The sequence below is a fragment of the Haliotis cracherodii genome, unplaced genomic scaffold (assembly GCF_022045235.1).
Source record: "Haliotis cracherodii isolate W230 unplaced genomic scaffold, xgHalCrac1.p SCAF_8, whole genome shotgun sequence".
NCBI lineage: Eukaryota > Metazoa > Mollusca > Gastropoda > Lepetellida > Haliotidae > Haliotis > Haliotis cracherodii.
The window spans coordinates 49,090,497-49,234,675 of record NW_027266341.1 but is presented as its reverse complement, the minus strand read 5'-3'; the positions used below and the strand labels follow the sequence as shown (position 1 = coordinate 49,234,675).

The window sequence follows — 144,179 nt, the reverse complement described above, 5'->3', positions numbered from 1 at the left end:
ACTACTACTCCTACTACTACGACGATGACTACTACTGCTTCTACGACTACTACATGTACTACTACTGCTACTACTACGTGTACTACTACTGCTACTGCGAGAAGTATATGCTTATTACATGTCAAGTATGCACCTGTAAACACGGCGGTTACACTTAACACTTATCCCTTTTTTCGTCTACAATACAAACTATACAAAGAACGCCAGTAAACTATTCCCAGAAAACACTTACAACTCCTCTAATAAAGTCTCTGTGCAGTTATCTGTGTTACGTGTTTCAAGTGAGCAATTGTCAGAGAGTTTAGCATCAGCCATAGTTTGTTTACCGGAGGAAGTGCGTTTACAATGTATCCACCGTCCCCGCTGATGGATCAAAGGAAGCGGAAGTCAAGAGGGCTGAGGGCATCAGAAAGACCAGATACTTCCGACATGTATCTATAACTTTTCCACAAGAATGAGAAATAGACTGAACTAAATGAGAAGGACAGTAACTGTATATATGCATAAGCCAATAGAGCTATAAATATAGACATATTTAGACGATGGATAGGTAGGAAGGTAGGTAGATAGATGGTAGGTAGATAGATGGTACTTAGATAGATGGGTAGGTAGATAGATTGGTAGGTGTATAGATAGGTAGGTAGAAATATGGTAGGTAGATAGATGGTACTTAGATGGGTAGGTAGATAGATGGGTAGGTAGATATATTTGTAGGTGTATAGATTGGTAGGTAGATAGATGGGTAGGTAGATAGATGGTACTTAGATAGATGGGTAGGTAGATAGATGGGTAGGTAGATAGATTTGTAGGTGTATAGATTGGTAGGTAGATAGATGGTAGGTAGATAGATGGGTAGGTAGATATATGGTAGGTAAATAGATGGGTACTTAGATAGATGGGTACTTAGATAGATGGGTAGGTAGATAGATGGGTAGGTAGATAGATGGTAGGTGTATAGATAGGTAGGTAGAAATATGGTAGGTAGATAGATGGTACTTAGATGGGTAGGTAGATAGATGGGTAGGTAGATAGATGGGTAGGTAGATATATTTGTAGGTGTATAGATTGGTAGGTAGATAGATGGTAGGTAGATAGATGGGTAGGTAGATATATGGTAGGTAGATAGATGGGTACTTAGATAGATGGGTAGGTAGATAGATGGGTAGGTAGATAGATGGGTAGGTAGATCGATAGATAGATGATATATGGATAGATATAAGCATCCATAGATAGGTAGATAGATTTGTAGGTGTATAGATTGGTAGGTAGATAGATAGATGGTAGGTAGATAGATGGGTAGGTAGATAGATGGTACGTAAAAAGATGGGTAGGTAGATAGATGGGTACTTAGATAGATGGGTAGGTAGATAGATGGGTAGGTAGATAGATGGTAGGTAGATAGATGGGTAGGTAGATAGATTGGTAGGTAGATAGATGGGTAGGTAGATCGATAGATAGATGATATATGGATAGATATAAGCATCCATAGATAGGTAGATAGATGGGTAGGTAGATCGATAGATAGATGATATATGGATAGATATAAGCATATAGGCAAAAACAGATTGACAGAGAGATAGATGGCTAAATAGATCGGACAACAGCACCAAACTTTAGAGAAATGCGACAACGTTGACGCAGTTGTCTGGATTTGTTGTGCTTAACGCTCCAACATACAGGCGACGCTGGGTCAACCGCCGCTCACAAGGTAAACACTGTATGTACGTGATGCCTCGCACATGTTCATGTTATCCAGGCCTGTTGATAGCTGGAAAACAGAAGTATGGCTGTATGATATCTTTTAATTGAGACTGTGTTTCAAGATTAGGAGTTTGAGTCACAACCCTAAAGGGTACAGTCATAGTCTCTTAATTACCATTATGCAAATGAGCATGTTATAAAGTTAGCTCCGTGCAATAGGGGCGGTGGGGTAGCCTGGTGGTTAAAACGTCCGCTTGAAAGCGCCGAAGACTCGGGTTCGAATCTCCACATGGGTACAATGTGTGAAGCCCATTTCTGGTGTCCCCCGCCGTGATATTGCTGGAATATTGCTAAAAGCCACGTAAAACCATACTCACTAACCTGCAGTTTTCATACAGTAAATAAATCTTGTGTGTTTTCTTTGAAACACCGAGAAGAGGATGCATAAATTAACTGAACCCATCTGGGGAATGGAACCTGGATTGCCAGCGCAATAGCAAACACTTTCACAGCCATACCCTCTCATTACTAGGCACAATGCATCGCACTACGCTGTGTAACAAAAAATGTATATTTTCGTATTGTTGTATAACCTGACCTAAGAGAGAATATGTATCCGGCAAGGCTGATTATGTGTCATAGTAGCCCGATGGCATGGGATTGTGCGTCACAGTAGCCCGATGGCATGGGATTGTGTGTCACAGTAGCCCCATGGCATGGGATTGTGAGTCACAGTAGCCCGTTGGCATGGGATTGTGTGTCACAGTAGCCCGATGGCATGGGATTGTGCGTCACAGTAGCCCGATGGCATGGGATTGTGTGTCACAGTAGCCCGATGGCATGGGATTGTGTGTCAAAGTAGCCCGATGGCATGGGATTGTGTGTCACAGTAGCCCGATGGCATGGGATTGTGTGTCAAAGTAGCCCGATGGCATGGGATCGTGTGTCACAGTAGCCCGATGGCATGGGATTGTGTGTCAAAGTAGCCCGATGGCATGGGATCGTGTGTCACAGTAGCCCGATGGCATGGGATTGTGTGTCACAGTGGCCCGATGGATATGGCAAGGAGAGTTCCTCATGTTTTGAGTCACTGGTTTGCTATTCCAGACTTGAGGTTTACACGCTGTCGTGAATTAGCTGGAACATTGCTGAATGAGGTGTACAAGAGTATATATATTCAATCACCTAAGGGAGAATCGGCTGGCCACAATGTGACCGGCATGGCCAGTGTGGCACAGTTGACCACTTGTTCGCCTGTTCCAGGCTCGATTTCATACAGCCGCCGTGATTTATCTGAAATAGGACTAACTGCAAAGTGCAATACAGTAGAACACGGATATAACAAACTACAGGGGACCAGAGAAATCAGTTCGTTATATCCGTTGTTCGTTATACACGTTTTCGCTCGGAAACGTCCGCCATCTTGGATAAGACAAAAAACAATACACGTAATTGCAGCATCATTGATTTGTATTAGCAGTGATCATTCAATTAATAACAATTTAATAACATTCATTTAATAACATTAAATTCATAACATTTTCCGAAGATTGTTATCAAATACATGTAGAAAATGTAAACATATTTATCATTTCACGATTTACATACGAGATGTGTAGTCGGTGATTCAATAACCCGTGTGATTCCGGGTTAGAACTGATCCCCATAAACCTATCCTGGTCGTGCGAGGCGCCTTAGTGGATCGGGTGGTCAGGTTCCGTGACTTCATTGATTGCTTGTCACTGTATCTCAATCACTTGGATAGTTGCTTACGATATCAATCACCGGAATGTCTGGTTCCATCCTCGATAACTTCCAGGCCGCCGGACCGCCTCCGTGGTCTAGTGGTAGAGCTTCCGCCTGGAGAGCGGAAGGTCCGGGGTTCGATGCCCGGCCGCGTCATACCAAAAGACGTTAAAAGATGGTACTTACCCTGTCTGTCTGTCGGCAAAAAGGGGCTAAAACAAGGCCTGGTCGGCTCGGAGTCAGAATACTGGGCATTCATGTTAAACTGTGGTATGTTATCTTATAATAATTAAATTTTCGTTGTGTTCATGGAAATTCCTGCATTCTGATTAGCTGAATTGGTCACGTGTTATTGCATTCATTTCCCAATGAATGTAAAAAATTAAGCCACGCCCACCGCTGCGCACTACTTTTATTACTGCGGAATGTCGGGGAATCCCAATATTACAGTCGAGGGAATTCCCTTTCTGCTCACGTGTATCGTCATGCACAGGACATTTAGCGACTTTCATGCATATTCATTGTCCAATCTACCCTTTGAAACCGAAGGCCGAGAATGAATGAAACAGCAAACGTGCAGGCTCGCTCACCAGTTTTTTTTCCCGCTCGCCTCGGTTCAACTTTCATGTCTTCGCGTTTCATTTCTAACTAGCATTTCTCCAACTGTTTTACCGTAATCAGAGACGTAATGTTTGAATCACGCAGTAAATGACCATGTTATTTGAAACAGCCGTCTTCTCTCGGACATATTTCTTCCGGTTCGTTACAGTCTGACTGTTGCAAGTCTTTTCGCCTCTTGCCTTAATTGACAGGTCAAATGAACATTGTTTTAATCCCACTCTCCGTTGATTGGCTACTGACTGTGTAGGCGTGTCAAGTTATGTGCATAAATTAAACGATCACCTGATTCATGTCACGCCACTTTATGTATTCCTACACCTGTAATGTTCATCAATGCCGTCATTTTTGTCTGTTTTGATATATGCAACTGTTTGGGGTTAAACTATTGTAGATAAAACATGTTTTACGTTGTCGAATTTAATTATAAGCATTGACTGTGTATTTTTTTCGGTTCATTGAGGTATGAATCGAAAAACCGATGTGCAAACTTTTGTAAGAATCCGCTACGCTACGCGGATTCATACAGTTTGCACATCGGTTTTTCGATTCATACCTCAATGAACCGAAAAAAATACAGTCAATCCTTAAATAAAATAAAATTGGCATCAATCCGGACGAGCACAAGCAGCCCCCCCCGTGACAAAGACTGTTTTCTTATCAGCAGGAACTTGATACAACACACTTGGAAACAAAACAGCGATGTCAGATAAAAGTCAAATGAACACGTGGAGAAAAAGGTGACAAAAAGTAGCATGTCAAAGAAGTTTACATAGTTTCAGATGACATTAATACTGTTGAAATCTGCAATCACACGATTCCAGGACTTATAATCTCAAATGTCTGAACATTTGTTTTTGGGAAGTCAGGACATGACAATACCATGAGGTTTTCTGGCTTTGATTTTAGAGACACTTTCAACGTATCCCCACTTATCTCGCGACTGGCGTTGATCGAAGTATTTAATATCTAGTTTATATACCGGCTTCATAACAGGTTATCAATAGATTATTAACACCTTCTAGATTAAGGGTATAATAAAAATAGGCTATTTGATAAATATTTATATGAGAGCAATGTCCAGTCGTCGGCAGTATTACAGCTATATCAATGCAGATTGCCTTGGTCAACAATATTACATTTAGGTCATGACAATCTGCCTTAGTCAGTTATATAAAGGCAGCCTGCAGTAGTCAACACTATCACAGTTATATAAAGGCAGCCTGCAGTAGTCTACAATATCACAGTTATATAAAGGCAGCCTGCAGTAGTCAACAATATCACAGTTATATAAAGGCAGCATGCAGTAGTCAACAATATCACAGTTATATAAAGGCAGCCTGCAGTAGTCAACAATGTCACACTTATATAAAGGCAGCCTGCAGTAGTCTACAATATCACAGTTATATAAAGGCAGCCTGCAGTAGTCAACAACGTCACACTTATATGAAGGCAGCCTGCAGTAGTCAACAATAACACAGTTATATAAAGGCAGCCTGCAGTAGTCAACAATATCACAGTTATATGAAGGCAGCCTGCAGTGGTCTACAATATCACAGTTATATGAAGGCAGCCTGCAGTAGTCAACAATGTCACAGTTATATATAGGCAGCCTGCAGTAGTCAACAATATCTCAGTTATATAAAGGCACCCTGCAGTGGTCTACAATATCACAGTTATATAAAGGCAGCCTGCAGTAGTCTACAATATCACAGTTATAAAAAGGCAGCTTGCATTAGTCAGCAATGTCACAGTTATATAAAGACAGCCTGTAGTAGTCAACAATGTCACAGTTATATAGAGGCAGCCTGCAGTAGTCTACAATATCACAGTTACATAAAGGCAGCCTGCAGTAGTCAACAATAACACAGTTATATAAAGGCAGCCTGCAGTAGTCACAATGTACAGTTATAAAAAGGCAGCTTGCATTAGTCAGCAATATCACAGTTATATAAAGGCAGCCTGCAGTAGTCAACACTATCACAGTTATATGAAGGCAGCCTGCAGTAGTCAACAATATCACAGTTATATAAAGGCAGCCTGCAGTGGTCAACAATATCACAGTTATATAAAGGCAGCCTGCAGTAGTCAACAATGTCACACTTATATAAAGACAGCTTGCATTAGTCAGCAATATCACAGTTATATAAAGGCAGCCTGCAGTAGTGTACAATGTCACAGTTATATAAAGGCAGCCTGCAGTAGTCAACAATATCACAGTTAAATAAAGGCAGCCTGCAGTAGTCAACAATGTCACACTTATATAAAGACAGCTTGCATTAGTCAGCAATATCACAGTTATATAAAGGCAGCCTGCAGTAGTCTACAATGTCACAGTTATATAAAGGCAGCCTGCAGTAGTCTACAATGTCACAGTTATATAAAGGCAGCCTGCAGTAGTCAACAATATCACAGTTATATAAAGGCAGCCTGCAGTAGTCAACAATGTCACACTTATATAAAGACAGCCTGCAGTAGTCAGCAATATCACACTTATATAAAGGCAGCCTGCAGTAGTCTACAATGTCACAGTTATATAAAGGCAGCCTGCAGTAGTCAACAATATCACAGTTATATAAAGGCAGCCTGCAGTAGTCAACAATGTCACAGTTATATAAAGGCAGCCTGCAGTAGTCAACAATGTCACAGTTATATAAAGGCAGCCTGCAGTAGTCTACAATATCACAGTTATATGAAGGCAGCCTGCAGTAGTCAACAATGTCACAGGTATATAAAGGCAGCCTGCAGTAGTCAACAATGTCACAGTTATATAAAGACAGCCTGCAGTAGTCAACAATGTCACACTTATATATAGGCAGCCTGCAGTAGTCAACAATTTCACACTTATATAAAGGCAGCATGCAGTAGTCAACAATGTACAGTTATATATAGGCAGCCTGCAGTGGTCTACAATATCACAGTTATATAAAGGCAGCCTGCAGTAGTCAACAATGTCACAGTTATAAAAAGGCAGCCAGCAGTAGTCTACAATATCACACTTATATAAAGGCAGCATGCAGTAGTCAACAATGTACAGTTATATATAGGCAGCCTGCAGTGGTCTACAATATCACAGTTATATAAAGGCAGCCTGCAGTAGTCAACAATGTCACAGTTATATATAGGCAGCCTGCAGTAGTCAACAATGTCACAGTTATATAAAGGCAGCATGCAGTAGTCAACAATATCACACTTATATAAAGGCAGCATGCAGTAGTCTACAATGTACAGTTATATATAGACAGCCTGCAGTAGTCTACAATATCACAGTTATATAAAGGCAGCATGCAGTAGTCAACACTATCACACTTATATAAAGACAGCCTGCAGTAGTCAACAATGTACAGTTATATATAGGCAGCCTGCAGTGGTCTACAATATCACAGTTATATAAAGGCAGCATGCAGTAGTCTACAATATCACACTTATATAAAGGCAGCATGCAGTAGTCTACAATGTACAGTTATATATAGGCAGCCTGCAGTAGTCTACAATATCACAGTTATATAAAGGCAGCCTGCAGTAGTCAACACTATCACACTTATATAAAGGCAGCATGCAGTAGTCAACAATGTACAGTTATATATAGGCAGCCTGCAGTGGTCTACAATATCACAGTTATATAAAGGCAGCCTGCAGTAGTCAACAATGTCACAGTTATATATAGGCAGCCTGCAGTAGTCAACAATGTCACAGTTATATAAAGGCAGCATGCAGTAGTCTACAATGTCACACTTATATAAAGGCAGCATGCAGTAGTCAACAATGTACAGTTATATATAGGCAGCCTGCAGTGGTCAACAATGTCACAGGTATATAAAGGCAGCCTGCAGTAGTCAACAATGTCACAGTTATATAAAGACAGCCTGCAGTAGTCAACAATGTCACACTTATATAAAGACAGCCTGCAGTAGTCAACAATGTCACAGGTATATAAAGGCAGCATGCAGTAGTCTACAATGTACAGTTATATATAGGCAGCCTGCAGTAGTCAACACTATCACACTTATATAAAGGCAGCCTGCAGTAGTCAACAATATCACAGTTATATAAAGGCAGCCTGCAGTAGTCAACACTATCACAGTTATATAGAGGCAGCCTGCAGTAGTCTACAATTTCACACTTATATAAAGGCAGCCTGCAGTAGTCAACAATGTCACAGTTATATAAAGGCAGTCTGCAGTAGTCAACAATGTACAGTTATATATAGGCAGCCTGCAGTAGTCAACAATATCACACTTATATAAAGGCAGCCTGCAGTAGTCAACAATGTACAGTTATATATAGGCAGCCTGCAGTAGTCAACAATGTCACAGTTATATAAAGGCAGCCTGCAGTGGTCTACAATATCACAGTTATATAAAGGCAGCCTGCAGTAGTCAACAATGTCACAGTTATAAAAAGGCAGCCAGCAGTAGTCTACAATATCACACTTATATAAAGGCAGCATGCAGTAGTCAACAATGTACAGTTATATATAGGCAGCCTGCAGTAGTCTACAATATCACAGTTATATAAAGGCAGCCTGCAGTTGTCAACGATGTCACAGTTATATATAGGCAGCCTGCAGTAGTCAACACTATCACACTTATATAAAGACAGCCTGCAGTAGTCAACAATGTCACAGGTATATAAAGGCAGCCTGCAGTAGTCAACACTATCACAGTTATATATAGGCAGCCTGCAGTAGTCAACACTATCACACTTATATAAAGGCAGCCTGCAGTAGTCAACAATATCACAGTTATATAAAGGCAGCCTGCAGTAGTCAACACTATCACAGTTATATAGAGGCAGCCTGCAGTAGTCTACAATTTCACACTTATATAAAGGCAGCATGCAGTAGTCAACAATGTCACAGTTATATATAGGCAGTCTGCAGTAGTCAACAATGTACAGTTATATATAGGCAGCCTGCAGTAGTCAACAATGTCACAGTTATATAAAGGCAGCCTGCAGTAGTCAACAATGTCACAGTTATATAAAGACAGCCTGCAGTAGTCAACAATGTCACAGTTATAAAAAGGCAGCCAGCAGTAGTCTACAATATCACACTTATATAAAGGCAGCCTGCAGTAGTCAACAATGTACAGTTTTATATAGGCAGCCTGCAGTAGTCAACAATGTCACAGGTATATAAAGGCAGCCTGCAGTAGTCAACACTATCACAGTTATATATAGGCAGCCTGCAGTAGTCAACACTATCACACTTATATAAAGGCAGCCTGCAGTAGTCAACAATGTCACAGTTATATAAAGGTATGCCTGCAGTAGTCTTCGCCATCACAGGTATATAAAGGCAGCATGCAGTAGTCAACAATGTACAGTTACATAAAGGCAGCCTGCAGTAGTGTACACTATCACAGTTATATAAAGGCAGCCTGTCGGAGCAGTTTTATTGAAATGAACAAATGTGCTTCCTTTGGCAGAGTCCCAGAGTTACTCCTCTGATCAAAATAAACAGGCTTAGATTTACATGCGGCTGGTCCACCATTAAAAAGCCGACAGGAGACGTGTATATTAGCTTTCATTAGGTCTATGCATGTTGGCGTTAAATTTCTAAGATTTTGATCCTATCAACTACCATCACATCCTGGTATATGTCTACACGAACACGTGTGATGGGCCTCGTGTAGGCTGACACACTATATTCACGGAGCAAGTTGACTTTAGCAATACCCTGCTTCAAACGCATTATAGACTTCAGGAATGTTCACTACTTGGGTACCAAGCGAGCACATATCGACTGGTTTGGCAAAGATATTGGAATATTCAGATGTCGGTTTAGACAGGTCCTGCTGTAATGAGTATGGTTTATACCGCTTTTAGCAATATCCCAGCAATATCACCCGTGGGGAATCGAACCCGTGCCTTCGGAGTGACGGGCGAACGCTTTACCCACTAGGCTACCCTTCCGGCCGGGTCATGATGTTGTAGACATGAAAACTGGTACAACGTAAACATATTTTAGGCCTTTTATCAATGAAAAACATATACATACATGTTTTTTTATCGTTCTGCACTGCGGCGTTCCTCAAACTTTACAGAGTACAATGCCTTCTGTAAAACTTGTGAAATCAATGCGATGTCAGTATAATTTTAAATCAATGTTATGCCACTATGAATGAAAGTCTGCAGCTACTGAAGATTGAGATTATGCTAATTATCAGTGAAAATCTATGTAGCGCCAGTTATGACTCCGGGAGTTTAAGAAGGCGAATCCAGCTATTGTCATCCTGAGCATCGGTCTAAGTAATTTGGATACGATGACATGCATCAACCAAACCACAGAGTCTGTCCACCGGATCCCGTTTGGCGCCTCTTACGACAAGCATGGTTTGCTGAAGACCACGTATAACCCGGCCATTCACAGGTCGCATACGTTTGTCTGTTTCAGTGGGATAGGGGTGTGTGGTGTGGGTGTGGGTGTGGGTGTGGGTGTGTGTGTGTGTGGGGGGGGGGGTGTGGGGGGGGGGGGGGGGGGGTGTGTGTGGGGGTGGGGTGGGGGGGTGGGGGGGTGGGGGGTGGGTGGTCTGGATATTTAGAAAGATGTTATACAAAACAATGGAAAAGTATAATTTTACCTCGGGTTTTACCAAAACGTGACAGAAACATATTTCGTCACAAAGCAAAAATGTGTGCTAATATGTATTAATATGCACAGATATTCATAAATGTTTCTATTGCGCTTGAAAACCTAGAGCTAGACAGGCCGTTGTGACACAGACACATATATCCACGCAGGGATCCAGGATGTGTCCTTTAACGTGGATCTATAAGTGTCGTCAACACCAGACGCATGCATGGAGAACAATCAGTGACAACAATAGAAAAGTTAAAAGTCTTTTGGAAACTCCTATTAAGTTGCTACTAAATTGCACGTTATTAATTGCTAATAATGTCCGCATAAAAGATTATTACTTGTATATTATTGGATACCACTATCTGCCTGTGCCAGCTAAAGTGGACAGATAAAAGTTTGTTCTTGTGAGTTATTGTGGTTTTCTAATTCAAATTTCCACCCAAATGTCAGTTTATGATTAGAGGTCCCGAATTAAACAGATGTTGCCACGCATATAATTTCTTTGTGTTATAAAAGAGCATTTTTCTAATTTAATATCATATTCAAATGTGGTTTATGAGTTCAGGTCCATGATGGGACAAAGGAAATTGAATTATGGTGAGATGAGGTGAGGTGAGGTGAGGTGAGGTGAAATTGGGTCCAAGTCGAGTCCAGGATTATTGGACGTCCAAGCGACATGCATGCACGTGTGTGTGTGTGTGTGTGTGTGTGTGTGTGTGTGTGTGTGTGTGTGTGTGTGTGTGTGTGTGTGTGTGTGTGTGTGTGTGTGTGTGTGTGTGTGTGTGTGTGTGTGAGAGAGAGAGAGAGAGAGAGAGAGAGAGAGAGAGAGAGAGAGAGAGAGAGAGAGAGAGAGAGAGAGAGAGAGAGAGAGAGAGAGAGAGAGAGAGAGAGAGAGAGAGAGAGAGAGAGAGAGAGAGAGAGAGAGAGAATGTGTGTGTGTGTGCGCGTGGCTGCTTGTACTAGTTCGGATTGACGCCGATTTATGGTGCAAGCAAACTTAGATACCATGCCGCAGTTTAACACGAACACACCACTCAGACACAGTATACTGACTCCGAGCTGACAAGTCCTTGTTTTAGCCCCTTAATGCCGTGCTCCAGACAGGGTAACAACAAGTACCGTCTTTTAACGTCTTTTGGTCTGACGCGGCCGGGCATCGAACCCTCGACCTGCCGCTCTCCGGGCGGACGCTCTGCCACTAGACCACGGAGGCGGTCAAATTAAATTATTAATTTGTATACCGGACTTTCCGTTTTCTCAAATGCTCTTAGGTCATGGTAGATATCTTAGATCTCTCAGCTCCCTGGGGAGTCAACATTCGCATTACCATCTCTTCCTACCAGGTACCCATTCACTGCTGGGTAAACAGAGACATGTTTCTACCTCAAGGAGAAACCACAGATGTGCTTCAGTGTGGGGCAGGAATCAAGCTTCCAAACGCGGTCACCCATCCATCTACTCTCCGCGGCCAACGTTGCTTGACTTCATCTGATTTGTGACCAGTATTCTGTACATAGGACCATAAGCTGCTTTTCTAATACATTGTAATTTGTATTCAGTTTTTGTGAATGTTTTTCACAGAAAGTTTTTAAAATAAACTCAATTAGTGATTTCTAGTGTCATATCCTGCCATAATAACATTTTCCAAGATGAAGAAAAAATCTTCAAGTACAGGTATTGCATCAATAGTATGATGTTTCCCGCATCTTTCGATGCCTTATTGAGAAGCAGGGTTTGAATGAACAAAATACAGTTGACTGTTTGCACTGACAAACGCCGTTGGTATTTAAGTGTTGAGCTTGTATTAGAAAATAGTTTAAAAAAGTTTGCCTCCCGGTCCGAATGGAAACTTAACCGTCCTCTGGGAACCTAAACATTAAGTCATCTCTACTTCCTTGTCCAACACCATCACTCCATCATCAGAGTGCATGGTCAGCATCAGCAACCTAACAGTAGATTCCACCGTTTGAAATACAAATTCAATCTCTGATAACAGCATCACTCCGCTCATGAAACCAACTTAGGCGGTGGGGGTATCCTAGTGGTTAAAGCGTTAGCTCGTCAAACGAAGGTCCAGGTTCGATTCCTCCAAAGTGCGAAGCCCATGACAGATATCCCCTGCCGTGATGTTGTTGGAATATTGCTAACGCACCTACTCACTATAAAATCAGCAGCCACGAAATGAAATTTATCATCCAAAAACTGGCTCCCACAGGAGACATCGCTTGGGTGAGATCAGGCGATATCTACACTGTAGATATCGCTGCAATGAAATTGCATCACAATGCTTTGGAGACCATTGTGATGTCATTGGTCACCATGACATCACAATCAAATGACATCACTAATTGCTCTGCAACTGAAGCTGTTAGTAGTACTTTTTACACTTAAGACACTGCTTATTACTGTCTACAAACTGAAAAAGTTGGAAGAATGATGTTGGATGATAAATAAAATCTCACCCTCGTGTCTTTTGATATCAAATATCTCAACACTCGTTGAGAAAAGTGGAAAAAATCCTCGGCAAGCCTCGGAATTTTCCCACTTTTATCAACTTGTGTTGATATATTTGATATCAAAAGACACGAGGGTGAGATTCTCTATGTACATAAACATGTGAAATATAATTATTATTTTCAATTCATCCAATATTTCATGACCTGCCCGATTCTTAAGCCCGATGCACCGAGTACGTGCAGGCATATTTAATGACCATTATATGCATGGCTGCCGACGACATATTGACAATACATGATTAAAGCACCTGGTTAGGAACCTTTCAGACGCAGCTTTCTGTCCATTGGGAAGTTTCCCAAGTGGAACCAGTAAAATCCTTCACAAATATCTCTCATCAATAATTCACTACGTGTTGTCGATGCTTTTACAGCGTGTTGGTAGTGCCACTCCAACGAGTAACGCTTATGAACAATAAGAATAGGCCTGTCTGACTTGTTATGTGGAATGTGATTACGAGTGGGAGCTGGCCACTCCACTGCACTTATACCGTGGATTTTAATATTCCCCTTGATCAAGTTTGGTCATGGAGGGACCGTGTTTAGACACCACCGCACACTGTTAATTTCATATTATAAGTTAAATATTGTGCAAATCGAGTTGTGAAAGCTGTTTAATATTTTCCATGATCCATGTTTTTAAAAAAATATTATGCAATCATTTGTTCGTTCGTGAATTGTTGTGTGTGTGTGTGTGTGTGTGTGTGTGTGTGTGTGTGTGTGTGTGTGTGTGTGTGTGTGTGTGTGTGTGTGTGTGTGTGTGTGTGTGTGTGTGTGTGTGTGTGTGTGTGTGTGCGCCATTGTTTTCGTTCGTTATTTCATTTTTGACTGAAACCGCTTGTCGTACGAGTAAGGGGCGACTAACAGGATCGGGTAGTCAGGCTCGCTGACTTTGTTGATACATGTCATCGTATCCCAATTGTGTGGATCGATGCTCATGATGTCAACCAATGGATCGTCTGGTCCAACAACAAACAAACAAACAAACATTATACTATAAACTTAAAAAAGGTTAAGCACCTCTTCATATATATTTTCATATAGATTAGCCAGTTTTAAGAATCGAGTCTCATTATCTAATGATATATTCTTGTACTGTTTCATGGCATTAGTTATTTGACTACCCTTACCTTATCATGCCGAAAACCTGGTTCCATTCCCCTCATGGGTACAATGTGCAAAGCCCACCTCTGTAGTCGCTCGCAGTGATATTGCTAGAATACTTCTAAAAGTGGCTTTACATCAAACTCAGTCACTCTTTGCATCATAGTAAGTGACTCCGACCATCTGATAGAACACGGAAACCTCTAGTGCCAACTGTTCTTGGTATCGATGGTACCATAACCATTTATCAAAATGAAATCAATATCACAATGTAGATATCTAAAGGCGTACAGGTGAGATCGTGATATGTTAAAACATAGAGGGGATGATACCTTGCAATGTCCCAGGTGTACATGATTCTTCCAATCTACATTATAGACAACAATGATTATTCTTGTCCTGAAACTATAAAACCATATATTGTGCGTAATCACAGTATTGAAAAACAAATTAAATACAGCTATACTTCTATCATAGATTTATCCTTATATCATCCACACCCTAAACAGTCAAATCAAAAGTGCCAATCCTTCTTGCTGTATTCCTATGCAAGATGGAAGAACATAAGAATATTTCATCACGAATAATTGTATATTACAGTCATTCAAAGGAAACATAGGCTCTCCTGATATATCACTTACATGTGATACACAATCACCAAGCCTTGTATGCACGACTTAGTCTGATCGTGCCGACCGGGAAGTCGACAACCCGACCTGCAGACAAGTCCTACACATTCACGACGTTGAAATGCCACAGCCCAGAGGTACATGGTAGCTATTACTCTGTTACAGCACATGTTTCCGCCATTCAGCGTGTGCTGCAACAGAAACGACCTGGCGACGTGGGTGAAAACTCGATTTCATCATCTCCGTCCGTCTTGGAAGCGGAGCTTCAGAACATATGACAGCCTTAATTTGTCCATCTTCGATTACCCAGTGCAATATACTTCCACTCCAATTATGATAAATACCACAGAACCTTTGGCTTCCAAAACTTCCTTAAGATCCCTGTTCTCGTTGCGAGACTCTTAAATCAATCAAATACCTCCAATGAGCGACAGAAAGTAATAGCGGGACAGCGATTGCAACGCCACTTCCGAAACGAACCTACCCGTATAGTGGCGAATGGGTCCAGGGTATTAATCGTAATAGAAAGGGATATAAAACCCTGGATGATCGAAGATGTCATTTTGCCCACGTATGCTTGATTCTATTTATGTCATGTGCTTTGTTTATATCATTTCTTCAATAATACTAATGTACAAAACTAGCGGGCAAAAGAAAGTTTACACCCATGTTTGATGGTGGTGTTACGTGTGGTATGAACGGCAGGGGTTCCCGCTAATACCACAAATAATAATTACAAGAATCACACAACAATCTCTGAAGTTTAAAGCTAGATTTAATAATTAAAACAAAGATAAGTATATAACAATTCTCAGTTACTGGGCAAGACACTCATACACATCTATTTAGGCAAAGCAATATGGCAAATGTGCAATATAGATAATAGTCACCTCAGATTTCGTGACATCACATTCCCAATGAATTCCATCTCACATTGTTCCAAACTTATATATCACAGTTCACAGGATAACTGGGTAACAACAGTTTCCTCCTTCGAAACGTCGACATGACCTTCTAACTTTGTCTCCGGACATAACGCCGGACTGAACTGCCCTCGTTCAGTTAAACCATATTTCTCCCTCTCCAATTCTTTTTCCTTCCCCCTTTCTGTTCGATTACTTTCCCTCATATAGTAAACAAATTTCAAAGTAAGCTATCTACTTGAGCACACAGAAGTAAAACAAACAAGAAATTGTTATTCGATGGAGATGTATTTCATACCGGTGTCATAGTTTTTGTCCTTAGGTTTGCTGAGTTTCGGCGACTGTTTTCAGCCTAGTAACGTTAATGCTAATGTTTGTAATCATCTCGTCAAATATGAGATCATCGAACCATGTCGAATTATCCGTAGTTTGGGTATTTAAAGTCCGAGTTTTCGTATGCAGATCAAGGCTTGTCCAATATGGTCAAGATGATGAATGAAGGGACATACCTTAGATCAGCCAATCAGATAACGGGTTACAGCAATGACGCATTATGCATTAGTCTGATGTTTTGAGTGAGTGAGTTTTGGTTTTAACGCCGCTTTTAACAAAATGCCAGTGATATTCGGGCGTTTCAGCTTAATGTGGGTGGAAAGCCCGAAGTGATGCAGGTCTTAGACGTTTACCACTTCGGTGAAACCCACGAGCACGGATAAGGTGCTGACAAGCCTAGAAACATGATCGAGGAGAACCGGGATTCGAACCCACAAACAGAGGTTTCTGGCGTGCCCAAGGGACGCAACTCTGCACAGCGAATAGCGGCGCCTTAGACGACTGGGCCATCCGTGCCCCCTGATGTTTTGAAAACATATACGGGGCGGTCGGGTAGCCTAGTGGTTAAGGCGTAAGCTCGTCACGCCGAAGACCCGGGTTCGATTCCCGACATGGGTACAATGTGTGAAGCCCATTTCTGGTGTCCCCCGCCGTGATATTGCTGGAATATTGCTAAAAGCGGCGTAAAACCATACTCACTCACTCACTGAAAACATATACACTATGTAATATGTAACTCCTCGGGACTAAGGGAACTGTGTCGGGTTGTCAAATGTTCGAGACAAGCAGAGAGATGAAACAAGAACATGGTACCGTCGGGTATTCTACCGGAATCATGATATCACATCGTCTTAATGGTATATTGAATTTATGAAGTTCGAGTTAACGAGGTTTTACTGTAACAAGGACACTTAACAAATAAATGACATCTGGGTTTTATTAAAAGATGGCGAATGGCGGCCATATTGGATTTTTCACTTGTAGCAGCACGTGATAGTCATTTTATCCCTCGCTCTTCAGATGCAAAACAATGTGTTTCAGAACGACGTTTACAAACTGAACAACCTTATTGAAACCGATGACGTGTTTCCAGAAAAATAGCCCATTGTGGAAAACAAGGCGCCATAAACAGTAGACGCCCGAGACTGGACATGGACAGGTGGTAGTCATATCGGAACTCGGCTTCGCTTTGATTTCGGGACGGAACAAAGCCACATGGATCTGGTATGGTGACTAATACTTGAAACCTTGTTATACTGGGCCATGTTTGTCCGGTAACTCTTTTAGGCTGCACCCCGTTTGTCCGAAAACCTTGTTATTCTGGACACTGTTTGTCCGAAAACCTTGTTAGGCTGCACCCCGTTGGTCCGGGAATCCTTCTAGCCTGGACCTCGTCTATCCGTAACCATATTGGGCTGAACCCCGTAGGTCCGGAAACCCAGCAAGACTGGACGCCATTTGTCCGGACACCCTGTTATACTGGACCACGGAAACCCTGTTAGGCCGGACCCGTTTTTGTTGTTTTCAGGAAACCCCATATTCCGAACGATTACTGTTTGGAACGTATGTGAACATAATTCTGCAATAATGATTTCCTAATACATACGATTTCAGTGAGAAAAGCACCGCACGTATAAACAAAGGTTGAACAGAGCTAAGTTTCTTCTTCAGAGTTTTGTATTTAAACATACCTAATCTCTATCACGTACGTTCTTGGTGCCTCCCAGGTTAGACGCCAGGAGCCAGAACTTGCATAAAATGAAATATTCAAAATAATTAAAATCCCCGGAGATACTGATGATATAGAACGTGTGCGGCAGCCCTTCTTGAAAACACATCAACATGACGTGGAAGCATCTAGTGGAAAGATTCTGGCTCTTATCACTGAAGGAGGGGGCTGTTGGCTCGGATGTCAGGTAGGTTAAGGTAGGATGGGATTAGCAATGAGGCCGTGAAGGAGTAGGTGAGTGAGTGGTTGGCATGTCTGTTCTACTGTTGATTATTTTCTGTGTTACGAGCAAATGCTTTAGCACCTAAACTATCCCATACTGAATGACGATTGTTCACTGTATGTTCGTGAGGTAGGTTAAACGCTTCCAACAGTATTTCATTTATATCTCGGCGTTCAAGCTCCATGAGGGGCGAAAGAATGACGCCTTGAAAATATTTGGATAGGGTAAGTGCACAGTATTTGAATAGAATTTGAGCTATATCACATATGTTACTTACGGCACTCCGGTCAGGAGTGAGTGAGTGAGTGAGTGAGTGAGTGAGTAAGTGAGTGAGTGAGTGAGTGAGTGAGTGAGTGAGTGAGTGAGTGGGTGGGTGGGTGGGTGGGTGGGTGAGTGAGTGAGTGAGTGAGTGAGTGAGTGAGTGAGTGAGTGAGTGGGTGGGGTGGTGAGTGAGTGAGTGAGTGAGTGAGTGAGTGGGTGGGTGAGTCGGTGAGTTGGTGGGTAAGTTGTGTTTAACGCCGTTTTCAAGGGTATTCAACTTATATCAGGTCGTGTCATCTTGACGTGAGAGGAAAGCCCGAAGTGGTCGTGTCATCTTGACGTGAGAGGAAAGCCCGAAGTGGTCGTGTCATCTTGACGCGAGAGGAAAGCCCGAAGTGGTCGTGTCATCTTGACGTGAGAGGAAAGCCCGAAGTGGTCGTGTTATCTTGACGTGAGAGGAAAGCCCGAAGTGGTCGTGTCATCTTGACGTGAGAGGAAAGCCCGAAGTGATGCAGGCCTCAGACGTTTACCACTTCGGTGAAACTCACGAGCACGGGCCTGGTGCTGACAAACCTAGAAACATATTCGGGCTGAACGGGATTCGAACCCACAATCATAGGTTTCTGGCGTGCCCAAATGACGCAACTCTGCACAGCGAATGGCGGCGCCTCAGACGACTTGCCCACCCGTGCCCCTAGAAGCAACGACCAAGGGATCCGAGAAGATACCATCAGCCATGCAAATGGACAGCCTCGGTGGATAGAACGTCTGACCGGAGAGCGGAAGGTCACAGGTTCGACCAGCGCCGTCGTCGTACCAAATGACGTTATACTGTGTCTGAGTAGGCGGTCCATGTCAAACTGCAGCGGACTAGCTCTATAAAACCCGCAATACTCCGGACTATCAAACACACTCACACAAACAGACATGTGAATAAGTATATATAATAGGCTATGTAATATAAGTGCAATAATCTTGTACGCGCCGTTAAACCCGATTTACACAACACGCAAATAAATTGAATATTCTCAAAGTGGGAACAACGTCAATCTTATACGTAACGCCACTAAAGAAAGTCTGCATATAGGAAGGATTTATTTTGGGTAGTTCAAGTGTCTGATATTACATATGCCTTGTTCCACTTCTGTAAAGTCTTCAGGGTAATCAATACAGTCCAAACAAGCACAAGGCAAGACTGGCACATACCTGATCAGCATTCCTTCTAGTGGTCTGAAAACCACAACAAGGCTTTATGAAAAATAACCTTCTGAAAGGCTGTTGAAGACGTTCGTAGTATCTCGCTTGCCTTTATTGTCATATAGATAATTGAAACACATAATGTTAACTGGGGTAGACTTTAAGGCGTCACAAACTATCTGGCAGTATTTTACGTCACAATAGCCGTTACCGACACAGGACGAAAAACTCAGCTGCACTTATTCAGTGCTTTCGTTGAGTCCTAGAAATTTGACATACGAGAGGCTCTAATTTTCTTGGCCCACGTCCAAAATTTGTCTTTTCAGTTCACGCGATCCTCACTTACTTTACATCCGGGTAATCAGAACGCGCCTCGACGCACGTGGCTCCAGCTCGCGCTGTAAGCTAGGCCACTTTGCTCAACGCTAGAGCGGCGGTAGCACTTCTGTAATACCAGCAGAGGTGAACACACATCAGGTAAGATCATTATTGTGTATCTCTATAACAATGTTGAATATGATGATCGTGAAGATTTAGACTATGTCAACCTTGTACGAAGCCAGTACGAAGGTATGACATCAGATTTGTTAATAAAAACATATATGTACGTGTATTTTGGACGCCAGTAGCACCTGCCTTAAGCTGCACTTTTATCAAAAGGGTTTTCTGACAAGCGAAACAGTATATGTATAGTGTAATTAACTGTCCGACAGTTAGGCTTTCAGAAGGAAGTATTGAGACCACGATACCTTGGTTGTCTGTGAACCTGTTTCTATCAATATGTTAATATTCAAGTCTGGCATGGACGTAAATGTGTAAAGCGAGAGGAAGGGTTCTTGGATTTCCCCGAGTTACCGAATGGTTAATGTCAGAGGGAAAACGCTGTAGGGCAGGGCTAAAGTGTATTGAGTGCAGTGAAGAACGTATGCATGAACAGAGCCAGGCGCATACGAGACAAAGATCTAAAGATATATTAATTTAAAAAGGCGAAACCTCAATTCACTCACTACCCGCCCCGTGAAATCCGGTTAAGAATTGGTCTTCAGCAACCTATGTAGAGTTCTTCAAACAACAAAAATAGTTCTCGCCAAGAACGATGATGGTTTGTAAAACCTCCTAGAAGATCCGGGGTAGAATAGGTCTTCAGCAACCCGTAAAAGGCGACTATGCTTGTCGTAAGAGGCGACCAACTGGATCGGGTGGTCAGACTCATTCGTCATAACACGAGTTGGTCACGAATGGGTCAGACTCTCTGACTGGGTTCATGCATGTCATCGTATCCTAATTGCGAAGATGGATGCTCGTGATGTCAATCAGTGGATTGTCTGGTCCAGATTCGAATATTTACAGACCGCCGACACATAGCTGGATATATTGCTGAGTGCGGCGTTGAACGATAAACAAGACACTCGCTACCAACATGCAGACGCCCATACCAACATGTCCAGAAGAAAAAAGACGCCGCCAAGAATTACCCAAACTCTTATAGTCTCTCTTAAACCAGGATGGCTCTTACTGTTGGATTTGTCAAATTGGAATTCAAAACCAACAACACTAGAGTTAAAATTAATTCAGCGTATTGAAAAAATATAAATGTTTTGAATGTTTACAGTAGGATTAAATATCCAGATGCAGTGTATATCATTCTGTACAAGTCTTGTGGCTTACACAATTCGTGCCCTCGTATACTCGCGATCGTCAGGGGAGCGACCTTTTCACACCATGTAGAAGAGTACTACATGGAAACCAAATGACACCACAAACACGCCTCATATTACAGTTGACTTAACCAGCATTGAAATGCAAAACCTGTAAGGTTGATATCATGTTTCATGAACATATCCTGTGTCAATCATTTTTTCAACATCATGCTTATAAACTTCCTTATTTCACATTTCCGCCGTGATCCACTTACAGCAATATAATATGGGTATTTACTCTTCATCTTGATGGGCAAAGATCGAGGATTCAGTCTCCCATTTCAGCGACCACTTTCATTATCATAATTTGAGGATATAGTATATTCGCATGTGTATATCTGCGACAATCACCAAAAAACCAAAGTGCTCAAACAAGATTGAAGAGAAAAAATCTTTGAGGGTTTCATCTTAAGGGGTGAGGTGAAATGGGGTTTCAGGTAGCGATCAAGAGTATTGCTCTTATAGCGACGCGGGTGCGCCCGTGTCTACTTACCGGTTACTAGTATATGGTGCCAGCCCACTGAGATACCATGCCTCAGTCTAACATGGGTATCCCGCTCAGATACAGTATACTGTTTATATAGTCCTTGTTTTATTCTCTTATGCCGAGCGCCAGTTTGGACCCTTACTGAATTTGTCGCCTTTCATTGTGTAGTCTATGTTTTATGATGTTTTAATGAGACAGAAATGTGCATATGTTTTAGGAATATATATACGATTAACCGATGACTTAGAGGTTCTGAATAATTTCATGATTAAATACTGATGTTTAACTGTGACGCGGATTATAGGTTGGTGTAATTCCTGCAAGGCCCTAATGGTTCCAATATGGTTGCTTCATCACGTTTCATTGTTCAGTTCATAAACGGGCAATGTTGAGTTTGTGAAAAGAAAACCGCTGTTCTACCATGCCTCCCAGTGCGCAAAGAGCGCCACCTGACGAGACGCTGTGTATGACGATGTTTCAAAACAAGATCCATCTGGGGTTACAGCATAGCCAAATATTTTGCATTTGAGACAGTGATCGAAAACAGGGACAGAAAATCACTAACACAGCTTCATTTGAGTGATGTTTGCCCGAATCTAAAAAATAAGCACATGTACTGGCAGACTCGAACAGTGCCAGTTAACATAACAGATCTGTATTGTTTATGTTGATTATGTCAACAAAACTACCACACAAATATTCCTGTTTATTGGAGTTGAAAAAATGTGTAATAGTTTACAGTCTCACAGAAACTATTCAAATAACATCCTTCGTGCAATGTTAGAAAGAAAACTGTCAGAAGTACGTGTTGAAAGCCTATCAAAATACAAGCAGTTTATCTTACTTTACACGTGAATGTCGGATTCTGATTGGCTGAGACCCATTCTGTTATTTTCAACGTACTCCGCTAACATGTAAGGTACATTTCGCATGTTCCCCGCTCGAATTGCCGAACTGTTCGCATTATATTTGCAACAAACCAACCTCAATTTTGTATCTCGAATTAATTATGTAAGACGCATATTACCGAATAATATAGATCTAAAGGGGAATAACTCTAATTTGTTTTCTGTCGTCTGCTGATGAAGGAAGAGGATAAATGCCTAATTGTGGTACTCTGACCGACTCGGACCAAAGCATACATGCACAAGACATAGCTGCAATATAATTAGGTGTGTGGTAAGATAGATTCGTTGTCCCTCGGGTGATACAGATGTATTACCCTCGAGGCTCGGGGTACATAAACTAACAGAGGGTACATCCACCCATGACAGGGTCGCGGAATTGCCCAGACGTCTATGCCAACAATTGGCTGTGCAGAGTTGTGTCCCTTAGATGTGGCAGAATCCAGTCTTCGCCATCATAATCTATATGTTTTGAGGTTTGTCCGCACCATGTCCGTGCTCGTGGTAAACGTCTAAGATCTGAACCACTTCCGGCTTTCAAAGTGACGCGCGATTCGGGTTAGAATAGGTCTTCAGCAACCCATGCTTGCCGTAAAAGGCGACTATGCTTGTCGTAAGAGGTGACTAACGCGATCGGGTGGTCAGGCTCGCCGACTTGGTTGATACATATCATCGTATCCCAATTGCGTGGATTCGATGCTCATGATATCAATCACTGGATTGTCTGGTCCAAACTCGACTATTTACAGACCGCCTTCATTATAGGTGGAATATTGGTGAGTGCGGCGTTAAACAACAAACAAAAAGACAAAACAAAACAGCTAACTGTCATATAAGCAACGATACACGAATCTGAGAAGATACCATCAGCCATGCAAATAGACAGCAAATGGATAGAGCGTCTGACCGGTCAAGGGTTCGATCCCCGCCGTTGTCATACCAAATAACGTTACAACGCACATGAGTGAGTGAGTGAGTTGGGTTTAACGCCGCTTTCAACAGTAGTCTACTTATATCACGGCGTGTCAGCTTAATGTGGGAGGAAACCCCGAAGTGATGCAGGTCTTAGACGTTTACCATTTCGGTAAAACCCACGAGCACGGGTATGGTGCTGACAAACCTAGAAATATAATCGGGGCGAACCGGGATTCGAACCCACAATCATAGGTTTCTGGCATGCCAAAAGGGACGCAACTCTGTACAGCGAATGGCGACGCCTTAGACGACTGGGCCACCCGACTACCCCCACAACGCACACGGAATATCCTATATTTATTATATACTTTTTGTGCAGTTGTCTACGGGAAAAATTAAGTTATTTCATAACAAATGTAAAACCTTGAAAGGTATTGTATTTGCGATTAAAAATTAGTTTCGTGTTTGCATAATCTCAAAAAATATAAACAAAAGTAACCAATATTAAGGGTCACGAAAATTCTTTATCATACATGTAGTTATAATCATATACAAAATCACTTCAACAAAACATTTTCCTGAAAACTACGAGACTGCTGTTGGAAGCGAAAGAATACACGCTGGTCAAGTAACAATAGTGGCGCTTTGCGAAACGAACAGTCTCGATTGACGAGTTAAATGAGAAGTTTACAGTTTATAAAGAAACATTTTCAAGGGAATAACAGACAGCATGAAGCGATATTAACTGCATAAATGACGAGGTGTCATTATGTTGCCCTGTCAATGTGGAACTAACGTTAAAAGGCAATCAACAGTTTGTGTACGGGCCAGACACCCACGATAAAGGGAGATAATTTGAGTTGATATAACTCTTGTATGATAATAGTGTCATGTTAACAGCAGTGAAATATCATGTGTTATGTTCACTGCAATGAAAAAAATATCACTTTTCTCAACTTCGGAAAACTCAGTTTTTCACACTGAAGTATTGATACAGAACGATAACTTTAGCGTTTGGGTCATGGGGAAGCTCGACTATTGTCTGTAATAACTGATGGTAGGCCTATCCTATGGGCAAGCATTTTAAAGATGCCGCTACCGAGTTGCCTAGTTGCGCAGGATAAAGCCCTACAGGTTATATTTATGCATGCATATTTATTGAATAGGTCCTTTGCAGAACCATGCTTCTATTTCAATGTAACAAAAACACTAGCAATATAGCAAACACAACTACACTTCCGGGCAAAAGAAAGTATACACCCACGTTTGATACTGGCTAAAAATAAAATGGTTACTAGCATTCGATGGGGATGTATTTGATACGGGTATTATAGTTTTGGGGCCTGCAGTGTTTCAGCGACTGTTTTCAGCCTAGTAACATTATAACGTTTGTAATGTTTTAGTAAGATCCGGTTTTCAAGTGTATACTTTCTTTTGCCGGACAGTTAATAACAGTAAATATATATTTGAAAGCTTTAAATATAACCTGGTTGCCTTGCCAACAACCCCCTTCGGAAACCCTCCAAATGAGCATTATGGTAAAGTACGCTTCAGATTACAGATTCGAGGAATAAGTAGAGTCACAAAGGACAATTAGTATAGACGATTAGACCACTACTTACGCCGGGACTGACCCTAATCATGTAATGAAGAGAGATTAAACATGGTGCCCAGTGTCATTAGGCGCGTACACCGGTCGTCAGGTGGGCAGCGGTCAATAATTACTCTCCGGACAATACGACCAGGCCCATTTATGATGTGGGTCCATTAAAGTTGTAGGAACCACAGTCACTTCTTCAGTTAGATAAAGAGTCGTGAAATTTGCCATTTCATGATACAAGATCTTTAACGGTCGGGTAGCCTAGTGGTTAAAGCGTTCGCTCGTCACGCCGAAGACCCGGGTTCAATTCCCCACATGGGTACAATGTGTAAAGCCCGTTTCTGGTGTCCGGTGTTTCTGGTGCCTGAATATTATTAAAAGCGGCGTAAAACAATGCTCACTCTCTCACTCCCAAATGGATGCGTCTCTCAAAATCTGTTCAGCTGTCTTAGAGGCGTCCCTCTAGGCCACCAGAATGACGTCAGGATCGGTTGACCACGGCCAACTTATGAAAAAGGACATATAGTAAATTCTGCTTCAACGTATCTAACGATCACCGATAAATATTAATTAACTTTCTTGTGAGGAGATATTTTTTTTACACACAACGTGGTCATTTCATGGTTTAAACATTCTTGGGATGGAATTTCAAATTTTCCGAATTAAGGGGCATATTACAGTTTCAGTTCCTATGAACTGGTGTAACGTGAGTCGCCCAGGGCTGATTACAACCAAGTGATGAGAGGCATATTTTCCTGATGTGTTGTTAAAAGCAGGAGATTTACATTAACAATAACAGTAATGGATGACAAGTATCATACAGATAATTGGGTGAAACCAACAGATGTACCGTTAGAATAACAAATAACACTCAGGATAATGTAAATCTGCTTCTTATCACAACATATTTTGTATATATATGGACTTTATTATTTTATTATATGTTACATGTACACCGAGTGAACATTTACCTCATTTACCTCATATATATGATGTATATATATTTATCATCCAAAACTGGCTCCCACAGGAAATATCGCTTGGAGTAGATCAAGCGATATCTACACTGTAGATAACGCTGCAATGAAAATACATCACAATGCTTTGCAGACCATTGTGACGTCACTGGTTACCATGACATCACAATCAAAAGACGTCACTAATGGCTCTGCTACTGAAGCTGTTTGCAGTACATTTTACACTGAAGACACTGCTAATTAATGTCTACAAATTGAAAAAGTTGAAAGAATGATGTTGGATGATACATAAAATCTCACCCTCGTGTCTTTTGATATCAAATTTATCAACACTCGTTGATAAAAGAGGCAAAAATCCTCGGCAAGCCTCGGAATTTTTCCACTTTTATCAACTCGTGTTGATATATTTGATATCAAAAGACACTCGGGTGAGATTCTCTCTCTATATATATACAAAAATGAGGTAAATGTTCCCTCGGTGTACATGTAATATATAATAAGATAATAAAGTCCACGTTAGTCCATCATCTTCTTTATATAAGTATATACTGATTATTTGTAACGGTCACACCAGCTTCAACTGAAAACATGAATTATTTATTGTATTTATATATTTATTTATTACTTGTATATATTTGTCAACCGTATAAGTGACTTCCTTTATCATTCCATGTAATGAGAAGAATATATATTTATTATGATGTGGATGGTGACGACAAACTTGTGAGTCAGTGTTCTTCACACAACAAACAGTTCTCACCAAGAACGATGATGATTTGTTACACCTCATGAAGATCCGGGGTAGAATAGGTCTTCAGCAACCCGTAAAAGGCGACTATGCTTGTCGTAAGAGGCGACCAACTGGATCGGGTTGTCAGGCTCTTCGACGTTGTTGATGCATGTTATCGTATCCCAATTGCGTGGATCGATGCTCATGATGCCTGGAATGTCTGTTCCAGACACTATTATTTACAGACTGTCATCATATATCTGGCATATTGCTGAGTGCGGCGTTAAACAACAAACAAACAAACAAACAAACAAACAAACGTAACACCTTCATGATGCAAAGCATATGCTTAAGGAAACCATGTCAAATATATAATACATTGTGATTAGTTTCATCACTGTGGCCAACACCTCCCTGCTTATTCACATCTGTGCATGTAAACTGTATCTCTCACCAAAAATGTCATTGAGTTTGACTCCAGCATCCGCCGTAGAACTGTGGTTGTTCTTTGGGATATTTTTCCATTTACAACACATCCGCCGTGGAAGTGTGGTCGTTCTTGGGGATATTTCTTCCATTGACAACGCATCCGCCGTAGAAGCGCGGTTGTTCTTGGGGATATTTCTTCCATTTACAACACATCTGCCTTGGAAGCGCGGTTGTTCCTGGAGATATTTCTTCCATTGACAACACATCCGCCGTAGAAGCGCGGTTGTTCTTGGGGATATTTCTTCCATTTACTAAATGGACCCAAGTCCATTTCCAACGCACAGTTAACGCGGCACACTGTATACCGTATGTGGTATACTGCATATTGCACTTGATAAACTGTATACTGCATGCGATACTGGTCTGTCTCACAGTCTCGAATCTACAAGTAATAATTAACGTGGTATCTGATCGGTATCGGTATATTCCAGTAGATCATGTATGTGTCTTGTTATTTCACCATGTATCTTCCAGCCATAAATATTTTTTGCTCCTCGTTAATCAGAGGGTTTAAGACATATTTTATCCTTTGTGATATTGCTATTGATGCAATTTTATAGAATACTGTTGTAAGCTTTGTTGTCGCCAGCTTTTCAATTGTTTGTTTGGTTTTTCTCCTTTTGGATTACGCGTTATTAGGACTTCCAAACTCATTAAAATCAGATCTTAGTTCTCTCTACCGCCAAACAAAGATCGGAGGACACGGGTCACGTGGGAACTTTGACCGACCAATGGAATGACTGACAAGAAGTCGACATTAGCCAATCAGAGGGCAGCTTTCTCGTGCTTTACGGCACTAATTTCAAATTGGCGACTACGCTTCGAAAAATATTTTGACAAGTTCTCGATCAAAAATTTGCAACTAAAGAACATTCTGGAATGGCTAATAGATAGTCTAGATTGTATGGATTCGATCGAACTATCTTTCAGAATACCCCGTGTTAAAGTTTTCGAGGTTGCATGATTAGAAATCACATTCCGACTGTCACTTTCATGATCTGGTAAGCGACGCTCTGATTGGTCAGATGTAAGGTCGTTATGATGTGACCCCTAATGGGATGTCCTCAGATCTTTGTTTAGCGGTAGCGAGAACTAAGATCTGATTTTAATAAGATTGTTAGTCCTTCAGAAGTCATTTCAAATAGGCACAGGTGCCAACAGAGATTTGTGATGATAGCAAGTTTTGATATAGGCTAGTGGACACGCTTGCCTCTGGAAGATGGCAACAAAAACGTTTTTATATCTATAGATCTTTTTACGTCTTTGCTGCAAACATTTGAGACTACAGCAATTGGTTGTTCGGGAAATAGTGCCATTTGAATATTGACAGTATTAAACTGAATTTGGAAGATTTATCAAGCATTGCTCATCCGACATCGTTCAACGGTGACTTTATGCGCAAATGACAAGAATGGAACGGTGGATTTATTTGAAAAATACTTACTCTTCTAAATTTTGAAAACTGTAAGAGGCATTGATAGTAAACCAACCAGTAGAAACTGTGAGAATGTATCGTATAAAACATGTAGCGATAGGACACTGTAAGCCAATGGCAAACTATAGAATTACGACAGGTCGTAACACTGCGAACGCTTTGTGGATCGGATCCGATCGTAACTCTACTGTCTAAACTCCATGGCAAAATTAGTAGACCTCCTTCGTGGGTTGTGCGTTTTGAGACCATTAGGCTGAACTGCGGTGAAACGCTGAAACAGCTTGGCGGCTTGGTTCTATACGTTTGTCTGACGTTTGTGGTGGTTCTTCGACTAATAACGCACGTACATGTTTGTTTGTTTGTTGATTAACGCTGCACTCAGCAATGTTCCAGCTATATGACGGCGGTCTGTAAATAATCGAGTCTATATCAGACAATACCAGTGATTCATATCATGAGCATCGATCCACGTAATTGGGATACGATGACATGCATCAACCAAGTCACCGAGCCTGACCACTCGACCTGTTCGTCGCGTCTTACGACAAGCATAGTCGCCTTTTACGACAACCATGGGTTGCTGAAGACCAATTCTACTCCGGATCTTCACGGGTCTATATCTTGAAACTAAATTGTAACATGCTTAAAGAGCAAAGAGAATTTTTAAAGGTAAATGCGTTTAATTTAAGTTATGATCAGTGTACAACAAGCACCCAGTTTTCGATAAAATACGAAATGAAAACAAAATAATAACAGACTTGACGTTGAATAACACCTAAACTGACTTGACGATTCGTAGAAATAAATATGAATTGACTAGAATTTTCAACAACATGCCCTTAGTCCAAGTTAACAGTCACTGGCATTTGGCTAGCGGGCAGTCAGCGAGGGAGTGAGTTAAAGGTTAACGTCACATCAGCAATGTTTCAGCCATATCGTGAAGTACACTACCACAAACAACGTATGCTGTTGACTAGAGCGGGTCAGCTAGGGTTCAGATTCAGCACTTGTACTGGAGGCTTTGGCAAGGTGGAACAATATGTGTGTTTTATAATCTAATACTTTATGTTTATTTATGCTTAATCGAAACAAGTCAATACCCACTGACAGAACCGACGCCGATGGTCAACGTGTCCAAGTGAAATAAAACCTCGTGTTTAGCTAGACGGGCAATGGTATTCAAACTGCAACCAGGGAAAGAGAAGCATGTAATACCGTATTCGCCACATGAACGACCAGGGCGCACTCAAAATTAGAAATAATGGGCTCTTATTAGAATATTATTAGAATTTAATTGCCCATAATTAAGGGTGCGTATTACACATACACACGAGTCATGTGTACATTGATCAATCGGAAGGGGTGCTAATTGGGATTGTTCACTAGCCAATATATTAGCAAATATCGCCGTGGGCGCTTATTACGTCGAATACGGTATTTTGTAGTGACATATCGTCTTCCTATGTTGATTGTAATACGTTGCTAGGTAACCAATAAGTATGACCGCCTGGCTTAACGTCACATTGTCTAAACTGATTACATGCGTGTTTATGACAACCCTCAACGTGCGGAGGCAAGGTTGGTAAATATTACCTGTATCAGCAGCTCTTTGTGCGGCATAATTGAGCGGTGATTGCCGCCAAGTAGTTGCTAATACCTGTAGTAATTAGATGATATTATCGAAAAAATCATGACTGCAATCTACAACGATAAGTGGTCTGTTTACTTTTCCCTTTTGTTGCAAGTCTGACTGACCAGTCTTGTTTGGTTGCCTTGGTTTTGTAGTGTGGATTAATTCATTTAATAATCCCCCTTTTCAAACCCGCCATCACAGAGTTAAGCATGCATACCGTTATCCACTTCACTAAACGACATAGGCTATAAGCACCGGTAACTGAACTGGAGCAGGTTATTATAGAATTACAGGGGTGTTTTGAAAAACGTACGTTATAATCGTTATTTGTCTTTACCCCACCCTATACTGTCGAGTGGACTCGGCCAAAGAGACGTGTATTTAAGATCCGGTTTGTTATAAGTCGGTTATTCCTGCCAATTCCAGCAGACGCATCTACAGGTAAGTCTGACTATACATGTGTATATATCTCGAACCCGGATTATGCGAAATTTGTCCAGGCCCTCAAGAGTTCGACAGACCGAGGTTCCACTGTTTATGAAAGTCTGGTGTGGAATTGATAGCAACTCGAAGTGTTTATTTCTGTATAATGGGCCCCATGGCCTACAGTACAAAAGATCCATTCTTATTTTATAGAACAAATGTGAAATTTCATCCAATTACAAAATGCATGCATGCGTGGAACAAGATGTCATGCAAAGATTTGTTTGTTCAGTTTCAGACTATAAAGAAATTAAATTTCTCTTAAGGAACAGAGCAATTCTTTTCTGTACATGTACATCACTAATTGCCATTAACAATTTAAACTTATCATCTGAAGGACATTTATGAAAATATGATGGAATAAATTGTTGGCGACTATTTCTGTATGCCGGGCATACCAATAAAAAATGATACTCATCTTCTTTAACTGCCAAATCACAGTTTTCAAATAAACTTTCTGATACATTTGAGGAATTAAAATCATTTGAGGATCGTAATTTTTGGAATATTCAAGTGGTGGGAAGAGCATCTAGATTTACACATAATTCTAATCAAATCCTTGTGTAGAATATAGGATTCGAGTATTTTGCTGCATGAGCACGTGTTCCATCTTCAATTACATTCATGTTATTATATAATAAATAAATAAAATACCATTTGTTTCGCATCGGGTTAATGCTAGAAATATGAAAAGATAAAACACATACAGTTTAACCATGCTTATATGTAGTAATATAATCATGTTGTACCTCGTAACTCAATAAAGCAAATCAACCTTTAATATTATATGTCGTATACTAAAGGAAACGGTAGCGACGTGGAAGTGAGTAGCGCTATTTTAACATTTCCAAACTTCAACAAGTATATAAAGTCTTATATCTTGAAACTTTGTTTGTGTGTTTGTTGTTTAGCGCCGCACTCAGCAATATTACAGCTATATGACAGCGGTCTGTAAATAATCGAGTCTGGACCAGACAATCCAGTGATTGGTGTCATGAGCATCGATCCACGCAATTGGAAACGATGACATGCATCAACCAAGTCACCGAGCCTGACCACTCGACCCGTTAGTCGCCTCTTACGACAAGCATGAGTTGCTGAAGACCTATTCTACCCCGGATCTTCACGGGTGTATATCTTGAAACTAAACTGTAACATGCTTAAAGAGCAAAGAGAATTTTTAGAGATAAATGAGTTTAATTTAAGTTGCCTCTCATTATTCATGATTACCTCGTGCCAATTAGCTACAGTTCTACAATGCGTCTGTGTTAAGGCAAGGAAGGTAATAATCCCCGAATCACCGGTAAAACTCAACACTAGGTTCTTTCTTTTGAAACGAGTAATTAGTGGCATGCTTGTCCCGTCCAATTATCGGCATGAATTGATCATTGATAAAACGGGGTTGCTTTCAACTGATTCGGATTGATATGGTTTGTTCTGGGATTACAGTGTCTCAGTGACGGTGGGGGTTTTGACTGAGTGATCAAATCTTTAAAGCGGAATGTCCGGAAGCCATGATGTCCGGATTTTTACCGTCTTGCCACGCAAAGGTGCAATTGTATTAATGGTCCGGTTTCTCGTACGCCTTGGGAGTATGGTTCTACGCCGAAATAGGGTTTATCGTCGCGTCCAAGATTATTGCACTTATATAGCGACGTGCATGCACTGGTGTGTAGCTGCTTGTACTAGTCCGAAGTAATGCCGATTTTATAGTGCTAGCCAACTGAGATACCATGCCGCAGTTTAACATGAATACCCCACTCAGACACAGGATACTGACTCCAAGCCGACCAGTCCTTGTTTTAGCCCCTTAATGCCGAGCGCCAGGCAGGGTAACAACAAGTACCATCTTTTAACGTCTGTTGGTATGACGCGGTCGGGGGTCGAACCACTACACCCTGAAGGGGGTTACGGTTCTGAATTAAGCTTCCATTGCAATATGTATGTCTTCACAACTACTATGTACTACATTACTTCAATACGTACCGTTCCCGTACATATTAAGGGAGGGTTCAACTCGTTTCACTTCGTGGTCATATCATATGGACTGTGATGCCCAAATGGATTCACAATACCTGTACATGCATGTTGAGATTAACCGCGGGTTCATGGGTTCGAATTCCGGTTCGCCCCGATTATGTTTCTGGGTTTGTCGGCACCATAACGTACTCGTGGGTCTCACCAAAATGGTAAACGTCTGAGACCCATCACTTCGGGCTTTCCCCTAACATCAAGGTGACATGACGTGGTGTAACTGGAATACTGTTCAAAGCGGCGTTCAACTAGACTAATATTTAGTCTATGAAATCTTATATTACACAATACCCTTCTTGACTCTAAAAATAAAAAAAAAATCCCGATGCTGTGGAATAGAGCTAGCGAGAGCTGGCTAGACTTGCTTTTGTATACGTTTCTAGATTGTGTTTTTTGCATGAATTAAATATATTCCACAGACATGTTGCAGGACTAGCGTTCAACCAACTCACTCACATAAATAAAACACCAACTGGTTAGTTATCCACCAGCGCATTCTGTTTCTAGACGACATAAAAAAACCGGTCACTGCATACTACATCGTTGGTAACAGGCGTCGCTGTCAAGCCCATATACAATTCTCTCTGCGGTTACCACAAGCATATACCTGTCGCCAATTCAACAGCTTCTCAGGTTGGTGATGAAATTTCTAAGATCCAAATCCAATTAACATTGGGCATAACGCTCCAACCACCTCGGTATTGAATTACCCACGCACTATTTAACACGCTTCAACACACATCTTAAGGGGTTGTCGCTTCTGTTGTCAGATGGTTTAATCTAATTATTCAGCCCCGGTAATGGGGCCGGTGCGTATTGAGGTTACAGAAAGCCTCACATGGTTTGCTAATCAACCTAAGATGTAATTGTAAGAACGCTTCCCATTGGTTGCTCTGTTTCAAAGAGCTCGTTGATTGGATTACCTTAATAAGCATATTTTGTGAAGGAGTCCTTTTCATTGGATGGAGCGAGATCCCGTGTGGATGTCTTATGAGACAGAAATGATTTTCCAGCCATAAGAATTACGAAACCAACCTTTAAGTGGCAAGTGTGAATTACTTGCCCGAACTAGTTTTTAAGTAGAAGTAAGGATTTAGCGATGGAGTTCGTTTTCAGGTGAAGTGAAAATGTGGAATTAATCTTAGCCTCCTTGAAGCCACAGCAGCGAAAATGACGCGACTCTTGTAGAAATTTAGCGATGTGATGGAGTTGAAGTAAACGAACGGAGAAAGTGTTACCTATGAGACTTTAAGATGAAGCTGTAACGTGTCTTTTAATGACTCGGGTTACGTATCCACCTCTACAAAATCTGGCAACAAACAAACTGGAATAAAAAAAATAGTTTCTTCATGACAGTTACCGTTATATATTTCAGTCATGCATTCCTTGGGCAATATGTAAAGGGGAAAAACATGGTTTGTTTTTAAACAAAAAACCCAAACATTTTTGCAATATTCCAGCAGTACAATGACGGGGGACACTAAAGAGGATTTTACACTGTATCCAAGATGTGAATAGATCCCGACATTTCGGAGTGATAATGGAACGTTTTAATCGCTAGGATATCGCGATATAGGATGTCTTCAGTGGCTAAGTGGTAAGAATGTTCAGTCGCTACACCTCATATTTCCCGGGTTTAACTCCTATATATCCAAACTGCGCAATGTGAAGCTCATTTTTTTTTCATTCCGTAATAATTGCTTCAGGGGACAGGTGAAACTCCACTTGTAGTAATCTCTCTGTTTCATACACGTGTCAAAGTGTTTATACGAACATTGCCCGAAACTCTCTATCCTGCAGCTGCTATAGATTGTATATGGCGTCCAATTCATGCACATTTCTAGATAAACATGTTTAGTGCCTACCTGACTGCGTCATACCAAAATACCTTAAAAGATGGTACTTGTTGTTACTCTGCCTGGCGCTCGGCAATAATGGGGATAAAACAAGGACTAGTCTTGTCAGTTTACTGTATCCGAGTGGGATATCCACGTTAACTGTGACATGGTATTTTAGTGGGCTAGTACTATAAAACCAGCATAAGTCAGAACTAGTACAAGCAAACACACTCGCACGCACGCACGCACGCACGCACGCACGCACGCACACGCACACACACACACACACACACACACACACACACACACACACACACACACACGCACACGTCGCTTTGTAAGTGCAATAATCATGAACGCAACGTTAAACCATAACAACAAATACAGGTCCCATGTAGATCTGGGTTAGAACAGGAATTGTCGTAAAAGGCGGAGCCATGAAGATTCGGGGTAGAACGGGTCTCCGGCAACCCATGATTGTCGTAAAAGGCGGCTAACGGGATCGGGTGCTCAGACTCACTGACTTAGTTGCGTAGAACGATGCTCATAATGTCAATCACTGGATTGTCTGGTTCGGACTCGTTTATTTACAGATCTCCATCAAATAGCTGGCATATTGCCGAGTATGGCGTTAAACAATATAAAACCCAAATCATTCTTTGCCCGGGAGTTTAGTAAGCTGATACGCCCTGACTTCGCTGAAATAATGTTCGAAGCAGCGTTAAACCCACCTCACTGGCGACTGATTATGATAGGGAGACTATACACAGATATACTTATATACTAATATAGTCTTCTTGGCTATTACCATAGCCCTGTATTGGGTCGTGACGTCGGCTAGTCAGTTAGAGGTATGCGATATCAGTAACGGTGCCTTTGATGTCAGTATTGTCGTTGTATACTGCATATTCCGCACAGAGACAACTCCATGAAATGACGTTAATACTCCAGATCGTGACTAAAAACATTCCGTTTCTATGGTAATATAGAAATTAATTCACCAGACAGTGTTACCTGGCAGTAACTGCGCATTACCATTACCTACCAACTGCTGTCATCCCGTAAGCTATTTTTGAGAAGCTAATGATTTCCCGACGACCTATCACATCACACGTTTCAAACGTTGTCTGATCGTGTACTGAAACTAAAAGACGTAAACCATTGCATTGGGTTTCGAAATGTCAGCATGCAGTCATTGAAACTGAACAACGTCTTGATTCCTATCTGAATGTAAACCCTTTTTCTACATTCTCGCAATATTCCTGCAGCTCCAGCCTTGGTGTCTACATTTCACAACTTTCTGAGGTACGATCGAGCATGCTCTTTCTATCAAGATTTCACAGAGTGTCATAAAACTCCTGACCAGAAGTTGTTTGATAAGACAAAAAGGTTTTATTTGGAGGACATTTCCAAATTTGACGCATAAATGACAAATATTATGTCCGAGGTAATACCCTATTTTGACTTACCATGTATACCATATGTTCCAATGTTTTTTAGGTGAACAGTTGACTTGCCTTTGCATGTATTTGTGACGGGTGCCATCCGTGGGACAGACCGCCGTGATATAGCTGGAATATTACTGATTGCGGCGTTAAACAACAAACAAACAAACAAACAAACCAGAGCAGTCCTCTTTGACTTTACTGAAGGGAATCACGTGTTTTGTAATTCCCAAAACATTTAAATTACATGAGAATGTGTGTGCGCAAAACATGTTGTTTAACTCTTCGTAGTCAGAGACAACAGTATCCTTCGTTTCCTTGTCATATTTTTGAAGTCCCCCTGGCTAGATATTGTATTCAAACTGGATCGATATTCGCTGTCAGTTGATTCCGCTGATTCTGTGCAGTGAATAGGAAAAGAATATGTACGTAATTAAACGTAAGCTGTCTGGTACTGAAAATACACGATTTCATATGATACAATAAGAATATGAGCCTTTAGAACTCCCCCCCCCCCCCTTATTTAAATTACTGTTCATATATTGGTTGATCCTATATAGATAGTTCGTCTTCCTTGTGTGGTTTACATGAACAAAAAAATGTAGCGTTACACATGTACAGCGTTTCACTGATAGTACAAATCCTAAACTGCATATAGCTTCATTTATAATATAGTTGCTCCATGAGAATAGGATTTCCATATTGCATTTATACGCGCGAGTTACAAAGAAAATATATACATTAGCAGTGTATGAAATTCTAGCTACTACAGGTCATCTTATGTGCTGAATACCATGGCGATGAAGCTGTTCCTGGGAACGTCAGATAGTGATGCTATCTGGACAGAATCATTTAGTTTGACCGATTTATTGACAATAAAGGTGTAAAGTTTACACGCGAAGTTTAGTATGAGGAATAAGTGACCAGGTGTTTGTATGCCGAGGATGTTCACGTGATACGTTCTATATTAAAGTTGAATTAATTTTCTATTGTAATACAATGATTGATAATTTGCTGAGCGCCAGGATACAAACAAGATTGGTTTAATGTTTTCAAGCCCCATCATATGTTAAATAGCTGTCAGAACCTGCCACGCCGTCTTAAAAGGTAGAAATTCCCTTGTATATTTGTATATAGTTACACACTCATAAAATATATAAATATTTTATCCAGCTTTTATCGTCTCTCATTACTCATTGAACTGTGGCTCGTTGCGTCCTGTGATTACGTTGTGTGATGAGGTAAGACTGAAATATAGCATCTGTCTGTATGTGATTTCATAAGTGTGGTGACGTCTAGTCTCTGGAATGAACATATTTTACCAGAAAAATGTTGTTAAATTATAGTTATAAAACATAGTAAAAAGGAGCCAGGACTCTGAGCTTGATACTGCAGTTACTTCGACTTGCCAAATATTATGGAACTTTTTTGGTTATTTTGTAATACAGTAAACTACGGTTATAACGAACAGGCTTATAACGAACTGATCGATATAACGAACTTACTTGTTAGCCTCGGCCATGTGTTGCATATGCTGTATATATGCTTATAACGAACTACGGTTATTACGAACTAAAATGGGTGGTCCATTTGAGTTCGTTATAACCGTACTTTACTGTATACCACATCTTCCCAAGGCAATGAAGTTAACTGACTATGACAATCCAGTTTCAATCCTTGCCAAACTAGGCTGGCATTATAGAGTTACAAATTTATTTTGGCTTGACTAACGAGTCTATGCATAGTCCAGTCAAAATCGCGTAACGATATGGACATCCGGTTCGTAGAATTCTGTCGATTGCAGGTTTTGCTATGCTCGTCTACTGCCAACTCGGCACCAACAGATATTACTTCGCGAAGTAAGACAATTTTATTACAATATAGATTTTGATTTTTCGCCATTTTGTTCCGAAGCAAATGCAAGTGATATGAGAGGTGGAATCTGATTGGTCAATAGGAGGTTTATAGAAGGGCATAACTCGTCATCGCCACTTGTTGCGCTACGATCAAGCTCAGAAATTCCAGCATGGTTCGGCAAGGATGGAAACTGGACTTTTAAGTCAGTTAACTCCCTTGCCTCGGGAAAATGAAAATTCCCTTATTTCACAATGTACACAGTCACTCACTAAACCCAATCCTTAACATATCGCATGTATCGTAATATAATACAACTTTGTCAACATTCCCCATATTTCCCATAGTGCTTCTTGTATAGTATATGTATATTCCGGAAGCTCTCAAAGTGATGTCACTTCCGGTCGGGAACCGTGTCCCTACCCTCGCCTACACAAATATGCACCTTTCATTCATCAGCGCCACAATTTTGTCTGACCCACCGCGCAACGTGTGTTGCTCATATATTTGGAAAGAAAGCACAAAAACAGCAGGAGGGATCTCGTAAATCTGTACAAACTTCTAACCGCATACACATGTATAGTCTATAGACGGGTTATTTCTTTGAAATAAGCACGGTTGTTGGACCGGTCGGAATATTTACAACAGCTAGGCGATAAGATGAAAATTGATCCCACAATGACCAGATAAATATATAAAGTTAGAGATCGGAGTCTGGGCGACAACTGACCTATCACCCAGGTGGCGTTTGAAGGTAGGATAATTCCAAAACGGCCTGTTCTTTCACTAATTATGTTGATAAATAATAATTGATGAACTCCGGGGTCATCACTAGCGGTGCCATAACAAATACGAAAGCAGTATGATGTTTCGTGGGTCTTATCTTTCAGATCAGTGGTAAGAGTCTTGCTAAATCTGACTGTGGTCAGTGCTTATATTCGTGGTACGACCTGTAAGATCTGCTGCTCGTATGACACATGATTCGTTCCCTTTCTTTCCTTGATCTAATAACGGCACCGTGCTCGTGGTCCCATCAAAGGGGTAAAGATTTGTTATTTGCGCCACTTCCCTCACTCTAAAAGTGTGGCCTTAACGCAAAACAACCAGAATCCAAACCATAATCTTCTTACAAAACGTGTTATGTGGCCGTTATACAAACTGTAATATTGATATTGGCGTGGTACTCAGTCTTCTAAGGCGCCACGATTCGCTGTGCAGAGTTGCGTCCCTTGGGCACGCCAGAAACCTATGATCGTGGGTTCGAATCTCGATTTGGAGGTTTGTCAGCACAATAGCCGTGCTCGTTGGTTTCACCAAAGTGGTAAACGACTGAGACCTGCATCACTGTGGGTTTCCTCCAATATCAAGGTGACACGCCGGGATATTACGGTAATGCTGTTCAAACTGGCGCAAATGCAACTTACCCACTGTCCATGTTCCGGTATTTTCATGTATCATTATGAAGTTTATTGTGCGCAAAACGCCAATGATACATTCTTTATGATTTATATTGTGATACGTTTGACCTACAGTACCCCAGTAAATTTAGTTTGACAGAATTTCGATTATCTAAAATGACAAAACATATGAAGTTTCAGATGGCATCTAAGATATTCGCCATTGTCGCTATAATATACACAGAAAGGTTGCTTTTACTTAAAGAAAAACTATTTGAATTCATTTAACGCCTTTTTTAAACTCCCAATTTTCCCTGTTTCCAATGCAAAACTTTCCACGCCGCCGAAATTTGATACGTTACAAACTATAACACGCTTAATGTGCCACACTGGTTGTAATGTCGTGATGTATTACATTAACAAATAACATCTATATTTTCATTGGTTGAGAAAGTGGTATTGCCCAATAGACTCAAAGGAAACAAATATTTTCAGCCAATCAGCGAGAGCGTAACTTAAAGCTTGTGAAGCAGCATCTCCTGTCACTTCCGGTGAACTCTGGTGTGATTCAATTATTAATGAAATTGGGATATTGTTGGCTTCGGTCGATATCAGTTTCTTGGATTAATAAAACATGATATTGCCCCCATGGTGGTCAATAATTGATAAATATTCCTTGACTAGTTTAGTCGGGATATGTACATATCGCGACAAGGACCGCCTCCGTGGTCTAGTGGTAGAGGTTCGTTCCCCGGCCGCGTCATACCAAAAGACTTTTAAAGATGGTATTTGTTTTTACCCTGTCTGGCGCTCGGCTAAAACAGGGGCAATCGTCCACGTGGAAAACATGGGAAAATATGTCTTTTATACTGCTAAATGTGGAGTACTGTTGTCAAATATGGGATAGCCTACCGCCTCTGTGGTCTGTGGTCTAGTGGTAGAGCGTCCGCCCGGAAAGCGGAAGGTTCGGGATTTGGTCATTTAAAGAGGGTACTGGTTGTTACCATGCCTGACGCTCTGTATTAAGTGGCTAAAACAAGGACTGGTCGGCTCGGAGTCAGTATACTGTGTCTGAGTGGGGTATCCATGTTAAACTGCGTCATGGTATCTCAGTTAGCTAGCACTATAAATCGGCATTAGTCGGGCCTAATACAAGCGGCCACATACACACGTCGCTATATAAGTGCAATAATCTTGGACGCGACGTTAAACCCCATTTCACCTCACCTTCGACATGGTAGGAACTGCCCGACGATATGTACTACTCACAACAAGTTAAAGAACACCCACAATTGAAAGGCTCTGTGTTGCTATACCCACTAGCCATGTCAGAGTAACTATATAGTCACGTGAAAACACTGGGTGTTCTCTACTTGTTCAGAGTAGCATGCCTGCAAAACGTTCAACGCAGTATTCGCAATAGTCGTTCCAAGCTTGTTGGTTTGGATTGGTGTTTGTCAATATATCTGGAGATAACCGCCCAAGGTCTCTTGGTCCGATAGGCCACCATGGCTGTCTTCAACAGATGTCCAGTTGTCATTGCCTAGTCCAGTATCAGATCAGTGTCGTTGATAAGGTTAAATCAGGGCTGATATAGATTAGTACGTTAGAACAGACACAAACTCTGACACTTCATGGTATTATCAATAATTGACCAAGTCCACGTGGAATATTTTCAGCATAAGCAGTGTATATTGACATTACTCGTGTGTTGTTTGGAAAGATGTGTCATGTTACCACTGGCCACTATTGGTTCACTTTGGTCATTGGACAAAGGAAATATGATGACATCCTTCCATGTCCATAGCTTCTTGAAAATGTTTTGTACACATGTCATGAGATTAAAGGTCAAGGTCATGAAAGGCACATACACGTCGTTATATAAGTGAAATAATCTATGACGCGACGTTAACCCCATTTCATCTCACAAAAAGGTCAAGGTCATGAAAGGTTAGTGGTTACATTATTCCATTGGCAGGATTGTGCTCCCTCTGTGATGACAGACAAGTCAAAGTCAGCGTTCAGGCTTTTTGTACAGAATAGATGTTTCCTCTACAGGCATGGAACGTGTGTGTGTGTGTGTGTGTGTGTGTGTGTGTGTGTGTGTGTGTGTGTGTGTGTGTGTGTGTGTGTGTGTGTGTGTGTGTGTGTGTGTGTGTGTGTGTGTGTGTGTGTGTGTGTGTGTGCTTGCCTGCGTGTGTGCTTGCGTACAAGTGTGTGTAACATTCACTGCCACTTACGGAAGTACAATCTTCACTTACACAATCCTTAGATCTTGATTACTGTCAAGGTCTGGAAAAAATGTTTTCGGATGTTAGTAAGTGAGAGTGGTTTTACGTCGCGTTCAGACATATTCCAGCAACAGCAACAGGTCTTTACACATATATCCGATGTGGGGGATCGAACCCGGTCATCACGGCGACGAGCGAACGCTTTAACAGTAGACTTCCACCAGCGCGCACTCTTATGATCAGGTGAGCTTCAGTACCGTGGCACTATAGGATGATATAAATTAGGTAATCAAAACACAACAAAACCAGAATTAGATTCTGACAGCAACGAAATATGATGCTGCTTGAAGATGAGCAATGGCAGAAACTGGACAGACAATACAACGATACTGAGTCATGGGGAAATTGAGAGGTTTGCTTTTTTCGCCAATCACGTCTTTTATGTTGCATCGTTCAGTTATTTAATGATCTTTTTATAGTCAGAGAAAGCTGGGATATCATCCCCAGTCTTAGGCCCTGTGTTCTGCATGACGCTCCAGGAAACAGATCAGATGGGTTCGGCCACCACCAGTTCGTCAATTATCAACGGGTCTAAAAAATATATGTTCCTGTTAAATACTGCAAAGCAAACGTACTCTTCAAACAGGTGATGGTAATTGAGAATGTACGCCGCCTTTGCTAGGTTGGAACATTCGTCATCCATTTTACGCTTTTCTTCTGAAAACGAAATGTCGTCGTTTTGCCTCGTCGCTGGTTCTCCTGTTGAAAAGCGCAGACGCGCGGGCTCAAGTATCCTGCAGATGTTCGTAATGAGGAGCCCAGTCTATTAAACGTTCATTCATCAATAGTTCCGTGAAGAGATCGAGTGGCGCCTTTAATAATGTTGTAATTTTTCTTGTGATGACTAATAAATAGGAATGTTCCGTATAAGAATGAATAATGGTAAACTCTTCAAAACCCGCGTATGGCCTCGAACATTGGAATGTGAATTTAAGCAGGGAGATAAAAATTCGATATTTAACTCAACCGAGTTTTTGGTCAATCCCTTTAAAACCAGATCTTCGTTCTCGCTACCATTAAATAGAGATCTGAGGACATCCCATTTCGCGTCACGTCAGAACGTCCTTTCATCCGGCCAATCAGAGCGTTACTTACCAGATCGGAAAATGATAATCGGAATGTGTTTCTCATATTGCAACCTCGAAAAGATTAAGACGGTGTATTCCGAACGACAGTTACGGGTTGTACGTCTGTCTCTGACTTCAATGGGATACAGATTTGAAACGGAAGATACCGTACATATCGACCATCTATTAGACATTCCAGAATTTGTTTTGTTCAGTTTTCAAATTTTGAATGAATATTTTCAAAGCGCTGCCCGGAATGGAAGTCGCCAGTTTGAAACAAGCGCCGTAAAGTTCGAGAAAGCTGCTTTTTGATTGGCTAATTCTTGTTAGGCGTCACATTAGCCGGACGGAGGCGATCGGATAGCCTAGTGTTTAAAGCGTTCGCTCGTCACGCCGAAGACCCGGGTTCGGTTCCTGTCATGGGTACAATGTGTGTAGCCCATTTTTTTTCTTTTTGATTAAACTAAACAAGAATCTTAGAAACAAGACAACAACACGAGTTTGTGTTTGCTATTTGTTGAGAAAGCCCCTCCTATATAATTCTACTGTATGAATATATAAGTATGTTAATACAGTTTAATTGTTTACTTGAAATATAATGTATTTATTGGAGCTTTTATGGTCTCTCTTAACTCAGTAAAGATCGGCTGATTACATCACTTCTAACCAGTTTAAATCTATTTTATAAAATGTACATATGGCTATTACCTCAGTCAAATACACAGTTAAGTTGAATTAAGAAAACATTACAATGTCATAATACAACACTAGCTAAAGTACTATATCCAACAACAATGATTAAAATACATAACCTAAGCTTCCAGATAAATAAAGTAATAATTAAATGAACTTACCCTATATGATTCAGTGTAGAGAACGTGTTGAGAAAATATGTGCTGACTGACCAGTAGAAGTGTGATCAGTGTCCCCACACAATTGCAGAGAACATGCAACAAAGCAAGATCACAAAGAGCACCTAATCACAGGCCAAGCCTGTGACCGACCCATTGACAATAGCCAAGAACGAAATGGCTGGACTACCCAAGCTATATTCAGAAACTAGCTTACCTGTGAATAAGTAGATTTGTGCAAGTGCTGAAGTTAACACGAGTATTTAGGAAAATAAATGTTAAATATTCAGGTTAGCTTATTAATTTAATTCATGTTTGGTTACTATGAAGATACTTTAAAATCTAACAATATTCTATTTACAAGCATACTGCTACATAGCAGTGTTAGGCAATAACCCGACAAGTTAATGTGGCGTATGTAGCATGCATGGCGTGTATTCCAATTCCAAAGTAGTCGGCATGAACTTCGCGCAAGGCTGACAGCTACAAGTGTACTCTGTCGTTAAAAACGGTAAATTTTCCGCCGTGAACAGCTGGACCCTAAAAAAGTTATTTTTAATGCTTAAACTTTCCGCCGTGAACAGGTAGAACATTAAATAGGTTATTTTTCTGTAATTATATCGTGTTGCATCTACACCTAAGATTATGTAAGCCTACAACTGGTATCTTTCAGGGCCCACTTGCACAAACCGATCTTAGCGCTAAGATGATCGTAACTCCCATACTTTAACATAGGCTTACAATAGTCGTAGCGCTAAGATCGGTTTGTGCAAGTGGGCCCATCGCTGGTTTCCAGAGTAACATGTTCAGCAAGCTTACTGATAGAGGGAAGGAGTGGGTGTAAAGTGACATCGCTGGGAAGGTACGTGGACGTTCAACTAGTGTTAGATACCAGTAATATATATTCCGGAAGTCGTGTGTTTGTAGGCACGTCGGCATGTCTAACCAGTAAGCGTGTCAGACGAATGAGAAACATAAAAATATGTTGTTGATAAGGCTTTCAGTTTTGGAGTCTATTTATCCGGCACGTAGTCCTAACTTTGTCACGTGGTCCATTGGACATGAATCAGGCGAAGTAAAACGGCGAATACAATTATTGGCATCAGAAAATATTAAGGACATCTCGATGTTTTACATTCGGAGTATCAACTTCTTACTCCCGGCCACCGACTGCAATTGACCTAACATGGCCCTGAATTCATTCGTACCAGCTTGTACCATGTTTTGTAATAAATCTTGTGATGATAATTTATTAAGCTCTTATTCGCCGTGCCACATTTAATGTTAATTTCGTTCGTGATGTTCTTATTTATTTGAATATGTGTTTATCAATAGACGGAGATCTTGTGCTGATGTAACCCAAATTTCCTTCGGGATAATCAAGTGTTATCTTATCTTGAGTTGGTTCGCGGTGAGTCCTTGGATGGGTGACGGCGTTTGACCGCTTGGCTCCTGGCACACGTGGTTTCTCCTCGGGTCAGTAAATGTACACTACAATGGTTATGATGATTAACAATCTGGAGTAGCATCTTGTAAGTAATGGAAATTAAGGTGGTGAGGTGAAATTGGGTTTAACGTCGCGTCCAAGGTTATTGCACTTATATAGCGACGTACATGCACGTGTGTGTGTGGCTGCTTTTACTAGTCCGGACGGATGCCGATTCATAGTGCGAGCCCACTGAGATACCATGCCGCAGTTTAACATGAATACCCCACTCAGACACAGTATACTGACTCCGAGCTGACAAGTCCTTGTTTTAGCCCCTTAATGCCGGGTGCCAGACAGGGTAACAACAAGTACCATCTTTTAAATTAAATGTATTTTGGTGTGACGCGGCTGGGGATCGAACCCCGGACCTTCCGCTCTCCGGGCGGACGCTCTACCACTAGACCACGGAGGCTATCAATGGCAATTAAGTGATTTTAGACATATACATGACTTTTTAGTTTTAGGTATTCGCAGAAAGGCGAATCGCGCTTCACTTTGATGTTTCTTGTTGTTTTACTTCTGATATAATTGGAATATTGTTCAAAGCGGCGTTAAACCCAAATCACTCCGTAAGAAAACGTACAACTTTATGGTCAACAACTTCTGGTTTATTGCATATAACGACGTTTCGATGTAGATTCTGACACCGTTATCAAGTTGGAGTGATGACAATCAAGTGATGAGAGGTATATATGCATGTCATGTTGTGATAAGCAGCAGATTAACATTGATAACAACGGGTGATAGATAACAAGTAGCATACAGATAACTGGATGAAGCCAAATGTAAAGTTGTGAGTGAGTTGGGTTTAACGCCACTTTTAACATTATACCAGTTATATCACGGCGTGTCAGCTTAATGTGGGAGGAAAGCCCGAAGTGATGCCGGTCTCAGACGTTTACCACTTCGGTGAAACCCACGAGCACGGGTATGGTGCTGACAAACCTAGAAACATAATCGGGGCGAATCGGGATTCGAACCCACAACCATAGGCTTCTGCCTAACTCTAAACTCTCGCGGCGCCTTTGACGACTGGGCCACCAGCCCCTCAAATGAACAGTAAGAATAACAAATAGCACACAGGTAATGATGCACACGGGTAATGAAGACAAGTGTTGAGACAAGCTGATTGGACCCTTATTAAAAGAGTATATTGCTTGATTAGATCTTCATAAACAGACGAGAGGTAATACCCTTGATCTTTGATCAAAGGTTTGTGATGGTGGATTTCTATAGCGTCTGAGAATTTTCATTTGTTGGTCCTCATGTTTGGTTGAGAGGATCCGGTAGTAATCATATTCAGTTTGACAAAGCCCAATCCTCGTATGTTTTCTTACCCGTCAACTTCTAGAAAGCCAATAGACAGTTACCAACTAACTAACTCACTCACTCTCTGAAAGTAAGAAACTAGTCACCCGTGACGGGCCAGTATTTTGACACAATGAGCAATCGTGGCTTTTTCCATCAAAGTTTACTCATGACTCATTGTTTTCTGTTTTCTGATGTAGAAATGTGATGCACTTTGTCACTCATAACCTGCTGAGGATTCCCAACTCTATATATATGCTAAAGCGCTTCGATTTTCGATACGAACCCATCAGATGTTGTTAGCAATTATCCTTCACTTCATTGAGGGAATGTAACGCGATTAAGAGGATGCTATGACGAAAAGATGCGTCAGAGAGACGGTTAAGCCTGTATGACTAATTCATTAATCTATTTGCTTAATGACACATAAAGTTTCTTATGAACGCACTTGATGATCTGCTACTGTGACAAAAATACTTTTCTCCCTGTGAATATATGTATGCATATATATTTATAATTTCTTTCATTATTTTTGAAATGGGAAATAACATAGATGCACCATTCATTTGAGATTTCTTAAGTAAAATTGGATAGAATCGATTTTCATAATCGAATATTTTCTCTTTAGATTATATACCCGTGAAGATCCGAAATAGAATAGGTCTTCAGTAACCCATGCGTGTCGTAAAAAGCGACTATGTTTGTCTTAAGAGGAAACTGACAGGATCGAGTGGTCAGGCTAACTGACTTGCTTGATGCTTGTCATCGTATCCCGATTGCGTGGATCGATGCTCATGATGTCAGTCACTGGATTACTCGATTATTTACAGACCGGCGTCATAAAGCTGGAATATTGCCGAGTGCGGCGTTAACAAACAAACAAACAAACTAACCAACAATTATAAATAGTTGTTATATCAACGATATGGTCTGGTGGGACAAACTATTGGTCCACAGTGTGACATACGTAATCAGCTCAAAATATCAGTTATCTTGAGCGTCTGGGCCATTTTTGTTATGTAAGACCAATGTTTAATAATACATTTTACAATTAGGACAGGTAAATAACACAAGTTATAACACAAGTTGTCCTAAATGTAAACGTACATATAGAGGACATACAAAGCCGTACAATTGCTGACCGAGATGGTGCCAGGTCAAGGTTGAGAATATGAGGCTGGGTGATCCCGCATTTCACCCAGTAAATGGAATGTGTGACAGCTCTTCATATGACACTCGATCCCCAGCGTCTTGAGTCACGAGACACCCTGCTGTGAGCACCTGTACCCATTACAGATGTATGTCTCGTGATGATTCATATAGGCCAACACCCTTTTGAAAACCAAATGTATTATGTTGAAAACAATAAAATTTCTAGAGAGACGATATTAATGTTTCGGACTCTCTCTTTTAACAATCCTTGAATTATGAAAAACTATCATCTGGAAACGCCTCGATCAGAAATTGACATGATATCATTACAAAGCAGGATGTAGAAGAGACACTAAACTAGTTTCTGGGTCAGATTGAGTGGCTTCTCTGTGTCGTTTCCTCAGCGTATGTTCAGGGCTTATATATAGAAAGGCAGGCATTTAGCTTAACATGGCCGAGTGAGGCATTAAAATCAGTCACCCTCTCACTTCACGTGGTAGCGGGGTAGAATAGGTTTACAGCCACCCATGCTAGCCGTAAAAGGCGACTTTGCTTGTCCTAAGAAGCGACAAACGGGATCGGGTGGTCAAGCTCGCTGACTTGGTTGATGCAGGTCATCGTATCCCAGTTGGCTAGATCGGTGTTCATGATATCAGTCACTGGAATGTCTGGTCCATACTCGATTATTTACAGACCGCCGTCATATAGGTGGAATATTGCGGCGTTAAACAACAAAAAACAAATCACACGGTAGCGTCTTCCAGCATTTGTTCGAAACCAGTATTTAATAATCATTTTAATCTGAAACCATATATTTTTACAAATAATCACAGGCCCCTTCTAGAATATCAAATGCTCAGCATCTTAGTATTAAATATATCTGTCCTGTATTGTTGAAATCTAAATCTTAGTGTAGAATATATCGATCCTGGTTTGTTGAAATCTTAGTGTTGAATTTATCGATCCCGTTTTGTTGAAATCTTAGTGTTGAATATATCTGTTCCGTATTGATGAAATCTTAGTGTGGAATATATCAATCCTGGTTTGTTGAAATCTTAGTGTGGAATATATCGATCCTGTTTTGTTGAAATCTTAGTGTTGAATATATCTGTCCCGTATTGATGAAATCTTAGTTTGGAATATATCGATCCTGTTTTGTTGACATCTTACTCTTTAATATATCGATCCTGTTTTGTTGAAATCTTAGTGTTGAATATATCGATCCTGTTTTGTTGACATCTTAGTATTGAATATATCTGTCCCGGTCTGTTGATATCTTAGTATTGAATATATCTTTCGCGTATTGTTGGTTCTCACTACACGTATTTGATATATCTGTATGTTCGGTATTGATGGAACTTTAGCAGTGTTACAGTCAATGGAAACTGTACACTCGTCGCTCTGACAAATATGAATTTGTCCAAAAGAAACTTATAGTAGCCTATGTATATACCAGAAGCTTTGGTGCGTTTAATCAAGAGATGCCCTGCTTTATTGCATGAGTTGGTCAATACTGTCGGTGCCCGAAGTGACCGTTAGCCAGGAGTCTGAACTGTGTCGACACCATGATGGGCTGTACCATTCAGAGCTCAGCATCCCGAGCCACGGGCTCCCGTTACCCGAGTCAGATGTCGAGATGTTTTTTTCAGTTTCAAGTAAGAAAATGAAGACATTAGCTCGTTTCTCTTGTGTATTACGTAGCAAAGTAATGTCAAACCCAATTTATTTCAGAGACCGAATGTCCAGGTGTACGAGAGGTACAATGTGCACATAAAGTTAGATGGTTTGAGAAGTACTTTTTTAGTAAACAAAATACTATTTGTCAATAGTACAGCTAAAGATTTTTTTTTATGTTTCAGAGTAGAAAAAAAACTGAATCCCAAGCATCTCTGGTCACGTGATTGCAAGTCAGCTTGGAACTTCGACCAGATTTTTGACGACCAAATTCAAGCACAACTCCATCTGAACTCCATCTGAACTCCATCTGAACTTCCGATTTCACCGCAGTACATAGCTCACTCGTAAGGGAACATTCAGTACCATGAGTTCTCGGTTTGTGGTATATGTGAAAACGGGGGACCAGCGGGGGGCAGGGACGGACGCCAACGTCACTATTGCGCTCCATGACAGCGACGGTGCTAAGTCGGAAGCTGCCGATCTTGACAACTTCTTGAGAAACGATTTCGAGAGAGGGCAAACTGATAAATTCTCTCTTTCAAAAAGCAAAACTAACGCGATTGGGCCGGTGATCGCCAAAGTTGAGTTCTGGCGCGATAGTTCGGGGATTGGTTCTGATTGGTACCTCGAGCTAATCACTGTGGAGAACATGACAACCGGAAAAACATTCGAGTTTCCGGTTCTGCGCTGGATCGAGAGTGACTTTCATTACGTCATCACGCACCTGGACACGTCACTTCCGCAATTTGACGAACAGAAAGCAATGAGAATAAAAGAGCTAAGCAAGAAAAGAAAGGTCTACGAATACAGTCAAAAAGCGAAAGGCATGCCATCGCAGGTAGGCTTTTTATATATATATAATAATCATTGTTAATAATCTCTTCAATAATTTTTATTCAGTATGAAACACTCATGTTGTACAAGCCCATTTCTGATGTCCCCGCCGTGATATTGCTGGAATATTGCAAAAAGCGGCGTAAAACCCTACTCACTCACTCATGTTGTATTCTCCATCTCCCGAACTCTTGTCACGCTGTGGGATTCCGGTTGATAATACCCCATCAGTAACTTATAAGGGGGCACGGGTGGCCCAGTCGTCTAAGGCGCCGCGATTCGCTGTGCAGAGTTGCGTCCCTTGGGCATGCCAGAAACCTATGATTTTGGTTCGAATCCCGGTTCGCCCCGTTTATGTTTCTAGGTTTGTCAGCATCATACCCGTGCTTACCGAAGTGGTAAACGTCTGAGACCTGCATCACTTCGGGCTTTCCTCCCACATTAAGCTGACACGCCGTGATATAACTGGAATACTGTTAAAAGCGGCGTTAAACCCAACTCTCTCACTAAGTTATACTGGTCGGAAGAGTCGGATCATGTTGGTAGGCTCGGTGACTTGGCTACTTCGCGCCATCGTACCCCGACAGCGTGGATCATCGCTCTCAATATCAATCACTGGATTGTCTGCTCCAGATTATTTACAGGCCGCCGTAATTAGCTGGGACATGGCTGAGTACGGAGATAAGCACCAAGCAAAACAAAACACAAACTAACGTCTATTATCCATATTGTTCAACACGAAGGCGACAAAGTTGGGTTGACCTATTGCGGATATGCAATTGATGTGGTAATGCGCAAATCATTGTTGACGTTATATTTAATGACATCACAGTATATTGTGACGTCCCAGTTTACTGTTGACATACGCAAAATTTTGGGATTCTTTGAGTCTGTACACGGTTTTCCAATATAGACGAAATATATTTCTTCAATACAGCTGTTCAGCGTTACAACCTGTCGTAACTATATAGCTTATCAAAGGCTAATGAATATCGTAGTTCTACGAACGCTTTGTGGATTCTATTATGAAGAATCCTGGATTTTGATTGGTTAAAGTAAGATGAAAAACAGGTACCTCAAAATGTCTTTTGAGTATGAAAACACCTTGGGTATGAAAACATCGATAAAAGGCTAGCTTATGCATCTAAATCGATGCATATGCGAATGGCTGTCGAGAATCCATTATGATTGTGTAGTTCTATATCAGACAGCTTATCAAACATGATGATTCTAAGGAAAAACACACACAAACCATCTTGTCAGGGCCACAAAATCTTCGGACACAAAAATGAGCACTCTCAGGCACTCTCGTATCGTACAATGTCGACTTGTCGTCTTCAGCTAAAACCACGGTAATCAGCCATAATTCAGGTTGGTTCCGTTAGGAATGGTGCTGTGCAAGCAGGCTCTCAAACAGTGCAAACATGTAACTAATGTTATATTTGGGATAACACTTTCTTATCAAAGTACAGATTCTAGTACTTGGCACGGCTCCCATGGCCGAAAGCTATGAATACACAATGCCATTTAGAAAGTTGTCAAATGTAATTAATGTTATATTTGGGATAACACTTTCTTAACAATTTACACTTGTCAGGGGGGTACTCAAAGTACGTGATCTAGACTACCAGTTGTCGGACTTTCATTTTGTGGAAGCCTCGGTGGCTGTGTGGGTTAGATCGCTGACTTTGTGTGCTGGCGATTAGGTGCCTCACCCTGGCAGGTGTGGGTTCGAATCCCGGACTGGACTCAACCCCAAAAAGTACTAGAATCTGTACTGTACTAAGAAAGTGTTATTCCAAATATAACAGTAGTTACATTTGACCACTTTCTAAATGGCATTGTGTATTCATTGTGTATTCAGTGCAAACATGGAAAATGTTGCGATGAAATTAAATATATATTAATGGAGGGTTATTTCCTCAATTCTCCCTGAAACAATTAATCGTGAACTTGAATAATATATTTTGAAACCCACGAGCACGGGTATGGTGCTGACAAACCTATAAACACAATCATAGGTTTCTGGCGTGACCACGGGACGCAACTCTGCACAGCGAATTGTGGCGCCTTTAGACGACTGGGCAACCCGTCTATAATAATTGAGTCTGGACCAGACAATCCAGTGATTGATATCATGAGCATCGATCAACAGAACTGGGATCGATGACATGCATCAACCAAGTCAGCGAGTGTGACCACTTTTACGACAGCATAATCGCCTTTTATGACAAGCATAGGTTGCTGAAGACCTATTCTACCCCGGATCTAGATGTTACTTAACTGCCCTTAAGAGTTAACTGTTCTTGAGGGGCATGGGAATCGGGGTTGATATTTCTCAAGATGATGTGCATGTATATGAAGCACGGAGTTTGACAAGGATTCACAAACCCCCGCCGCCATCCGTTCACACAGACAATGATGTCAAGCATGAATGAGAGACACTCTTTCGCGGCGATGGGAAAACCGGAAGTTGCTGCTCTCACAGAAGCGGACGTTTTCCTGCGCAAACAATGACAGCACGTATACCACACAGCTGTTACTGCGTATGTAGTGGATTTCTCCAATATGACAGGACAACAGGATACCGAGTGGGTTTTCGTCATTCAGCAGATAACCCTAATGATCAACCAGTATTATTATATATCTATACAATTCCTTGGCTGAGAGCACGCCTTTCTGCGCCACTTACACGTCATTAACGTCGCCCGCTTAATTAGAAAGACGTTGTAATATCCTACTGTATTTACGCATTACGATTTACAACATTATGCAATGTTATGTAATGCTTGGAAATCAGTACCACGAACAATCAATTAGTCACTATTACGCCTATTTCCTAGCACTCATTCAATGAAATGCCTCGGGGAGAGCAATGCAAATAATGACTTGGTAATTTGATTATCCAGTGGAAACGTTTCATTTGTAACGCACACACACGCTCACATTTTCTAGTTACCGGTGTTGGCGATTCTGAAGACTCGGTTTAATATTGGGACATAATGTTTTCTGTAGCTTGACTAGCAAATAAAAATTCATGCACATGTTCATTTTCTTTTGAAATGAGAATGTAAATAGGTGAGGTGGTGAAATGGGGTTTAACGTCGCGTCCAAGATTATTGCACTTATGTAGCGACGTGCATGTACGTGTGTGTCTTTGTGTGGCTGCTTGTACTAGTCCGGAGTGATGCCGATTTATAGTGCTAGCTCACTGAGATACCATGCCGCAGTTTAAGATGAATACCCCACTCAGACACAGTAGACTGACTCCGAGCCGACTAGTCCTTGTTTTAGCCCCTTAATGCCGAGCGCCAGACAGGGTAACAACAAGTACCATCGTTTAACGTCTTTTGATATGACGCGGCCGGGGATCGAACCCCGGACCTTCCGCTCTCCGGGCGGACGCTCTACCACTAGACCACGGAGGCGGTCGAGAACGTAAATAAACTCGTATGAGGTGATATTTTGGCTTTATACATGCAAGGCAAATCATGCTCCATGTAAATGTCAAGTAAGTGGAAACACAAGGACTTAATTATAGTGGGTTTTGAGCGTTAATTTGGATGAGGACACTGAACAGTTAGCGTTACTTCCTCTTTCTGCGAAAAGTAATTTACTACACAATAGGCTATTACATAATGAAGTCATTAACGGTCGCCATCATTTTGATTAATTTGATTTATATGTAATTATGATTACTAATTTATGGGCTAAGAGCACAAGCGTGCAGTTGTCATTAATTAGTTTTACATATGACATTCTAGATGGGTTTCTATTCTTTTTAGAAAAATATTTTGTTCCAGAAAAAAAAAAAATTTTTGTCTAGGGTTTTAGCAGGGAAGTGATATCAAAGATGAACCATCAGATACCAGGACATCGTCCCGAAGCAAGGGCGTTAACTGACTTTAAAAGTGGAAACTGGACTTTTATAGTCAGTTAACTCCATTGCCTCGGGATGATGATACTAGGATGGTGTCTCTGTATCCGGAACATGCAGCTTCATGTTTCCGTAGACCGGTTTATCTTCATCTAACAACAATAATTATATTAATAAACCAATAATAATAATAATAATAATAATAATAATAATAATAATAATAATAATAATAATAATACCATTTTTAAAGCGCCGAATTCCATCCACTGAGTGGTTGCTCACAGCTACATGATGGGAAAGTTAAAAAACATAATTCAGTATGCATATATACAGTCAAGTCCCGTTAATCCGACATGGCTGGTTGCATATGATTATGTCGGATTAACGAGTATGTCGGATTAACGAGACTTGACTGAATATAGTGTTCTGTGGTGTTCATTGATTGAAGAAAATTCTGAAAAGGCGTGTCTTTAGTCCAGATTTGAAAGCAAACAGAAAGTCTGGAGATCCAGTGCCAAATGAATCAAAAGTACTGAAGCAGGATAAGGAAAGGATTTTTCTCCAAGCGACCTTTGGGCTTTTGCTACAATGTGTTGTGCGGGAAGAAGCTGTGTCTTTTTACGAAATGTGAATACAGTAAACTACGTTTATAACGAACACGCTTATAACGAACTGACCGATATAACGAATTATTTTTAGTCCCGGTCATTTGTATAAATGCTGTATATACTTTATGTTTTTAACGAACGACGGTTCTAACAAACTAAATTTAGTGGCCCTTTGAGTTCGTTATAACAGTGGTTTACTGAAATTAGAAACTTTTATTACAAAAAAACCCGTGAAGACACATTTCCAAAGGCAATACTCAATTTCAGGTGAAAAAAGTTGTGATACAATACAGATATAACATATGTAATTTTATTTTAATTATTTTTCATGTCGTGTTTTGTTACAAAAAAAGACTTCCACAAACAATCAATAAGTCTTATTAAAATAATAATATTTTTTTAAAGGTATATTTCAGTTCGACACATCCGCAAAATGCTGTCGTGTGTTGCCCTTTTATGTGCGCATCGAACAATTACACACATACGCACCCGGAAGTAATTCACATATATAGCATTTCCTTCGACGAAAACCGAGACGGATTTTAATATGAATGGCCCAGTTTGAACCACTAAATGAAGAGAGAAACAAATGACACATCTTGTCGATTGGTGCATCCGTTCTGGTGCAGGCGCTTGAAATTGTGAAATATGTGTCGTGCAAATAAAATGGCTTGATCTCTCATAACAAACACGATTTAGTCATGGCGTGACGTAACGTCTCTTTGAAGAATCCGTTTTCAGTCGTTGTTAAATATACGTCTCCTTATCTGTGTCTAACTGAAATGATACCCTTTACATAATAATTTGAACTGGTTTAAATAAAATGTCACTTTAAAAAAAATATTGTATAGGTTTTATTGTAGAGAAGTATCGTTGTAATCATAAAGAGAGGATATAATGCGCTCTCACATAGTTCAAAACCCTGAAGAAATGAAAGTAGAACAATACCACATTTACTATACGTTGGACGTCGTGGCGTCGCGTGTTTTTTTAGCTTTGTACCCGTACATTTCACTGTTTGTTTGTTTGTTTGTTGTTTAACGCCGCTAGCAGCAATATTCCGACTAGATGACGGCGTCCTAAATCATCGAGTTTGGTCAAAACAATCAGGTGATTGATATTTTGAGCATCGATCCACGCCTGGTTTACAACGACGATCAGTCAACCAAGTCACCGAGCCTCACAACGCCATCATTTTGGTCGCCTCTCACGACAATCATAGTCTAACCCGGAATCTCAACGGGTTCTTATCACCGTAAATTACATTAACATTTGAAAAACCTTCTCACGCATAAATGAACATGACTGCACCTATATATATATCTCCCGGATTTAGAGTTTAGCGATAGGCCGTGGGGTAGTAAGCAACATGCAGAGTGCCTGTTTTCGTAACTCACGGGAGGCTGGCTCAGTCGTCTAAGGCGCCGCGATTCGCTGTGCAGAGTTGCGTCCCGTGGACACGCCAGAAACCTATGATTGTGGGTTCGAATCCAGGTTCGCCCCGATTATGTTTCTAGGTTTGTCAGCACCATACCCGTGCTCGTGGGTTTCACCGAAGTGGTAAACGTCTGAGATCTGCATCACTTCGGGGTTTCTTCCCACATTAAGCTGACACGCCGCGAAATAACTGGAATCCTGTTAAAAGCGGCGTTAAACACAACTCACTCACTCACTGATTTACGATAGGCGTGATATATTGTTATTTTACGCCGCAATCGGCACTGGTTCCATCTCTGTCCAGGCGGCCTGTATATAATACATTTTGGATCAGGTAAACATGTGGTTGATAACATGAACAACGACCCACGGTATCGTAGCACGGTGACAGTCAATTCACACATTTTGACAACCCGATCCTCGTCCATGACACATCGAAAACGACATGACAACTGTCCAACAACTTAAGATCTGCACCACGTCCCGTCAAATGATAACAATGATGCCTCACTTCAAAATTTCTCCTCGGGATGGGGTAATCAAGTAGTCACAGAGATCTATCGTCGAACAGGACCAGAGTTCAATTTCCAACATAGGTAGACTATTTTGTGAAACCCATTACTAGCGTCCCCCAACTGATATGGGTCGAATGTGGCTAAAATGAACGTAAAACACGCTCATTCCATTCCTAGCTTTGTTTGTTTGTTGTTTAACGCCGCACGCAGCAATATTCCAGCTGTATGACGGCGGCCTGTAAATAATCGTGTCAGGGTCAGAGAAACCAGTGATTGATATCATGAGCAATGTTGGGTGTAAGCGCTGACTCACAATCAGCCAAGTTGAAGATTCTGGCCTCCCCATTGCACTCGGCTCTTGCGTTGCTGATTACCACCAGGGCCTGGTCTTACCCACAGAGGATTTGTATAGAGTTAAGGAATGGTACTATCATCACATAATTATGGGGTAATATAAGTAATATACAATATTTCCATCATGGGGAACTTTGTTTTAGTATCGACCCGTGAGGATCCGGGTTAGAATTGGTCTTCAGCAACCCATGCTTGTCGTAAGAGGCGACTAACGGGATCGGGTGGCCAGACTCGCTGATTTGGTTGATGCATGTCATCGATCCCAATTCTGTGGATCGATGCTCATGATATCAATCACTGGATTGTCTGGGCCATACTCGATTATTTAAAGCCGTCGTTATATAGCTGCACTATTGCCGAATGCGGCGTTAAACAACAAACAAAACAAATTGTGTGAAGCCCATTTCTGGTGTCCCCCGCCGTGATATTGCTGGAGTATTGCTAAAAGCGGCGTAAAACCATACTCACTCACTCGAAGGCGGGGCACGTTGATCACGCTATCAACCACATGTTTGGCTTGGCCGTCGTTAATATTGCTGTTCAGCAACAAATATCTATTATATTTTAATATGTTAGCTGGATATGAGTCTGAAGAGCATTGGATTCATTTTTTGAAATCAGTGCAGTTTGATCGATAAAAAAATATAAACCCACACAGTGGCTGCATTGAAAAACCTTATACTTGAATTTCATAAATGTGAATTATGACTAGCAACTCGAGGACAGAGTAAGAACTGACTTACACATGATAATGTATGTTGGTGAAACACAGTTTTTATTATTATACCTTAACTAAAACATATTATCTGAATCCTTCAATAATATATTCATAACTAGATCAGTCACGAATCGGAAATAGTATCACTTATGCTTATATTCTTCTCAAAATCACTTTAAACGGGTACATTTTCCACCATTGTATAACCACCATAGCCACATCGATGTAAACAAATAGCTATACACCTTGTCTTACTCATACCGAAAGATCGATCAATTATTTCAACGAGTTCAACCTATGGCCATTTTCTGTCAAAGTTAATCGGTTCGGGTTAACTTCCGATGACTCAAATCCCCCCCCACACACTGCCCACAAACCGTGGCAGCCTCGTGTGACGTCACGTCACGTGACGCGTACCCACTGTATATAGCTTTATTTAGATTGTAACTGGTTTGATTGACTCGCGTTTTTAGTCGTGTTAGCACATGGCAGCGCATGTACCCTTGTGACAGCAAATCATTTCGTCATGGGAGGGTGTTTCAGTGGACCACATTCCGAATATGTTGTGTATGTACGGACGGGAGACAAGAAAAACGCCGGGACGGACGCTAATGTTAACATCATCTTGCACGACGATGCCGGCCACAGCACTGGAAAGATTGAACTGGATAACTTTCTTAGGGACGACTTCGAGAAGGGGAGACTCGACACCTTTCCCGTGCCAAAAAGTAAACTGGATCGGTTGGGAAAAGTTATTAAAGTGGAATTCTGGCGTGACAATGCTGGCATTGCCAGTGCGTGGTATGTTGAACGGATTATGGTAGAAAACAAAGTTACGAACGATATGTTTGTGTTTCCGGTATTCCGATGGATTAAAGCAGATTACCATTACGTGATCAAACATTTAGACACTTCGCTGCCACAGTTTGACGATCAAGGTGACCAGAGGAAAATGGAATTGGATTTGAAAAAGAAAGATTACGAGTATGTTCAGCGTGCGCCGGGCATGCCTGCTCAGGTAAATGCTTCATTGAGTTAACCCTTTAACGGCAGACTTGGTTGTGTCAATTAAGCGATTAACGCGCACGTGCCGCCACGGTCGCGAGCCCGTTATATAACCACTATCAGTACTTGATCAGTGTATGTGTTTATTGTTCATTTCAGTAATTGAATAGTTACTTTAAAAAAATGACAGTTGTTAGATCACTATCAACATATATAATATGTAAGATTTTATAAGACGACTAGTTGATAACTTGTATACGATGAGTTTAATGAAATGGTAAATTGAAGACTTCATTTTAAGGTTGGTGATGGTTTTAATAAGTATAGTAAATTATGAGTTACTTCAAATGGTAAATCCAGTGAGTTATGTAAAAAAGATGTTTTAAGACAATAATGCTCCTTGGTAAATTCTATTCTATTTATGGGTTCATTTTGATTACAAAGATACATTTTCTACATTTGTATACATACAGTGTACATGGGATCAGTAAGGTGATCTCATCAGATCAGGTCTTCTCACTACAATCTTATACCAAACTGTTTTAGAATTGGGGTGTGTGACCTATTGGTTTGACCTCTCGTTCAGTTCTTAAGGTGGGTGTCACCCTCCACCCACCTATATCAATGGGCCATTGACTCGGGGTCCGCCCAAGGTGATATTTTTACAGCAACACCAGCCCAAATACCTTTGTTGGTATATGACACCCGTTCGTGTGGGGATGGGATCTGTTTGGGTAGAGGGTGATGACGAGTTACCATGACTCCCTTACCTGTTGGTTTGTTTATGCTGGTCAGTTCGGAGTCCAAACATGTGTTGGATTCCGTTTAACTCTCTTGTCTTGACACTTACTACCAGAAACACTGACATATTTTGTTTGCACTATATTGTTTTAAAGGGCGTGTTTATATAGGCAGCCATACATCTTAATGAAATACATGGATCTGTTTTACCATATAATCATCAATAATGTCAAACATATTCATTTTTTACAGGTATCCTACTGACAAAAACCCTCTCAATTATTCAGTAGTAGCATTGATTATCTATATTATTTCGTTACTTCAGGTAGGATAGATTGATTAATGAATGGATAGATGGATAGAGACGTAAATGAATAGTAAGTAGGATAGATTGATTAATAAATGAACGGATAGATGGATAGAGAGGTAGATGAATAGTAAGTAGGATAGATTGATTAATGGATGGATAGATGGATAGAGAGATAAATGAATAGTAAGTAGGATAGATTGATTAATGGATGGATAGATGGATAGAGAGGTAAATGAATAGTAAGTAGGATAGATGGATTAATAAATGAATGGATAGATGGATAGAGAGGTAAATGAATAGTAAGTAGGATAGATTGATTAATAAATGAATGGATAGATGGATAGAGCGGTAAATGAATAGTAAGTAGGATAGATTGATTAATGGATGGATAGATGGATAGAGAGGTAAATGAATAGTAAGTAGGATAGATGGATTAATGGATGGATAGATGGATAGAGAGATAAATGAATAGTAGGTAGGATAGATTGATTAATGGATGGATAGATGGATAGAGAGGTAAATTAATAGTAAGTAGGATAGATTGATTAATGAATAGATAGATAGATAGAGACAAATGAATAGTAGGTAGGATAGATTGATTAATGGATGGATAGATGGATAGAGAGGTAAATGAATAGTAAGTAGGATAGATTGATTAATGAATGGATACATGGATAGAGAGGTAAATGAATAGTAAGTAGGATAGATTGATTAATGAATGGATACATGGATAGAGAGGTAAATGAATAGTAAGTAGGATAGATTGATTAATGGATGATAGATGGATAGAGAGGTAAATGAATAGTAGGTAGGATAGATTGATTAATGAATGGATAGATGGATAGAGAGATAAATGAATAGTAAGTAGGATAGATTAACTAATGGATGGATAGATGGATAGAGAAGTAAATGAATAGTAGGTAGGATAGATTGATTAATGAATGGATAGATGGATAGAAAGATAAATGAATAGTAGGTAGGATAGATTGATTAATGAATGGATAGATGGATAGACAGTTGGATAATAGATTGTTGAATAGCTTGAAGGATAGATTGATAATTCTGTAGGAAGTTGAAAAGTTGGATAGAGTAACAGTAAAATGGATGGGCAGACAGTTGAATGTATCATTAGAGGGATGAAAATGAATGTATCCTGACTTATAAACAAGTTCCTAATGATGTAAGAATTGATTTGACCACTTTTTCTACTTGATGCCAGACGCCACACTCTGTTATGAGTGCATGAATTATCAGGACAATAATCCACCTGTGTCACTGCCACAAAACTTACTTGTGAAACGGATCCTGTGATCCACTTAAAGGCTAAGTGAATTGGGAACCCCAGTAATGCAAGCTATTTCACGCCTCGCAGGAGATGACACACATACGTTTGGCCCAGGGGAAGGATGCGTCCAAGGTGTGTAGATTTTTATAGAATCATGGATCAAGGTTGCCATGGCAACAACAACAACAACAACAACCCATATTCACTGCAATTGAGGAAGAAACAGGACGTTTACCATTATAAGCCATATATGACTGTCACACCAGGTACCGAACTACCTGGGGCTGTCAGGCGTCAAGTCCAGGGGATTCTCAGTAATATATTTTGGGGTCCAAGGCATGAATATGGGGTCCAGGGTGGTGACAGATGGCATGCTTCACTTCCAAGAACTGAACTTATATCATCATTGCTCCGTAGCCTTTAACATGTACTAGGAAAAAAAATGTTAAGTATCACCCGATTTTTATAGTTAATCTGTCATGCCATGTCCATTATGAATGAGTGAGTATGGTTTTACGCCGCTTTTAGCAATATTCCAGCAATAGGCTTCACACATTGTACCCATGTCGGGAATCGAACCCGGGTCTTCCATGTGACAAGCGAACGCTTTAACCACTAGGCTACCTGACCCCCCATGTTCATTATGAAAACTATGTCTTATATAATGTATGCTGCTTTTGGATACATTTGTTTACACAGTACTAGAAGTAATATTCAGTAAACTGCTTAATGGAACTAATTAGTTTTTGGCCTCGTAAATGTCTTCTGTGATTCTTCGTGAATTGTCTTCAGCAACCCATGGCTATCATATGCGATGCTAACAGGATAGGGTGGTCAGACTTGCCGACTTGATTGATGCATGTTATTGTATCCCAATTGGGTAGATCGATGCTCATGATGTCGATCACAGAATTACAGGGTCACAGCTGGCCCAGTCGTCCAAGGCTCCACAATTTCTTGTGCAGAGTTGCGTCCATTGGGCATGCAAGGAACCTATGATTATTCGATTCCCACTTCAGCCTGATTATGTTTCTTGGTTTGTCAGCACCATTTCTGTTCTCGTGGTCTCACCAAAGTGGTAAACGTCTGAAACCTTCATCACTTCGGCTTTCCTCCCACATTAAGCTGACACGCTGTGATATAATAACTGGAATACTGTTCAGATTAGCAGTGTGAAACCTAACTCACTCCAGAATTACAGAATGCATAATATGTTCACATAGTAACATTTGAGACGTGATGTACTTAAATATTCTGATGTATTTGCCTTGTGTGGATGCAGATGACATACTTGTTTAAGGAGCAACTACCAGCAGCGGAATGTTAATAATAGCCCTGCCTTGCTTCCCCTTCAGTGGAGGAGTCACAGGGTGTGGAAGGTCCCATCTTCATCTCTTACATTGCTGATAACGCGGCCAGGGATGCCTACATCCATGCACGATGAAGCAATATCAGTGATAAGCTTATAGGGAGATATGAATTTATATTGGGAGATATGAGTTTTATTACCCTGTGCTGAAATTCTCTACTATAATTTTCCTTGCAACTGGGACATGGGCTTACATGTATTGGTAGTGATGATTGGAGATGGTATGATGGTATGATGTGTGGTATGTTGGAATTAGGTACGATTGTATGATAAGGTGTACCATCCTTAATTTTACTTACATACTGTCGTGAGTAATAATACACATTACTCAATGTATATATTACTGTTTCAGTATTGAAAAACGGGATTAAGAATTAAATATGATAGTAATCCTGATGAAAATCCTTATAAATATAATTACCAACATTAAGGTAAAAAATTCACCCTGAATTGTTTTTACCTGCGTCTCTTGTATCCTTAATACAAAACTTAACAAGAAGTTTTGAATAGCAGAAATGCAATTGGCCTGGTCTATTAGATTAATTCCAGAGCAACTATTTACAATGTGTCTCACATGAAAAGCAGATTAAAATGGGAATTTAAAAAAAAGATAAATGTGACAATGAGTTGATGGTGTCTGATTTCTTGGCACACATGACCCCCCCCTCTCTCTCTCCTCCTCCAACGCCTCTAACCCCCATAGGAAACCACATTGATTTATCATGTCTGAGGACAAGTGTATCTTAAATCCCCTAGTTAACTAACTGTAAAAGTAGTATTGTCAATAAACCCTGAGCATTGTTGAGAGCTGTATCCGGTATGATATCTAAACGGATAACAGGTAATTAATCTGTTAAATATATACTGAAGCTGATGTGCTTACCTTATTTTCTTGAGTATAGTTCGCACCCAAACATCCCCTTTTAGGGGATTCAGTACATTAAAAAAAAATTCAAGTTTTATGCGGAGAAGAAACTACATTGTGTACCTTCATGGACACTGTGAGAAAAACATAAAAACTCATAATGGCGAGTATTATGCGTACCCCCCTTTACATGGCGCTGTTGTTGTTTTAAAAAGTGTGCACTATACTCAATACGGTACACTTTAGGCCAGAAATAAACTTGGCGCTACGACTGTCGCAAGTTGTTGTTAAGGTAGGGGAGTAACGATCACCTTAGCGCTAAGATCGTTGATCAGGTGCAACCATGTGAATGAATCAGGTTGCACCACCAATATATTGGCGGCACTGTTTTATCATAAATTGAAACACTGTATTAAGTTATTTTGAATAATAAATAAATTCCAAGAGAAAATAAAGTTAAGAATGTGTTCCAGTATTTTATTTTGAGGAAATCAGTATTAGGTAATCAGGCTTTTCACATCTTAATTTTGTTTGATGTGACTGTAACCTCAAGAGTGACTGTTCAAGTGGTAATTGTGAAGAATTAGTTCTGCAAGTTCACTGCATTCAGACTTCCTGTGTATTTCACTATTTTCATGAAGTTTTGTTTCCTGGATTCTAAAAGATTTGCAACCTGTTCTAAAAGAGTTCAGTTTTCCACTTTTATATATGTAACTGCTGCCGTGCACTTGTGTTGGAAAATGTTACCTGCGCTTGGTGCAACCTGACAATAAAAGTTACCTGCACATGCAATGTTTTACCTGTACTGGTGCAGCTTGGATATTGCGACATCAATCCCTGATACCTGATGATGTTGCTCATGCTTTTGATCACTAGATTGCCTGACCCAGACTCACGAATGTACAGGTTACTTCGACATTGCTGGATTATTGCTGTCAGTGTATGGTAAAAGGCGTCCCTCACTCACTCATGAACTGAATGAAAGGTATTACTTGGATCACATCTAGATTATAATTGGTTTTCAGAACCATACAATCTGGTGGTCAGGCTTGCAGACTTGGTTGATGCATGTCATCTTATCTCAAGTGCATAGATTGATGCCCATGATGTCAATCACTGGATTGTCTGGTCCAGACTATTTACAGACCGCCGTCAAATAGTTGCAATATTGCCAAGTGCTGCGTTAAACCACAAACAAACGAACAAACAAACAAACAAAGAAAGCATGTCATCATGTCCTAATTGCATGGATCGATGCTCATTATGTCACTCAATGGATTGTCTGGTCCAGACTCGACTATTTACAGACGGCTGTCATAAAAGTATGGCTGGAATATTGCTATTTTATTACTATTAGTGCAGCATTTAACAACAAACAAACTTGGTTGAACTCTCGGAAGACCTGACTAATAGATGGGTTGAGGTTTGGCTGCTCATCACTGTTGTGTTTGCCAAGAGACATTACAATGTATGTTTATCTTGGGAATATCATATACGTGCCAAGCTGATTGCAGGAATATCTCCTATAGACGATGTACAATTAAATTATTCATCACAACTCCAGATGTTTGGTTGTGGCACAATGCAGGTTTTTATTGTCATGAAAATGAGTGAAGGGGGCTTTAATTCTTAATGCTGGCTTTATAACGTGTCAACCTGTCTGCACAAAGCTGAATAAGTCTGTGGTCTCAGATACCTTGGTACTCCCATTGAAAAAAACCCAATATTCATGGAGAAATTGTATTTACTTAGGACCTACTGGAGCAGTTCTATTTTATGTCAGTGCAAGCTTTTACTAGTGTGGACTTTTCCCACAATTTAGGTCAATATTTTCTATCGTTTATTGGTTTAGCTCTATTGAACTTTCACACATGAGGTGATTGACTATTGATGATGGCAACAATGGCTTCGTTGGTTTGTCCATACACGTTTACAACATCGACAGCGGTGTGTTTTTACAAGCTGAGAGAATCCGAGAAGGAGCACCTTAATGACAAGTTCCATTTCGTAATGTCTGTATGTTTTCCAAGTCATGACAAGGAATGGGTGTTCATTCTGTTGCAACCCTAGGGGTTAATGAGTAGATAAACCTTTCATATAACCAACTTGATTGTGAGTCAGTATTGTCAGTTATTCATGAAAATTGGGTGATATTCTCCACATGTTGTATGTGACAGCATCATTAACCCTTATGATGATAAGATAATTTATCTGCTAGACTAAATATTTCAAACAACCACCTGTTGTTTAAAGTTTCATTTTAGAGATTTATTGTAATTTATTTGATAATTTGATAACATTAAATACACAACTGTAAATGATTTTGTTAGGATAAGTGTCAATGCCCCTGTTTTGATAGAAGTTGTGTCTATTTTTCTCACATCAAAATAATCCCAAAACTATAAAAAGAATACATGATTTACAATACTTAAGTTGTTTTTTAGAGTACACGAATTACAGTTATCCCAGGTTTGAATGATTGTAATTAATTAATATATTGTATCAGGTTATTAACATGATGATTAGGGAACTGAGGAAAACTTCTGATGTCATGAGACATAGGCGGGTCCAGAGGGGTGGGGGTCCCAAGGGGCCTCTTCCCCCCTAACTTTATAAACCAAATGTAGTTAGTTGTACGCTGTAAAATTGACAAAGAATTACTATATTATGGACCCCTCCCTTTTAAAAATGCTGGATCCGCCCTTGTGAGTCAAATGTATTTCCCATCTTTGCGTATTGATTGACTTCATGTATTTTAGTCATTGATTTGATGCTGATGTTAATTACTTCTAAATAATTAAGCAGCTGCTTGACACGTGGATCCTAATGGCTGAATTTGATGGATGACACGCTCCGTCGCCAGGGGCAGTGTTTATGTGTAATTATGGAATTGCTTTGACATATTTGTGTGCAAGTGTCAAGTCTACATATTTTTTGTGTGTATGATTCATGACGGGTCACAAGCTGATTAAAGAACCCTAGCTTCTCCGTGTTTTTATCCCTCTCTGTGGTCTTGTGGATAGAGAGACTTTGCTCAGAGTGGATGGTTGGTTGTTCAATCTGCAGTTGTGTCATACCAAAAGACATTAAGGGTGGTACTTGTTGTTGCCCTGCCTGGCACTTGGCATTAAGGGGATAGAACTCAGACTGGAAGTCAAAAGTAGTAGTAGTCAGTCAAACTGACAGAGAGTTGGTTGTTCAATCTGCAGCTGTGTCAAACCAAAAGACATTAAAGGTGGTACTTGTTGTTGCCCTGCCTGGCACTTGGCATTAAGGGGATAGAACTCGGACTGGTCAGCTTGGTCATTGATTGGGGTATCCATGGATACGGTGGCATGCTATCTCAGTTCTATAAGACCGGTATTTGTCCGACTAGTAAGAGCAGCCCACCACACATTCACCCAGGCACAAATACCCACAGTCACATACACAAGCTGCTATGTAAGCCCAATAATCTGAAATGTGATATAAAACCCTATAATACCCTATAAAAGACTGGGTGTCCTTCCCAACAGAGGTGCAATGTATGAATTCATTCTTGGTGCCCCTTTTCTGATCTGGGGTGTAAAATTTATTTTGACGTGCTCTTACACTGTATATCAATAAAGTAAAAACACAGTATTTTGTTGAATAAGAAAAAAATATGTTCACCGGTTTTTAAAGTGCGGTGTCGTTAATACTTTAATTAATTTTTTGGTTGATTCTTTACATTCAGTTAGCACAACAGCTATTAAAGCTCAGAATCAGTTGTGTAATACCAAGGCTAACTGTCAGCGAGATTCTGAAACGTGAACATTCTGAAATTGAAAAAGATAGCAAATATGTTTATTTCACCACTCCATCAACTTGTATCCCTGCTTCTGAAAGGTTAAAGTAGATTCAAATGTTCAAATGATTATATACAGTCAAATGCCTGATGTCGACTCAAAGCTAGAATCTTATCTTGGGTTACATGAGTAGACAGATTTGAGTCTATTGACACTTGACATGAACCTACGGATGTTATGAAATCATGCAGTGTTTACTCAGCTAAAACCGTTACAGACTTGGGACTGACTCGGGACAGGTGTAGACTTGTGACCTAGTTCAGGGGGAAGGTTCCCACACCTTATAACAGTTCAGCCGATATAAATAGTTCTACCTCGACCTGGAGCCCCTTCGTAGATGCTGACTACCATTTTCCTTGGAGCTCCGGACTATGTAACTCATATTCTAGCTATACTTCTCTAGTCTGCGATTTGCTTGGTATGAATTGTTAATCACATGGTCCTGTGCTTGGAGCAATGAGCGATGAAGTGTTGAGTCAAAGGCCTGTTCGTGTGTACTCTTAATGTTTTCTTGCCACCAGGAACAGTACTGTCCCTACCAGAACCATTTTCAGATTTTATTTAAGGTTTTGAAGATATGACTGTCAGTGCCATTGCCTGAAGAAAAATTCCTATCGTCAAACTACCTGAGAGATGTTCACTTTTCACATCAACATAATGCTCTGGGGGAATCTTTTTTGCCCTTTATTTAATAACAGGCACTGTGTCAGCTAATGCTTTGGTTGGTTTGTTGTTTAGCGCCGCACTCAGCAATATTCCAGCTATGTGATGACTTCAGCTAATGCACTAGATTCTTCATGGTGTTAGTGTGTTGAATAATTAGTCAAAGGTAGGGCCTTAACATTATTTTGCAAGTTTTTCATCAGCCAAAATGAGATCAAGTCAATAAACAACAGCGCTTGTTATGATGTTTTATGACATCTTGTCATGCCAGTTTCCTTATATTTGTGTTGGTCCACATCTTCTGTTATGCTAAGCTTTGCTGTAGGGCTGGGATGAGTCCAAATTTACTACCCGGGTACCCACCCCCCTATTACCCGACCCTACCCTACCCGGGTACCCGCCCCCCTATTACCCGACCCTACCCTACCCGGGTACCCGCGCCCCTATTACCCGACCCTACCCAGGTACCCACTCTAGGTCTCAGGAGATGTCTCAAAATGTCCGATTGGGAACTTTTTTTTAGCATAGTCCTGGCAAAACATATTTAGATACATGTATTAAACAACCTGGTCATGCATACACTGAAGTTATATGTTTATTCAACTGCATGAAAAGTCAGAAGGAATGGGTGTATAGTCAGAAAGAAAAAGCAAACATTAATGACTTGTAGTGGAACCATAGAGTTCAGGTAGTTTTAGTCATTAGACAGTATATCCCGTGACTAACCACAGGTCCGGGTAGTCCTGTGGGTACCCGGGTCCTACTCAGTACCTACCCGACCCGGGTACCCGAGTTACCCGTCCCAGCCCTACTTTGCTGACATTTATCTTGTTCATACAATGATTCAGTGATTTCTGAAATCTCTTTGAGGATGCTAAGATTTTCACAATTGACATTTCTGTTGGATGTAAGGGGTAACCCTGGACTAACATTTAGACCCAGGAATAAATCTTATTTAAAAATATATATTTACAAATCAAAAAGTAAAATTCAAATGGAACCTAGAACAATGCTTAATTTCAGCTGAGGCAATTTGACTTGCCAAATCATTCTAGTTGGATTCATTTGTAATAATGCTTGCATAGGGACATGCATACCCTGTTCTCGAACACCTGGTGTTATCACTTATTTTCAGTGGTCCATTTGTATAATTTTCACAGCTATTTTTCCCTTACGTCAAATGGAATCCGTTGGGTGGATAATCTAGACTGTCATTCTCTTGCATCAACACTATATATTTTTTTCCTTTAGGGTCTGAGAGACCTACTAGGAAACTCTTGATCCGTTCTAATGCTGTTCTATCCAGCAGAGTTTCACATGGGTAAAAAATGTTGCCACATAGTTAGGTTTCTTTGTTAAACAAGGTTTCTTCCTTTGTTAAACAAGGTTAAAATATGTATCAGACAGTCACCGACTGTGCCATTATTCTATGTATCACATTCTTTTAACTGCATGTTTTTTTCTATCTGTAAATAAGTCTGTTTAACTGTTAATGTCTAGTTCCAATGGTTGTTATGTGTGAGAACACAGTTGGACATGTATTGATGATAGACACAATACAGTGTTCTCATTGTGTTGTCATAAAGAAAATAGTCTCCTTCATGGAGTATATGGATTGTATTCAATGGGGCCTTTGAATGTATTATCTTATTCAGGTTGTTGACAAAAGCATTCATGGTCATGTGCCTAGTTGATGCAACAACAGGTCTTTATTACAACAGACAACTGATGCCCACCTTTGAAGAAATATTGACGCAGATGAAATATTTAGTGCCCTGTTGTGTAGTTAATTGAGCATGTTGAGAACTTGAGACACAAGTGAAATCCATATAGCTCCTTAGACTAAAGGTTTATGCTGATAACTTGTAATGAGATTCTAGTTGGGAATCTGCTTTGAAGTTGCAGTGGTCACGGTGTTGGATTTTCGGGGATACTGATACCTCTGTCTCCCTCCACTAACCTTCAAAAGGGAAGATCCGGGGTAGAATAGGTCCTCAGCAACCCATGCTTCCCGTAAGAGGCAACTATGCTTGTCGTAAGAGGCGACTATGCTTGTCGTAAGAGGCGACTATGCTTGTCGTAAGAGGCGACTATGCATGTCGTAAGAGGCGACTATGCTTGTCGTAAGAGGCGACTATGCTTGTCGTAAGATTCAGCTACCAGGATAAGGAGGTCAGGCTCGCTGACTTGGTTGATGCATGTCATTGTATCCCAACTGCGTGGATCGATGCTCATGATGTCAATCATTGGATTTTCTGGTCCAGATTTGATTATTTACAGACCGCCGTCATTTAGCTGTAATATTGCTGAGTGTGGAATTAAACCAAAAAACAAACCAAAAAAAACCTTTGAAGGTAATAAAGTATTATTACAAAAGAAATACCCTTGTTGAAATACATGTGTACATTGTTAAGTAAAACCCACCCACTGAATGTAACAAATCCACCCCAATCCCTTCAACACACACATAATCGTGGTAGAAATGCAAAATTTGAATCCTCCTACTAAAGTTACAAGTTAAGAACAGAACCCCTTTAAGAAATGCTGCATCTGCCTGTTGAGATTGTGGATGGGAACAAGCAGTGCCTCCAGATTTCACTCGTCCGCCTAACCATTTTAAAATACTCTTTAAAGGTGAAAAGGGTATGCACAGTACAAATTTTTTTCATACAATCCTTTGGGAAGCCAACGTTATCTATCATCTACTGAAATTTGGGAGAATGAAAAGAACTGCTGCCTCTATTGTCCTGTCAATCATTTTATCAGCCTCTAGACCAGAGTGTATGTTATCCATCATCTTAGAAACAGCTTATGTTTGGATGAAACGAATACAAGTACACTGACCATTGATTAGCTATTTCAGGTATATCCTACCTTCACTGAGGCTATAACTTTACACAGGACGTCTAACAATGGGTTTCTGTTCCACACCTTTGCATATTTGTCGACAGCTCTATGAAATAATGCTTTTTTCTAGCATTAGGAAATATGGAAAATGTGATTGTTCTGACTTTAATAGTGTGATATAGAATTCACTCCTTCCACATTCCACAAAGATATTATCAGTCAAGGACAGGTTGTGTAGGTATTGCAAGTCTGTATATAGATGGTTACTGATAGGTATATATCCAAGACGTAGGAAGTAACTTTGATAAATCATCGATAGTGCATTCCTGCTGTGACATGCGGCAGTATGGTGGTCACCTGTAAATGAACTCAGTGAACTGGGACATTCCTGTGTGTATCTTACATTGCAGGGTGTGTGTGTGTATGTGTGTGTGTGTGTGTGGGGGTGTGTGTCCAGGGGACCTCCCATAATTTACTTCAAGAGTCCCGCCAGGAAATATGAGGGTCTTGTAAAATATTGAAACAGTGCAGTGTCCTGTAGGATTAGATAACTACTTTAATTACAGGACCTTAATATTGCGTGGATTGATGCTCATGATGTCAATCACTGGATTGTCTGGTCCAAACTCGATTATTTACAGACCGCCATCATATAGCTGACATATTGCTGGGTGTGGCGTTATACAACAAACAAACAAAGATTGTGCATCCATCGGGATGGAATTTATTTTTTCTTTGTCCATTCTATACATTAGTGCATACAGGATGCACATATCTGCATCGTATAAAACCGATGATTGTGGGTTCGAATCCCGGTTCAAACCAGATCTTTGGTTTCACCAAAGTGGTAATTGGGCATACTAATTTCTTCATCAAAGCATGGATTAATGAAACCACAATCTCCCACTAAAGCAGTTCTCCCAAAGTCAAGAACTGACCATCTCTCTACCCTTATCATGTATATGAAAATCCCCCGAGATCGGAACTGAATGGCTGAAGTAAGTTTTGGGAAGGTCCTGTACAGTCGTCTAGACCATCCTAGAAGAAGTGATTCAGTGGGTAAATGTCGTGAAATGTCAGCCTGGGGACAACATTGCTGTAGTGAAGAGAAGATGGTGTCTACCCAAGCACTACTGTTAGGGGGAAGTTGAATCGGACATTCACTGATCATGTTGCATCCTCCCAGTGTATTGTCCTGTGTTAACCCTTTCACAGTCGCTGTCCACTAAGGGTGGTTGGAAGGGGGTGGGGGTTCTTTACAATGTTTACAAATACTTTGATATGACAAAAGGAAGTTTGAAATGTGTGTGATATTGTTATTTTCAAAGGGGCAGTTAACTCCATGAACCTTAACCCTTTATACTATGACAAGGATCAGGTGGCCCAGTTGTGTATAGTGCAGAGTTGCCTCCCTTTGACGTCCCAGGAACCTATGATTGAAGGTTCATATCCCAGATTTGCCCTGATTATGTTTCTAAATTTGTCAGCACCGTGACACCAATGATCATGCGTTTCACCAAAGTGGAAAACTTCCAAGACCAAACTCCATTTATCAATATTCTAAATCTATGTCAGTTATAGCATGTATAGAAACCATTGTGAACAGTTTCTCAAAAGCTATATTTGCTGATCTATTCAATTACTAGCCATGAAACTGTAAAGTCTTTGATCATGTTTTGAGTAGATCAAGAAAATTTGATCACAAATAAATTGATTGCCTGCTTATGGAGCATAATTCTGTATTTTGCTTTCTCTCTTATCATGTTTATATCAAACTATATATCAATTTACCCATGAAGATCCAGGTAAGAAGTGGTCTTCAGCAACCCATCCTTGCCATTGAGGTGACTGCCTGTTGGAAGCGGCAACTATCTGGATCAGGTGGTCAGACATGCTGACTTGGTTGATGCATGTCATTGTATCCAAATTGCGTAGATCGATGCTCATGATGTCAATCACTGGATTGTCTGGTTCAGAGTGGATTATTTACAGACCACCGTCATATAGCTGGAATATTGCTGAGTGTGGCGTTAAACAACAAACAAACAAACAAAATATATTAATTCCATACAGTTGCCCTGCCTGACATGCAATACTACCATGGCACTACCATTACATCATTGAAAGGATTTGATAGCAGATTGACAGCATTTGTGTCTGTTCCTAATCAAGCATTGTAATAAATGTAACTTGTATCAACTGAAAATCTTGACAGTATGTGAAAACTGATTCAAGTTAGCATGGAGTTGAAAGGGTTAATTGACCAGCTGTTGTTTGATAAGGATGACACAACTATCTAACTGGATTGAAGTATGTTCAACACTAAACCTTCTGTCACCACAACCTGCTTCCATCAATATTGATAGACACGTAGAAACTATACCCTTGCACCAGACCAGTTTATCGTCATTACATGGACGAGAGTATCCGACATTTTGCTAAATGTTTTTGACATTGTTATGTTTGTATTATTGTTAGCCTTAATGTTTTTGAAAGCCCAAGCAAAGCAATTATTATGTCTGACCTTCTCAGGGTATATCCAATACTCAAATGTTTGTATAAAGATTGACTTCAATATATTTTGCGTTTATGGAGGTATAAAAATAAAACCGAGTGTGCAGACTGTAAATAATAATAATAATGATAATAATAATGATAATAATAATGATGATAATAATAATAACAATCTTGATAATAATAATAATAGGCTGTTTATGTTGCACATATTTCCACATCACACAGTCATGCTCAAAGCGCTATTATTACCCCAGTCACTGGATCAGTGTGCACTCAACAGTCATTCTCAACTCCCTGGGGAGTATACGACCCAAGCAGCCTGTTGGGGGCTAGAAGGGTAGCATTCACATTGCCATCTCATCCTACCAGATACCCATTTGTAGCAGATTTACTCAAAGTGCGCACACTGTTTTTTTTGTGTTTGTAATTCTATAAACCCAAAAGGACACTTCTTATCAATAAATAAATCAACAATAATACCTCCACAGACTGCATATTTCATCATTAGCAGTAAAAAACTGTAAAGTAAACCCTATGAAATCAGTGACTTCGTTCAGCGCAATAATGCAACACAATCCCAGTCTATTGTATTTTCTGCCAAAAAACAGAAGTCCGTCAGTGGCCTAATACTTTTTGGGTTTATGGAAACAAATGCAAAAGAAATTTCTTGGTCAGCCAATCTAATGCAACAGAATCACTTTCAATTTATTTATAACAATGTACACAAGTCTAAATAGTTTTGTGACAACTACTTGACAGTGCAGTCTACTCAGGATCAGGATTTGAATAGGTCTATAGTACCTGACTTCAAGTACATAAACTGTATACTACTTAACACTCATTCATAGGTTAAATTCCAGAAGACCTAAGGACATTCCTCTCTTTACTGGAGGGGGTGTTTTTAACTCTAAGGTATGATAGAGTTTTTGAAAATGTATCGCCAAGAACGTTCTGTAACAGTTGCTGTGGAATTGTGTTTTTTTATCCATATATAAGTTAATTTTAGCACTTGTATCCATTAATTCAATTTAACAAAAGGGAAAAAAATTGTTTTGAAAATATGATACAACTGTTGAATCATTAGGGAATTTCGGTGACATTCTATCTAAGCCAGAATGGACCATGGCTGTGTGTTTTTTGCAGTTAAGATAAGGGAGAGAGTCATAAGACACACATAACATGTCACAAGTTATGGGATGATAAGGATGTATTCTCTGCCTGCCACACACGCCAGCCTGTTACAGCAGATTGTGCAGCCTGGGGCTGTGTTGCAGTGATAAATGCCTATGTGGTACAATGACATCAAACTTGGCAGAAACTATTCATTTAACAGATTTAACATGATTTAGATCTCTCTTAAGAAAGTAAAACTTTCATGTGTATCATTCATATGTGGTGCTGTGTTTCCAATACAAAATACCCAATGATGCATATATTACTCAAAATTAGTTAACAGAAACCCACACTTTGAAGGCTGTGTGTGATAATTTAAATGCAATACCCACCAGCCATGACAGATTAACTATAGTCATATGAAAAAAATTAGTTTTCTTACACTTCAACTGATTTGGACCTGTGAAGACCCGGGGAAGAATAGGTCTTCAGTAACCCATTCTTGCCTAAACAACGACTATGCTAGTCGTACGAGGCGACTAACGGGATCGGGTGGTCAGGCTCACTGACTTGGTTGATGCATGTCATTGTATCCCAATTGCATGGATTGATGCTCATGATGTTGATCACTGGATTGTCTGGTCCAGACTTGATTATTCTTCAGACTGCCGTCATGTAGCTGGATTATTGCTGAGTGCTGCGTGAAACAACAAACAAACAAACAAACAAACAAAACTTTGTGAACATTTTTGTTGGTTCTTGCATGTGACATGAAATGATCTAAGGCCTTCAAATGATTATCAGAGCTATTGTTGCACTATTAGTAGCGGAAGTAGCCTTGTTCAATACAATCAACCACCCATGATTGTCAGAAAAGGCAAATAACGGGATCGGTTGGTCAGTCTTGCTGACTTGGTTGAAGCATGTTGTTTGTTTGTTGTTTTACGCCACACATTCTGGCTATATGATGGCGGTCTGTAAAAAATCGATAGGACCAGACAATCCAGTGATTGACATCATGAGCATCGATCTACTCATTTATGATATGATGACATGCATCAATCATCAGTAAACCTTATTATTTACAACAGCCGTCATAGAGCTTGAATATTGCTGAGTGTGGCGTTAAACAACAAAACAAATAAACAAACATAGTGAACATGACAATCTGGCATTAATTTTGAATTTGACACACCCGTTATTTTTATGGAATCTTGGTTTAAATTTTCAAAGTGTCGTTATATTTTTGAACTTGTCATACATTTGTTTAAAATATGTATATTGTCATTTGAGAATAGCAATAATCATAACATATTGCACTTTGATGCTGGAAATGTAATGAAGTCATGTTGAGTTCCAAGAATTTCATGTCATGGTGAAATGTGATACAATCAAGGAAGTATTCAAGGAATGAATGTCATTGTTGATAACTCTTTTCTGCCCAAAATGGAAGGATGTCTCACCCTGTTAGGGAAGAGGGAGACAGGGCGTGTCTCACGGAGTCACTATCTTTCTTGGATGACTCGTGATCTTTCATAATAACAGTTGACATTCGTTATTGTGGAAACTTGTCATTGTGGACACATGGGTTTGTGTGCATGCCTGTCGACCAGATTTCAGTCAGATATGAAAATTTCATCAGTACTGGAACACTATTTATTGGAACACCTTCTGCAATGACCATTGCTGCGACTCAACCCAAGTAGACTGTTGGTACACAGCTCCGTGGTCTAGTGGATAGAGTGTCTGTCTGGACGGTTTGATCCCCATCCGCGTCATACCAAAAGCTGTTAAGAGATGGGTACTTGTTGTTATCCGTGACTCAGAATCAGTAGACTGTTGGGTAACAATGTGGAACTGTGGCATGGTGTCTATAAGTGGGATGGTACTATGAAACCGGCTTTAGTCCAGGCTGACAGACAGACAGACCGACCGACCAACACAGAGCTACACCCAGATCACCATCTACCTGATATATGGTGTCAGCTGTGACTCTACCCAGGCCTGACTATTGCTACACAGAGCTACACCCAGATCACCGTCCACCTGATATATGGTGTCAGCTGTGACTCTACCCAGGTCTGACTATTGCTACACAGAGCTACACCCAGATCACCATCCACCTGATATATGGTGTCAGCTGTGACTCTACCCAGGCCTGACTATTGCTACACAGAGCTACACCCAGATCACCGTCCACCTGATATATGGTGTCAGCTGTGACTCTACCCAGGCCTGACTATTGCTACACAGAGCTGCACCCAGATCACCGTCCACCTGATATATGGTGTCAGCTGTGACTCTACCCAGGCCTGACTATTGCTACACAGAGCTACACCCAGATCACCATCCACCTGATATATGGTGTCAGCAGTGACTCTACCCAGGCCTGACTATTGCTACACAGAGCTACACCCAGATCACCGTCCACCTGATATATGGTGTCAGATGTGACTCTACCCAGGCCTGACTATTGCTACACAGAGCTACACCCAGGTTGGCCACCGCCTGATTCAGGAATGGTGGCAGTTGGGAATGTGTGTAGGCGACCCTTATTGATCAGGTGACATGTCAGGTGGGACCTAGTTCTGAATGATGCTGTAGGGTTATCTTAGTTTATGGAGTCACATTCTTCAGATATTACCACTGTGTAAGAGTTCATTTTAAATTATATCAAAAAGGATGATCTTTAATATTTTCCTTTCCAGCAAGTGATTAAGTATTAACTTTTTACCTTTGTATTTGAATTTATTTTTTTTACATATTTGAAAGGGGCGGTCGGGTAGCCTAGTGGTTAAAGCGTTTGCTCGTCACGTTGAAGACCCGGGTTCGATTCCCGACATGGGTACAATGTGTGAAGCCCATTTCTGGTGTCCCCCGCCATGATATTGCTGGAATATTGCTAAAAGCGGCGTAAAACTCTACTCACACACTCACATATTTGTAAAATGTTAAGTTATTTGATCGACTCAGGGGGAAATGATCCTTTAGTTATAAACAGAACAGAGAAAAATAATACATAAGCTTGTTTGGTTGTTAAAAATAGCGAAACAAACCTTTAATGTTGGTTCATACATTGTTATATCTGCTCTACCTGTCTACATGTAGTCACAGGCCACCTACACTCAAACTGCAGCCATGACACAGTTGTGTGGAGAGAAGGCCAGTTGAAGGTAGAGGGGCAGTAAATCTCTGTAATAAGCTGTGGACAGAACTGCCACGCAATGAAGTGTTTGCATTGAAGTCTTGTGCAGCAGAACAGTATCCTGTGACACAATCTGCGACCCCTTACATTTCTGGGTGTTCTGTTTGTGTGAGCAGCTCGGACTAAATGACAGGCATGTGTAGCTGCCGGATGTTGGGGGTCACTGATTGTCTGTGTTCTGACTGATATTTCATATCGTGCATGTTTGCCCAACACTGTTCAGTAGGTCAACAGTTTTATCAGTGGTTTGATCTATTGCTGTATTAAAGGGGTGTTGTGGTGTCAGTGTAGGGAGTAATACAATGTCAAGTCAGAGGTTTGATCTATTGCTGTGTTAAAGGGGTGTTGTGTCAGTGTAGAGAGTAATACAATGTCAAGTCAGTGGTTTGATCTATTGCTGTGTTAAAGGGGTGTTGTGGTGTCAGTGTGGGGAGTAATACAATTCAAGTCAGAGGTTTGATCTATTGCTGTGTTAAAGGGGTGTTGTGTCAGTGTAGGGAGTAATACAATGTCAAGTCAGTGGTTTGATCTATTGCTGTGTTAAAGGGGTGTTGTGTCAGTGTAGGGAGTAATACAATGTCAAGTCAGTGGTTTGATCTATTTCTGTGTTAAAGGGGTGTTGTGGTGTCAGTGTGGGGAGTAATACAATGTCAAGTCAGTGGTTTGATCTATTGCTGTGTTAAAGGGGTGTTGTGGTGTCAGTGTAGGGAGTAATACAATGTCAAGTCAGTGGTTTGATCTATTGCTGTGTTAAAGGGGTGTTGTGGTGTCAGTGTGGGGAGTAATACAATGTCAAGTCAGTGGTTTGATCTATTGCTGTGTTAAAGGGGTGTTGTGGTGTCAGTGTGGGGAGTAATACAATGTCAAGTCAGTGGTTTGATCTATTGCTGTGTTAAAGGGGTGTTGTAGTGTCAGTGTGGGGAGTAATACAATGTCAAGTCAGTGGTTTGATCTATTTCTGTGTTAAAGGGGTGTTGTGGTGTCAGCGTAGGGAGTAATACAATGTCAAGTCAGTGGTTTGATCTATTGCTGTGTTAAAGGGGTGTTGTGGTGTCAGTGTAGGGAGTAATACAGTGTCTGGTCAGTGGTTTGATCTATTGCTGTGTTAAAGGGGTGTTGTGGTGTCAGTGTAGGGAGTAATACAATGTCAAGTCAGTGGTTTGATCTATTGCTGTGTTAAAGGGGTGTTGTGGTGTCAGTGTAGGGAGTAATACAATGTCAAGTCAGTGGTTTGATCTATTGCTGTGTTAAAGGGGTGTTGTGGTGTCAGTGTAGGGAGTAATACAATGTCAAGTCAGTGGTTTGATCTATTGCTGTGTTAAAGGGGTGTTGTGGTGTCAGTGTAGGGAGTAATACAATGTCAAGTCAGTGGTTTGATCTATTGCTGTGTTAAAGGGGTGTTGTGGTGTCAGTGTAGGGAGTAATACAATGTCTGGTAGGTGGTTTGATCTATTGCTGTGTTAAAGGGGTGTTGTGGTGTCAGCGTAGGGAGTAATACAATGTCAAGTCAGTGGTTTGATCTATTGCTGTGTTAAAGGGGTGTTGTGGTGTCAGTGTAGGGAGTAATACAATGTCAAGTCAGTGGTTTGATCTATTGCTGTGTTAAAGGGGTGTTGTGGTGTCAGCGTAGGGAGTAATACAATGTCAAGTCAGTGGTTTGATCTATTTCTGTGTTAAAGGGGTGTTGTGTCAGCGTAGGGAGTAATAGAATGTCAAGTCAGTGGTTTGATCTATTTCTGTGTTAAAGGGGTGTTGTGGTGTCAGTGTAGGGAGTAATACAATGTCTAGTGAGTGGTTTGATCTATTTCTGTGTTAAAGGGGTGTTGTGGTGTCAGTGTAGGGAGTAATACAATGTCAAGTCAGTGGTTTGATCTATTGCTGTGTTAAAGGGGTGTTGTGGTGTCAGTGTAGGGAGTAATACAATGTCAAGTCAGAGGTTTGATCTATTGCTGTGTTAAAGGGGTGTTGTGGTGTCAGTGTAGGGAGTAATACAATGTCAAGTCAGTGGTTTGATCTATTGCTGTGTTAAAGGGGTGTTGTGGTGTCAGTGTAGGGAGTAATACAATGCCAAGTCAGTGGTTTGATCTATTGCTGTGTTAAAGGGGTGATGTGGTGTCAGCGTAGGGAGTAATACAATGTCAAGTCAGTGATTGATCTATTGCTTTGTTAAAGGGGTGTTGTGTCAGTGTAGGGAGTAATACAATGTCAAGTCAGAGGTTTGATCTATTGCTGTGTTAAAGGGGTGTTGTGGTGTCAGTGTAGGGAGTAATACAATGTCAAGTCAGAGGTTTGATCTATTGCTGTGTTAAAGGGGTGTTGTGGTGTCAGTGTAGGGAGTAATACAATGTCAAGTCAGAGGTTTGATCTATTGCTGTGTTAAAGGGGTGTTGTGGTGTCAGTGTAGGGAGTAATACAATGTCAAGTCAGAGGTTTGATCTATTGCTGTGTTAAAGGGGTGTTGTGGTGTCGGTGTGGGGAGTAATACAATGTCAAGTCAGTGGTTTGATCTATTGCTGTGTTATAGGGGTGTTGTGGTGTCAGTGTAGGGAGTAATACAATGTCTGGTAGGTGGTTTGATCTATTGCTGTGTTAAAGGGGTGTTGTGGTGTCAGTGTGGGGAGTAATACAATGTCAAGTCAGTGGTTTGATCTATTGCTGTGTTAAAGGGGTGTTGTGGTGTCAGTGTAGGGAGTAATACAGTGTCTGGTTAGTGGTTTGATCTATTGCTGTGTTAAAGGGGTGTTGTGGTGTCAGTGTGGGGAGTAATACAATGTCAAGTCAGTGGTTTGATCTATTGCTGTGTTAAAGGGGTGTTGTGTCAGTGTAGGGAGTAATACAATGTCAAGTCAGTGGTTTGATCTATTGCTGAGTTAAAGGGGTGTTGTGGTGTCAGTGTAGGGAGTAATACAATGTCAAGTCAGTGGTTTGATCTATTGCTGTGTTAAAGGGGTGTTGTGGTGTCAGTGTAGGGAGTAATACAATGTCAAGTCAGTGGTTTGATCTATTGCTGTGTTAAAGGGGTGTTGTGGTGTCAGTGTAGGGAGTAATACAATGTCAAGTCAGTTGTTTGATCTATTGCTGTGTTAAAGGGGTGTTGTGGTGTCAGTGTTGGGAGTAATACAATGTCAAGTCAGAGGTTTGATCTAGCATTGTGTTAAAGGGGCCTTGTCGTCTCAGTGTACTGTTTTCTTTGATTTCAAATGCTTGCATGAGTTACTTCATTATTTGCTTTATGACGGTGTTAGAGCCTACACCGAAACATCACTTTTAATTGTAATAATGAAATTCATCCATAAATTCTTACCCATACTTGTTTGCATGAGATACTAAATATTTACTTATTATCTTTTCAGATAAAGCTGATGCCTCCAGATGAACAGTTTTCCTTTGAATACAAGGTGAGATTGTCTGGCTGTGCGGTAATACATACTGAACTGAAACTAATCGGGAACATTGGATTAGATACAATGAGATACAAGATTGAAATTGACTCACTCACTCACCCACCCACCCACCCACCATTTCCTCACTCACTCATAGAATTATGAAAAATCTATATACCCGACATTGTAGAGAGGGTTTCATGCCAAGACAGAATCTTTTCAGTCCTTGCTCCAAGATATATCATTTTTTCTCTGAATTGAAAAGCCAATGTGTCCAGCAAATCATTTTTTTTTTGTAAAACCTCTAGGTTACAGAACAAATTGTTTGAAAAATCGTCCCCAACCACTCGTCTACACTACAGACTGTCCGAAATAACTGCCCGCGGCTGGTAACTTTTCTGGCTGCATTAAATATTCCTCCACCTGCACGACTGTCTGTCAGATAATTTTAAGACTGCTTACATTTTCAGTTTTTTATAACTCCTTGTAGATTCTAAAGTAATTGATTGCATTATTTCAACTGAATTGAATCAAGATGCGATTTGTCTCTTATTTTTTGCATGTTTTCAATATTTTTGATGTCTGAATGCGGGCAGGTAACTTTGAAGATGGGCAGGCAACTCATATGGGTCACCTCCCCGACTGTCTTCTTGGGTTTAAAAATATTTCCAACACTGCTCTACAGGCCCTTTGCAGTTGTCCATGAGTTCATCGTTTGGCAACTGGAGTTGACCTCCCTGTGATACAGTTGCCATGTTATCAGTGCACCCTGGCTGCAGGAAACGTGTCTATGTCCACACTGTCTGGGTGTCAGATAACAGGCAGACACTCAGAGAGCATTGTTGCCCTGCCCTGGTGTCTCAGGCCGAGTGTCGGCTGATTCAATACAACTTCCTGTTGTACATATCACACAGACACATTAACTAGATAAACAGTTTGTTGTTGGATATGGGGAATGATTTATTGTGCATGTGCAACAATAAACATCTCCTTTTTATGTATTAATTCAGAAACCATTTCTGGGATTGAAATGTAATGTGAAAAGGAGGTAGTTTGTGAATCATACTGTGCACGAAGTGTGTTCATAGGGTCATCCATTTCAATGTGTTTATCCCATTTTGGTGTCCCAAAGCATATTTATTACCAGCTTCATATTATAAAGAATGTCACAAGTATTTTTGTTAAAAAATATATATTCTAAGTGTGACCAGGGATCTATTCCTGGTCCTGTGTGTGAAGGTGATGAATCTAGAGAAGGATCCTGTCAGTTCTAATCTGTCACGGTTTCGATGCACCAAGATTTGTAGGTTACTTTGAAGGTAAAGTGTTCACCTACAAATGGCTGATCCTGTGTTCAGTCAAATAGTGTTTAAGGGAAGAAAGGGTCCCCAGGATACCATGATTGTCACATGGGCTGACAAAAGGGGAGGGGTTGGTGACTTTGTGTAACCATGCCCTGATGGTGTTGGTTGTTGCTCATGATTTCAGTCACTGGTTTGACTAACATGGACTAGCAAGGACTTAACTATTTACATACCTTTCTGTCATATTAGGCTGACACACAGTGATATAACTGAAACACTGTTTGAAGCAGTAATAAATGCAACTCATTCACTCACTCACTCACTCACTTACTCATGTATGTAGAATTACTCTGTGTGTGTGAGGGTGGGTGTGTGTGTGTGTGTGGTGGGGGGGGGGGGAGGGTACTGGAGCATTGTAGGATCTCAGATACCCGTGATTGTCGGCCTGTGGAGTATTATCATTTGCCTGTTGAGATTTGTACAGGCAGTAAATTAGTTGGCATGTTGTTGACAGCAGTATAAGGTTGCACGCACAATTTCTTATTAATACATACTTGACAAGTAACAATAACATGTTTGTGGTCTAGCCATGTGATAACACAGGATGGGACAGGCTTGCTGTCTTGAATGGCAGTGCAGTCTCATTCATGTGGAGAGGGTAGTTTGAGATTTGTCACTTGTAAGTTGGAAATTTCTTTTTCATTCTATATGTATAAAAGTAAATGTCTCGTCAAAACATAGCAACTCTGTTACATTTCTGGAATTTAGAAGATGACCTATGCCAGTACCCATGACAAACTAAGGTATTTGGTCTATTTCACCTGACAAGGGTACATTTCAGCTGTCACATTTTATCTGGTAACGAGAGAAGCAAGACTAGGCTAAATAGCAAGCACAGTAACCTGACAGTAAGCAACTGTGGTCCTGTGCACAGCCCACAGGAGGATCAGGTGGTGTTAACCAACCTTCGTGGAGTCCTTAGTAATGGATGGGTGTCTGTGTTTGACAGCCTGGCTCCCAGAATCTCTCAGGGCTCCAGTCCTGCCCCACACTGAAACACAACTTGTATAGCACATGTGGTGTTACCTTCGGCAAGGTGCTTTGTTTGAAATAGATTCACCGGTCAATGAGTACCTGGTTGGATGAGGTCGCCCTTATGTAATGTGACTGTTTAAACCTTCTAGTCACTCACGAGCAGTTTGGGTTGTATACTCCTCAGGAAGCTGAGAATGAAAGCACACTGATCCATTGACCGGGGTAATGATAATGTAGTGCCATGAACATTCACTTGCTGACTGGACTTTGATTATAAATGCACTTATTATTATCATTATTATAGCTAACAAGGGCTAGGGAATGTTTTTTTTATATTATTATTATTATTATTATTATTATTATTATTATTATTATTATTATTATTATTATTTTTATCATCATCATTATTGTTATTATTATTATTAGAATTGACCTTGTATACATTTTTAACATTTTAAACCAAAGATCTCTTCAGCTCCAAATCTATTGACATATAATTTTATTTTTTTTATTATTAAACTATACATTTATATATACCGCAGGTGACTAGTATCTGCTCAAATACGGTTTTATTTGATCCCCGACCAGTAGATCCGTTCGCATTCCACTTACCATTCTCAACTCCCTGGGGAGTATACAACCCAAGCTGCCCAGGGGCGCAAGAAGGTTTTCACTTCCACCTCCCATCTCGGGTACCCATTCCCTGCTGGGTGAACAGAGGGACAGGTCAACTGAGTCTCTTGCCCAGGGGGACACCACACGTTTTGACACTTGTGTTTCGGATGGATGTACGTATTCCTGTTTCCCTCATCTGGGCATCTACCATCGGATGAGTGGGTTCTTTTGAATGCACAGGGTGTATGTACTGTACACTAGGGGTAGTGACAACACTGTAAAGACCTGTAAACATTGTTGGTCCCAAGGCTGAATAACCACCCGGTCACTAGCGGGATACGATCTCAGCACCTGGCGCCTTCTAGCATGGCGCTTTTGACCGCTTGCCCACTCTACCCCAAAATAGATGTCATTTGTTGTTTTTTCTTTGTTATGAAATATATTTGTCATTTATTGCAGTGGGACATTTTGACAACCAAAGTCCAGCTGATTGCGACAAGCAAGATTGTTTCCCTGTCTGCAGGAGAATGGGACAGCCTCACAGCTCTCACGAACGTCTACACCAAAAAAATATTCCATACACCAGCAGTAAGTGTACATGTGTTGCACTAATACTGAAGTATCAGATACTACAGTAATCTAGGCTTGCCAAATATTATAGACGTGTATGGGCTGTATTGGATATATTTGTTTCAGGGTCTGTATGACAAACTAGGGCCCTTGTTGTAACTCGTTATAAATAAGAAGTTAGGCATCCTTGATTCCAATGCTTCAGCTACAATCCAAGATATTGTTTTAATATGGAATCAGGGTATGAATTATCTCCATGTAAATTTCTATCCAATTTGTATTTATCCCGGCCCCCCAGCATATAATTCGGGGGGATATAGTGATCAGCCAGTCTGTCCATCCGTCAGTCCGTAATCATTTCCATTTCCGGTGCAGAACTTGAAAACCATTCAGTGTATTTGATTGATACTTGGCAAATCTCTCAGTCACATACTGAAGTAGTGCCTTTTGATATTTTGGGAATTTCGAATTTTTATTTTTTAAAATGTTTATGGGAAGAAGTTGACATAGACTCCATTGGGGAAAGGGTTCGTTTCCGGGCAGAACTGGAAAACCATTCAGCACATTTGATTGAAACTTGAAAGATGTATCAGTCACATGCTGAAGTGGTGCCTTTTGCTATTTTGTAATTTTAGAAAAAAATAATGTTGCTATTTGGGAATGTTACAAAATTTCATTTTTCCGTGTATCCATTGACACAAGTTAGACTTTGCTGAAATGGAAGTAGGTGTCGTTTCTGGAGCAACACTTAAAAACTGTTCAACAGTGTTGAATCAAACTTGGAACATGTATTATTCAGGGGTTGAAGTGGTGCCTTTTGCTATTTAGGAATTTAGATATTTTATTCCTGTTTCCATGGCAAGAAGTTCGACTTTGACTACCATCTTGAAAACTAACAGGTATTCTTCCATGAAACTATGCACACATATGACCAGTTTGTCATCTGGTGCCTTTTGTTATTAAGGGATTGTTAGAAATTTATATTTTTTCCGTTTCCCTGGCAACAAGTTTGACTTTGACTGTTCATGTTGGTGTGAACCTGACATAGAAATACAAAGTTCCCAATCCCAATTCCATGGTATTGCTTTGATAGCTCAATAACTGCTCTTGTATACTGACAGACAGATCAGATAGAAATTCTTCAATAAGTGGACTTAACAGGCAGATAATTTGTTCTTTTGAATTTGTAGGGGCCGGGGGGATTTGTCATCGTCTGATGACTCTTGTTTTAGAATTTACTTGATGGTGTCACAAGTATCATATTGTAAGCTTACTGTAGTGATTGATTGATATTGAGGGTAGCGTATCATGACACAAGCGTATCGTGACGCAACTGTGTCGTGACACATGTTAATCCTAGGTGTACATGATGTAAGTCTCTACTGTTGTGTAGAATAGGTCTTCAGCAACCCATGCTTACAGTGAGAAGCGACTATGCTTGTCGTTAGAGCATCGGGTGGTCAGGCTCGCAGTCTTGGTTGATGCATGTCATCATATCCCAATTGTGTGGATCGATACCCATGATGTCAATCACTGAAATGTCTGGTCTAGACTCGATTATTTCCAGACAGCCGTCATATAGCTGGAATATTGCTTAGTGCGGCCTAAACAACAAACAAACAAAATACTGTTGTGTAGAGGGTATCCTGTATGTAACGTCTAGGGGATCTCTGCAGTGTTTCTTTGCTTGTACAGGGGGCTGACCGATGGAGCAATGACGTCTACTGTTGTGTAGAGGGTATCGTGTATGTAAGGTCTAGGGGATCTCTGCAGTGTTTCTTTGCTTGTACAGGGGGCTGACCGATGGAGCAATGACGTCTACTGTTGTGTAGAGGGTATCGTGTATGTAACATCTAGGGGCTCTCTTCAGTGTTTCTTTGCTTGTACAGGGGGCTGACCGATGGAGCAATGAGGTCTACTGTTGTGTAGAGGGTATCGTGTATGTAACGTCTAGGGGCTCTCTTCAGTGTTTCTTTGCTTGTACAGGGGGCTGACCGATAGAGCAATGACGTCTACTGTTGTGTAGAGGGTATCGTGTATGTAACATCTAGGGGCTCTCTTCAGTGTTTCTTTGCTTGTACAGGGGGCTGACCGATGGAGCAATGACATCTACTGTTGTGTAGAGGGTATCGTGTATGTAACGTCTAGGGGCTCTCTTCAATGTTTCTTTGCTTGTACAGGGGGCTGACCGATGGAGCAATGACATCTACTGTTGTGTAGAGGGTATTGTGTATGTTAAGTCTAGGGGCTCTCTGCAGTGTTTCTTTGCTTGTACAGGGGGCTGACCGATGGAGCAATGACGTCTACTGTTGTGTAGAGGGTATCGTGTATGTTACGTCTAGGGGCTCTCTTCAGTGTTTCTTTGCTTGTACAGGGGGCTGACCGATGGAGCAATGACATCTACTTTGGTCATCAGAGGATCGCCAGTCTCAATCACTCGCTCATCAAGTTGTGTAAAAGCATTCCAGACAAGTAAGTTCAACCTTTTAAGAGATCCAAGACCAAAGAAGTAGCATAATCATCTAAAAACACATGATTAGAACATAAGAACAGGAGTTAAGTCCCAAGGGACACAAAATTACATTTCGTCTTGGTCGTTAATTAATATAATCTAGAGCACCTGACATGTTATTTTCATATTTTTTTCCCCATGTATTTTGCAATATAGAAGAAAACAAAAAAAAGTGTTTGATTAAAAGTATGCTTTTTTATAAAGCATTTTCTGTGTGTGTTTTTAATGAAAGGATTTATGTCAAGTGTTCTGTTTTTTAAAATAAACCTAAAATCAACCCTGACAGGGTTTTGAATTTGTTGTTTTGCATTCTGACTGTTTGATTATTTGCCTAAAACAATAGTAAAACAAGTAATTTAATTGATCTGGCCTAGTGAAGAGAAATCATTGAAATCTTTAAAAAGCACATGAGTATGTTCTTAAATTTGGGGTATTTTTTATTTTCTCAACCCTACTGATCATTAAACATAATTTTCAGAAAAATTTAAATTTCATAATGGAGAGATAATGAATTGAGAACACATCATTTTTTAGAATTCTCATGATTTAGCATGGCTCTTCTGATGTAAATGTTAACGTTCCTCTCTTCCAGATTAGCTGTAGATGATGAAATGCTCAAGCCATTGATGGAAGGAGAGACGATAGAAACAGCACTCCGCAAGAAACGCTTATTTATCTGTGATTATGAAATTTTGAAGGACCTTCCTCATCGACCAAACTTGGTAGTAAGTATTTAACATTCACAAAGCAACATAGGAGTGAATGAGTTGGGTTTAGTAAAACACGTTATTGTGAGAGAGTGAAAATAATTTATTATAATAGATACTCATGGAAAAACAGGTCTAAAACAGGTTATCATGACAGTTTGAAGCAGAATAGGTTCTCATGATGGTTTGAAATGAAACAGAACAGGTTCTCATGACAGTTTGAAGCAGAACAGGTTGTCGTGACAGTTCTGAAGCAAAACAGGTTGTCATGACAGTTTGAAGCAGAACAGGGTACCATGATAGTTTGAAGCAAAACAGGTTCTCATGACAGTTTGAAGCAAAACAGGTTGTATGACAGTTTGAAGCAGAACAGGTTGTCATAACAGTTTGAAGCAAAACAAGGTACCATGATAGTTTGAAGCAAAACAGGTTGTCATGACAGTTTGACGCAGAACAGGTTGTCATGACAGTTTGAAGCAGAATAGGTTCTCATGATGATTTGAAGCAGAACAAGGTTCCATGATAGTTTGAAGCAAAACAGGTTGTCATGACAGTTTGAAGCAGAACAGGTTGTCATGACAGTTTGAAGCAAAACAGGTTGTCATGACAGTTTGAAGCAGAGCCGGTCACTATGGCAGTTTGAGGCAGAACAGGTTTTTATGACAATCTGATATAAAAGATGACATTTAGGTTACGAAAATATATGATGAATATACAAATACTTAATTCTGTAACATTTGATGACATTATTCAGTTCTTTTAGCAATATTTGCGTTTATTGCATTGGAAAGTTAAAGTCTCTATTGTGTCATCTTGCCTATTGTTCAATATTAATAGTCAGGGATTTGTACGCTCTATGTGCCACTTGATGTCAATTAAGTGTTCTCTCCAGGGTATATTTGTCTGGCAGAGTTGAATGTCATATTGTTTGTGTACATAATGGCTCGCAGCAGCTGAACCGCTGGGGGATAAGAGTAATCCAGGAATATGTCTCCTTGTGACAGTGAATTTATTGTTGATTAATTTGTTTTCATTGCTCCTTTTTTTTATTTCCTTATGCTTTGAAGTGTTGTATGACTAAGAGTGGGCTGGGTCAGAGATGTCGTTCAGTGATGAGTCCGCTGTTGACAATACTATATTCTACTTGCAGCTGTGTGCTCCCATTGGCCTGTTCTTCATCAACAGCAACAAACGTCTCGTTCCCATAGCTATACAACTGTTCCAGCAACCGGCACCAGACAATCCTGTAAGTTGACAAAGTGCCTTTGTAGGAGAACAGATACAGAATTCAGACATTGACGGCTTCAATATTTCTTTATTAAAATAGTGTAGACCATCGGCCATGATATGAAACAAATACAACAAATGTGACCACCTCGAACTTTGATTAAACTAAATAGCATCGCTATACTGCTGGCACTTCTGAGATTATTTTGGGGCAAATCTGAGACTTTACCATGGCCATTGGTTCCTGGAAGCTATGGGTGGTGGCCATGAGCTGCGATTGACGCGCCTGAGACCATTCCAGCCCTCTCTTTAAAAAAGATGTGATGAAAAGATGTGAAAAAATAATCAAATATGTAATAGAAACAACAATTACGGATTTGTTTTGATAAAACTGTCAAGACAGTGCAGGGGTTGAAAAATTATTAAAAATGTTACTTGACCAAGGGCAAGTATGACCAACATTCTCACTTGCCCTATTTTAAAATGTACTAGCCCAAAATCAAGCTAATAAATTCAGTAAAATGTTACTGCTGCAGAACTGAGAATAAAATTCTGAAATTTGAACATCCATCAATAAACGTTCTCTTACGATTGCAAGCGTGTATGTTTGGGTACTTGGAACAAATGGTGCACTTCATGACTTTCGCTGTGTCATCATACACAACCCAAGGAAACTGGTCTTTCCACCCAGCGATGAATGTTCGTTTTCGTTTACATTCGTCATACTTCTTATTCTTTGCCGATATACAACTTTCGGAATTTCCCTCTGCCTTCCTTATAAGTTCGTCCCCACCGCCAAAGAAACTTAAAATAGACCGCTGAGACATGATCGGCCATGTGCGGTAATGGCAATATAAATTGTTATTGCAGATACCCCTCGGGGTGCAAATGAGGCAAAGGGAGGCTACTCTGTCCTTTACTAGCTTACTCATTTGAAACAACAGATTTACTTACAGTGATCCCTCGCTATTGCACTCTTCACTATATCGCTAACTCGGTTATTGTGTGCGGTAACACATGGTTCCCAAAACTTATATACACATTTAGTAAACTCAAGTCACTGACACGATGTCATTTCCCCATTGCAAAAACATTACCACCTGCACGCAACACCGGAAATACCAATCAACAAATTCCGCAATTAAATCCTATTATAACTATCTGGTTATAAAAAAAACACGTTTGTACCTTGACATATGTTTGTAGCATATTTTATTAATTTTATTTAAAATTTCATTCAGTACAGTTTAGATCAGTTTTGCCGAAATCGTGCGTAAAGGGGTCGATAGATCGCACAACTCGCCGTTATTTACAGCAACCACGGTCAGCGCCTTGAATGAACTTTAGTTGACAACGAAAAGAAACACATATTAAATAAATGCCATACTTTTACTCGTTAAAAGTTCCGTTTGTTGTAGTTCAACAAAATTATATTTCATCAAAGCTAGGCCTAACGAAGCATCTAAAGTCGGAAAATGTTTCAACCTCGCATTACAATTTCCAAGAAACTTGTGCCATATATGGAAGTGTTACTAAGATTTAACAATGAAACAAGCCTGGTTCTCGTTGTTGACCTGCCTGACATCGAAATGTATTAATCCCATTGGTTGACTGGCGTAGCTGTATGCAAATTACATTGTCAGTCTGGGACACTAACAAAATATTAGCCAATCAAATACCGTAACATGATCACATGATTACATTCGCGTGAAACTTGACCCAGGTCATTTTATGTGATCTACTTGTCCACGGGCATGCTAGAAAACGTATATTACACGCCCGACATCTAAACCTTACTTGGCACGGGCGTCGGGCAATGGTATTTTTCAACCCCTGCAGTGTTACAGTTTACAGGGTGGTCCAGTAGGCAATGCATGCACTTGTCTGACAGGTATGGTTTGATTCCAATATGTGGAGCCTATTCTTGTTGCGACAGCCAGCATTAAAACTAACATGTGGGTTCATTCAATGGAATGTTGCACTAGTTGACATTGGCACTGCCCCACCATGGCTTGACTCTGTGAGTTACAAGAAATGGAAACAGACATTTCAGTGTATAAATGAAAGATAAATTGAAGAGAAATAGTAACCCTAACATGTATGTCAAGTATATATTCAGAGATAACAGAAACTAACATGAACAGTGGCTTCTGGTGTGAATTCCACTCTCTAAGGTTCCAGTATTGGAACTGACCAAACCTTACACACCTGTCATTTGACGGATAACTGTGATACCCTTGTGATTGTGGTTTCGCTTTCTTGGAATCATGTAAAATAAATACAATTTACCTACTGCAGCTGATTCATAGTTTAATAAAAAACATAAAAACATAAATCATTTAAAGTCAGAATTTATTGACAATGTCGTTAAAAAAATAAATTACTTAACATCTGTTTTTATCCCGATGCAGTGGTAGATATTTATGAGTTACGTTCTTCAACAATTACACTTAAACAGCCATTTTGATGACTTGCTGTTTTAATTATCGGCATTTTCACATGTTTTTTTCCTCCATCCAGGAATGGGGGCTGGGTTATATCTACATCTGCATAGTGGCCAATATTCGGCCCCATGTATACAGCAAATATCAGCAACAATTCCCAAACTGGAATTAAACATTTCCAGATTGATGTCGTTAAAGCCGTAACTAATGTTGAGGCTTTATGGAGGGGACTTGTATTTGACAAATAACAGGACCAATATAGACGAACAGGCTTTAATGCTTAGTTTAACATTATTGCATTCATGCAGTGTTAAAATTCAATTTTAAAATACCAAGGAATTTAGGAAAAACGGAACTTTAAATATCCCAATTTGGAAGAAAAGAATGATTTTTCCCAAGTTGCCTGCCAAGGGCACTTTGTTTAAAAGCCTACTGTATATAAATCCTTGAGGGATTGGTGTCGGTGTGATGGTTAATGTGAGTTGATGGTGTACAGGTTTTAACAGGGTCATGTACACACCCAAGTGCAGGTGCAGGGTGTACAGACAGGTATGATACATGTAATGGACTGACTGTGTTATCAATGCGATATACCTGTGCAATATACTTGGTATCAACATCTGATGTATATGCAAATGAGGTCACCAAAGAGGAAATACTTTTAATAGACGCCATATATTGATGCATTGTATGCATACTTGCTTGATAACCTGTAATCTATGTTCCCATAAAGTTAAGATAAGGGTTTATCAATGTGTGTATGCTTTTGTAAACAAACTAGGAAAGAAATCATATCGTACTATACAATACTCTAGGGAGTTAACTCAGGCATTGCAGTTTCTAGGGGGCACTAGTGGCCCAGTCGTCTAAAGCGCTGCGATTCGCTGTGCAGAGTTGCGTCCCTTGGGCACGCCAGAAACCTATGTTTGTGGGTTCGAATCCCGGTTCACCCCGATTATGTTTGTAGGTTTGTCAGCACCATACCCGTGCTCGTGGGTTTCACCGAAGTGGTAAACGCCTGAGACCTGCATCACTTCGGGCTTTCCTCCCACATTAAGCTGACACGCCATGATATAACTGGAATCCTGTTAAAAGCGGCGTTAAACCAAACTCACTCACTCACTCACAGTTTCTAAAGTGCCTCGAACCTCAATTATTTATTAATCATTAAATGATTATGAATGTTTGTGTTTCCATATTGTAAATATCATGTAGGAATAAAAAAAAGTATAATTGTTTTATTAATGATATAAAACAATCTCTATTTATCATTATAAGTCATGAAGATAATTTTTTGAAAAAATATATTATTTATGATATGGAAACAGTTGGCTAATAGTCTATTTATGATGTTACAAGTCAACTCATGGATATAATTTTTCTGGAAATGAACTGGTGACACCTCGCCCACCTTACTGGCCGATTTGCATGACCAACTGGCGAAACAGAGAGTTAGATTTCATTACGAGCTATTAGAAACAGGTATCTAAGCTGTTGTAACTGTGACACCAGACATTTTCTGTTATGTTCCGAGACCATTGTGCACTTGAGGTGTTGCAGAACTGTTGACATAGTGGTGTATAATTTGTAGTTGTTATGCCTGGGTCAGCGATTTAACCCAATATTACACCACACCCTCTAATTGTTTGTTCGGCATTCTCAAATATATAAATCATGCCGTGTATTCCAGGAACTGTGCTTGATAAAACTGTTAGGGTGAATGGCCTGCAATCTAGGTGAAAATGTCTTAAGTCTGCCTTTTCAAGTTTGATGCCTTTCAGTGTGGAAATTATTGTTTCATACAGCAGACACAGCAATATGAACGAATCGGATGTTCTTTAACTTTTTTTGAGTAGGATATATTTAGGATTATACTGATGGTTAGTAAAAACAGACCTGTAGCATAAGAATGGTATTAAACACAGACTGAGTGAGTGAGTTGGGTTTAATGCCACTTTCAACAGTATTCCAGTTATATCATGGTGTGCCAGCTTGATGTATGAGGAAAGCCCGAAGTGATGCAGGTGTCAGACATTTACCAGTTTGGTGAACCCAGGAATACTGTATGGTTCTTATAAACCTTGTAACTTACTTGGGGCAAACTGATTGAAAACAGAAGAAACATAGAATATAGTGGTATTTAATTCAATGTGCCAAATATATAGATATTTTGTCAGGTATTAGTACCCTTTTGATAACTATTAATCTGCTTTATAAACAAACCAAAACGACTTTATCAGAGCAGTATTTAATACAGGTATAATAGGATACAGCACTTATTAATCTAATAAAAAAATAACAACAAAATAATAGCGTTAATTTAATAGGTAATATAGGATGAGAATATCATTTCATTCTGCAAAACTATAGAAAAATGTATATGAAATAAGCAGAGAAAACAGACAGTAAGTTGTTTTATTTTTGGCCATAATCAGAATCAAAACTTTGTTACAACTAAGAATCGTTAGAAACATTTATTTTTCCATAAAATTGATTTGAAGGTAGTAAACTATATGGCCATTACCCAAACAAAAGCATCAGTCAAGTATGACACTTGTTTTTTAATCAATAAAGATGTGACGTTGACGGTACTGAATGGAGGTCATGGTTACAGGTGTAAGGGTTAATGTCACCTAGCATAATAGACTGACTGCCACTGTGTAGATTGATATTATATTAACCCCCCATCAGCTGGATGGGGATCATAATGCCTTCATTGAAATCTCTTCCATCAGACATTTTTATTGGTATGTGACTTTGATCTGGGCAATCATAGACAGTATGTACCGACATGAAAGGCCTTTACGGTGGTTGGTGACAATAGTTTTACCACTTCAATTGCCTGGCTTGCCCCATGGTGCAGTTCCTCCTCATTCAGCCAGTACAAGCTATATTGGGGTTTGTGGATACAGGCCAGTGGTTCTGAGTTATAGGGGAGATACGATCTGGTTATACACCAGTTAAGATATGTAAGTTTGATGCTTTTTAAAGAAAATGTGGATTTTTTTATATTCTTTCTTGTCATGTTGGATAGATGTAGAGTAAGAAATGCCATGTTTCTTTATGTAATGTTGAGGTATTATTAATAGATGCTTGCCAGAACTGTCAAAGTTGATTAACTCTTGAATAATAAGTGGGAGTATATCCTCCATGGTTGCGCGCCAAAGTCCAATGATCTGACCAGGAATGCCATCTGGGCAGAGTGGAGTCTCCCTTTAAGAAACTGAAGCGGTGAAGTAAAGTCAGCCTTGATGCCAAGGTTGGGGTCATCCTCTGGCGTAGACGGTCGGCTAGTCATTTTTTGTGAACTTGTTGAAAAAGTTGCCGGTAGCATAACCATGAGAACTTCTATTAGTTTCATTAAGTATATATTTTACAGCAGCATGTTGTCTGTTTGTAGGTATTCCTCCCGACGGACCCCCCCAACACATGGGCATTTGTTAAGATGTGGTACAACAACAGCGATGCTATGTATCATCAGTCTCTCACCCATCTAGGTAAGTCATCAATCTCACCCATCTTGGTAAGTCATCGGTCTCACCCATCTTGGTAAGTCATCAATCTCACCCATCTTGGTAAGTCATCAGTCTCACCCATCTTGGTAAGTCATCAATCTCACCCATCTTGGTAAGTCATCAATCTCACCCATCTAAGTAAGTCATCAGTCTCACCCATCTTAGTAAGTCATAGGTCTCACCCATCTAGGTAAGTCATCAATCTCACCCATCTTGGTAAGTCATCAATCTCACCCGTCTTCGTAAGTCATCTGTCTCACCCATCTAGGTAAGTCATCTGTCTCACCCATCTAGGTAAGTCATCAGTCTCACCTATCTAGGTAAGTCATCAATCTCACCCATCTTGGTAAGTCATGAGTCTCACCTATCTAGGTAAGTCATCGGCCTCACCCATCTTGGTAAGTCATCAGTCTCACCCATCCAGGTAAGTCATCAGTCTCACCCATCTAGTGTTTGGGCCTAGACCATAGTGCCAGAGACCATTTATGCCTTTTATTGGTTCTGCTGAAGCATATTTTTCTAAATGCAGGCTGGTGTTCTTGGTGCTGTCTCGGACTGCCTGGTTGTGTTTAGTGATGTGTTGTGATGGTTCTTCTGAAGCATAGTTCTCTTGATGAATACTGGTGTTTGTGGTGCAGGCTTGGACTGCCTGATAGTGTATGTCTATGCATCGGAAACATTTGTCAGGAACAGGGAAGGACATGTATCATCTATTGCAGAGACTATTGCGTGAGAAGGTTTCTGGCATGTTTCCACTTCCTAGCATGTTGCAACAAGGAAGCTGTGGACAGACAATGAAGGAAACCCATTTCTTGTGACTATCAAACGTACCCAGCACATCCGCTCCTGTGAAACTAGGATGTCATGTCATATGTTCAGAGAGTTCATTACTGTTTTTGTTAAGTGGTTTTCTGTAGGGTTTTACATTGTCCAAACCATCTTCAATAATCCAGGGTATAATATATCTATTCTTTTTACCTAAGTACCCTGGTTGGATCTGTTACCATAGAAATGTGAAATCTCAATCTCTTTTTGCAACTCCCAGATTTTCTCTCTCACATTGGTGTAATTTAAATGGATGGATAATTTTAATGTGTGTCATTTGCATTGGACTCCAAACAAAGCCATGTTAGTGAATGGTGCTTATCGACATGCAATGGATCAATGATACACTGAATAAATGGGGATGTGTCAGAATTGGCTGTACGTATGTCCTTCGGTTGCAATAGCTACGAATCTGACGATGATCATGGTCTAGCATTAGGAATAATTGAGCCTGGGAGGTATTTCACTTGTTGTGTCAACTGTTTCATTGTAATTCCTTTATATGAATTTCATCAATATATATAAAGTTCATAGAATTTTCAGCACATGCTCAACATTATGCCCTTTACAAACTTTGGTAATGTCCCTTGGAACCAATCCTATCCATTATTGATCCTGCAGCCAGAGTATCGCGGCCAGCATGACTTGTTAATAGGTTTTGCTCTGGACATGCATTGTAAAGGCATTCTAACTCTAGTTTGAACCCAGTTGACATTAATCAGTCTTGCAGTTGTTTTATTTTATTCAAATACAACAACAACTCCAGGAATCCACAATTCCCAGGGCCCATTAAGCACTGTCAATACATGAAGCTGTTAAAATTTTGATCATTGACAGGATATTTGTTGGCATTGATTTCTGATGCGTTGAAGTTGTGTCTATTCAAAAATTAATCATTTTGGGGCATGGCGTATCTGAAGTGTACGTGACTGAGCGAGATTGTATCATTGATGGCTGGTGTTTTCAGGTAGGCTCGGTCGTAACGGAAGGTAGCCGTAATGCTGTTCATGTGTATTGAGCAGGGATGGTGGGGAGTATTGACAGGCCGTTATTGTCCAGAGGGTATTGTCACCTTAATTTGATCAACGATTGTGTGAAGGCAGTGCTAGAGTTATTGTTGAATTCCTGGTACTTGGTCAATGGCTCATTGGGTTTTGAAATCACGAACATTATGGCTTAATCATAGGTAAACAATGCATAACCATCCCTAACTAGTTATGCATGTTATGCTGAGTGTTAAGTTAGATTTCATAAGGCCAAATTATTTTTTAATGTTTGTTTTTTAGTTCTCTCACTGCCAGACCACCTATACTCAATAAAAAAAAGTTAAGGATCATATTATTTTGTAGGTAAAACTGAGTACACAATTTAATAATTATGTCCCACAAAATATAACTTTTTTTGTTCAGTATATTATCATCCTGAAAACCTTTTTATGTCCCAGTTCCAGACGTAATTGTGTTTTTCCTACTGTTGAGACGCATTTGGTTATAATATGTTCTGTTAATACTTTTATTGATGTTTATAGGAAAGAAATGCAAATTTTTGCTTTTGCAGGGTACACGCATTTGCTGATGGAAGGTGTCACCGTGGCAACACATCGAAACCTGTCTCAGTCTCATCCTCTCTTCAAGCTCCTTGCACCACACTTCCTCTACTTGATAGCTATAAACACGTGAGTATCCCACTTGCCGCTCCTGACAGTGGTCTATAGAGATTTAAGTTAAATCCCCTTTAACCAGTATACCAGTATATATCATGGCATGTCAGCTCTATGAATGAGGAAAGCACAAAGTCATAAACATACCGTACTTGACGTAATAAGCGCCCAGGGCGCTCTCAAAATTAGAAATAGGTGGCTCTTATTAGAATATTATTTTGGTGGAAAAAAGAGAGTTGAAAGGTAAATTTCATGGTTTATGCTGACGCACTGAAATATTTATATGCATTTATATTGCCCATAATTAAGAAAGCATATAACACACGAGTGCGTATTATACGCGAATAAATAAGTCTTGTGTACATTGATCAATCGTAAGGGGTGCTGATTGGGATTGTTCACTAGTCATTATATTAGCAAATATCGCTGTGGGCGCTTATTAGAGTGTAGCGCTTATTATGTCAAATTCGGTATTTGCCATGGGATCATCATCTTGGATTTGAACCCTTGGTCAGTTCAAGACAAGGGAATTTATACTGCTGGGCCATATCTTTTAACCCCTTAACTCTTGACTGGGATGATACTGCCATACTGATTGTGCTTAGGAATATAGACAAGTTTATCTTTTGACATGCAGTGTGAGAAAAATAGGCAGCTTAATTGTTTGGTTAACAGTAACTAGTAAACAAATTGATTTGATTTTAATATTTGATTTGATTCAAATATCATTTTTTCAGTTTACTCGTTTTGAATCTGTTGAAAATTCTGTAAACCGTGAAATAAGTCTTGGCCTTGCTGAAACCGGGGTTCATATGTTGAAAATTTTGTAAACCATGAAATGAAACATTCTGCAAATCCTGTAGACCAGGAAATATAAAAGACTTGGCATTATGTAAACCAGGAAATAAAAAAGTCTTGGCCTTGTTCAAACAGGGTTTTAAATGTTGAAAATTATGTAAACCAGGAAATAAAAAAGTCTTGGAATTGTTGAAACAAGGTTTTATATGTTGAAAATTATGTAAACCAAGAAATAATACAGTCTTGGCCTTGTTGAAACAGGGTTTTATATGTTGAAAATTATGTAAACCATGAAATAAAAAAGTCTTGGCCTTGTTGAAACAGGGTTTTAAATGTTGAAAATTATGTAAACCATGAAATAAAAAAAGTCTTGGCCTTGTTGAAAATGATGTAAACCAAGAAATAATACAGTCTTGGCCTTGTTGAAACAGGGTTTTATATGTTGAAAATTATGTAAACCATGAAATAAAAAAGTCTTGGCCTTGTTGAAACAGGGTTTTAAATGTTGAAAATTATGTAAACCAGGAAATAAAAAGTCTTGCCCTTGTTGAAACAGGGTTTTATATGTTAAAAATTATGTAAACCAGGAAATAAAAAAGTCTTGGCCTTGTTGAGACAGGGCTTACTGTGTTGAATATGGTAATGAACACATCCTCATAATGCGTGAACATACACTGGCAACAGTCACTCTGCAGATCAAACAAGGACGAGGCAGATAGCACTAAGAGAACATTCCGCACCTCATAAAAAAAATTGCTCAACAGAAATGAAATATTGCATGACTACATTTGTGTGCACATGAAAACGATATCCCTACAAATTGCTACTTATCAGGAGCTAATTGTTAGTAGACAAATAACCCACAGCAACTTTTCATGCTTTGTCAAAAGCAGTAAATCTCAAGGGTGGTATAAGTCTGTATCATCCTGTGTGGGATCAATCGACCAATTAGATCCGGATATTGGCGTGGTTCAGGGAATGTATCTCTGTTGATTCAGCATTTGGCCAGTTCTGGAAATGACTTTACACCGAGTTCTGTAACACCTCAGGCTATGCTGACAGTTAACGTTGTTTGTTTTGTGTGGAGCAATTATTCTTGTTGTGGTATTAACACTATATGAGGCTGTTTGACACATGTATTCATAAATCTGTGATTTATGATGAAGTATGGAGACTGACATTTAACATGGACGACTGTCTGATGTGGGAACGTGTCATGTTGCACATTACTTCTGCCAGCTCTAGTGACTTGTCACGTACATATAATATAGCCTTCAATAAATTATTTATCCACCCACAAATTCATGTTATTTGATTTTAATGTTTTCGGTCATTTTAGAAGTAAGATTCTTGTTGAGTGTATATTAATGTCAATATATGAATGTATGACTATACAAATATGTCATGAAATGTGCTGGTTGAATTTGAAATGTCAAACTGGGAAAAGAAAACTATATTTGTGCTCTCCATGTAAAAGGTGCAAAAAGTTATTTTTTGGGTAAAAAGAATACAAGTTTATCTCAGATGAACTTGTTAGGGCAGATGAAGCAGATAGATAATCATGATCACAACTCCATGATCATCCAGTATCCACGACTACTGGATCTTAGCACCTAAGGGAGGCAACTCTGCATACAGAATCCTTGACCTTACACCAAGGACACCTATACCCCTAATTAATATGAAGACAACAATTCTTACACAAACTGTCAACGCCATAAAATGAGGCCATCAACATTGACCATCAAAAGCCATTGTCTGGGAACCAGCACCAAGTCCCTCCACACTTTGAGATAAGGTGGCTTGGTGACAAGTGTGTGTGATGTGTGGAGGGACAAATGCCTGGGTGGGATATACATTGGAAAGTTATAACAATCAGCTGACTGGTTATAAATGCATGTAGCAGGCTGACTTGATGTCATAGATGTGTCTGGTTTGTTTCAGACGTGGCCTTGAGATGCTGGTTTGTGAAGGAGGCTGGGTGGACAAGACAATGAACGCTGGCATTGCTGGAATGTTCGAGCTGATTAAGAGAGGGTATGTATAGGCATGTATCATCGTGGGCGTTGTGCAGGAGATACTGTCTTCCATGGATTTATCTCTCTGTTCACTTGTCACCCCCATGTGTTTTTTATAACAAAATATTCAGTGCCTTTCAGTAACAGACCATATAAAGCAGCAGAGAGCAACCAAACTATGGAATCTTTACACACTTTGAGTAGAAAAAAACTCACAAATTACAAACAGGACACAATCCTCATAAAGTGTGCATCGTAGTGATTAAAACCTGCCACATCTTCTATGGAGACCAGGGGTGGTTGGGTAACCTTGTGGTTAAAGTGTTCGCTCATCAAACCGAAGACCCGGGTTCAATTCCTGACATGGGTACAATGTGTGAAGCCCATTTCTGGTGTCCCCTGCTGTGATATTGCTGGAATATTGCTAAAAGCGGCGTAAAACAATACTCTCTCACTCACTCACTCTATGGAGACTGCAACAAACCGAGTTTGTGCATGTTCTGCTTGTGGCCTGTGTTCGGTTCCAGTGAAATGTGGCAGCGTTTTAATCACTATGATGCACACTTTCTGAGGAATGTGTCATGTTTGTAATTTGTGTGGCTTTTTCGATTAACAATATTCCATAATTCCCATAATTAAGTCTGCAGCGTTTCTTTGGTAGGTCTGATTGAAATAGCATAAATATTTTCTGTCTGTGCATGTGGTTAGCTCGCCTTGTTATCTTAAGAGGTAGTTAGAAGAGGTACCCTGCTTCCTGTTCTCATAGGTTAGATAAGACTGGAAGGCCTCAGTGACTTGGTTGACTCCTTGTCGTATATTTCAACATCAAAATTAAATTTCCTTTAAACAATGAAAACTAACAAGTTTTGTGGTAATTGGCAGAACCTATGTTTAGTGTTGGTAGTCAGTTATTTGACAGGGGGCACTGGTGGCCCAGTCGTCAAAGGCGCAGCAATTCGCTGTGCAGTGTTGCGTCCCTTGGGCACGCCAGAAACCTATGATTGTGGGTTCGAATCCCGGTTCGCCCCAATTATGTTTCTAGGTTTGTAAGCACCATACCCGTGCTCGTGGGTTTCACCGACGTAAACGTCTGAGACCTGCATCACTTGGGGCTTTCCTCCCACATGAAGCTGACACGCCGTGATATAACTGGAATACTGTTAAAAGCGGCGTTAAACCAAACTCACTCACTCACTCAGTTATTTGACACAAGTTCCAGAATCTTCGTAAACACCTACTGACATTTGCAGTGAAAGTCAAAGAGAACATTAACCAGTGTAGTGATAGGATTTCAAGGTACTTTGAGGAGCCTACGCTGCTAGAGGTTAAACCCTTGTATCGTTTTAAGACAACACCTAAATGAGAAACAGTTGAATGAAAGTATCTATAAACTTTTTAAAATTTAAATCACTTTGTAAACCATCTAGTGAAAGATAAAAAATGGCATTTGCGTATTTTGTCACCACTAGATATTGGTAGTTTGAATATCAACCATATTTACTATAGTAATGCAAGAGTTGTCTCCCTTGTCTCCCCAGCCTGGAGCAGTGGAGGCTGGACGTTGATGGAACACTCCCTGAGGATCTACGACGCAGAGGGGTCAGTATACTGGGTTATTCTTAGAATCGATGTTTATGATCAGCTTTAGGAAGTATTACATGTATATACTCATCTGAGCAGGAGATTCTTGTGCATATGTGGATCTCGAGAATCTAAACCTTTTATAAAAAATAGCTGTATCCGCCCTTGTAGTAGCTGTGCATTAAGCAGTTAAGAGGTGGTAAGGGTCTGGCCATTTAATATTCTGGGACCCTGCGTTTTTTTAAGAAACGGAAATGGCTTCAAGATCTAATATTGTTTTCTAAGTAGGAGCTGAACTATTATTAAACAAATAACATATTTTTTAAGGTTATCCACAATGTTGCAAAATTACTCTTTTTCAGTATTTTCAGATTTAAAAAAAGTCCCTTAACATTAAACCTCACATCACTTATATATCAGCAATGTTAAAACAGGTTATGTATAAAAATAAACAATAAAACGACTGATGGTGATGATAATAATAATCATAATTATGATTATGCAATTGGAATTCTGCAATGTTTTGTTTTCAGCTTGATGATCAAAGTGTTTTGCCTGGCTACCATTTCCGTGATGACGCTCTGTTGCTGTACAAGGCCATCAACACTTACGCGGGGAAATATATCAAGCTGTACTATGGTCAGTCCTAAGTACCCAGTAGACACAATGAAGCCATTGAATAAGAAATACTTAAAAAGTAATACATGTACATGTAGTTTATACAGTTATTACGAACACAAGGGGACCACTAATGTTAGTGGTTTTAGTTCATTAAGAGCACATATACAGCATATGCACGGGACCAAAGTTCAGTTTGTTTTAGCTGTCTGTTCATTATAGGAGTGTTATTTGATTAGTTTAGGAAAAGCCAGAAAATCCATATTCAGTGGGATATGTTATTTTGAAGTCAGATATTTGAATTATATTTGCATGTGACATTGTTTTGATGTTTTAGATTCTCCCGAGAAAATCAGTGGAGACTGGGAACTGCAGAACTGGGGCCATGAACTGACCAAAAATCGCGAGGAAGGCGGCGTCGGATTACTGGTAGGTTGATTTGTTTGTTGTTAAACACCGCACTCAGCAATATTTCAGCCATCAACCAAGTCAGCGAACCTTACCATCCGATCTCGTTAGTCGCCTTTTACGACAGGCATAGTCGCCTTTTACGGCAAGCATGGGTTGCTGAAGACCTATTCTTCCCCAAATCTTCACGGGTCATTTCTGGTAGGACCTCTACCATCTTCCCGAGGCAAGAGAGTAAACTGACTTTAAAAGTCCAGTTTCCACCCTTGCCAAGCTAGGCTGGAATTACTGGGCTCGATCGTAGCGCCACCAGTGGCTATTACCAGTTATGTCCCTTCTAAGCCTCTCCTATGGACGAATCAGATTCCACTTCTCGTATCACTTGTGTTTGCTTCACACAAAATGGTGGGGCACAGTCAAAACAATCTGATCGATAATAAAGATCTATATTGTGATAAAACGAGTCTTACATCGTGAAATGCATCAAATCACGTGAGCACCTTCATTAAACACATGAAAAGATTTAGAAAATATCTGCTGACAACGAGTTGGCGGTGCACATGCTTTGCAAATCCTGCAATCGACCGAAATCTCCACGACAGTTTACGAACCGGATTTCGATTTCGGTGCGCAATTTTGATTGGACTATGCATAGACTCGTTAGCCCAGCCAAAATATAACTCCATAATACCAGCCTAGTTTGGCAAGGGTGGAAACTGGACTTTTAAAGTCAGTTAACTCCCTTGCCTCGGGAAGATGGACCTCTACAGGGGATTTTTTTTTTACCACAGCACTTGCAAAACGTATTTAGATACATGTATTAAACGATCTGATCATGCATACACTGAAGTTGACGTAAGCTATATCTTTATTCAACCACATGAAAAGTGAGAAGGAATGGGTGCATAGTCAGAAAGAAATGCGAACATGACTGGTAGTGTAACCATAGAGTTCTGGATAATTTTTGTCATTAAACTATATATCACATGACTAACGACGGGTTAGTGGGAACCCAGGTCCTACTCAGTACCCACCCGACCTGGGTACCCGAGTTACCCGTCCCAGCCCTACAGTGATTGATATTATGAACAATGTCTCACACTGCCAGATACAATGACATCACACTCCACACTATAGAGTAAACCACCCTAGTGGTGGTGACCAAAATTATTTCATTGTTTCAATCTCATCCTAAGACCAAAGACTTGTCTGGACCAATACTGAACTTGGGCACCTGACCTGAGGCCAAGGTCTCTGTTTAACGTGCTCTGACTTGAATTACAGATGTATCTATTTCATGTTTTCACTTTTCATGAGAAAATTGCATTGTTTCCAGGGAGTTCCTGGCAATGGGAAGTTCACGACGGTAGATCAGCTGATTATGGTGCTAACAACTATCATCTACACGTGCAGCGTGTCTCACGCGTCGACCAACTTTCCCCAGTACGAGGAGTATGCCTTCCCCCCCAACTACCCCGGTCTCATGAGGGGCGTACCTCCTGTTGACAAGGTGAGAGGCAAAGTACTGGATAGACTGTTACACAATACTGGATAGACTGTTACACAATACTGGATAGACTGTTACACAATACTGGATAGACTGTTGCACAATACTAAGTACTCTGTTGCACAATACTAAATACACTGTTGCACAATACTAAATACACTGTTCCACAATAGTAAATACACTGTTGCACAATAGTAAATACACTGTTGCACAATAGTAAATTCACTGTTGCACAATACTAAATACACTGTTCCACAATACCAAATACACTGTTCCACAATACCAAATTCACTGTTCCACAATACTAAATACACTGTTGCACAATACTAAATACACTGTTCCACAATACCAAATACACTGTTCCACAATACCAAATTCACTGTTCCACAATACTAAATTCACTGTTGCACAATACTTAATACACTGTTGCACAATACTAAATACACTGTTGCACAATACTAAATACACTGTTGCACAATACTGGATACTGTCTTGCTACTGACATGGAGGGGAAAGAGAGTGGTGGTTAGATTGATTGAAGCATTAATAAAATATACATGAGCATCACCAGTTTACAAAAGGATGCAGAGGGTTGACTGGTCGATGATCAAAAGGTCGGATGCCATGTCACATGTTACCTCATCAGCTATCAAAGCATGGCATACTAGGGACCTATCCTGCCTTAGGAGCACCACTAGAAACAAGAACATTAAATGCACATAGCCATATTTCTGTTACAAGTGTGCCTATTGTTGCCAGGAATACAAGTCAAAGTTAGGACATATTCACATGGATGTAAACTTGCACCTGTTTTTGTTATTATTGTGATGTAACAAACAGTTAAACCCCATTTCTTGAAAGTTTGAGAAGGAATTATTTTTCAGACATAATAAGTGCTGATATGTGCTACTCAAAAGAAGTTAAAGAACACCTGTTTTTTAATATGAATACAGTTAATCTGTCATGGCTGGTGGGTTTTGCAACACGCAGCCGTCCAATTGTAGCCATAACTTGTTTTTGACCATCTCCGTGGTCTAGTGGATAAAGCATCTGCCCCGAGAGCGGAAGGTCGGGGGTTCGATCCCAAGCCGTGTCATACCAAAAGTCATTTAAAGATGGTACTTGTTGTTATCCTGTCTGGCGCTCGGCATTAAGGGGCTAAAACAGCGACTTATCGGCTCGGAGTCAGTATACTGTGTCTGAGTGGGGTATTCATGTTATGTTAACTCACTGGTATCTTAGTGTTCTAGCATTAGTCCAGACTAGTACAAGAAGCCACCAACACTCATATGTACATGCATGTTGCTATATCTAGTGCCAAAATCTTGAGGCCATGTTAAACCCCATTTACCTCGCCTCACCATAGCTTGTTTTGAGTAGTATACAAGAAACTGGTTTGGCAACCATTTAGATTTGTTTAAAACGATACTTCCTTTGATTACACAACCTCTTTTACATCATAGCCACAAATCCTGTATTTTGCTTGTCATCACTAAATAAAATCTTTAGATTTTTCAACAGATGTCCTTTTGACAGTCAGCTATCCGAACAAGTCCTAAGGGTAACCCTATCTCAAGCAGATAGTTAAAGCACAGTTGCAAATATTTATGACAAATATTGGTTATGCCCAATATTATGAATCTGCTGTCACCTTATAGCTGTTGAATAACTCATGTGTGACCAGGGAGTAATGTTTTATGTTTCAGTCTCCGAAGGAGGAGAGTGACATCATCGCGGCTCTGCCTGACAAGCCCACGACCCTGGACATCATGACTGTCACCAAGATCCTCAGTCAGAGGGGTACCAAGAATCTCGGGGACTTTGAGGTCCAATACATCTTTGATCCCAAGGCCAGGGACATTGTTGATGCGTAAGTGTTGAGTCCAGTTACATCCCGGCGTGTCAGCTTAATGTGGGCGGAAAGCCTGAAGTGATGCAGGTCTCAGACGTTTACAACTTCGGTGAAACCCAAGAACACGGGTATGGTGCTGACAAACCTAGAAACATAATCGGGGCGAACCGGGATTCGAACCCACAATTATAGGTTACCTGCGTGCCCAAGGGACGCAACTCTGCACAGCGAACGGTGGCGCCTTAGACGACTCGGCCCCCCATGCCCAAGTGTTGAGCTCAGAGTGGAGTGAGATGGGTTTAACACTGCTTTGAAGACTCTTTGTGGTATGTCAGAGCATGTCAGACTGTTATGGGAAAGTGCTGAAATGCACAGATTGTTTATCACATAAGTGAAACCCACAAGCAAGGGTAAGGTCTGACAAACCAAGGATCATAATCTAGCAAATTCGGGATTCGAACCCATGACAAGCAGATCCTGACAGCAAAGGGAGATGACTCTTCAAACACAGAGAACCAATGAGAATGCCCATGCAGGATGAAGTTTGTTGTAATGTTAATAAATTATATCCTTTTTATACTTCAACTCACTCAAATTCTTTTTCATTCTCTTCTTTTCCATTTTGTGAAAAGCTTACTGACTACGTTCTTCTTTCCATCAGTTTCCGTCAAGACTTGAAAGGAGTTAGCAAGGAAGTGAAAGACCGGAATGAGACAAGGAATCCCCCCTACATCTATCTGGACCCTGACATCGTGCCAAACTCCATCAGCATCTAATCACAGACTCTTCATACTCTTCAACGACACAGCTTACCATTGATGTTGTGCCCAACAGCTGGCCACAGCTAACCCTTCATGTTGTGCCCAACAGCTGGCCACAGCTAACATTCATGTTGTGCCCAACAGCTGGCCACAGCTAACCGTTGATGTTGTGCCCAACAGCTGGCCACAGCTAACATTCATGTTGTGCCCAACAGCTGGCCACAGCTAGCATTCATGTTGTGCCCAACAGCTGGCCACAGCTAACCCTTCATGTTGTGCCCAACAGCTGGCCACAGCTAACCGTTGATGTTGTGCCCAACAGCTGGCCACAGCTAACCCTTCATGTTGTGCCCAACAGCTGGCCACAGCTAACCGTTGATGTTGTGCCCAATACAATGTAGCTGAGTACAGCTAAGAATTTACATTTCACTTTTACAAAGTCTGATGAAAAGGGACAATTTACTTCAGCACTACTTTCTTTGAATATTTCCACAAGAATATTTCCTCAGTATCCTTGTGACGGTTTTTAGAGCTATATGAACATTGAAGTGGTTGTTATACTAGTAGCACTTGTCCTGTTCACATTTTGTGGATGTCTACACAGCAAATATTTGACCTTGTTGTCCCAGCATTTGATCATTACTTGATATAGTTGAGCCTTGTCAATCTGGACAGTACCATTCTCAGTAAAAAAACAGTTAATAAAAAAATCCAAATTGTCAAAAAAGTATGACCTTGGTACATACTGATAATTACCATTAAGTTGTAAGGAAAGTAGGGTTTTGGATTAATGAATTCCTGATTATGAAGGTTAAACTGTGTATATTTGTAGCATCTGATCTAAGCATTGAGGCTTGTGATTGTAATAATGATCATTACTGTCTTTAGTAAGCATTTATCACCATTTTGTCATATATTATATTTCATCCCATTGCACATGCCTCCGCCATTCCCACCATTACGTCACCTGCGATCTCCTAGTGCTGATGGACCATGCTGGATGTCAGGTCCTACCTTGTACCACAGACGTGTAAGGGCAATCATTACGGATTAGGAGATTAGAGATTAACATACTGTGTTTTTTATGTAAAGCTAGGTTACCTGTAGTTTTTACGTAATTGAATTTGAAACTGAACATGCTGCCAGATATGGCAGTTTTCAAACTCTCTGTTGTTGATAACACATGATCTACATTCTAAGTTGATTTTTATTGAGTTTTCTGCACAAAATGTATTTGCACTTTCAATATTGTAGTAACCACAACTTTGTATTTTGTAACCTATAATTGTACATATGATTTCAAAATGCCAACCAACCATGATTCAGGAAGAAGAACTATTCCGTCAATATTAAATTTAATTTCTATTAATATTAAAAACAGATATGGTTATTGTGATTTGACATCTCTGATTAACCCATCCAAATCAAGTATTTGTCATATTCATGGTAGAATGGTAATTGACTTGGAAATTATACATGCAATTGAGTAGATCGGCTTTACATCAATGTGCATTGCCTTTCCTATACTGTTTTCAACAATAAGCCTATTCAGATATATATAATTTTGACTAAATTCCGTTTGTGTATCAAATAATAGTAAAACAATATTTATGGTTGCAAAATGTGTTTTAATATAGTCAAGATCCATGGAAATATGAAACAATAAGTTATGGCCAGCATATGTGTACATTATATTATAGATAAATATAGAAGGAAATATAGAAGTTTGACATTGTCATTGCATTAAAAAACAGACAATTTTTGCAATGTCTGCTATATTCTTGCTTCATGATCCAGGTATACCAAGTGTACTGGTAAATAATTTGATGTTGAGGTGTTACGCTAATAATATGTTGCTACTGAATTGCTAAATATTTTTTTTAGTTATATCAAACATTTCTTTGATTATGACATCAAGTTCTCTATAGCCCTGTTGTAAATATTGATTAAATCATAGCATAAATCTTTTTCATAAGTCATTCAATAATTGTCTAAGACATGTAGTCTTTCTATATTTATTGTGATAATCATTGTTCCTTGTCATGAATTTCATATACTTTGTCATTTTATTCAGATAGTTCATTTCCCATATTTTACAACTTGTAATGAAACCTTGCAGTTTCCCTGGCTACTGCTGCCATGACAATTTGTTCAATTTTATTTTATTTTATTCGTTAAAGATATGTTTTCATGGTCGTGTATATATTAATAATCTTCTGTGATTTACATGTTAATGAGATGTAATGTACATGCTTTCATTTATTCATTCTTTTATATTTTTATTCTTTACCTATCACTTTGTATGGACATGAAGAAAGCCTTTCAAAGCTAAAACTCTCCTGTCTTTGTTCCATGGACAAATACGAAGTTTCATAATCTGTTTCTAGAACTTAATATATCTATTTATAATGCCTCACCATAATAAATGAGATTCACCAATCAGAGAGCAGAACTACTGACCACATGAGCCCGTATATCGTCAATAAAAAAACAAGATGGTTGATACTGACATAATATACCGTCAGTAACAGCCATCTTGGATTTTCCAACACCCACCTCACATATTTCACATGGAAATGCTGGTACCGAAATTTGTTATTTGTTTTGTGTTTTACTATCATTAATTGTGATGTGCAAGGACATTAATCTATTTTTTCGATCACATTTGTGATTTTATTTATAAAGACTATAATTGAAATTTTCAACAAGGTTTAGCCTCTAAGGTTTGAAGAGTGGTCTCCCTTTGACATCAGCAATGGCTGTCAAATGCTTTGTTTGTAGCCCCGATGAGGAAACCTCTGATAAAAGGCACAATGTGCGATATGGATACCAGAAAGTGTAAACTTTTTGGCAAAATAAATTTGTTATGGTGTCTTTAGTTGCCGTATAAGGTGTCATATTAGGTTAGCAGAAAAATATTGGGCGAGGAAGACACCATAACTAATGATATTAGCCTCATAATGTGTGTTCAATTCTTTCATTAATTCTTTTTGATTGCTGCTATTTTGGAATATGTCATATTCTTGTTTATGTCGAATGTAGATGCATTTTTTATAGTAATGTTTTTTTTATAACATTGCTGCATTTGTTTGAGCTTATTATTTTTTTTAATGACATATGACACTTTTATGTATATTTTGACATCTCATTACATTGTTTTTGTTATTGAAAATACAAACATTATGTAAAATAAATTTATTAATTTCTGTAAATGTTGGAATTGATTACTTTCGTACTATACAACAGTGAAAACTGTCAGATTATTTCTTTTCATGTACTTTAGTTATATTCCTGAGTTCCACTGTCAGGCAAATTATTGTATGCTGTCTTACACACACATTAAAGAAAGCCATCAATTGATACCAAGAGGCTGGAAGACCGGAACATGTGACCAAACTGTCACAATGGAATGCCTTATCTGTGCACAGCAGCACTGTTATATAACTACCAGTCGGGACTTTTTTGTGTATAGAAAAAACATTGATCCTAGTAACAGAATGATAATGTAAGCTTCGTTGTGGCATTAAGCAGTGAATGAAATCAGTGCTTGATGACTACCTTTAGCAGACAAAGGAAGTCTGGTAGTGACTCTTCTATACAACTAAAAAAGAGTTGAAGACCCCCAGATTCTTTCTTATTGGTATAGTCATGACAGATTAACTATAGTAATAGGAAAGAATCGGATGGTTCTTATCTTATTTTGAGTAGTATAGATCACAAATGTTAGAGCGAAGATACAAATGACCATTTCAAATATTTTTGAAAATTACTGTTTGGGATGTAATTTTAGAAACTGAGAGAGGAATATGAAATGAAATGTCTGTCTGTCTATTTTGTTTCCAGAGCACAACTTGAAAAACGTAAAAGGTTTTTCATCCAAACTTTGTACAAATATCATCCAGGGTCTGAAGGGGTGCTTTGTTATTGTTGGGATGGTGTGGGGGTGTCATGTTCTGATGACTCTTATGCAGAAGTTGGAAACAGATGAGCGATGGACTCGATGAATGAATCGTGATTATATGCAACTCCACGTTTCAGTGGGTATTACTTAATATGTCGCATGTATATTTAACTGGAGTGACATATCTGATTCTTCCTATCGACAGTTGAGTAGTATGTGTTATTAGGAACTGACCATTTCATATTTTTTTTTTGGGGGGGGGGGGGGAGGGGGGCTGATGTTTGTTCGAGACCATATACTTTTTCAGTCACCACTTTCAAAACATACAATTATTTTTCCTGGGAAGGAGTAGCCAAACTTTTGTACGGGGACCCACAAGACATTTTTGTTTATATCTTTCCGAGTGTCCAGATATTTTTGTATGTCAAACTAGTGGACAAATGATTTGTTTCATCAATTTTAGAAACAAATTATTATTTTTAAAAATAAAAGTCAGGCTCCCCAATGGATAGCAAATGGTTAGCCCCTTTATGAGAGACATCTTGAGAATTGTACCTAGCTGTGGTCGCAACCAGAGACCATATAATAGATTATAAGGTCTCTGTCGCAACCAACAGTTCCTTTTTGACAATCATTCTGAAAATGTATTGGACCAGGTCCTATTGGTATTACAAAACTGATACAGTTTATGTAAGAAGACAGTCCATTTTGTGTGTGAAGTACCATCAATGAAAAAATGCCTTCACAGGTGAATCAAAATCAAAGGGAAGTAACTCTCACTAGGCAGTGGTACATCTGGTCTGAAGTTCATGTCGAACTATTTTCATTGTGTGTAAATGTCACATGTCATTTAGAAATGGATCATTAGGTCTGACTAAATTTAGGAATTATTTTGGTATTTGTGATTCCAGGCAGTTGAGGTTAGTGGATTATCCTGGGGCTGTCATTAGTAACAGATCTGAGTATCAACATTATCAACCAATGTCAGGATATTGTGAAACACCATCCAATGATTCACAGTAAATTTAAGACCCATTCATTAGCCTGAAGGTAGTGGGGGCGATGTGGTAGCCTCGTGGTTAAAGCGTTCACTCGTCATGATGAAGACCCGGGTTCGATTCCCGACATGGGTACAGTGTGTGAAGCCCATTTCTGCCTTGTTATTGCTGGAATACTGCTAAACGCGCCCTAAAACCATACTCACTCAAAGAAGGTGGAGAACAATTGGAAATGTCAGTTTATCCTGATTTATAGACACGTGGATATCGATATGACATTATGTTTTAAGTAAGGAATATAATAAAATTATAATTACATTACATGACAAACATGACGTGTATTTATAGACCTTGATAATAAGTGGAATCATTTTTCATTTTAATTTGAGCTTCTCCTGAAGAGCAAGTTTATGGTTTTTGGTAACTTTTGAGAATTACCTCCCTTTGGTTTTACCTGCGTCCAACACAGTATGAGACGTATTAAGCAACACATACACAATTTCATGCATCCAAGTGACGGTGTAGCAGGAATAATCTTTGACACGAATGACTTTAATTGCCATGGCTAAGGGAGGCAACACTTTTGGTACCTTAAACCATTGACTCCTAGGAGAGACAGGACAGATAATGCTGTACACTGTCTATACAAGTAAGTGAAAAAATCAAACCCAGTATGTGAAGCTAGTGATTGATTGAGTGAGTTGGGTTTAATGCCGCTTTTAACAGTATTCCAGTTATATCGCGGCGTGTCGGCTTAATGTGGGAGGAACGCCCGAAGTGATGCAGGTCTCGGACGTTTATCACTTTGGTGAAACCCACGAGCACGGGTATGGTGCTGACAAACCTAGAAACATAATCGGGGCGAACCGGGATTCGAACCTACAATCATAGGTTTCTGGCGTGCCCAAGGGACGCAACTCTGCACAGCGAATCGCAGCGCCTTAGACGACTGGGCCACCCGCACATGTTTTGAAGTTTTATATAATATATACTATTGACTTACTGATATGTATTCAGAGAGACTTTTTTTTACTATTATGACCCTTCTGACCCGACTCTAATTTTTGAGAAAATGTAAAGAAATATAAATCAGATTTCAATTTTTTTCTCCCCGCCGATAGCCGCGTAGTCAGTTATTTTATTTGATATCATCACCATTTAATAAAAAGTATCTGAATTTACCATTGTAAACTAGTAAAGAAGCCGAACATGAATAACCTCCCTTGACATTTGTCCGTGTTGTAAGTGGTAGAATTGTTATTGTTACAAGGGGCCTTATCGTCACAAATGGCGGTCTTTTGAGCACAGAATATGCTCATAAAGTATGCCAGAGGCTTTCTGCATTAAATTAAATGAATCTGGCTTTTTCCCCCTTCCTCCAACCCTGGACTTTGGGCTGAAAATCCGTAATCCTAAAAATAAAAAAGCCTGGCCTAATATATTCTTAAGGTCGAGACAGCTTTTATGACTTCCATAATGGAGTATCCATTTCATTTCTATTATATATTTTTAAAAATCAAATTATTGATATATAGACTATAACCCTACATTAACCCTATATATCACTGGCTCTTTGTGATATGTTGGTAGGTACAAACTATTTTGTGGAAAATAACCAAATGTCAAATGTTTTGTGTTAATAGAGACTAGGGAAAAAAATAGATTGTTCTGAAAAAGACCCATACAAGTGAAATGAATACTCCCTCAGTTTATACCAGACAACTGGATCTCATGTCATACTGCTTAGATTACTTTATGAATTTTACTGGATTTAAAGTCATCGTATTAATATTGCTTTTGTCTTTTTTATTGGTTTAGGCCAAGCTATTAAGGTCAAGGTGCTAACTCTGTATTGAGGACTTTCATTTGAATATGCCAGACTATTAGATTTAACGTGGTCTGGCTAAGATACCTTTCATGAGTTCTATATGAGTGTATTTCAGACTAGGTTAAGTCAAAATGCTAAGACATCTTCGGCAGAGGAGGTCACCCAGTCCGTGCTTTAAGTGTATTTTGAGATCATAGCTCGATCTTTTGTTTGATGTCAATATTGATATACCTTTTTTTGAACTGACTTTGGCTGGTCGTTAAACTAAGTATCTTAAAACCTTTTAAAACTTTGATATAAACTGTGACTCTTTTCTTTGATCTGTGTTAATGAATTGGTAGGTAATATACATGTGATGCACCCTATTTGTCTCTATTTGTCTCTATAAGCATTGAGGTCAGTGTCCTTTGAGAGATATACATATTCATCAACACACACTGCAAGTGTCATATCATTTACATTTAATTCAGAGTTCCATCCGATAAGGCCAGGAATTTATCAAAGAATAAATACAAGATTTGAACTGAAAAAAATCTTGAAATGATCTAATGTACATGTATGTTTTCTGGGGTTTGTAATGTAACAATTGAAACTTTGGCATAATCTCTTAAAGCAACTGTGTTTACCTTTGGTGTTTTCCAGCTCATGTGCATATATCTCCTTGCTTACAATCTTTATCAAACAGAATTTTGAAAATAAACAAATATGATTATTAAAACTAACTGGGACAAGTGTTATTCTTTTTAAATGATTGTGTTGGGAAGATTCCTAAGTAACTGTCATCCATTGTATTTGTCTTGGGTTTCCAGGTAAGAACAGGGCACCACCAGCTTATGCTGGTAAGAGGCAACTTAGTGGATTGGGTGGTCAGGTGTGGAGACTGTGACTTGACCCGTGAAGATCCGGAGTAGAATAGGTCTTCAGCAACCCATGCTTGCTGTAAAAGGCGACTATGCCTGTCGTAAGAGGCGACTAACGGGATCGGGTGGTCAGGCTCGGGTGTTATAGCTGGAATATTGCCGAGTGCGGCGTTAAACAACAAACAAACAACGGAATTTTTCAACTATCTCACACCAGACATGAGAAAACACTCCTCTCCTTGACCCACAGGGCTCTTACCACTAGTGTGGTGACAGTGGATATAGTTAGGACACATTTTTTCTAACTTGCTTTACGGAATATACTTGATAGTCGGTGGCAAATTAAGCAAATCCAGATACCCCCCAACCCCCAACCCACACCCCCCCCATCCCCCATCCCCCCCCCCCCCCCCCCCCCCATCCTCCCCCCCCCCCCCCCCCCCCCCCCCCCCCATCACCCCCACACACCACTTCAGAACAATTTTACCATAGTGGATCTGTAAAACAAGAACAAGTGTGGCCTTTTGAGGGTTGCTTGATAAGCCAGGAGCCTCATTGACAGACATTGACACACTTTCGTCAACGACTTGGAAGGGATTGTATCCAATTTTCGTGTTGGTACGTATAGAAATAATAAACACCATATTTCTGACAGAGATTATGGTTTTATTTCAATGTTTAGAACTTCACATCACACAATGCAGTGCAGAAATGTAATACATCATCAAGTCGAGACGGATGCATGTACAATGGACTTACACAAACAGTAGCGGCCACATGGCCTCAATTTTATACAAAGTTTAAACTTTTATTGTATAACCAACAGAAACATTATTTCCAGACCTTGACCTGCATGAAGACAACTGTTCATGCTCCAAAGTCTCAGATGGTACAAGTAAACGCACAACAATAGAACTGGCAATAAATGATACAGCTATGTTTGACCTTGACCTTTGATCGACATAGAACCAACACTCATATGCGGTGGGATGTGCACAGCTAACCTTGACCTTTGACTAATCTGGACTTATCTTATACCTTCATAATATCATGGGGGGAGCCCAGTTGTCTAAGGCGCCGCGATTCGCTGTGCAGAGTTGCGTCCCTTGGGCACACCAGAAACCTATGATTGAGTGTTCGAATCCTGGTTCGCCCCGATTATGTTTCTAGGTTTGTCAGCACCATACCCATTCTCGTGGGTTTCACCGAAGTGGTAAACGTTTGAGATCTGCATTACTTCGGGCTTTCCTCCCACATTAAGCTGACATGTCGTGATATAACTGGAATACTGTTAAAAGCAGCGTTAAACCCAACTCACTCACTAACTCACTCATAAGCTCATGGATTTCATGCATATTGTACCCCGTGGGGCATTGAAATCTAGACGTCGGCGTTGTAAACAAAGGCGTCAATCACTGAGTGTGTGAGTGAGTTTGGTTTTACGCCACTTTTAGCAATATTCCAGCAATATCACGTCGCAGAATACCAGGAATATGCATCACACATTGTACCCATATCGGGAATCCAACCCTGGTCTTCGGTGTGACGAGCGGAAGCTTTAAACACTAGGCTACCCGACCACCCGTACCCGAGCTCATGGAACATCTATATGTACATACATAAAAGATACAGGCGTTTTTCCACAACTAACAAAATTATAGGTGAATGATCTACCACACTGACACGACTTAAAGGGCATAGGCGAAAAAGCATACATTCTGTCTCAAAACGCAAGGAACATAAAAATCGTAACCACTGAATGCGTTACAGCAGAGAAGCTACTACCGCCATTTGCTGCTGGCGGAGCACGGCGCCCAGTACAATTACCACATACTGTTGTGGAGTTATCAACTCTCATGGGCAGACCGGTTAAAGGGGAGTCAGTGATGTTGAGGCATCTGCCATTAAACAACGTCTTCCCAGCTTCACAGCGAACAGCCCGGCAGACATCATTGAATGGGTCAAACATCTCGAAAGGAAAACATGAATTATTAAATGAAAGCTGTACCTTGGTCATCTCACTGCCATACAGAGTCATGTTGCCTTGTCTGGTGTACATGTCATATGAAAATATGAGAACTTTTGGCAAATGTGGCCTAGATATGGCATTACATGGTGGTATGCTTGGTTTCCTGCACGTCCAGTCTTCATCCCTATTACATGCTGAACAGTGGGGGTTCCTGTACGCCTTACCACCCATGTTGTAGGCGAGTTGAAAGCCAGTGGCGTTTACACATGCATCAGCATACGGACTATCAGAGTCCGGGCAGGTTGTAATAAGGTTGGGGTGGCAAGCCCGAAACCTGTCATTTCTTGACGGAAGAAAGTTCAAATATCCGTGATTGTTTAAAGGCAAATCTGACAATTTCGTTGTATCATTTATAATAAAGGATTCGTCAACAAAACAAACACCACGAGCTTGCCAAAGAATGGCGTCCTCGTCATGGCACTGGGCACAGTAGATGTTCCGGTAGGTTAGACCCGTTTTCAACCCAGTCGCAGGAATTCCGTCGAATAGGTCCTGTGATGTGTCCATCTTGCATAGCCTGATTATGTCCAGCTTGGAATACTCACTTGGACACTCTGTGACAGCATGAAAGTACATATCAGTAGATACGTCACAGTCGTGGATGCAGCTGATGTAATTGTGCATGGAGACATTCAGGTCTTTCTGTGTCGTCAAATTGGCGTCGTGGCAGCAGTCGCCATAGAAGCCGCACAGATCATCACAAAAACATCCCATCTTGTAGAAATATCTGTTTCCTTTAAGTAATTTTGCATCATAAAAATTACAGGACCACGAGGTGCAAGTATAGGTGTCATTCAGTGAAGAAAAAGCACCTGTCAACACAAACAGACCGACCAGGCCAGCACACAAGACACAGCTTAGACACATGTGGGCAGGAGAATGAGGCAACTCAGGAAGACGAACAGTGTCAGCTGAAGTCCAATTCACAATCAAGAGTCCTGTGTCAACTGGGAGAAAATGAAAATCTGTTTATGATTAACTGAAAATCGTGCAGTAAGAAATCTATAAGCGTAAAATAACCAATCACAACACGAACAAACATCCTTGTAGTCCACGCATTATATATATACAGTGTATTCACACACGGATTAACAAAGGTGATTTTAGAATATCAGAGCGCGGACAGGTGTAAACAAGTCGTAATAAGAAGGCATTACTGTAAGAAGGCATTACTGTCTTGAATGCTATTCTTTGACTACAGATCTCGATAATGAGACATTTACAGGTCGTCGGTGTACACGTTGAGCCGATAATGATGTCCACTAATCTGTATTATCAGCTAAAACATCTGCTTTAAACATGTTTCTTTTAGAAACATGGTTATAATAAGGTAGTTATTTTGTATGAATGTAATTTGTCGACTCTGAAGAGAAATGAACTACATGAGAGTTTAAACGATAGTTTGCACTATTATAACATTTGCAAATCTTCCATATGCTGATATAAAATCATTAAGATTATATAGCGATGTACATGCACGTGTGTGTGTGTGTGTGAGTGTGAGTGTGTGTGACTGCTTGTACTAGTTCGGACTAATGCCGATTTATAGTGCTAGCCCACTGAGATGCCATGCCGCAGTTTAACATGAATACCCCACAGTATTTTGACTCCAAGACGATCAGTCCTTGTTTTAGCCCCTTAATGCCGAGCGTTAGACATGGTAACAACAAGTACCATCTTTAAATGATCGAATCCCGAACCTTCCGCTTTCCGGGCGTGCGCTCTACCACTAAGACCACAGAGGCGGTGAGTTAACCAATATATGACAACAGTAGTCCACTTTTAGCAGTATAATAGACATAGTTTCTCCTGTTTTCCCACTTCAACGAAATTTAAAACTACTGAGACATTTTATCATAAGACTATTTTAAAAAACCCAACTAATTCCCTATGCTCCTTCCAACTACATTCGTGTTGAAGAAAAACACAAATGATTTCTGCAAATTAAACTTCCTTGATAATAGTGTCATTTATTTAAGTTATGTTTTTACGGTTGAAATGGATAGATTCAGTCTCGTTTGGATTAAATATTAACTTGCTAGTTGTCCGCCTAAGTACAAACCTACAAAGCGATCCTAGCGTAAAGGTGGTCGTAACTCCTCTACTTTAAGGGACCGATCATTTGATTTTTCTGCGGGCGGGGTGTTTGGAGCTGGATAATATTTTCAGTTACAGCTGCAAAACCAGATACTATTTAAATCAAAACTTTTAGCCTAAATAATTAAAAAAAAATCAGTCTTTGCAAAACAATGGTCATATAACACTCTATAGGCAGTCTCCACTGAATAAGCTTGGTAAGCAACGAGGCTCCCTTACTGATTATACTTCTGCAATCGCTGCTACAACATCGATTTTATCAGTTTTCACAAAGAGTACAAATAATTTCAGTGCTTACATACAAAAAAGGAATTAATGAAGATATGAGCAGGAAATTGTCTGGTATTGGATAACTTTTTGAAAGCAATTGTCTATAGTAATGGTTATAGGGCCACAAATTAAAAGAAAAATCCTTGAAACCGGGAGTCTGATTTGTATGGGACGACTCTGAACCCGCAGATATTGTGGATCTGCACTAAATGCGTATAAGCGCTAGCGTGGGGTGTATATAGCATTGGAATAAATAAATACTACACACACTAATTTAATGTCACAACTGATCTCACTCTTTCACATACAACACTAAAATTACTATATTTCAAGTCTCTTAACCAAGTTTGAGAAGATGACCAACAGCATCAAGGAACTCGATAGGGGTTTTCTGTCCTTGAGTCAACATGTCCTTAAGACGTCTCAGGCGATTTTCAGTGGCTCTGTAAACTCGCTTCCTGCAGGGTGGGGCGGCACCAAATTCTACCTGTGCGATTTTTGTCCTGTCTGCACACTCAATCTTCTTAATCACTTCTACAAATCGGTAGATATTCAGGTGGCGATGGGGTAAGGTTCTGTTAAGGCGATGGTGAAATGGTGACGGCACGAATGGCAACCCTTTCTCAAAATCCGTCTGGACAGTGGCAGGAGCGAGGAGACGGTTGAATCTCTGTTTGACTACTGTTTTGAGTCGGCTGAAGAGTCTTGTGTAAGTTCACTTGTAATATGTCTGTCAGGTAGGAGGGCGAAGACAAGTGGGTACATACAGGAACCACTTCTTGCATGTATCATGTATACCTGGTTCCACAGATCTGGGCAAGATGTAAATGTTCCGTCCATGTACACAGTGTCTACAGACTGCAAAGCTTGGAGCTGGTCATGGGTAGAAAATACAACAATCTTGTTGGCATCTCCATCAGTGAAAAGCAGGAATGGGCAGCTGTTTGTTGTTTCAGTCCAGTTTCCTTCAAGTTGGACTTCAGCTCTTGTCGTTGGGAGTGCTGGGATGTTCTTCAACATCGTAAAGAAGCTATTTAATGAGTCTTCTTAATTACAGGAGGACTATACCATTTTAACAATAGGTAAACTCAATCAGCCATGACAACTCTCTGTAGATGTTTTGGCATGTAGATATTTTGGCATGTAGAAGTTTTGGGAGTGAACCACGTAAGATCCGGCGACGTTAGGAGGTGTTAGTTAAAATTTATAGATAGCGCTGGAGATTAAGGGTCCCCGGAGGGGCTTATGATAAGAGGGGATACGCCGAATGTTTGCTGAATATATTAAAGAAAGGGCATAGAATTTCGGTGCACTTGGAAACATATTGAACCAGATAAATGAAATGTTAAATAAGTATTGAAATGGTTTGCACTATAACACTACGTCAAAGTCAAACTTGTTGCCATGGAAACTGGAAAAATTAATAATCTTTTTATTTTCCGAAATAGCAAAAGGCACCATTTCAGCCCGTCATTAGTACATATACCAAGTTTGGAAGAAAATGGTTGAACAGTTTTTAGTACTTCTCCGGAAAGACACCAACCTCCTATTCAGCTAAGTCTAACTGAGAAATTCCTAAATGGCAAAAGACACTTCAGCCCTTTGTTAACACATGTACCAGGTTTGGATCAAAAGCCTTTCCCAGATTTCAAGTTGTGCTCCGGAAACGAGACCTACCCCTACCCTTTTAAGACCGAGTCCAAATTGTATCCGTTGGAATCGAGAAAAAGAAATATGCGCAACAAGCAAAATGCACCACTTCAGGGTCTGTTTGATATATCTGCCAAGTTTTCGTGAGAGATATTGAACGGTTTTCGAGTTACGTTCTGGTAACGAAATGATTACAGACGGACGGACGGACAGACAGACAGACAGACAGACAGACAGACGGGGCGTCGACTAGACCGCCCCCCCCCCCCCCCCCCCCCCCCAGCATTATATGCCGGAGGGTATAAAAAGGAAATAATCCACAGTGACTGCACAATAACCAACAAGACATAAGATCCTCGGGGAAATCCGTAAACGGTGCATCACCGGTAAGTAGGTCTCAGTAATTTACCATCACGATACAGAAGCGCCGGAACATGAAAATCAATGTAGGGGAGGGGAAATGGTGTTTAACGTCGCGTCCGAGATAATTGCACGTGTGTGTGTGTGTGTGTGTGCGTGTGTGCGTGCGTGTGTGTGTGTGTGTGTGTGTGTGTGTGTGTGTGTGTGTGTGTGTGTGTGTGTGTGTGTGTGTGTGTGTGTGTGTGTGTGTGTGTGGCTGCTTGTGCTAGTTCGGACTGATGCCGATTCATAGTGCATGCCGCAGGTTAACATGGGTACCCCACTTAGACACAGTATACTGACTCCGAGCCAACCAGTCCTTGTTTTAGCCCCTTAATGCCGAGCGCCAGAGAGGGTAACAACAAGTACCATCTTCTAACGTCTTTTGGTAGGACGCGGCTGGGCATCAAACCCCGGACCTTCCGCTCTCCGTGCGGACGCTCTACCACTGGACAACGGAGCCGGTCGAAAGTCAATGTAGCTAATTGGGAGAACCAGTCATTTCTTGAACAACATGTTAAAGCCGATGTCAATACGTTTTTCCCATTGTCGTTCCGAGAATAATGTCCGTATGTCAGACTTCGCTTCTTCTACCATGGACCCATTCCTCAGCCCTCATACCCTCCGCCTGCGCCTCCCTCACCCCCTCCAAAACACCTCTTCATCCCCCGAGATACATAGCTTTCACTACCGGCGGAATCATTGTCCCCAACCCCGAAACAATCCCCAAGTACACCACACGGGTGAGGCAGCCACCACGACATCAGTTTCAGCCCCAGTTGATCCGGAACAACCTCACCAAGTGAGATGGCAGCACACTCCTCAACGGCCCAGCGTTCGCTCGTCACGGTGTTCATGGGGATGCCTCTCCCTAAATTGTACGAAGATGTTATAAACGAAGAACTCCAGCATTTCCCATATTGTTTTCTCAGTAAGCTTCAGATGGCATACGCTTTCATTTTTTACCTGAACCTCTGAAAGATAGATATGTAATTATACCTATGGTGACCACGTTTTGGGGGCGGTGGGGGTAGCTAGTTAGTAAAGGCGTTAGTAAAGTCCCGGGTTCGCATCCCCACATAGTTACAATGTGTGTATACAGTTTCTGGTGTCCCCCGCCCTCGTAATAATGCTGGCATAGTGCCAAATGCGGCGTAAAACCCACCTCACACACTCACCACGATTTGTAACAAAATCCCCATGGACCAAGGAAGGAAGCTTTACTTTACGTTTGTTATGTGGAATAATGGTGTACAAAGTTGGAAAAAAACAAATGTTTTGACAGAATTGAACCTGGTTCTTTTCTGAAATTGCAAAACGTCAAGCAAATCCTTTGAGGTTTTTAGAATCCACATGGTATTAATTCCACTTGTCTCAAAATATATAATACGCTATACAGAGACTAATCCTTGTTAGATGTTGAACAACATGTGACTAACATTCATGTAAAATATGTAATACCGATGTCATTATAAAAATGAATAAAAGCAAAGATTTTGTACCATTATGTGGTCTATCTAAAATGTGTATTGTATTGATTAAACAGAATTGAGCTGGAACCCCCGGAGTGTGTGCATCAAAGCGACCACAACCATCTCAATTATCATAAGAAATGTCTGTTGAAGCAGTGTCGATTCCGGCTATATCATGAGCATGTGTTTATGAATCACTATCCGAAAGGGATGACACCAGGTGTCCTCGAATACGCTAAGTACACGATCCCGTTGTGGTGATAATAGGATATAGATGTCTTGATTAGTTATTCATTATCTACAGGTATTGTGTGTCAGAGTGTCCAGCTATTTTTGTATGTCAAACCAGTGTACAAATGATTTGTTTCATCAATTTGAGAAATACAATTTGTTACTTTTTTAAAACAAAAGTCAGGCTCCCCAATGGATAGGAAATGGTTAGCCCCTTTATGAGAGACATCTTGAGAATTGTACCTAGCTGTGGTCGCAACCAGAGACCATATAATAGATTAGTCTGAAGTTCATGTCGAACTATTTTCATTGTGTGTAAATGTCACATGTCATTTAGAAATGGATCATTAGGTCTGACTAAATTTAGGAATTATTTTGGTATTTGTGATTCCAGTCAGTTGAGGTTAGTGGATTATCCTGGGGCTGTCATTGGTAACATATCTCAGTATCGACATTATCAACCAATGTCAGGATATTGTGAAACACCATCCAATGATACCAGAGAGGCAGTACTTCAAGATTCACAGTAAATTTAAGACCCATTCATTAACCTGAAGGTGGTGGGGGTGATGTGGTAGCCTCGTGGTTAAAGCGTTCGCTCGTCATGCTGAAAACCCGGGTTCGATTCCCGACATTGGTACAGTGTGTGAAGCCCATTTCTAAACGCGCCCTAAAACCATACTCACTCAAAGAAGGTGGAGAACAATTGGAAAGGTCAGTTTATCCTGATTTCTAGACACGTGGATATCGATATGACATTATGTTTGAAGTAAGGAATATAATAAATAGAGAATCTCACCCGAGTTGATATATTTGATATCAAAAGACACGAGGATGAGATTTTATTTATCATCCAACATCATTCTTCAAACTTTTTCAATTTGTAGACAGTAATTAGAAGTGTCTTCAGTGTAAAAAATACTGCTAACCGCTTCGGTAGCAGAGCCATTAGTGATGTCATTTGATTATGACGTCATGGTAACCAGTGACGTCACAATGTTCTGCAAAGCATTGTGATGTAATTTCATTGCAGCGATATCTACAGTGTAGATATCGCTTGATCTCATCCAAGCGATATCTCCTGTTGGAGCCAGTTTTGGATGATAAAATTACAGTACATGACAAACATGACATGTGTATTGATCGACTTTTCAAGGCTGATGTTGATAATAAGTGGAATCTTTTTTCATTTTAATTTAAGCTTCTCCTGAAGAGCAAGTTTATGTTGTTTGGTAACTTTTGAGAATTACCTCCCTTTGGTTTTACCTGCGTCCAACACAGTATGAGACGTATTGAGCAACACAGACACAATTCCATGTATCCATGTGATGGTGTAGCAGGAATAATCTTTGACACGAATGACTTTAATTGCCATGGCTAAGTGAGGCAACACTTTTGGTACCTTAAACCATTGACTCCTAGGAGAGACAGGACAGAGATAATGCTGTACACTGTCTATACAAGTAAGGGAAGAATCAATCCCAGTATGTGAAGCTAGTGATTGATTGAGTGAGTTGGGTTTAATGCCGCTTTTAACAGTATTCCAGTTATATCGCGGCGTGTCAGCTTAATGTGGGAGGAAAGCCCGAAGTGATGCAGGTCTCGGACGTTTATCACTTTGGTGAAACCCACGAGCCTAGAAACATAATTGGGGCGAACCGGGATTCGAACCTACAATCATAGGTTTCTGGCGTGCCCAAGGGACGCAACTCTGCACAGCGAATCGCGGCGCCTTAGACGACTGGGCCACCCGCACATGTTTTATATAATATATACTACTGACTTACTGACATGTATTCAGAGAGACTTTTTTTTACTATTATGACCCTTCTGACCCGACTCTAATTTTTGAGAAAGTGTCTTTTTTTCTCCCCGACGATAGTCGCTTTGTCAGTTATTTTATTTGATATCATCACCATTTAATAAAAAGTATCTGAATTTACCATTGTAAACTAGTAAAGAAGCCGAACATGAATAACCTCCCTTGACATTTGTCCGTGTTGTAAGTGGTAGAATTGTTATTGTTACAAGGGGCCTTATCGTCACAAGGTCTTTTGAGCACAGAATATGCTCATAAAATATGCCAGAGGCTTTCTGCATTAAAAAAATGCATCTGGCTTTTTCCCCCTTCCTCCAACCCTGGACTTTGGGCTGAAAATCCGTAATCCTAAAAATAAAAAAGCCTGGCCTAATATATTCTTAAGGTCGAGACAGCTTTTATGACTTCCATAATGGAGTATCCGTTTCATTTCTATTGGGGGTTGGTGGGGAGGGGGGTGTTTGGAAGATGACATAAATGAATAGTTTGTTCAGCTTTGTGCCCTAATGGAATAATATTTTTGGTGAACAAAATTCGTTTGAATTTTAAATTTCAGTCTTTTATAGTTATATTTTTAAAAATCAAATTATTGATGCATAGACTATAACCCTACATTAACCCTATATATCACTGGCTCTTTGTGATATGTTCATAGGTACAAACTATTTTGTGGAAAATAACCAAATGTCAAATGTTTTGTGTTAATAGAGACTAGGGAAAAAAATAGATTGTTCTGAAAAAGACCCATACAAGTGAAATGAATACTCCCTCAGTTTATACCAGACAACTGGATCTCATGTCATACTGCTTAGATTACTTTATGAATTTTACTGGATTTAAAGTCATCGTATTAATATTGCTTTTGTCTTTTTTATTGGTTTAGGCCAAGCTATTAAGGTCAAGGTGCTAACTCTGTATTGAGGACTTTCATTTGAATATGCCAGACTATTAGAGTTAACGTGGCCTGGCTAAGATACCTTTCATGAGTTCTAATGGTATATTTCAGACTAGGTTAAGTCAAAATGCTGAGACATCTTCGGCAGAGGAGGTCACCCAGTCAGTGCTTTAAGTGTATTTTGAGATCATAGCTCGATCTTTTGTTTGATGTCAATATTGATATACCTTTTTTTGAACTGACTTTGACTGGTCGTTAAACTAAGTATCTTAAAACCTTTTAAAACTTTTTTAATAAACATGTGATGCACCCTATTTTCTCTATTTGTCTCTATAAGCATTCAAGTCAGTGTCCTTTGAGAGATATACATATTCATCAACACACACTGCAAGTGCCATATCATTTACATTTAATTCAGAGTTCCATCCGATAAGGCCAGGAATTTATCAAAGAATAAATACAAGATTTGAACTAAAAAAATCTTGAAATGATCTAATGTACATGTATGTTTTCTGGGGTTTGTAATGTAAGAATTGAAACTTTGGCATAATCTCTTAAAGCAACTGTGTTTACCTTTGGTGTTTTCTATCTCCTGTGTATATTTCTCCTTGCTTACAATCTTTATCAAACAGGATTTTGAAAATAAACAAATATGATTATTAAATACTAACTGGGACAAGTGTTATTCTTTTTAAATGATTGTGTTGGGAAGATTCCTAAGTAACTGTCATCCATTGTATTTGTTTTGGGTTTCCAGGTAAGAACAGGGCACCACCAGCTTATGCTGGTAAGAGGCAACTTAGTGGATTGGGTGGTCAGGTGTGGAGACTGTGACTTGACCTGTGAAATTCCGGAGTAGAATAGGTCTTCAGTAACCAATGCTCGCTGTAAAAGGCGACTATGCCTGTCGTAAGAGGCGACTAACGGGCTCGGGTGGTCAGACTCGGGTGGTATAGCTGGAATATTGCTGAGTGCGGCGTTAAACAACAAACAAACAACGGGATTTCCACACCAGACATGAGAAAACACTTTTTTCCTTGACCCACATGGCTCTTGCCACTAGTGTGGTGACAGTGGATATAGTTCGGCCACATATTTTTCTAACTTGCTTTATGGAAGATACTTGATGGTCGGTGGCAAATTAAGCAAATCCAGATTATCCCCCCCCCCACACACACACTTCAACACAATTTAACCATAGTGGATCTGTAAAACAAGAACAAGTGTGGTCTTTTGAGAGTTGCTTGATAAGCCAGGAGCCTCATTGACAGACATTGACACACTTTCGTCAACGACTTGGAAGGGCTTGTATCCTATTTTCGTGTTGGTACGTCTAGAAATAATAAACACGATATTTCTGACAGAGATTACGATTTTATTTCAATGTTTAGAACTTTACATCACATAATGTACGGTGATTACCCGAGTGCAGAAATGTGACACATTATCAACTAGAGGCCGATGCATGTACAATGTACTTACACAAACAGTAGCGGCCACAAGGCCTCAATTCCCACAAAATTTAACTTTTATTGTACAACCAACAGAAACATTATTTCCAGACCTTGACCTGCATGAAGACAACTGTTCATGCTCCAAAGTCTCAGATTGTACAAGTAAACGCACAACAACTGACAATAAATGATACAGGTATGTTTGACCTTGACCTTTGATCGACATAGAACCAACACTCATATGCGGTGGGATGTGCACAGCTAACCTTGACCTTTGACAAATCTGGACTTATCTTATACCTTCATAATCTCATGGGGGGAGCCCAGTTGTCTAAGGCGCCGCGATTCGCTGTGCAGAGTTGCGTCCCTTGGGCATGCTAGAAACCTATGATTGTGGGTTCGAATCCCTTTTCTCCCCGATTATGTTTCTAGGTTTGTCAGCACCATACCCGTGCTCGTGGGTTTCACCGAAGTGGTAAACGTTTGAGACCTGCATTACTTCGGGCTTTCCTCCCACATTACGCTGACATGCCGTGATATAGCTGGAATATTGTTGTAAGCGGGGTTAAACCCAACTCACTCACTAACTCACTCATAAGCTCATGGATTTCATGCATATTGTACCCCGTGGGGCATTGAAATCTGGACGTCGGCGTTGTAAACAAAGGCGTCAATCACTTGAGTGTGTGAGTGAGTTTGGTTTTACGCCACTTTTAGCAATATTCCAGCAATATCACATCGCAGAATACCAGAAATCTGCTTCACACATTGTACCCATATCGGGAATCCAACCCTGGTCTTCGGTGTGACGAGCGAAAGCTTTAAACACTAGGCTACCCGACCACCCGTACCCGAGCACATGGAACATCTATATGTACATACATAAAAGATACAGGCGTTTTTCCACAACTAACAAAATTATAGGTGAATCATCTAACACACTGACACGACTTAAAGAGCATAGGCGAAAAAGCATACATTCTGTCTCAAAACGCAAGGAACATAAAAATCGTAACCACTGAATGCGTTACAGCAGAGAGGCTACTACCGCCATTTGCTGCTGGCGGAGCACGGCGCCCAGTACAATTACCACATACTGTTGTGGAGTTATCAACTCTCATGGGCAGACCGGTTAAAGGGGAGTTACCTTCAACACTCGTGTGGGAGCCAGTGATGTTGAGGCACCTTCCATTAAACAACGTCTTCCCAGCTTCACAGCGAACAGCCCGGCAGACATCATTGAATGGGTCAAACATCTCGAAAGGAAAACATGAAGAACTATTAAACGAAAGCTGTACCTTGGTCATCCCCCTGCCATACAGAGTCATGTTGCCTTGTCTGGTGTTAATGTCATATGAAAATTCGAGAACTTTTGGCAAATGTGCCCTAGATATGGCATTACATGGTGGTGTGCTTGGTTTCCTGCACGTCCAGTCTTCATCCCTATTACATGCTGCACAGTGGGGGTTCCTGTACGCCTTACCACCCATGTTGTAGGCGAGTTGAAAGCCAGTGGCGTTTACACATGCATCAGCATAGGGACTATCAGAGTCCGGGCAGGTTGTAATAAGGTTGGGGTGGCATGCCCGAAACCTGTCATTTCTTGACGGAAGAAAGTTCAAATAACCGTTTTTGTTTAAAGGCAAATCTGACAATTTCGTTGTATCGTTTATAATGAAGGATTCGTCAAAAAGATAAATACCATGAGCTTGCCAAAGAATGGCGTCCTCGTCATGGCACTGGGCACAGTAGATGTTCCGGTAGGTTAGACCCGTTTTCAACCCAGTCGCAGGAATTCCGTAGAATAGGTCCTGTGATTTGTCCATCTTGCATAACCTGATTATGTCCAGCTTGGAATACTCACTTGGACACTCTGTGACAGCATGAAAGTACATATCAGTAGATACGTCACAGTCGTGGATGCAGCTGATGTAATTGTGCATGGAGACATTCAGGTCTTTCTGTGTCGTCAAATTGGCGTCGTGGCAGCAGTCGCCATAGAAGCCGCACAGATCATCACAAAAACATCCCATCTTGTAGAAATATCTGTTTCCTTTAAGTAATTTTGCATTATAAAATCTACAGGACCACGAAGTGCAAGTATAGGTGTCATTCAGTGAAGAAAAAGCACCTGTCAACACAAACAGACCGACCAGGCCAGCACACAAGACACAGCTTAGATACATGAGGGCAGGAGAATGAGGCAACTCAGGAACACGAACAGTGTCAGCTGAAGTCCAATTCACAATCACGAGTCCTGTGTCAACTGGGAGAAAATGAAAATCTTTTTGTGATTAACTGAAAATCGTGCAGTAAGAACTCTATAAGCGTATAATAACGAGTCACAACACGAACAAACATCCCTGTCGTCCACGCATTATATATATATACACTGTATCCCCACTCTAATCAACAAAGGTGATTTTAGAATATCAGAGCGCGGACAGGTGTAAAGTAGTCGCAATAAGAGGACATTGCTGTCTTGAATTGCTATTCATCGACTACAGATCTCGATAATGAGACACTTACAGGTCGGCGGTGTACATGTTGAGCCGATAATGATGTCCACTAATCTGTATTATCAGCTAAACACGTTCTGTTTTAAACATGTTTCTTTTAAAAAGATGGTTATAATAAGGTAGTTATTTTGTATGAAAGTAATTTGTCGACTCTGAAGAGAAATTAACAACATGAGAGTTAAAACGATAGTTGGCACTAATTTGACATTTGCAAATCTTCCATATGCTGATATAAAATCATTAAGATCATATTGCGACGTGCATGCACGTGTGTGTGTGTGAGTGTGTGTGGCTGCTTGTACTAGTTGGGTCTGATGCCGATTTATAGTACTAGCCCTCTGAGATGCCATGCCGCAGTTTAACATGAATACCCCACTCAGACACAGTATTTTGACTCCGAGCCGATCGGTCCTTGTTTAAACCCCTTAATGCCAAGCGTCAGGCATGCTAACAACAAGTACCATCTTTAAATGATCGAATCCCGAACCTTCCGCTTTCCGGGCGGACGCTCTACCACTAGACCACGGAGGCGGTGAGTTAACCAATATATGACAACAGTAGTCCACTTTTAGAAGTATAATAGACATAGTTTCTCCGGTTTTCCCACTTCAACGATATTTAAAACTTCTGAGACATTTTATCATAAGACTATTTTAAAACCCAACTAATTCCCTATGCTCCTTCCAACTACATTCGTGTTGAAGAAAAACACAAATGATTTCTGCAAATTAAACTTCCTTGATAATAGTGTCATTTATTTAAGTTATGTTTTTACGGTTGAAATGGATAGATTCAGTCTCGTTTGGATTAAATATTAACTTGCTAGTTGTCCGCCTAAGTACAAACCTACAAAGCGATCCTAGCATAAAGGTGGTCGTAACTCCTCTACTTTAAGGGACCGATCATTTGATTTTTCTGCGGGCGGGGTGTTTGGAGCTGGATAATATTTTCAGTTACAGCTGCAAAACCAGATACTATCTAAATCAACTTTTAGCCTAAATAATTTAAAATAAATCAGCCTTTGCAAAACAATGGTCATATAACACTCTATAGGCAGTCTCCACTGAATAAGCTTGGTAAGCAACGAGGCTCCCTTACTGATTATACTTCTGCAATCGCTGCTACAACATCGATTTTATCAGTTTTCACAAAGAGTACAAATAATTTCAGTGCTTACATACTAAAAAAGGAATTAATAAAGATATAAGGAGGAAATTGTCTGGTATTGGATAACTTTTTGAAAGCAGTTGTCTATAGTAATGGTTATAGGGCCACAAATTAAAAGAAAAATCCTTGAAACCGGGAGTCTGATTTGTATGGGACGACTCTGAACCCGCAGATATTGTGGATCTGCACTAAATGCGTATAAGCGCTAGCGTGGGGTGTATAGAGTAAGAGCCTAGCCGATTTCAAAAACTTAATCTGATAAGGATGTACCTCTGATTGCAATACATACTCATTATAGAAAAACATGACAAAAGTTTAAGACAACGAAACAATAATGACTTGATACATAACATACCTTATATGAACAAGAATGTCCGTGAGAATACCTATAAGCACAATACAAGTTGAGAGTTGGAACGAAAGTTCAAATATATTGTCACACACACATATATCGGTAGGTACTTGCTGAAGAATCTTGACGTTGGTCGACTTGATCTTGAGTGTTAGGCTGGGCTGCTGTTCGTTGCTGACGATGGGGTAGACTGGACTGCTGTCTGTTGCTGACGATCGGGTTGGCTGGGGTGCTGTCTGTCGTCTTCTTCGTTTTCCCGTCACGATGGCGACTGGCTTGACGCTGCTTTTGTCTCCCATCACCTCTGAACCACCATTTACTTTGCTGCGAGTTAGGGTAAGGGGATCGTGCGTGAGTCACAGCAAACTCACACTACCCGGATAATTCTCCATCAACTGTCCAAGGGCGTATGTTTCGGCCCTTGGATGGTAGTTCAGGGTGATGACGGAAGACAAAACTCAGAGATGAAGTTTAGACGACAGCAGCCATATTTATTGATGCAGGTTGGAATGAGTCGAAAGGGTACATGTTGATAATAACGTGACAGAACGCACACCGGGACCAAGTGGCCAATCTTCCCGGGTGGGAGAACTGTCTCCCTGACTGACCATGTCAGTCGGGTTTTGTTTAGCGAGGTATTACGTAACGTGTTGCAAGGTCATTATATAAACTGTTAGCTTTTATTTTAATTACTTTTTATCCCATCCATATTGTTATGCATTGTCTTATATATGCACGTAGGTGTGTAGGCGGGTGTGTTTATGTACGTTAGTACACAGTGCCTCTCATTTATATCATCTGTTGTATTTAATGTATGTTCATACTGTATTCAGTACGACACTTGTATGGCTGTATGTGTGTATGTATATATGGATCGATATGTGTATGGATGGATAAAGGTATGGATGTATGGTTGTATGTGTGTTAGTATATTTGGATTGAGGTGTGTTTGAATGGATATAGGTATGGATGTGTGTTAGTATATTTGGATTGAGATGTGTTTGAACGGACTTAGGTATGGATGGACCTGTGTATGTTTAATACGGATTGATTTATGTTTGATGGATATAGGTATGTATGTAGGTTGGTATGTTAGTATGTATGCTGGTTATACATGTAGGTGAGTATACACGATTGATGAATTAAGTTGTGTGTATATGGACGCATATGTGTATAGATGTATGACATGTATGAGATTGCCGTGAGTGTTTTGTATGAGATTGCTGCGAGTGTTCTGAATGAGATTGTCCTGAGTGTTCTGTGTGAAATTGTTGTGAGTGTTCTGAATGAGATTGCTGTGAGTGTTATGTATGAGACTACTGTGAGTGTCCTGTATGAGATTGCTGTGAGCATCCTGTATGCTTACCTGTTTGTATGCTTACCTGTTTGAATGCTTTGAGCGGGATTTTAATGCGGATGTGTGTGTAGGCGTATCGGTATGGGTGTGGGTGTGGGTGTGGGTGTGGGTGTGGGTGTGGGTGTGGGTGTGGGTGTGGGTGTGGGTGTAGTAATATATAAAGTTGCAACTAATTTTTCCTTTCTTTTTTTTATATATATTTTAAATGTACCATTATGTAATAATTATTAGTGTCTCGTAGGCCAACTGGCCGGGTGCTGTTTTTTTAATGAAATGTTTATATGTCCATATATCTAGTACTGCAGCATGTGACACTTTAATAAAATAATTTTCTTCTTTCTTCTTCTTCTTCGTAAGAGGTGTCCTCTACATGCCAAATCTTCTACAGCTTAAAACAACAAAGTTTATGGTACACTGCACCACTAATCTCCTGGCTATTACCTGTTGGGCATTGATTGGAACAGTCCCATTAATTAAGTGTACAACATACAACAAAACAAAACAATTTGAAGACAATGAAGACCATTTACTCATATAGCACTGGAATAAATAAATAGTACACACACTAATTTAATGTCACAACTGGTCTCACTCTGTCACATACAACACTAAAATTACTATATTTCAAGCCTCTTAACCAAGTTTGAGAAGATGACCAACAGCATCAAGGAACTCGATAGGGGTTTTCTGTCCTTGAGTCAACATGTCCTTAAGACGTCTCAGGCGATTTTCAGTGGCTCTGTAAACTCGCTTCCTGCAGGGTGGGGCGGCACCAAATTCTACCTGTGCGATTTTTGTCCTGTCTGCACACTCAATCTTCTTAATCACTTCTACAAATCGGTAGATATTCAGGTGGCGATGGGGTAAGGTTCTGTTAAGGCGATGGTGAAATGGTGACGGCACGAATGGCAGCCTTCTCAAAATCCGTCTGGACAGTGGCAGGAGCGAGGAGACGGTTGAATCTCTGTTGGACTTCTGTTTTGAGTCGGCTGAACAGTCTGGTGTAAGTTGTGGTCTGTCTGTCAGGCAGGAGGGCGAAGACAAGTAGGTACATACAGGAACCACTTCTTGCATGTATCATGTATACCTGGTTCCACAGATTTGGGCAAGATGTAAATGTTCCGTCCATGTACACAGTGTCTGCAGACTGCAAAGCTTGGAGCTGGTCATGGGTAGAAAATACAACAATCTTGTTGGCATCTCCATCAGTGAAAAGCAGGAATGGGCAGCTGTTTGTTGTTTCAGTCCAGTTTCCTTCAAGTTGGACTTCAGCTCTTGTCTGTGGGAGTGCTGGGATGTTCTTCAACATCGTAAAGAAGCTATTTAATGAGTCTTCTTAATTACAGGAGGACTATACCATTATAACAATAGGTAAACTCAGTCAGCCATGACAACTCTCTGTAGATGTTTTGATATGTAGAAGTTTTGGGAGTGAACCACGTAAGATCCGGCGACGTTAGGAGGTGTTAATTAAAATTTATAGATAGCGCTGGAGATTAAGGGTCCCCGGAGGGGCTTATGATAAGAGGGGATACGCCGAATGTTTGCTGAATATATTAAAGAAAGGGCATAGAATTTCGGTGCACTTGGAAACATATTGAACCAGATAAATGAAATGTTAAATAAGTATTGAAATGGTTTGCACTATAACACTACGTCAAAGTCAAACTTGTTGCCATGGAAACTGGAAAAATTAATAATCTTTTTATTTTCCGAAATAGCAAAAGGCACCATTTCAGCCCGTCATTAGTACATATACCAAGCTTGGAAGAAAATGGTTGAACAGTTTTTAGTACTTCTCCGGAAAGACACCAACCTCCTATTCAGCTAAGTGTAACTGAGAAATTCCTCAATGGCAAAAGACACTTTAGCCCTTTGTTAACACATGTACCAGGTTTGGATCAAAAGCCTTTCCCAGATTTCAAGTTGTGCTCCGGAAACGAGACCTACCCTTACCCTTTTAAGACCGAGTCCAAATTGTATCCGTTGGAATCGAGAAAAAGAAAAATGTGCAACAAGCAAAATGCACCACTTCGGGGTCTGTTTGATATATCTGCCAAGTTTTCGTGAGAGATATTGAACGGTTTTCGAGTTACGTTCTGGTAACGAAATGATTACAGACGGACGGACAGACAGACAGACAGACGAGGCGTCGACTAGACCGACCCCCCCCCCCCCCCCGGCACAGTGATAATCCACAGTGACTGCATAATAACCAACAAATATTTACCAGAGACATCATGTTGTTGAGGGGGCACGGGTGGCCCAGTTGTCTAAGGCGCCGCGATTCGCTATGCAGAGTTGCGTCCCTTGGGCACGCCAGAAACCTATGATTGTGGTTTCGTCCCGATTCTATTTCTAGGTTTGTCAGGTTTGAACTGCATCACTTGGGCCTTTCCTCCCACATTAAGCTGACACGCCATGATATAACTGGGATACTGTTAAAAGCGGCGTTAAACCAAACTCACTCACTCATGCTGTTTATGTCCGATACATGTTATGTTGTAAGGAAAAAAATGTCGGTTTCTGTTGTCATAGTTTCGATGCTGTTGTTGCCTTTTTACTAAATCAATATACCCTGTGACAGAATACATTAATCGTGAGATAAAGAATACATAAGATCCTCGGGGAAATCCGTAAACGGTGCATCACCGGTAAGTAGGTCTCAGTAATTTACCATCACGATACAGATGCGCCGGAACATGAATATCAATGTAGGGGAGGTGAAATGGGGTTTAACGTCGCGTCCGAGATAATTATATAGCGACGTACATGCACGTATGTGTGTGTGAGTGTGTGTGTGAGTGTGTGTGTGTGTGTGTGTGTGTGTGTGTGTGTGTGTGTGTGTGTGTGTGTGTGTGTGTGTGTGTGTGTGTGTGTGTGTGTGTGTGTGTGTGTGTGGCTGCTTGTACTAGTCCGGACTGATGCCGATTCATAGTGCATGCCGCAGGTTAACATGGATACCCCACTCAGACACAGTATACTGACTCCGAGCCATTGGTGTTCGTGGGGATGCCTACCCCTAAATTGTGCGAAGATGTTATAAACGAAGAACTCCAGCATTTCCCATATTGTTTTCTCAGTAAGCTTCAGATGGCATACGCTTTCATTTTTTACCTGAACCTCTGAAAGATAGATATGTAATTATACCTATGGTGACCACGTTTTGGGGGCGGTGGGGGTAGCTAGTTAGTAAAGGCGTTAGTAAAGTCCCGGGTTCGCATCCCCACATGGTTACAATGTGTGTAGACAGTTTCTGGTGTCCCCCGCCCTCGTAATAATGCTGGCATAGTGCCAAATGCGGCGTAAAACCCACCTCACACACTCACCACGATTTGTAACAAAATCCCCATGGACCAAGGAAGGAAGCTTTACTTTACGTTTGTTATGTACAAACGTACATATAATGGTGTACAAAGTTGGAAAAAAACAAATGTTTTGACAGAATTAAACCTGGTTCTTTTCTGAAATTGCAAAACGTCAAGCAAATCCTTTGAGGTTTTTAGAATCCACATGGTATATTAATTCCATTTGTCTCAAAATATATAATACGCTATACAGAGACTAATCCTTGGTAGATGTGAACAACATGTGACTAACATTCATGTAAAATATGTAATACCGATGTCATTGTAAAAATGAATAAAAGCAAAGATTTTGTACCATTACGTGGTCTATCTAAAATGTGTATTGTATTGATTAAACAGAATTGAGCTGGAACCCCCGGAGTGTGTGCATCAAAGCGACCACAACCATCTCCATTATCAGAAGAAATGTCTGTTGAAGCAGTGTCGATTCTGGCTTTATCATGAGCATGTGTTTATGAATCACTATCCAAAAGGGATGACACCAGGTGTCCTCGAATACGCTAAGTACACGATCCCGTTGTGGTGAAAATAGGATATAGATGTCTTGATTAGTTATTCATTATCTACAGGTATTGTGTGTCAGAGTGTCCAGCTATTTTTGTATGTCAAACCAGTGGACAAATGATTTGTTTCATCAATTTGAGAAAAACAATTTGTTACTTTTTTAAAACAAAAGTCAGGCTCCCCAATGGATAGCAAATGGTTAGCCCCTTTATGAGAGACATCTTGAGAATTGTACCTAGCTGTGGTCGCAACCAGAGACCATATAATAGATTAGTCTGAAGTTCATGTCGAACTATTTTCATTGTGTGTAAATGTCACATGTCATTTAGAAATGGATCATTAGGTCTCCAATGTCAGGATATTGTGAAACACCATCCAATGATACCAGAGAGGCAGTACTTCAAGATTCACAGTAAATTTAAGACCCATTCATTAACCTGAAGGTGGTCGGGGTGATGTGGTAGCCTTGTGGTTAAAGCGTTCGTTCGTCATGCTGAAGACCCGGGTTCGATTCCCAACATGGGTACAGTGTGTGAAGCCCATTTCTAAACGCGCCCTAAAACCATACTCACTCAAAGAAGGTGGAGAACAATTGGAAAGGTCAGTTTATCCTGATTTCTAGACACGTGGATATCGATATGACATTATGTTTCATGTAAGGAATATAATAAATAGAGAATCTCACCCGAGTTGATATATTTGATATCAAAAGACACGAGGGTGAGATTTTATTTATCATCCAACATCATTCTTCAAACTTTTTCAATTTGTAGACAGTAATTAGAAGTGTCTTCAGTGTAAAAAGTACTGCTAACAGCTTCAATAGCAGAGCCATTAGTGATGTCATTTGATTTTGACGTCATGGTAACCAGTGACGTCACAATTGTCTGTAAAGCATTGTGATGTAATTTCATTGCAGCGATATCTACAGTGTAGATATCGCTTGATCTCATCCAAGCGATATCTCCTGTTGGAGCCAGTTTTGGATGATAAAATTACAGTACATGACAAACATGACGTGTTTTCATAGACCTTTCAAGGCTGATGTTGATAATAAGTGGAATCATTTTTCATTTTAATTTAAGCTTCTCCTGAAGAGCAAGTTTATGGTTTTTGGTAACTTTTGAGAATTACCTCCCTTTGGTTTTACCTGCGTCCAACACAGTATGAGACGTATTAAGCAACACAGACACAATTCCATGTATCCAAGTGATGGTGTAGCAGGAATAATCTTTGACACGAATGACTTTAATTGCCATGGCTAAGTGAGGCAACACTTTTGGTACCTTAAACCATTGGCTCTTAGGAGAGACAGGACAGAGATAATGCTGTACACTGTCTATACAAGTAAGGAAAGAATCAAACCCAGTATGTGAAGCTAGTGATTGATTGAGTGAGTTGGGTTTAATGCCGCTTTTAACAGTATTGCAGTTATATCGCGGCGTGTCAGCTCAATGTGGGAGGAAAGCCCGAAGTGATGCAGGTCTCGGACGTTTATCACTTTGGTGAAACCCATGAGTCTAGAAACATAATCGGGGCGAACCGGGATTCGAACCTACAATCATAGGTTTCTTGCGTGCCCATGGGACGCAACTCTGCACAGCGAATCGCGGCGCCTTAGACGACTGGGCCACCCGCACATGTTTTGAAGTTTTATATGATATATACTATTGACTTACTGATATGTATTCAGAGCGCCTTTTTTACTATTATGACCCTTCTGACCCGCACTAATTTTTGAGAAAGTGTAAAGAAATATAAATCAGATTTCATTTTTTTCTCCCCGCCAATAGCCGCGTTGTCAGTTATTATGTTTGATATCATCACCATTTAATAAAAAGTATCTGAGTTTACCATTGTAAACTAGTAAAGAAGCCGAACATGAATAACCTCCCTTGACATTTGTCCGTGTTGTAAGTGGTAGAATTGTTGTTGTTACAAGGGGCCTTATCGTCACAAATGGCGGTCTTTTGAGCACAGACTATGCTCATAAAGTATGGAAGAGGCTTTCTGAATTAAAAAAAATGAATCTGGCTTTTTCCCCTTCCCTGGACTTTGGGCTGAAAATCCGTAATCTTAAAAATAAAAAAGCCTGGCCTAATATATTCTTAAGGTCGAGAATGCTTTTATGACTTCCATAATGGAGTATCCATTTCATTTCTATTGGGGGTTGGTGGGGAGGGGGGTGTTTGGAAGATGATATAAATGAATAGTGTGTTCAGCTTTGTGCCCTAAAGGAATAATATTTTTGGTAAACAAAATTCGTTTGAATTCTAAATTTCAGTCTTCTATAGTTATATTTTTTAAAATCAATAATATAGACTATAACCTACATTAACCCTATATATCACTGTGTCTATGTGATATGTTGGTAGGTACCACATGTTTTGTGGAAAATAACCAAATGTTTTGTGTTAATAGAGAAAAAATAAACAGATTGTTTGTTGGTGATCAGTGAATAAATAGTTTGTTGGATATAACTAGGAAAAAAAATAGATTGTTCTGAAAAAACCCCATACAAATGAAATAAATACTCCCTCAGTTTATACCAGACAACTGGATCTCATGTCATACTGCTTAGATTACTTTATGAATTTTATTGGATTTAAAGTCATCGTATTAATATTGCTTTTGTCTTTTTTATTGGTTTAGGCCAAGCTATTTAGGTCAAGGTGCTAACTCTGTATTGAGGACTTTCATTTGTACATGCCAGACTATTAGAGTTAACGTGGCCTGGCCAAGATACCTTTCATGAGTTCTAATGGTGTATTTCAGACTAGGTTAAGTTAAAATGCTAAGACATCTTCGGCAGAGGAGGTCACCCAGTCCGTGCTTTAAGTGTATTTTGAGATCATAGCTCGATCTTTTGTTTGATGTCAATATTGATATACCTTTTTTTGAACTGACTTTGGCTGGTCGTTAAACTAAGTATCTTAAAACCTTTTAAAACTTTCATATAAACTGTGACTCTTTTCTTTGATCTGTGTTAATGAATTGGTAGGTAATATGCATGTGATGCACCCTATTTGTCTCTTTTTGCACACAATTGATCTTGCTATCTATAGCAATCAAGTCAGTGTCATTTGAGAGATATAAATATTCATCAACACACACTGCAAGTGTCATATCATTTACATTTAATTCAGAGTTCCATCCGATAAGGCCAGGAATTTATCAAAGAATAAATACAAGATTCGAACTGAAAAAAATCTTGAAATGATCTAATGTACATGTATGTTTCCTGGGGTTCGTAATGTAACAATTGAGACTTTGGCATAATCTCTTAAAGCAACTGTGTTCACCTTTGGTGTTTTCTAGCTCCTGTGCATATTTCTCCTTGCTTACAATCTTTATCAAACAGGATTTTGAAAATAAACAAATATGATTATTAAAACTAACTGGGACAAGTGTTATTCTTTTTATATTATTGTGTTGGGAATATTTCCTTAATAATTGCACGCCGTGATATGACTGGAATACTGTTAAAAGCGCCGTTAAACCCAACTCACTCACTCACTAACTCACTCCTCAATAATTGTCATCCATTGTATTTGTTTTGGGTTTCCAGGTAAGAACAGGGCACTACAAGCTTGTGCTGGTAAGAGGCAACTTAGTGGATTGGGTGGTTAGGTGTGGAGACTGTGACTTGACCTGTGAAATTCCGGAGTAGAATAGGTCTTCAGTAACCAATGCTCGCTGTAAAAGGCGACTATGCCTGTCGTAAGAGGCGACTAACGGGCTCGGGTGGTCAGACTCGGGTGGTATAGCTGGAATATTGCTGAGTGCGGCGTTAAACAACAAACAAACAACGGGATTTTTCAACTATCTCACACCAGACATGAGAAAAGACTTCTTTCCTTGGTCCACATGGCTCTTACCACTAGTGTGGTGACAGGGGATATAGTTCGGCCACACTTTTTCTAACTTGCTTTACGGAAGATACTTGATGGTTGGTGGCAAATTAAGCAAATCCAGATTATCCCCCCCCCCCCCCCCCCCCCCCCCCCCACACACACACACACACTTCAACACAATTTAACCATAGTGGATCTGTAAAACAAGAACAAGTGTGGCCTTTTGAGGGTTGCTTGATAAGCCAGGAGCTTCATTGACAGACATTGACACACTTTCGTCAACGACTTGGAAGGGCTTGTATCCTATTTTCGTGTTGGTACGTCTAGAAATAATAAACACGATATTTCTGACAGAGATTACGATTTTATTTCAATGTTTAGAACTTTACATCACATAATGTACGGTGATTACCCGAGTGCAGAAATGTGACACATTATCAACTAGAGGCCGATGCATGTACAATGTACTTACACAAACAGTAGCGGCCACATGGCCTCAATTCCCACAAAATTTAACTTTTATTGTACAACCAACAGAAACATTATTTCCAGACCTTGACCTACCTTGACCTGCATGAAGACAACTGTTCATGCTCCAAAGTCTCAGATTGTACAAGTAGACGCACAACAACTGACAATAAATGATACAGGTATGTTTGACCTTGACCTTTGATCGACATAGAACCAACACTCATATGCGGTGGGATGTGCACAGCTAACCTTGACCTTTGACTAATCTTGGCTTATCTTTTACCTTCATAATCTCATGGGGGGAGCCCAGTTGTCTAAGGCGCCGCGATTCGCTGTGCAGAGTTGCGTCCCTTGGGCATGCTAGAAACCTATGATTGTGGGTTCGAATCCCTTTTCTCCCCGATTATGTTTTTAGGTTTGTCAGCGCCATACCCGTGCTCGTGGGTTTCACCGAAGTGGTAAACGTTTGAGACCTGCATTACTTCGGGCTTTCCTCCCACATTAAGCTGACATGCCGTGATATAGCTGGAATATTGTTGTAAGCGGGGTTAAACCCAACTCACTCACTAACTCACTCATAAGCTCATGGATTTCATGCATATTGTACCCCGTGGGGCATTAAAATCTGGACGTCGGCGTTGTAAACAAAGGCGTCAATCAGTGTGTGAGTGAGTTTGGTTTTACGCCACTTTTAGCAATATTCCAGCAATATCACATCGCAGAATACCAGAAATCTGCTTCACACATTGTACCCATATCGGGAATCCAACCCTGGTCTTCGGTGTGACGAGCGAAAGCGTTAACCACTGGGCTACCCGACCACCCCTGTACTGATTGAGCACATGGAACATCTATATGTACATACATCAAAGATAGGCGTTTTTCCGCTACTAACGACTTTATAGGAGAATCATCTAACGCACTGACACGACTTAAAGATCATTGGCGAAAAAGCATACATTCTATCTCAAAACGCAAGGAACAGACAAATTGTGATCACTGAACGCGTTACAGCAGAGAGGCTACTACCGCCATTTGCTGCTGGCGGAGCACGGCGCCCAGTACAATTACCACATACTGTTGTGGAGTTATTAACTCTCATGGTCAGACCGGATAAAGGGGAGTTACCTTCAACACTCCTGTGGGAGCCAGTGATGTTGAGGCATCTGCCATTAAACAACGTCTTCCCAGCTTCACAGCGAACAGCCCGGCAGACATCATTGAATGGGTCAAACATCTCGAAAGGAAAACATGAAGAACTATTAAACGAAAGCTGTACCTTGGTCATCCCCCTGCCATACAGAGTCATGTTGCCTTGTCTGGTGTTAATGTCATATGAAAATTCGAGGACTTTTGGCAAATGTGCCCTAGATATGGCATTACATGGTGGTGTGCTTGGTTTCCTGCACACCAAGGCTTCATCCTTATTACATGCTGCACAGTGGGGGTTCCTGTACGCCTTACCATCCATGTTGTAGGCGAGTTGAAAGCCAGTGGCGTTTACACATGCATCAGCATAGGGACTATCAGAGTCCGGGCAGGTTGTAATAAGGTTGGGGTGGCATGCCCGAAACCTGTCATTTCTTGACGGAAGAAAGTTCAAATAACCGTTTTTGTTTAAAGGCAAATCTGACAATTTCGTTGTATCGTTTATAATGAAGGATTCGTCAAAAAGATAAATACCATGAGCTTGCCAAAGAATGGCGTCCTCGTCATGGCACTGGGCACAGTAGATGTTCCGGTAGGTTAGACCCGTTTTCAACCCAGTCGCAGGAATTCCGTCGAATAGGTCCTGTGATGTGTCCATCTTGCATAACCTGATTATGTCCAGCTTGGAATACTCACGTGGACACTCTGTGACAGCATGAAAGTACATATCAGTAGATACGTCACAGTCGTGGATGCAGCTGATGTAATTGTGCATGGAGACATTCAGGTCTTTCTGTGTCGTCAAATTGGCGTCGTGGCAGCAGTCGCCATAGAAACCGCACAGATCATCACAAAAACATCCCATCTTGTAGAAATATCTGTTTCCTTTAAGTAATTTTGCATTATAAAATCTACAGGACCACGAAGTGCAAGTATAGGTGTCATTCAGTGAAGAAAAAGCACCTGTCAACACAAACAGACCGACCAGGCCAGCACACAAGACACAGCTTAGATACATGAGGGCAGGAGAATGAGGCAACTCAGGAACACACACAGTGTCAGCTGAAGTCCAATTCACAATCAAGAGTCCTGTGTCAACTGGGAGAAAATGAAAATCTTTTTGTGATTAACTGAAAATCGTGCAGTAAGAACTCTATAAGCGTATAATAACGAGTCACAACACGAACAAACATCCCTGTCGTCCACGCATTATATATATATACACTGTATCCCCACTCTAATCAACAAAGGTGATTTTAGAATATCAGAGCGCGGACAGGTGTAAACTAGTCGCAATAAGAGGACATTGCTGTCTTGAATTGCTATTCATCGACTACAGATCTCGATAATGAGACACTTACAGGTCGGCGGTGTACATGTTGAGCCGATAATGATGTCCACTAATCTGTATTATCAGCTAAACACGTTCTGTTTTAAACATGTTTCTTTTAAAAAGATGGTTATAATAAGGTAGTTATTTTGTATGAAAGTAATTTGTCGTCTCTGAAGAGAAATTAACAACATGAGAGTTAAAACGATAGTTGGCACTAATTTGACATTTGCAAATCTGCCATATGCTGATATAAAATCATTAAGATCATATTGCGACGTGCATGCACGTGTGTGTGTGTGAGTGTGTGTGGCTGCTTGTACTAGTTGGGTCTGATGCCGATTTATAGTACTAGCCCTCTGAGATGCCATGCCGCAGTTTAACATGAATACCCCACTCAGACACAGTATTTTGACTCCGAGCCGACCAGTCCTTGTTTAAACCCCTTAATGCCAAGCGTCAGGCATGCTAACAACAAGTACCATCTTTAAATGATCGAATCCCGAACCTTCCGCTTTCCGGGCGGACGCTCTACCACTAGACCACGGAGGCGGTGAGTTAACCAATATATGACAACAGTAGTCCACTTTTAGAAGTATAATAGACATAGTTTCTCCTGTTTTCCCACTTCAACGATATTTAAAACTTCTGAGACATTTTATCATAAGACTATTTTAAAACCCAACTAATTCCCTATGCTCCTTCCAACTACATTCGTGTTGAAGAAAAACACAAATGATTTCTGCAAATTAAACTTCCTTGATAATAGTGTCATTTATTTAAGTTATGTTTTTACGGTTGAAATGGATAGATTCAGTCTCGTTTGGATTAAATATTAACTTGCTAGTTGTCCGCCTAAGTACAAACCTACAAAGCGATCCTAGCGTAAAGGTGTTCGTAACTCCTCTACTTTAAGGGACCGATCATTTGATTTTTCTGCGGGCGGGGTGTTTGGAGCTGGATAATATTTTCAGTTACAGCTGCAAAACCAGATACTATCTAAATCAACTTTTAGCCTAAATAATTTAAAATAAATCAGCCTTTGCAAAACAATGGTCATATAACACTCTATAGGCAGTCTCCACTGAATAAGCTTGGTAAGCAACGAGGCTCCCTTACTGATTATACTTCTGCAATCGCTGCTACAACATCGATTTTATCAGTTTTCACAAAGAGTACAAATAATTTCAGTGCTTACATACTAAAAAAGGAATTAATAAAGATATAAGGAGGAAATTGTCTGGTATTGGATAACTTTTTGAAAGCAGTTGTCTATAGTAATGGTTATAGGGCCACAAATTAAAAGAAAAATCCTTGAAACCGGGAGTCTGATTTGTATGGGACGACTCTGAACCCGCAGATATTGTGGATCTGCACTAAATGCGTATAAGCGCTAGCGTGGGGTGTATAGAGTAAGAGCCTAGCCGATTTCAAAAACTTAATCTGATAAGGATGTAC

At 40.2% G+C, this 144,179-nt stretch overlaps 1 protein-coding gene across 1 annotated transcript; it reads left to right on the top strand.

The window, feature by feature from the left end:
- Positions 1-58,095: 58,095 nt before the first annotated feature.
- Positions 58,096-110,272, top strand: LOC139449365 (allene oxide synthase-lipoxygenase protein-like). Its single transcript, XM_071230706.1, has 15 exons — positions 58,096-58,678; positions 80,761-80,805; positions 84,204-84,332; positions 86,689-86,786; positions 87,419-87,551; positions 88,684-88,779; positions 94,605-94,701; positions 97,102-97,219; positions 99,947-100,039; positions 101,559-101,619; positions 102,135-102,240; positions 102,557-102,648; positions 103,964-104,137; positions 105,841-106,004; positions 106,648-110,272. Exons 1-15 carry the CDS (start codon positions 58,187-58,189, stop codon positions 106,760-106,762), a joined length of 2,013 nt encoding a protein of 670 aa, XP_071086807.1. The 5' UTR covers positions 58,096-58,186; the 3' UTR covers positions 106,763-110,272.
- Positions 110,273-144,179: the final 33,907 nt, after the last annotated feature.

Excerpts from the sequence above, each read along its gene's own strand:
- LOC139449365 (XM_071230706.1), top strand. The coding sequence starts at position 58,187 with ATGGGAGGGTGTTTCAGTGGACCACATTCCGAATATGTTGTGTATGTA. Across the intron at positions 97,220-99,946 it reads TACTTGATAGCTATAAACAC|ACGTGGCCTTGAGATGCTGG; the intron begins GTGAGTATCCCA and ends GGTTTGTTTCAG. Across the intron at positions 106,005-106,647 it reads GCCAGGGACATTGTTGATGC|TTTCCGTCAAGACTTGAAAG; the intron begins GTAAGTGTTGAG and ends TCTTTCCATCAG.